This window comes from Phascolarctos cinereus, unplaced genomic scaffold (genome assembly GCF_003287225.1).
Source record: "Phascolarctos cinereus isolate Bilbo 61053 unplaced genomic scaffold, phaCin_HiC Scaffold_7;HRSCAF=346, whole genome shotgun sequence".
NCBI classification, from domain to species: domain Eukaryota; kingdom Metazoa; phylum Chordata; class Mammalia; order Diprotodontia; family Phascolarctidae; genus Phascolarctos; species Phascolarctos cinereus.
Genome location: NW_027556180.1, coordinates 47,507,596 through 47,651,774, shown reverse-complemented (window position 1 = coordinate 47,651,774; position 144,179 = coordinate 47,507,596). Strand labels below are relative to the sequence as shown.

Here is a 144,179-nt window from a genome sequence, read left to right as displayed (position 1 = left end):
CATGTCTTGTAAATTCACAAATCCTACCACATGAACATACATGTACACATATTACATGCACACATATGCTTGTATGCATATGTATATGTTTGTATGTATGCATAATGAAAAATGCTTTATTCTCCCATTTTCCAGGTGAGGAGAATACTGAATTATGTAATAGAATTAAAATAGATCTGAATTTTGCCAGACTTCACTGCTTCTGTCTTTATTACAGCCATAAACTTTTAAAAGCAAGGGGTTTGGTAGCAGCTGCAAAGTTATCAACAGTAGAAGGCACACAAAATTTTTCATACCTTTCCTTGAAAGGACATATATTAGACTTCATAGGCACAGCACTTGGAAAGGACTGTTGAAATCATTTAATCCAAATCTGTAAATCTGCTTTTTTTTTCAATTTATGATAACTATTTCAATACAATTATTTTCATTTGTAGTCCCAAATATTTTAATTTTATGCATTTAAAAACATTGTTCTGAGAAGGAGTCCACAGGCTTTATCAGACTGTCAAAGAGGCCCATAACACAAAAAAGGTGAAGAAGCCCAAAGTCACAGAGCCCAGATTTGAATTAAGGTCCTAAGACTCCAATGATGCAGCCTAGTCTAACACCCTGCCCATTTTACAAGTGGAAAAATCTGAGTCTCGGAAAACTTACATGATTTGATTAAAGTCACCTTCTATCTAGCATGTAGCTAATTAAGTAATCCAGAAATTAAGTTAGTAGTTAAGTCAGGCTTCAAACCCAGGCCCACTAACTCCAGAGCTAGACTGCAATGCCTGTCAGACACATAATAGGATTAATAACTGTTTATTGACCAACTGACTAACATTAATACGCTGATTCTCCTGAGGTGGCAATAGTACAGCTGAGGAATTATAGCCTCTCTTTTGGGACAATGCCATCTTGCCAAGTCAATCCTAGACTTCAATACGTGGGATGAGATTGAATTATCCTCACCATCATCACCCCCTCCTCCAACCAAGCCAAAAGACATGACAATAGTAGACATAACAAACCCTCCCCCCACCCCTTGAAGTTCTAGTTATAACATTTAGTCTCTCAGTACTTTCTGTAAGTCTCCAAAGGGGAATAGAAAAAGCCAAACGTTTTTGTTCTCATGCTGGGGGCATTTTGCCAAATTGAAGGATTGCCATGGCTGCTAAGCCAGGCAAAGCATGGATCCCAGGGGTAAAAAATGTAAATAGTGAAAGGATGAAAATTAAATTATAATTCCTTAAAGCTGACTCAATCCCAAACAGGCATCAAGGAGAAAGTCAGATACTTTATGGAAGTTTCCTAAGCCATGAAGTTGTTGTGGGGGGGGGAGGGTAATACAGGGCCAAAAACAGTCTGCTAAGAGTCTCCCTTTCCTCTATCCATAAGAAGCTCCTGCTTTAATTCTTTTGGTTGGTTTGAAGTTTGCCTCCAATGGTCCTTCGATGCCTCTAATTCATAACAAAGTGAGAAGCTCATCTCTGGTTCCTGAAGCATAATACAGAGGAGAGTTCAGGCTTTGACATCAGGAAGACTTGGGTTGTTCTTACTGCATTCTTTATCAGTTAATATAAGTTCTTCTAAGCTTTCTACAAATACTTCATAGTCCATTTTTCTTATGTTAGCCCATTTTATTCACGTACCACAATTTGTTAAGCCATTTCTCAGTCAATGGATTACCATAAAAAGCCTTGTTAGGAATATTTTGCTACATATGGGACCTTTATTTCTATCTTTGGGGATATATGTCTAGCGCTGGAATCAATGAGTCAAACAGTATGGCCATTTGAGTCACTTTTTTACCTTAATTCCAAACGGCTTTCCAGAATGGTCATACCAATTCATAGCTGTACCAACTATATTAAGTAGTGTTCCTGGCTTCCTACAGTCCCTGCCTTTATCTTTTGTCATCTTTGTCAATTTGCAGTATGAGGGGAAACCTCAAAGTTGTTTTACTTTGAATTTAATATAATTGGCGCTGAGCAAGGTTCATATAGCTATTAATACTCCACAATTTTTTGAAAACTATTCACTCATGGATGTCCCTTGGTTTTATATATTTGTGTTAATTCTATATTTATGGACATATTTTTCTTAATTCATAGTTTCTTTTTTATCCTAATTGTATTGATTTTGTTTGTTCAAGTTTTTTTTCAATTTCATGTAATCCAAATTATCTGTTTTATCTCTATTTTTCCCTTAGTTAAGAATTCTTCCCCTAGGCATAGTTGTGAAAAGTACCTGGTTCTTAATGTTCACTCAAAGTTTTTATAATATGACCTTTAGTATTAAGGATACTTTTTAACCAGTAACAATAACACTTCTTTATTAGTCCTTTTGAATATAACTTAAGGTCTGGAAACACTACTCCCCCCATTTTTTCTTACTTTTTTCCCATTGTTTACCTTGAAATTATAGTCCATTTATTCCTCCAAATGAATTTAATTATTTTACTTAGCTCTATAATATAATCCATTGGTGATTTCACTGAGATAGCACAAAATCTGCTAATTAATTTAGGTTACATCATCATGTTCTGCTGAACTAGGAGTAATGAATATTTTACTAATTCTTTAAATCATAATTTTTAAGTAAATGTTTTATAATTTAATTATGTCTTAAGTGTACTTTCTAGGATTGACTTTGACATATTTTAATTATTTTAATGGAATCTTCCTTCCTAATATTTTCTCCAGGATTTTGTTAGTACTATATAGAAATGGTGAGTGTCTTACTGATTTATTTTGTATTCTGCTATTTTACTGAAACTATCAGTTGTCTCTGTTTCTTTGCTGATTCTCTGTGGTTTTCTAAGTAAATCACAATGATGTTCCATAAATAGTGATGATTAAAGTATTCTTCAAAGAAAAGTTTTTAGTTGTAAGACACTATAAAGAAACTGTCCCAATATTCTTTTTGGTTTGTTTGATGTATAGAAATGTATGCATTGCAACAGATATTATTTAAAAACATAATTTATATCTTTCACGTGTATGTTCTGTGAATGTGTATATATACTATGCCCTGAAACCCTCAAAAACATCGTTAAAATCCGTATATTCTGCATGTTCTACTTCCTTTTGTCTGCCATTCTTGTTCATGGCATCTAAGTGACACAGTAGACAGAGCACAAGACTTAAAGTTAAGAAGAACTGAGTTCAAATCTTGCCTCATACACTTAACTAGTCATGTGACCCAATCTCTTTATGCTTCAATTTCATCATCTATAAAATTGAGCTATTCATAGCATTTACTTCCCAGGACTGTTGTGGGAATAAAATAAGATAATATTTGTAAAGCACTTTGCAAATCCTAAAAAATTCTATGATGCTATTAGTAGTAACTTTAAATCAGAATCTTGAAAAGGAAATCTACTGGTACATTTTATGTCACAGGCTAAGAATGAAGCCACAAATCTTTAGTCAGGTAAGGGGAAGAAAGTAAATGAAATTAAGAAAGAATGTTGGAAGAAAATGTTAGGCTTAAAAGTGTTAAGGACAGCAGTATCTGACTCAGGGTGGGTTAAGTGTCCAGTTTCAACTCAATTCCATTCTATTTATTTCAACTCAACAGACATTTATTATGCATTAAGCTCTGAGGTAGTAGTACAACTTTATGTAGCCAATTATGCCTATTACTTTCCATCTCCGTGACAGCTCTTGCAAAGTGAAAGATCAGAGATATAAATGTGTAGCCTTTCATCCACAGAAGACATTCCCCTGACATCAAAATAAATTTGCCCACTAAAAATCAGAAAACACCCTGGAATTCTCTGATCATCTCAATGCAAACTGTTGAATGTCAAATAGGCAAATTGTATTAGAACTGACTTTAAAATGGCCTCTTAGTGACATCAGAAATCAGCAAGTGATAAATGAGGCTCTCTCTGTTCCTTCGAGGCACTGTTAAAAAAAAAAAAACTCAATCATGTCATACCTACTTGGAGGAGGAGTCCCTGTATGGCTCTGGATAACTGTACCACTCATTTGTGTTCCTGTTAAAATTGAGGAAGACTATATGCAATATTTTAAAAATATATCCACATACTAAGATAATTTTAAAATATCAGTGATAGTGCTAAGTGTAAAAGACATCCATGGGTTAAAAAAAAACTGTTATGTGAGTTAGCATCCTTCTAAACTAAGAATAGGTATAATTTGTCCTCTACTTAGCATTTCTGTAATTGCCACCTGTCTGGGTTGTCAGAAAGGGGTGCTTATATGTGGCACAGTTCAACTGTCAATATAAATTCCTTTCCTAGTCCTCCCTTCTCACTTTCTGCTCTTTCCTCATAGCTCTCCTTTCCATTCCAGTCTCTCTGTTCTCTCTCTTTAATTCTTATTCCCTTTTTTCTCTCTATCTTTTCTTCCTCTCCACTCACCTCTTTTTCACCTCCCTTCCTTTTTTCCCTGTCACTCAGTCTTTATTTCCCCATTATTCCTTCTTGATTTAGAGAATTTTTTTATGGATAATGGCACAAAATTCTTCTATTTGTTCACATTTTAAATATAAACTTATCCACTTATTCAAAGACAAATATAAGACCAAGATAATGCTTGGTCTTATGTATTTTGTATTGCCCACAAAAATCTCTTCTCATTGTCTTCATTGCCTGTTCTTTCTCCTTTCCCTCCCCCTGCCCTGCCTCATGCCTGCCCAATTCATCTTTCCTTTTGCTGTTTATTCTTTTCTTTAATTAGCCTGGGTGTCCTTCCTTTCTTCACTCTCCCCTCCAGTAATAGCTACTGATCAAAGGCATAGACTCTTTCCACAACCCTGATCCACTGACCCCTTCTCTCCACTCAGAGTGAAGCCTCAGGCCATCTCTTTCCTTAGGATATAGGTTGTATCTGGGATTAACCCATTACAGTGGGTAGGAAGAGAAGGCTGTGGACCTAGGATTAAGTCCACATTTAAGAGGGGTACACAATGCTTAATTGACTTCATGACAAAGGAGTTTTATTCCCAGAAGATTCACAGATATGCAAAGATAAAAATGGTGGTAGCAACTGTTAACATATCATGTAGTGCTGAGAACTGGCAAATATTCTGGACTAGGTTTAGCTTAGTCCAGTCCAGTGATTCAGGATCAGAAATGTAACTCAATGAAACACTCATGGACAATAAAATGCAATCAAGACAACTTGAATTAGATGAGATCAAAAAAGATACAATTCCTAGAGTTTAAAGAAGATACTAATGGAAGTGAAATACTGCTACTCTGCCTCCAAATTGACCATGATAACAAATCATTCTAGGTGAGAAAAACATCCCCATTCTCCCAAGTATTGGTAATTCTACTAAACTGCAGACACCAAATATCCATAGGCAAAGTCACAACCTGCTTATGAAAGGTGCTAACTCCTGGGAGTCAAGATCCCTGTTTATCTTGATAAAGAAGCCATCTTCCATATCATAATCAGTGATTCTAGATGAATTGGCAATGAAGGTCGAATAACAGACAAGCAATTGTTCTTCAAAAATGCTCTAACAAGTGGTTGCTAAGGATACCTTATGACTCTGGAAGCTTAGGTGTCATTTAATCTGGCCATCCCTTAAACCTGACAAAGACTCCATTCCTCCAGGTCCTTATGGATAGACACCTCAAAGACCAAACTTCTACTTGGTCACTGCTTTTGTTCTAATGAGCATATATGGGATGGAAAGAACAATATGGAAGAACAGTACCTATTCTCCTCACCAGATCACGATGGCTACCAGGTCACTTTAGCTAGGGTGGGGACAGTGGCAAAAGACACTTGGATGTTCTTTGAGATATTTGTAAAAGTTCGTAATGCAAAAATAAGTGAGATTCCCTCTCCTATAGCTCAGTCTACCAGTGGGGAGACCGGAAGAGAATCTTTTCGGCACCAACATCAGGCATAGAAGATTCATCCTGTCTCTTTAGCTCTGTGTAATAAAAGCAATTCACTTCCTCCCCTCTGCCTCCCCCTTTACCACTAATGAATGACACAACCAAGAACAATTAGGATTGATCTTTTATATCAAATGAGCCTGCTTTGATACTAATTAAAACAGCAAGTAAACAGCCTCAAAGAACAGAATGTTCTGGATTTAAATATTCATCCTTTTGGATGGAAAGACAAAGGACAAGGACATGATTCCATCACCAAATGCATGAGTCCTCTGATGGGGGGGGTAGGAAGTGGAGAAATCAGTAATAATACCTCTCACTATGACATCAAGAGGAAAACCATGGTGGCAGTTGAGGAGTCCCAGTGTGCTTAACACTAGCTATATCTGCCTTCTAGCTTTTACTCTGTATCTCTAGCCTCCATCTCTCCTACTCACTTTCAGCAAAGAGCAAAACTCTGTCCAAACTCCCCGTGCTGTTTCCTTCCCCTTCTAGGCAAGGTGAAACTACACTGTGGATCTAGATTACAATTCCCAGAAGTGAAGTCTCCTCTCTATATGCTAAGTGATTGGTCTTTCCAAAACCTATTATACTAAGAATCTTTCAGATATTAAACCATTTACAAACATTAATATAGCTGTTCTTCTGAATGTAAGAATCTTATCTAATAACCAACAAATCAATACACTACTTAAAGAACTCCATCATATAAACATGGACATTTCCTACCACAAATGAAACCAAAAGAATTTTTTTAAAGGTACAGCTAAATAGAAAGAGAGCTCACCAAGCTCTTGCTTGGAGAGGCAGATAAAGTAATTGCTGGAGTTGGTTTCATTGTCCAAAGGTAACAAAAAATGCCATTTAATAATACAGTTGGTCATGTCTCCTTTTAGCATTCGGGATAAATATAAGCTTAAAGACCACAAAGAAAAAAATTACAACTTATCCACTACCTGTCACAGAGGATGAAGAAGTAGAGAAATCCTATAAAGAACATGATGAGACTGAAATTAATCAACGTGTATTTTCATACACAGTGACTTCAGTGTAAAGTTAGGCATGCATAAGTGGAAATTGTGTTCTAAAATACTACCTGGAATTAAGAAATCATGGCAATCCAAGATTTCTGGGCTGCCTCTTTAAGAGCCATGCCTTTATATCATGAATAGTTCATTTCAAGTGGATTTAGAAGGCACTGTTACCTCATTTTAAAAAGAAACACAATTAGTTATATCTTGAAAGGAAATGGCTGGTAACTGATATGGTAATCATTTCTGAATGGTCAGACCACTGGCTTAGAGCAAAATCAATAAGAAATTAGAAAAAAATAATAAAAATGAGAATGCATTGTGACATTCAAGAAAGCAATTCTGAACAATATTTCACATAGGGTCCATTTAAGTCAAATTGGCAATTGGTTTTGTTTAATTGTTTTCATTTCAAGGGAGAGTTCCATGGAAGAGGAAAGAGTATATTAGGAGAGGTTGTTCTTGTGCTGTTTCAGTCAAGTCCAACTCTCCATGACCCAATTTGGGGTTTTCTTGGCAAAGATACTGAAGCAGTTTGCCATTTCCTTCTCCAGCTCATTTTATAGATGAGGAACTGAAGAAAAACATGGTTAAGTGACCTGCCCAGGGTCACTCAGTGAGTTAATGTCTGAGGCCAAATATGAACTTCTGAGGATGGGTCTTCCTGACTCCAAGGCCAGTACTCTATCCACTATGCCACCTAGCTGCCCTAGTGGGAGGTGACCATGGTGTAAAAAACAAAAGGAGTCAGTAATTTTTAAAAGCTACACCTTGACCTACTTAAATAAACTATTGGTACTTGCAGTTATAAAAGAACAGACATTGACCTGGATTATCATTGCCTCACATGGTAGTTTAATGCATGTAAAGCAATCTTCACAATAAGAAAGTCAAAAGAGCTAAGAAGCTTCCTCATCCAGAGAAATTTGATCCCCTTACTAAATGGAGAGCTATGACAGCCAAAGACAGCATCAGAATGCTACAGTTTGTTCTTCAAGGTCCCTATCCATAAGAACTAGCCTGAGTGGAGTCTTTGAAAGGTATAAGGTATGGCCAGATATTTTAAATAACTCCAAAATCAGAATATATAAGGTCAATTGTAAAATTTTATTACAGAGTATGGGAAAATATGAATAACATTGTCTCAAATAAAAGTAACAAGAGATGGAGGGAAAATCAATTTAAAGAAAGTTTGGCATGTGACTCAGTGAAACCAGATAATCCCAAGAATACATAACAGTAAAACTGGAAAGACAGTAGACTAAAACATGGTAAGGATTTGTCGAGATTTATATAATCTTTTTTTCTATTAATGATAGTGGAGCCACAATATTTGGAATCAACACCACAGGCCCCAAACGTACTTCATGAGAAAATGAAAATAACACTAAATGAGACAAATATGGGAAGAACAATTATACTAGAATAAGTGTATACAAAGAAGATTTGTGATGAAGGCAACACACTTTTGAGGGCGTTGAGATATCAGGCCTCAAGATATTTAAAAGGCAGTTATTGGATGATTGGGGAAGAAAAGAGAAATCATAGGTAGTTTTACTACTAAAATAAATAAGAAGTCAGCAATAGCAATCATTTGTCCAAGGAGAAAATCCTTACATGAAGACCTACATACTTAACAAGGATATGATTATTATCAGATTAGAAAACATATATGTAAAGTGATGTGCAAACTTTGAGATACTATGCTAGTTTATCAATATCATCAGCATCATCATATGAGAAGGCAATAGGCAGATTGAAAACTGTATTCTACTGAAGACCATATCTTTATAGTCACACAATTGATAAATATAGAATATAAAGTCTCAATGTGCTTACTGTTTGTTGACTATAAAAAAGCACTCAGAGCAGTAAACCACAGACTTGAAGGCTATCCTCCAAAGAGGTATTTCTTATGAATAAGCTAAAATTATTTAATAGACACAAGTTTTTTTTTCCATAAATTGTTGCTTACCAAAACAGGCATAATAAAACAGAAGACTTAGACCTACCACTAGTGTTTACCACTGTCAGAGAGGATACACAGGAGGAATTCTCCACAGATGGTATGGTCCTTCAGATCTTCCCTTTGGTGAAGACATCATTCTGATTGCATCAAGCCCTAGGAAATTGTAGAATATTTGAAATGTGATTCACATCCATTAAAAAAGTGTTTGGCCTAATTATATATAAAAATATACACGTACACACAACACACAAACACAGCCATCTAAGTGGATGAAAATGCCAATTATCCAGTTTATTATATGTAGTAATGTGAGTAGTCTGTTGAGATGGTTCATCAGTAGACACATCTTGGATAGACCCTGTAGTTGTCCAATGAGCTGGATTTCAAACTGAATAGCTAGAACAGATCACACCAGATCACATTTGGGAGCTGCACAGTGCTTCCCATGATCCCAAGGTGTTTCCCACCCAAAAGCCCATCTTTTTTAGCAATAATTCTGCCAATGGTACTATGCATTCTGTGAATCATGAAGTACAGTAATCTTCAAAAAATAAAAATTGCTGGTAACCTAAAGGGCAGTTAAGAGGTGAATGGTTGAAGTAAATAGGCTTCAACATATTATCCATGATAAATTGCAGGTAAGAAGAAGCATAAAAGATAGCACAAAAACCATGTTTTCCCAGGAAAGTAGGTCAGCAACTTGTGTAGAAAGAACAAGTAATGAAATAGTCTACTTGAAAGGCATCTAGAGGAACGCCTCCAGCACAATGAAGCGCACCCTATGGAGGATCAGAATGATAGGCTCATAGTGTAGCGCAAAGCACCTTGGGGTCATCGGCAATATTCACATTTATGTCCACTCTTTAGCTTGACCCATGATTAATTCTCTTATTTAATTTTATCATCCTAAGCTCGAGAGCCGCCTAGTGGTGAATTTTGATGTATTATTTCATATCATTAAAATTATAACCTCTTTCTCAAAAATTAATTAATTTCAATCCTCAAGTCAATTAATTAAATTATTTAATTATTTGGAGAAGCCTCTTTTTCTAACAGTCAGTGAGTATTTATTAAGCATCTTCTATGTGTCAAATACTGTACTACAATAAAAGGCAAAGGATAGTCTCTGTTCTGAAGGAGTTCACAAACTAACAAGGAAGACAACATGAAAACAACTATGTGCAAACAAGATATATACAGGATATATTGAATGCAATCACAGATGGAAGGCACTAGTATTCAGGAAGATAAGAAAAGTCTCCAGTAGAAGACAAGATTTTAGAGGGAACTTAAAGGATGCCAGGAGATGAAGACAAGGAAGGCAAAGAATTCCAAGCAGAAGATGGTCACTGAAAACACAGAGAGGCCATAGATGAATTAGAGAAACAGCAACGAATCTATCCTGCCCTACAGGAAAATTGAAGGGGAAGAGGATAAGAGAAGGGGGAGGGAGATAGAAGAGAGGGCAGATTAGGGGAAGGGGTATTCAGAATGCATGCTATCTTGGGGTGAGGGAGGGATGAGATGGGGAGAAAATTTGGAACTCAAAATCTTGTGGAAGTGAATGTTAAAAACTAAAAAAAAATAAATAAAAAAAAAAAAAGAAAAACAGCAAGAAGGCCAGTGTCACTAGATCACAGAGTACATAGGGAGGAGTAAGGTGTAAGAAAACTGGACAGGTAAAGAGGTCACTGGATTATGAAGGTCTGTGAATGCCAAATAGAGGACTTTATACATGACTGTAGAGGTGATACAGAGTCACTGACAGTGATTGAAAGAGAGAGGTAGACTGACATGGTCAGACCTGTACTTTAGGAACATCAATTTGACAGCTAATGGGAAGAAAGACTGAAGTGGGGAGAGAGTTGATTCTAAAAGAACAAGGAAGAAACCATTGCAATGGTCCATGCATGAGGTGATGAAGCCCTACACCAGAGTGGAGGCAGCATCAGAGGAGAGAATAGGGTGAGTATGAAATATGTTACAAAGGTAAAACCAGAAGGACATGGTGACAGATTGGATGTGGATGGTAAGAATGAAGAATAAAGGATAACACTTAGGTTGTGAGCCTGGGTGAATGTAACAGGGAAATCTGGAGAAGGAGAGTCTTTGTGGGGGGATTGGGGGTGGCAAAATTATGAGTTGTGTTTGGACATGTTAAGTATAAGATGTCTACAGGACTTCCAGTATGAGATGTCCAATGAGATGTGAGACTGGAGGTCAGAAGGGAGGTTAATTACTCTTATTTTTCTAAAATTAAGTAAATATTAAATTGCTAAATATTTGCAATCTGCTCATAAATAAGCTCAATAATAGATAAATGCATAATGACTGACATCATTTTGACTAGAAAAAAATCTCAGCCAAAGTCACCTCAGCCCTCACTATATCTCCAGATGATTTGTCTTCACTCATGAAATCACAGTCCTATACTATTAAATTTCTCTCAGACATCAATTAAACACTCTTCTCAAAAATCTCCTTCGTAATATTGAGTTGAAAATATCTTCTTTGGAAAAGAAAGTCTCTCCAACTCCTTTTTCTCTCTTTGTTCAGCTTTACCTTGGCCATGAGAGGAAATTCTTTAGTTTCTCTCAGACTATCACTTTTAATAGTCTTCCTCCACAGCTTATCTCATATATACTCATAGAACAAAAGTTTAAAAATATATATATACACCCTATCCCTGACTGCACAGGAAGAACTTTATAGTAAGACAATATTCAATTACCACTTCAAAACTACCAGTACAAACTACTTTTCTCAACATTGTGTTTGACTTCTAAAGATACAATAACAGTTGGTATAATCTCTATGAGACAGTTGTTTGAAACATGGTTTACAATAGGATAATAGATCTAATGTGGGAAGGTACCTTGGAGGTTATCCACTCCAATCCCTCATTTGATGAGAAAAATTGAGGTCCAGAAATGTTAAACGACTTGCCCAATCACATGGATAATGTCAGGAAACGTGGGGGAGGGGCAGCAAACTAGAGTGTCATGGGATAAAAAGATATGCACAGGTCAAGGTCTGCACAGTTGAAAGGAATACTCCACAAGGTACTATGGAAGGTTTTATCAGTGAGACCATTGATTCGTTGAAGCATAAAATATTCAACAAACGTTCATTAATGTTTAATTTAATGGACAAAGAGCTAGGAATATAAAGTTTATTAAAATGATATATACTTTGGCCCCAAAGAGCATATATTCTATTAAATTCAATTGTTTTAAATAAAGCACATCTGTAGATAGTTGCCTGATTATTATTCTAAATCATACTGTAGGGAGAAAATAATGATTATTCATTTGGGGAAATAAACTCTACAACATTCAAGTAGAACCTCATTCATTCTCACCAGTTTTTAAATGACAAAGGATCAGATATTATAATCTTTCCCATTATTTATATATGCATATACATATGTATAATGTATATACATATATGAAATTAATTTCAAAGAGATACCTTAGTCAATAAAACAAAGCTGCCTTATATCAAAGTTGTTATTTTTTTTTAAATCTTGTGATTTAGCTATAAACTGGGGTCAGAGGGCATGGACCAGTGTGAAGAAAGTTTATTCTTTCAAGTTGTATCTGTGGATGCATCAGCTGAGACAGAGAAGCATTTGATACTCTTATCAGGTAAGTATTGATAGACTTTTAGAAGCTGTACCTATAAGACACGGGGAAGGTGACACACCGAAGGCTGTGGTGTTCAGAGCCATAGCTAGTGTGTCAACAGAGGCAAGCTTTGCAAGATGCCCTGGTGACAAGCAGCACAAAACATCTCTGCAAATTATTTTTAAGACAAATTCTCTTGATAGTAGAAGGACTCCCAAGGACACCACCCAGTGAGTGTGTGTGATGGATACCTCAGGATACTATTAAGCTGCTACCGTGGAAGTCATAGAATGTAATGGAGAAACTCACCTGGGATGGGACCACTATGGAGAGGAAATAGAGCATCCAGTAACTTCCTAAGTAATTATCCTTTCAACTAGGTTCTAAGTTCAGTTGTCTAACCTGTTGGAAGATTCTAGGTGCTATTAGGGCCCTCAAAATTTCAAAACTCTAATTACCTCATCTAAGTTATGGTGCCAATGGCATGCAGAAAGTCTACTTTGTTGAGCAATGTAACAACAATGTGTAACAGGAGGAATGGGAAAAGGAAGTCCAATTCATCTGGAAAATGTTGTTGTTTTTTTTTTTCAGGTGGCCAGCCAGCCCTTACTCCTTCTAGTTTTCTCCTTCTTTCTTGTCCCTTCTCTTCTTCTATCTCCCCCTTTCTTTCAATCTTCCTATTTCTCCTATTATTTCTATCCTTTATGACTCTTTTTTTTTCTCTTCTGCCTCTTCTCTCTCCCTCTTTTGGGAAGCACTAGAACCTATTTCTGTCTCTGATATTAGTACTACCTCTGGTAGCAAAGTTTTTCACAACAAATGGCTTTGCTGAAATGCAACTTGTTCGCTCATAGAGTATTAATGTACTGAGGTATTAATGTACTGAGTCAGACGTAGCATTGTAATGAGAAATGAGGTGGTCTCAATCCATTCCCAGCTCTAGACAGCCCTGCCTCCTCTCACAGTTATCAGGCAATTGACCTTCCCTGTATATGGCATTGAGCTTCATGAAACTTTATTCTTCCAATCCTAGCTGGGTCCTTGGACTCAGAGTTTTGCTATGATTTCACATATTTCCATTATTGTTTTATCCTCGTGTCAATGTGACATATTTTTCATCAGTCCCTTGCTGTTTTAATGGGCATTTCAAAAGAGAAAGAGATGTATAGGGGCTCAGTTTGGAGAAGAGGTAATTTAGAGCAGTGTTGCCAGGGGTCAGGTAGGCTTAAAATGTTCATTTGTCATCCCCATCAAGCCCTGAAATTATCCGACTGAAACCTTTCCCCGAACAGATTTTAGAATGTTTGAAAAAAAAATCTCTTACAAATGAACCTTGAACATTTGAACCCGGTGCTTCTTCTCCCACATACAAAAGGGGGCAAGGGATAAAATACATGGCAGCCTTTCATTCCTTCACTTTTTAAGACACTTCTGTGCTTGTTCTACTATATATCATCCTTATTTCTCTTCTGAGAATAGGAAAATGGAAGGCACTCTAAGGGATTTTTTCCAATTAAAATGAGTTGCAGAAAACTAAGAAATGTAACACTTCATTAGCAGGCATTTAAATTCTCCAGCTTTTTTTTATTATTTTTAAGGAAATTTAAAAAGCTGTATGCTCTCTGGTACCATTTATGCTTTTCATGCGTTAGAGCCTACAACAGGCAAGTTTTGATAAATATGAGGTATTGACAAAAGACTCCAACCAGAATTACTAAGTGTGATTTCTGTCATTTAATGCTGATGAGTTTGACTCACTGGTTTTGCTCAAGAAAGCAAAAAGAACAATTAAAAGGCACATCTTGGATCCCAAGTCTGTAACGGTTTTAGATATGTTAAGGGTTTATGATGATGGATGTAACAATAGCATTCTTCTCTTAACAAGATCAGCTGTAAACAAAGAAATCCTGCTTGCTTTTAAGGTCCTCCATTAGAGAAATGATTAACCACATCTGAAATGTTTGGGTTTGACTAGCTTGTCTAGTTGTTTCCAGAATTTGGTAAATTAAGCTCTTATTTCTCCACAATTGTTTGGATAATGTTTATCTACCTCATTTTTCCCCTCCCGCATTCTTACCACCAACACTACTCTAACCTTCTTGCCAAGCTCCCATTCTTTTGTTCCCCTCCCTGACCAACATAGATCCTGCGTCTCCATTCCTGTTGGAGGGAACCAAGAACCAAGAACCTATACTTAGGCCGACTTCTCCCTTCCCAGTGGTAGAGAATCGGTTCCTGCCAAACTCCTTGTCTTGTAGGTCAGACACCCTAATGCACCCTAAGGACTCCTGGGCTTTGTCATGTACCTTAAAGCTGAATCATACATTTGCTGCCTCTCTCAATTAAAGTCTGAGCTCCTTGGGAGCAGAGACTTCTTTTTCTTAGCTGAGTACATATTTAATACTTTTTTTTGCTTCATTTATTTAGTATTTGGGTTAGGCAAGAGATGTCATATGTCATGAACAAAATTTTCAAAGAATTGTTGTTGTTTAGTCATTTTCAGTCATATCCGACTCTTTGTGACTCATTTTGGGGTTTTCTTGGCAAAGGTACTGGAATTGTTTGTCATTTCTTCTCCAGCTCATTTTACAAATGAGGAAACTGAAGCAAACACGGTTAAGTGACTTGCCCAGGGTGACACAGTTAGTAAGTGTTTGAGGCCAGATTAGAACTCAGAAAGATGAGGCCTGGTACTCTATCCAGGGCACCACCTGGTTGCAGTTCAAAGAATTAAAAGATGGTAAAATTCACTTCCCACCAAAGCTGTACTGAACAGAGCTTAATCACCTTTGGATGGCCACTTCAAGCTTTCACAAGGCCTTGAGGTTGTCATTCATTCCAATTGCACAAAAAGGAATTTATATTGTCCCGTTACAGGACAGAAGCTGCTTTGAAAAATAAATCGTGTTCAGTTCATGGTGCACAAGACTCACTTTTTGTCTTTGCATTCCCGTGCCTGGTACAGTATGTGGCTCAGAAGGAGCACTTAATAATGCTTATTCATTAGCTGTTGATTGGACATAGATTTGTGCAAACAGAGACCACTTTACCCAAGTCAAAGAAACATAGGATGAGAGATTTAGAGGTGAAAGGGACCTCCAGCCTTCTAATCTAACCCCCTTATTTTAACAAATGGGAAGCTGAGATGCAACTTGCCCAAATTTATCTGGGAATTAAGTACCAGAACTGGGTTTTAAGCTCAGGTCCTTTCGCTTCAAAATTATTATTCTTCCCAGCATGCCCTAACCGCGCTGATTCCGACTTATTCATAGAACCAAAGAGTTTAAAGGAATGTTAAAGGTTATCCAATCTGACCCTTCTCTTTTATAAGTGGGGAAACTGAGGCTTGAAGAGATAAAAGATTTGCTTAAGATCACAGCTAGCACCAGACAGAGGCGAGACTGGAAGCCAGGCCTCCTGACCCCTAGGCCTACATTCTTTCCAGATTTGTAAGTAATCTTAGAGATGATTGACTTTATTTCTGAGAGGGACCTTTGAGATCAGCTTGCTTGAAAGGTGAGGAAACTGAAAAACAATAAATTATTTACCTAAACGTGCGCAGCAAGTTAGTCTTAGAGCCCAGGTCTCTAGATAAAAGGATAAAGATACTGGGACATGGATAGAAGTCTCATCCCTTAGCTCCTGGGATCTCAAAGCATTGGCTGCTAAGCAACATAAAATCATGAGCTGGTTTCTACCACATTTGGAGAAGGCAAGATCAGGTCCCTGTCATACTGACATTGCTCATGTATAATGTATGTCCAGAAGTAGTCTCATAAGGAAAAAAGATAATTATCAAAGGAGGAAGACAATAAGAATGGCTTCCATCTATGTAACAATTCACGAAGCATTTTGGGGGAGGAGAAGAAATTAGTCTGGGGTCCTGAGAGAAATTAAATGATAATTTTCAAGTTCACACAGGTTTTTGTGTCAGAGGCAAGATTCAAACCCAAGTCTTCCCAGCTCCAATGTCAGTTCATTGTCCACTATGCCACACTTCATCTCATTGACTACTCAACATTACTCAATTATCATAAGGAAATTGAGATAGAACACTAAATGAATCCTTCCCTGATTCCCTTCCCCTTCCCTCCATCTTTCTGAAAATGATTCTCTCTCTCTCTCTCTCTCTCTCTTCTCTCTCTCTCTCTCTCTCTCTCTCTCTCTCTCTCTCTCTCATTCTTTCCTTCTCTCCGTCCTTTCTATTTCATCTTTTTTTCCTTTATACCAAACGTTATGAATTGACCCAGGTGATGCAAGAAGCTTAGGGAAAATTTTTTCTTTAAGAAAAATCGATTGATCTGTTTTAATTCTTATGTGTAAATATGGCAAGTCATAATTTATTTTGTCATAGGGGGTATAGTAAGGCTTACTGAAAGCTCTGAGTTTTTAGAACTGAGCACTATTGGTAACCCTTGCTTTATACAGACTCAACCAAGAGCACCTGACATACAGGTTTCAGTCTTTCAGTGAAAACTAAAACCTTTAGCTATGTTTCCCATGTGGTGTTTTGCTCATGTAAGCACATATGAGCTTCAGAACGCAGACTGACATAAAGACTGAGCTCTGGAAACTGCACCTGCAGGGTCCCAAAGGCCGGCCAAGGCTGACTGCCATTTCTATGAGCCTGCTTTCAAAGGAAGCTTGACAAAAGTTTCGTTTTGGGGGAGGAAATAAAAGCCAGACTTCCACTGTAGGCTTCAAAGAAAAAGAAAACATGTATTTCTAAGAAAAGCCTTACCTTCATTCTGCTATTTTATAGTCAAGGACCACTGTTGAAGATTCTATGGGACAAACTCAGAAATCTCCCATAGATCTTTAACTCAATGTTTCTTTCACTTTTATTTCTTCTCAATACAATAGTTTATATTGCCTAAGCCTGACCAAATATGAGGAAGAGTTTGTGACAAAAGGTGACAATTTAGACACCAAGGATCTGCACTTTATAGGCTGTCTACAAAAAAAAAAAAAAGATGGAAATTCTGGCTGAGCATTTTGTCTGCCACTTAGAATTCTGAGAATAATGGCTGATAATGATAGAAATCATACTGACTAATAGCACTATTAACATTACCCATGTTAGCTTGTACTCCTCTATATGAGTTCTTGTAATTTTTTTTTAAACTTGTGCATTGTAGTTCTTTTTGCCTAAAGGAAATGTGACAATGAAATCTAGGAATCTGATTCATGATTCACAATACTTTCTTAGCTAGTGATTTAGCTGTGTCTTTCTTTTTCTTTTTTTTCCCTTTTATTTTATAAACTAAAAAACATTGTCTTCATCTTGGATTATTTTTTTTCCCTTGGTAAGAGTTAGAGTTTGTGTATGCATATTTAAACTTGCACCTGGTGTATGAGCCCTCCAGAGATAATCTGGGTGTGGTCAGATCATGCCAAGAAATAACCTCTGGAATGATTTAATGTAGGTGGGGATGCATGAGCTTCATCTTAAAGAAAAGGAGTCTATGAGGTGGAGGTGAGAAAGGCGTACATCGTAGGCATGAAAGTTCAATGCCAAGGAGGCAGGAGGTGGAGATGTTGTATGCGCAGAACAGAGACAGATGGTTTGCCTGGACCGTAGCATGTGGGAAAAGGAGTAAAGTATAATAAAACTAGATAGTTAGTTTTGGCATAAGTTGAGAAGGACTTAAAAGCCAAACAGAGAAATTCCATTTTTAGCCTAAAGACAATAGGGAGACAATGGATGAGGAAGAGACTGGTGTGGTGAGATCTGACTTAAGGGAAATCACTTTGGCAGCTGGGTGGAGAATGGATCATAGTGAGGGGAGACTTGAAACAGAGAGACTAATTAGGAAACTGTGAAAAGTAATGAAAGACTGAACTAAAACATGAGTCCAAAGAGCAATCCAGTGCTAGAGATGTTCTAGAGGGTGAAAAAGCAAGCTTTGACCACTGAATGAATGTGTGGGGAGAGGGAGAGTAAGGAGTCAAGAAGGCAGTTAAAAACCTAAAAAATGGAAGAATAAGGATGCATTCATCAGACATGAGGAATTTGAAATAGGCCTGGATTTTGGTGAAAAGATAAATTCCGTTTTGGAAATGTTGCATTTGAGATGTCCAGTTGGTAATTGAACTAGGCAGAGAGAGTAGAGGTTAATACTTAGATCTGTGGATCATCTGTGTAAAGATGATAATTAAATCCAAAGGAGCTGATGATGTCACTAAGAATGAAAGATGATAGAGAGGAAAGGGGAATGGAGGGGAAGAGAGAAGAGGAAAGGAAATAAGAGGAGAGGAAAGATCTATCTCATAATCCTATGAGATAGATAGTATTGACCCCATTTTTACAAATGTGGAAATTGAGGTTCAGAGAAGTTAATTCACTTGCCCATGGCCATGGAACTTATAAGTATCAGAGGTAAGATTTGAACCCAGGTCTTCCTAAGTGCAGGTACAATATTTTTTTATCACGTACTTCCTTCAAGTGATGGTTGTGGGAATCAAATAAGACCAGGTATATAAGGCAATTTGTGATTGAGAAGTGCTATGCAAACATAAGCCATTTGTAGTATTCCAGAGGGCACAATTTTCTTAGACTAGCTGTGTACTCATCATGGGACTATAATTCAATATTGACTTTAATAGACCTATGTTTTTATTAAGGACTTACAAACAAAGATCTCTACTGAAAAATAAAACTGAAAGCTTCTGGGGAAGATTTTTGAAGGTCAGAATTAACTTCTAGAATATCATCAATGGAAATAAATTGAATTCCCAGACATTTATATCAATCTTTTCCTTATGGAGACCTAAGGCCCAATTTTTTTTGACTAGTCTGTTTCTTATGATAATCTTAGAATCTTTTCAGGAAATACTACTTAGGTCTATTCAGTAAATATATTATTTTTTTGGTCCAGAGCTATAATTTCATGAGTACAGACAGGTAAATACCCCATCTAGAATGTAACGTATGGTATGAGAGTTTGCTGGGACCAGTCTGTGTATTCCAAGGTCAGAGTCTAAATCTAAGACTTCTATACTTTAAAACCACAGGTAGTGTTATATGGCAGAAAAAGTCCTGGCTCTAAAGTCAAGGGACAGGAGTTCAAATCCTGCCTTCTATGCTTGTATCTGCTTGACATTTGGCAGGTCAGTTAATCTTTCCAAATCTGTTTCTTCTTCTGCAAAATAGAGGCTGAACTAGGAGGCACCTGAGGTTCTTCTCATTCTTTTTCTGTGATCCTATGATCTACCACACCATATTTCCTCTCAAGACAATACTAACATGATTATAAATAAAAGAGTTTTGTTTTCTGAAAAGGAGAGTGTTAGGATGAGGCCATACCTTTGACAGAAAAGGAGCTGCTTCAGATAAAGCCATAGATGGAAGTTTATTGAATTTGAAGTCAAAAGACCTTGGTCCATATCCTCACACCACCTAACCTAGAGTGGTCTAGTGAAGTGTAAAATGAAACGGTCATATGACATGACTTTTCAGATACCTCTCCAGCTTTAAATCTATGATCCTTATTCACTACAGGCTTAATTAATTTTTGTCTCTACTACGGTGTAAAAGTAATCCTCAAATTATGAATAGATTGTGTTCCACAGTTTTAGATCATTTAAATTTGGGGACTTGAGATCATGTTCAATCTAGTGGCCAAGTTCTCAGAAACTAAAACTAAATTTCAATTTCAGAGATCATTTGTAAGTCAGGTTAGGTACGCCCTCATGCTTGGAAATACACAAAATTGGAGGCTTGATATTTTATTTAATCATTTTAATGGACATGTTACTTTTAGCATCAAAATAAATTGAGTGAATGCAAACCAGCATATGATAAAAACTCAGTGAACCAGTTCCCTCAATTAACTGAGATTTAATCTCAAGAAAATAAGACCTTATTTGGGGATTTATTCAAATGTCAACTTTCAGTTTAATGCCTGGGGTCTGTCAAGACTGGCCTTACTACTACTCTTGATGGTGAGGAAAAGGAAAGCATAAAGCATACTGAATCATCAGAGCCTAGGGCCAGATTTAATCTTAGACTGGTTGCCACTGTGGATCAGATCCCAGGCTTACTCACATGGGCCCCAATAAAAGATGCAAAGCAGATCACCATCCTGAGATTCTTGCCCTCCCAGAACACAGATAGGACCAACTTCAAATTTTAACCGACAATTAAGCAATTATTTAATTTTAAGCATCAATTAATCAATTAAACACCTACTGTGTACCATGCATGTTGACTGTACAGATACAAAGAATGAAATAATCTCTGCCAGCAAGAGACTTCCATCTACTGAGTAGATGGGTTTTCCACAAAAGAAAAACCCAAGGAGTTACAAAAAGATAGGCACTCATATCCATGACTTTCTGTGAAGGGAGGACTCCCCCTGGTTCAGCAACTATATCTCACTCTATAGCATAAAGATCCAACCTCATCTCTGTGGTGCTACCTGCTCGTACCAGTTGCTTTAAATGCAAGAAGGTGGGCCTTAAAGATCATCATCATCATCAGAGAATTGCAGGTTACCTAGTACTGAAATGGAGTCAAGAAGATTTGGGTTCAAATCCTGCCTCTGACATCTACTAATTGTGAGACCCCTTCACTTGACCTGTCTTGGTGTCTGTGAACCCTTTATACACTCTAAGCATCCATGTCCAACTCACTCAAATGGGTGACTCCGGGCCCCTAGAGTCAAGAAGACCTGAGTGCAAATCCAGCCTCAGACATTTGGTACTTACTAGCTGTGTCACCCTGAGCAAGTCACTTGATCTTGATTGCCTCACCAAAAAAAAAAAAAAAAAAAAAGACCCTAGATTCAAAGTGGAAAAGAACCTTCAAAGCCATCAGGTCTCAGCTGCCTTATTTTTATGGATGGGGAAACTGAGTTTCAGAGTGATTAAATGACTTGCTGAAGGTCACACAGGTAGTAAGTAAGCAGGAGATACAATATCCTTCCCCAAGCCTTCTGACTTCAAATCCACAGTGCTTAGGAAGATACCACATCATCTTTCCCAAAGATTCTTAAGTTTTTCTATCATTCTAGTCATTCTCTCTGACTGACTGCCTCTCTGCGAGTTTTTCTCAGAACTGTTATATCTCTCCTCTTTTAAAAACACAGAGGGACTAGACATGGTAGTCTACACATAACCTTAGTGCCAGCCTTTAAAATGCTTTAATAATTTGCTCTGCTTAAATGAGGTGCCTCTTAGAAGTGGTTGGGTCTTTTATTACCATAAAATCTTATGCTGAAACTTTTATGTGTTTTTCCACCAATACCCAAAGATCTTTTTGCTCTTAAATGTTTTGTAACATATGGCTACTGAAGACACATTCCTTTTGAATTTAGTTTCTAGGATCATTACCTTACATTTCTATATATTGAGTTCCATAGACCACTTATTTACATGTGCTCTTAGTCTAGTCAGCCAATTCACTTGAAATTTTATTGCATTCTCCATGCTTAACATCCTCCACCATTTTAAATCATCGCTGTGTTCCATTACATCAATCCATGTTCCATTTTGCAAACGATGGTTCTATTTATGCTTTTCTCTAATGTTGTTAATGCTTCTTAGCCTCTCCAAGTAAACTTTTGTAAAGCCCAAATATCAGATTTGGTTGGCTGTGCATCTTTCTAGGGTCCTCACTTTTATATTTTACATTCTGGTGAATTCTTCAGCATAGCATGTCTTTAAAGTCAGGAAAATAGACTCATGATTCATTGAAAGATTGTTCAACAAAAGTTGCAAACAAAGAAAGCAATTCTTAGCTTACCAACCTCTTTGGATCTCTGTCCACATGTTCACCTTGTAGTGAGAGAAGGTCCTTTTGCTACCTGGCCAGAGTCTAAGACAGATTCGCTTCATGGAGAATTCTGCGGGACTACAAACTAGGATTCTCCAGCACATTTGACTTGGCACTGGTCCAGTTATTTTTGGAATTCCAAGTGAATGAAGGATTGTCATTCTATTCACACTTTCATTCCTACCAGAAATTTTTAGAAGTCCTTCATTTGAAGGAATGTTCTTAATATCCACATTTTCTAGGCATTTTAAAGATATTTGAATTATCAGCTTTAATATTTTTCCTGCTACATAATCAAGCTTAATGATATTGATATCTGATGACCTAGCACATTCCAAATTAATCCAGTAACCACACACACATGTACACACACACACACACACACACACACACACACAACGTATCTTTCTCAATTCCTAAATTCCTCTCTCCTTTGATTCCTTAACATGTGTTGCACAGTGCCTGACACACGGTAGACACTTAATAATTGCTAAATTGTTAAATATTGGTTCAACTTCCTTTAGCCCCTTGAGCTGGATCTGCAGTGCACTGGGATTTGGTTTTACTTTCCATCACATCTCTTTCACACTCTGAATATAACATTCTCCTAATTTCTCCATGGCTTTAAAAAGTGTTATCCTCCAGCTGCCATCTTGGACTTCTCTTTCTTATTCTGATGTCTTTTCAAACATCTTTCAATCACAATTTCCTCTGACTTTATCCATACAATTTTGATAAGGCATAGGAATATTGAGATGTCATTGTCAAAGAAGGAATTTTCATATCGTTAGTGAAAGGCAGCAGAGGAGCCTCAGTGTCAGAAAGACCTGAGGTCAAGTCTTACTTCTGGGTGACCAAGGACATCAATAAACCTCAGTACCCCCAAGCAACTCCCTAAAACTATGTGTTGCAAAATATGTGTCAATCTTCATTGCTGAAGGGAGTGTCTCACCAGAGAGTCCCCTACATCAATGAAATCACAGGTCCAGACCCCACCACTCCAAAAAAAAAAAATAGTTGCTAATAATGATTCAGCAAGGGGGTCGATCATTTAGTAATTACCTACTGTGTGTCAGGCACTGAGCTAAGTGCTTTATAAATATTATCTCATTTGATCCTCACAATAACTCTAGGGGGTAGGTGCTATTATTAGCCTCATTTTACAGTTGAGGAAACTGAGGCAAAGTGGTTGAAGGAACAGAGGTGACTTGTCCACGGTCAAGCAGATAGTAAGCATTTGAGTCTGGATTTGAACTCAGGTCTTCCTGACCCCAGGCCCAGCATTTTATCAATTGTGGAACCTAGCTGTCCTTAACAATAGCACTTATTCACAAGGTAAGGTCAGATCAATTTTCTAAGTCTGTTATTTTCCTCTGTCTGAATCAGACAACTCTTTTTAAGAAACCGCAAAACCCTAATGATGTTAAAGAGAAGAACAATATGATTTTTAGTATTTAGTCATTTAGCATAAATCACAAAGTCTATGGCAATACTATCAGGGCTCTAATTTATGTTATTCTATTTCTTGGCCCAGATCAGTCCGACCAAATGAATTACCTAAAGTGGTTACATGCATTCAAATTCACACTATTTAGAGTTAAAATTCTGTAAAATATGGTAAATATTTTATAATGCTTACTACATGGAAAATATTGTTCCCAGCTCAATGGAAATTGGTGGTGTGAATTCAAATGATGAGACCACTTGAGGGAATTATTTATTTACACTAGTCCAGACTCAGTTGATAAACAGAAATCATTAAATGCATTGATGCTTCTAAAGAGAACAAATGTTTTAGCTCCTCTCAAATAAATTACTCTGTTGGCTACATCTGCTCAATTCATTTCAGTATTTACTACCACATGGGACATGGATTGGAATCCCATCTCTGCCACTTACTAAATGTGACCTTGACCAAATCATTTTAACCTCCCTTGGCCTCAGTTTCCTCAACTGTAAAATGGAGAATAATAATACCTGCAGTCCCTATGTGACCAGGTTGTTGTAAGGATCAAATGAAATTATGTAAAGAGTTTTACAAAACTCTGCATAAATTTGAGTTTTTATTATGATGCCTCCAGGCTTCAAGTTCTTCCTTTGTAAAATGGGAGGGGTGGGGGACAGGGTTAGATCAGATTAGAGCTCCAAGTTTCCTTCCAGCTCTGTGTTTTATAGAGTAGAATAATTGGGAGAGAGAAGAGAAACACCACAGTTTGGGTTTAACTTCTTTTAATATCAACTCTAAGCAAAATCCAGTAATGATGCCTTAATCTTACATCTACCATTTTATTCTGGAAAGTTTCTTGATAGTAGAAACTAGGTGTGTCATCAACTATTATCTCATCCAGAACACTGAGGACATAGAAGATGCTTAAAAATTACTTGCTGAATTGAATGAAATTGATTTTTTTGCAAATAGGTACTATAATTAGAATAAGCAAAGCATTGATTCTTAGAGTAGTAAAGGACATCTGAAGTAATCTAGTTAGTGCAATCCCCCTTACCATGGCATTATTGACTCTACAATATCCCCAATTCATGATAATCCAGCCTCTGTCTGGGCACCTTCAATTATGGGGAACTCACTATTATACAAGAAAAAAAAATGAAAGAATGGTGCATTGCACCTGATGTTGTAGATGCTTAATACATGTAAGAAGAGTGTCAGAGGAGCTAACATCTTGAAGGAACTAAAGGATTACATTTGGGGATTTTTCTAACAGGAAATTCTTCAATATAGTGGGGCCAGCATTTATCAGAGGTCTTCATTCTGCTCTTTAGAGCTACACAATAAATCTAATCTTTCACGTGACAGACCTTCAAATACTTCAAGATGGTTATCTTAAGTCTCCTCCCAGTTAAACATTGCCAGTTTTTTCACCCTTCATTTGATAGAATTCTAAATTTACTCACCCTATGATCACCCTCCTTTTCTACCAGTTAATTCATTTTCCTCCTGAATTGTTTGACTGAGAACTAAAAACAGTATTTCAGATGTAGCCTGATCAGAGGACAGCACAACTATTATTTCCTTATTGTCCCAGACACCAAACTTCTATTAATGGAGGCCATATTGTATGCTGTGGCCAGGTTTGATGGATTCAGTTAGCAACCATGTTGAGTAATTTTGTTTTGTCTATCACCTGTTAACATTCAACCAGCCATTCCAAAGAAGAGGGTTGTCCTTCCTTGATATTCTTGCCCAGAATGGCATTAAATTTCTTTTTCATTACCTCATGTATTTTACATGCATTGTCATTAGAGTCTTTGTAGTATAAAACCTTTATTACTATATTTATATTCTATACTTTATTGCTATATTTATGATTATTATTTATTATAAGAATGTTTAGTATTGTCCCTATTTTTAAAAATGGCAAAAATGAAACTTGGAGATATCAATTTGTCCATCAGTTTTCCCATCTGTAAAATTAGGATAATACCACCACCTACTTTGCAGGATTGTTGTAAGAATCAAATGAAATAAAATTTGCAAAGTGCTTTGCACAGTGCCTGATACATAGTAGGCACTTAATAAAGCCTTATTCCCTCTCTCCCTTTCTCCATCATCTCCAGGCAATAAATATCAGAGGAAAGACTTAAACCCAGGTTTAACCCAGGTTTCCCTGGCTCTACACCTAGCATTCAATTAAACACCAAGGAAGCCTCACCTTCTTTTTATCCCCATGAGGGGATACCCTTTTAATGACATCATACTAGAATTTTCATGGTGCACCACAATATTTGGGAGTTATAGTTCTTAATGAGTGTGACTTTCCTTTCTGTATCTGCCCTTACACACAGTAAGCCAAATATATCTGGTTACTAGGAATAAGCTGCCATTTTTACATAAAAAGATGAAAGCAAGAAAAGATAAACCTGAGGGTTAATACTTTTTTATTTACCATAGCATTATAGCTATAGAGTTGGAAGAAAACTTAGGGGTCATCTAACCTCACCCTTTCATTTGACTGATGAGGAAAATATAGCCTAGAGCAGAGATGAGGAACCTGCAGCCTCAAAGCCACATGTGGCCCTCTAGGTCCTCAAGTGTGGCCCTTTGACTAAATCCAAGATACTGGAGTGGTTTGACATTCCTCCTCCAGATGAGAAAACTGAGGCAAACTGAGCCCAAACTGGGCTAATTGACTTGCCCAGGGTGACGCAGCTAGTGCATATCTGAGACCAGATTTGAACTCATGAAGATGAGTCTTCCTGATTCCAAGCCCCATGCACCATCCGCTATACCACCCAGCTGCCCCAGTAAGTGATAGTACTTCAGGAAGTACCCTTGGTCCCATACCCCAGTGTCCTCTCCACTTCAACAGCATGATTTTAATGAAATTCTATGTCGTTTGTTCCGACCTTCTGAGGATAATAGTTTTCATAGTTTGTGCAAAGACACTCACAGAATGGGAATCACAGTGAATGGGATAGCAAAAGAGGACCTTCATTAGAAGTCATAAATTGCTGCTACTCCAGCTCTTCCCTACCCAGAACTATCACTACAAATTTCAATACTAGAGACAAATAGTGCCATGGATGCTCTCAACTCAATTGGGCAGAGGAAATTCCAGAATACCATGAGGCTGTTGTTCAGAAGGTTAACACCCAGAGAGAAGGATGGCAGGGCCAGACAGGGAGAAGTTCACTGGACATTAGGCCATGGTGGGAGGGATGGGGAGGATTTCCTTCAGCTGCTTCTAAGTTTACCTAATTATACTTGCTAACAAGTCTCTGTGCCATGGAAGAAGTGAGAAAAAAAAAACACTATCAAAATATGGATGGAACATGAAGGAAGCCAAGTTCTCCCCTTCTAACTTAAACCATTGGAAGGCTATTCTACAAAGACATTTCATCCCATTTTCTAGTCTCCAGGTAAGAGAATTGAGATATTTATTTCATGTTTTCAAACAGGAGATGCTATCAATAGAAGAAGATAGAAAAGACCATAGCATTATCAAAAATGAAACATTTCTCAAGAAATAATAGAGGGAGATGAGCTGGGGTTCTAAAATAAATCATATTTTAAATTGTGAGTGTTTTCAGGTGACTAAACACGAAATGTAACTGACAGCACTGAAAAGCCATCAGCCACTTAATCTATTTCATTTAAAGGATCACTAGCTGTATTGAATGACATCCCAAAATAAACCCTTCACATACTGAAATCCCAGAATGGCAAAGCAGGGAGTAGAGACATCAAGGTTATTCTGGTGTTATTGCATTCCCATAGAGGGCAAAGTGAGCTTCTCATTCATAATCGGAAACTGACCCCACACTGACAGGCAGTGAAAACCATTCCAAGCCTGTTGATGCCATGGAACCCAAGTTGACAACTGATATTTAGCCATAATAGCAGCAAATCATTGTTTGCTTCTATAGAAATTCAAGTTACAAGTGGTTCCTCCCTTTCCTAAAGGGAGCTGCTGTAGTAGTCATTACTTCACCTTCTGCAGAATGTGTGAAGTTTTATGTGGCACTCTCAGGACAGCCCAGGTACTTGATTTTGTACAGACTGTTCTCTAGTGATCATAGAATCTGGATAAGCTTTTTAAAAAGACCTGGGAGACACAAGAGACTCAGGCATTGATTACGTTAGTGCTCCCAATGCTTACTTGTAATTGTGCCTCTTCATTCAACAGTTATTCACACAAATGAATATATTATAAAAATACATAAGAACACTCCATTCTGGCATTGTTGATTTGATTTTATTTTCCTTTTTCCAAGCTTGTCTAGTAACTCATGCTTTGTTTGTTAATAGTACCATTAGCATTCCAATTCTTTCAGTAAAAGACGAATAAATTCAGAAAATATACATCTATTATAAGAAGAGAAATGCAAATAAAAACAATATAAATCTTTATCTCACCACCAGCAAAATGGAAAAGGTAAACTGGGGTTCCAAGATAAAAAATATTTTAAATTTTGAATGTTTTCAGTTGAAATGTAACTGACAGCATTGAATGACAATGTCCCATTGCCCAATACTGATAGCAACGCTGTAGGAGAAACTGAGGGGATTAAGACATGGTGCCCAGTAATTATCTTCAAAATGCTATCAAATGATGCAAATTGTCATACTAATAGACTCATGGTGAAACTGTGTGTTGATCTATTCTATTCTAGGAAACAATTCAGAATTATGTGTGAAAAGTCATTAAATTATTCATATCCTGTGACTCAGAGATCCCATTACTGGGCAGATATCTCAAGAAAGTCAAAGAAAGAAATGTCCCACCAATATGAATATATTCCAAGTGGCACTTTTGTGGTAACAAGAAACTGAAAATAAAGTGGCAACCATTGATTAGGGAATATGTGAATATAATGGAATGGTATAGTTCCATAAAAATATTATGAATATGAGGAATTCAGAAAAATATGGGAAGACTTCTTTGAACTGATTCAGAATGAAGTCAGCAGAATGAGGAAAATAATATACAAAATAATCACAGCAACGTAAACCAAATGGACACTGAAACAAAGCCAAAATGTTTTTTGTAAATGTAATAATCAATCTTAACCACCCAGGAGAGATAAGGCAATTGTTGTTGTTATTCAGTCCTGTCCAACTCATTCTGACCCTACCTGGGGTTTTCTCCAATGATACTGGAGTGTTTTGCCGTTTCCTTCTCCAGCTCATTTTACAGATAAGGAACTGAGGCAAATAGGGTTAAATGATTTGGCCAGGGGCACAGAGCTAGTAAATGTCTGAAGCCAGATTTGAACTCAGAAAGATGAGTCTTCCTAGCTCCAGGGCTTGGTATTCTGTTCACTGTACCACCTAGATGCCCCCCCCATAAGGCAATATTCCTCACTCCTTTCCTGAGAGGGTGAAGGGGAAAGGAAGGCTATGCATATAGAAAGTAGCATTCATTGATTTTGGGTTTAACTGGTCTCCTTTGTTACCAGGGAAGACTCTCTAGGTGTATGTATTTGGGGTTGGAGGGGAGTGTGGTGGACATAGTACATCTGGAAAAGACTACCTGGAAAAGATATCTATAAAAATTTTAAGAGAAAAAAAAAGAATTACAGGCATATATGGCTTTGCATTGAATGAGTAACATCACTAGACACAGGATCACAGCGTCATAAATTGAGACCTGGAAGGAATAATAGAGTTCATTTAGTTCAACCACATCATTTCACAGATGATGAAATTGATGACTCAGCATTTTCAAGGGTAACCTGTAAGTTCCTGTCATTACTGTCTGGAACATAGTAAGAGCTAAATAATTGCTTGTTAATTTATCAAACAGTACAAGTGTTAAGGTAGAGACAAGAGTGAAAAGCCTATGCTTTACTTTACAGGATGCAATCTCTCTGGAGACAGATTCGTTTTCATTCTAATGGGTTTGTAGCCTCAGCATATAACATGATGTTTTGCACAGAGCAGGAATTTAGTAAATGGTTAAGCTGAATTGAATTTATGAACTTACTTAAACTACTTTTCTCTTCCTGGAAATGTATATTTCTAAGCAAATGATCCTCTTAAAGATGTGGAATATGCTAGTGACCTAACTTTAATAGAGTTGATGCTGCAAGATGTGTTTGTTTTCTTCCACTAGAAGAAATTCTTTATTTGGTTACATCTATGAGAGAGAGAGAGAGAGAGGGAGAGAGAAATAACTGCATATGTTTGTATATAGACACACTATCATATATATATATATATATATATATATGTATGTATGTATATATATATATATACACTATCATGTAAATCATATATGTCATATATATATATATGCACTATTGTGTAAATAAATAAATATGTAGCTCCCAAGAAAAAAAAATTCATAAAGATCTTACCATTCTGTTTTTTGCATATAAAAAGAAATCCTGCTCTACCTATCTGCATGTAAGCTCTACTTCAAACCATTTTTGCATCTAAATAAAGAAAAAGAATCCAGTAGGCATTACTCTGGAATAAGCCTGTATGTAGCATCTACTACGTTCCAGATACTGACTAATCACTGCAAATACTATCTCATTTGATCCCCACAACAACCCTGTGAAGCTGGTACCCATTTTACAATTGAGGAAACTAAAGCAGTCAGAGGTTAAATGACTTGCCCATAGTCATAGAACTAGTTAAGTATCTGAGATTGGATTTGGTGAATGACATCTCTAATAAACAAACAGCAAATTTAAAGAGTTCCATCATATTTGATAGTGGATAAAAAGTATATGTTCAGGGTATGTCAGCTAATACTCTGCAAAGATGCTTTATAAAATTATTTCCCAGAATTCGCTGTAATCCATGATTTCCAGCTACTCTGGCTTCAACGTTGGTTCTGCAGAGAGGCTTCTGTCTCTGAATACTTAAATCCAGATTTGTATGCAGACAAATCTGTGACTTGCAGGAATGGGATTTCTTTTTTTTATTAATTTATTTTTAACATTCTTTTTTTTTAATTTTTGAGTTCTAAATTCTCTCCCTCCCCTCCATCCCCCATTCCATTGAGAAGGGAAGAAATGTGATATCAATTACACACATGAAATCATGCAAAACATATTTCCATATTAGCAAAAAAAGCAAGAAAGAAAATGAAAAAATTATGCTTCAATCTGCATTCGGACTCCATCAGTTCTTTCTCTGGGTATGGATAGCATTTTTCATCATAAATTCATCAGAAATGTCTTGGATCATTGTATTGATGAGAATAGCTAAATCATTCACAGTTGATAGTTGTATAATATTGCTGTTACTGTGTTCAGCGTTCTGGTTCCACTCACTTCACTTTGCATGAGTTCATATAAGTCTTCTCAGTTTTTTTTTCTTCTGAAACCATCCTGCTTGTCATTTCTTATAGCTCAATAGCATTTCATGACATTCATATACCACAACTTGTTCAGCCACTCTCCAATTGATGGGCATCCCCTCAATTTCCAATTCTTGGCCACCACAAAAAAAAAAAAGCTGCTATAAATATTTTTGTATATATAGGTGCTTTTCTTTTTCTTTGATCTCTTTAGGATGCAGACCCAGTAGTAGTGGCAATACGATTTCTAACTCAGAAGACTTTCTCTTCACTGAAATCTCAAAACCTCCGCACTGAGCTACACTCTTTTCAGTAGATTTACTTTGTTTTCTGTAGTATTTTTTTTCAAAGTGCAAATTTTGCATTTTATATACTTTTTAACCTAAGAGTTTTTATCATTATCTACATTGAAGTTATTCCAAAGTAAATGAACCTCCAAAATAGAAATGAAAACTGCCTCGAGGACCCATTAATGAAATGATCACTTGAGAGTCATCTTGATTATTACAACCTCAATTACTAGAAGGCCCATTATAGACACAATCTCCAACCACCTCACCACAGCTGCTCTTCCATATTCTACAGCTGAGTCCTTATTGGACCAACACTCCCCCAGAAATGAACATCTGTCAGGGGAGCCCAGGGGATTCCCAGGCAAATTGATAGATTGGTAAAGCTTTTATTAAGGCTTACTATATGTCAGGCACCATTCTAAGCATTTGAAAATACAAATACAAGCAAATAAGAGTCCCTATCTTCAAGGAGCTTGTAATCTAAGGGAGAAGGTAACACACAAAGGAGAGATAAAAAAGTGAGAAGAGGAGGGTATATGAACAAGGTATCTCTCAAAGAAAAAAACAGTCAAGTGAATGAGCTGAGATATAAATGAAGTGGGGAAGCATGGCTGGGATACTTCCTGAAACATTGGTGGCAAAGCAACCAGAAACCACCACTTCCATCCATTATCCCCACCATGCCAACTTAATGTAGAATCCCACTCTCTCTTTCATGCAGTTAGCATAAAGGTTCCCAAGGTTGAAAAATGGTATTTCCTGCTTGAGTAAGTTTTTGATGATTCAAGGTTAATCCAGTCCTTTAGGCAAGCAGCTTCCCTAGGAGCATCCCAAACCCAACTAGACCACTTCTTCTCTCCAAACAGCAAGACTAGGTCTTACCTCACTGAAACACAGAGCATAAATCAGGTTCCACCCTGCCACCATCTTTCCTGGCCCAGTACATGCCTCAATTTATAGAGGTGAAAGCACAGGGTTTCCTTTGCCCCACTCTTTCCCCTATTCCCTAGCATTATAGCTCTCAATACCTTATGCATCTAAAGAGAATTATTTTCTCTTGTTGAGATAATGGAAAATGCAATAGGGAAGGATATGGGTTATATTAACTGGATATACTAGTTGATAATTCATACAGATTCTTAGCATTTAATCCTTATCTTCTAAAAATTAGTAGATATTTGCCTATTCTCCTTGGTTCCCTCTGTGTGACCTTTGGGAAGTCACCTAACTTCCCTAGGAAGGAAAAAAAGAGGCAGATAAGAGATAATAACAAAGAAAGACTGAGTAAAGGAAAGCTTATGGCAATAGGACTTAATCCCATTTGTAAAAGTCCAAGAGAAACCAGTTACTTATATTTAAAGCCTTTATAACACTAGTATTGGAGAACAGATCTGATGCAGAGGTATCCTCTCACCAGGACATTATCATGTCTGATAATTCAAAGACATGATCTGTCCAGAAAAGGTTCCACCCACCAAAATAAATGTTTATTTCAGCACTTTTTAGAGAAGCTGAAATAGAATTAAAGGAAATGCTCACCAACTGAGATTGACTGAGTAAATTGTGATGTATATACAAGTAATGAAATGAAAGGAGGGAAGGGAGAAGGGAAAGAAAATAAATATTTGAACTAAATTTTAGAATAAGTGCATGAAAGTAACAGAAGATGATTGTGTCATAAGAAACAGAATGTGAAGAATTCAGAGATACTTGGGAATATTTGTATGTACAGAGTGGAGTAAATGTAATCAGAAGAAGGATTTCTAGGATGCAAACTGGTGCATAATAATGTAAAGCAAAACAGTGCTGAAAGACTTCATATCTCTCATCAGTGCAGTGGCCAAGTGTGATACCCAGAAACTGGTGAAGTAAGCAGACTCTTTATCCCCAGAGAGATAGTAGAAAGGAGGGAAGGAAGCAGATATTGTCAGATAGGGTCAATGTGTTGATTCACTTTGCTTAACTCCACTTTCCATGGAGTCAGGTGCATTCTTTGGCACCTTTTTATGGGACATGTGCTCCAACCCACCCATCTCTACACCTCTTTTTGAAATAATGGGGAGAGAATTATGGAGGAAGTGATAACAGTGTAAAAGGGAATTAACAAAACATTTTTTAAAAGACATAATGCGATGAACTGAATATGCACTTTTTTTAAATTAGAAAATGCACTCAACAAACTCAAGCATGAAAGAGGAAATCTTGAAAACTAGAGGAGAAAAAAAGAAATTGGAAATAAAAGATGTAATCTTCATCCAGAGAGAGGAGAGAGAGAGAGAGAAATCCACATCATAACATAGTGCTGCCTGGCAAAAGGTGGAAAATAAACCTGAGAAATAATACCTTCCTGAAATTATTTTTTTTAAGAGCTGAATGTACATCATGGATATTTTCCCCCATCTTAATTCCTTCTTAATGAATAAGGGGGAAGGAGCTATAAAGGGAGGAGAAAAGTAAAATCCAACCCCATTACATGAAGGAGAAAGCCAGGAATCCTTCCCAAGTCCTTTGGTACAATTTGAAGACAGGTGATTATTCAATTTATCTCATGTGGAATCTTTCTTTTTTTTTTTCTTCTCATAGATTGTGTTCCATTCTCCTGGCTAGTGTTACAGTGCTGTACATAAAATACATTTAAAAAAAATAAAACCTCATTTGAAAAGCCCATTACCTTATGCTCATGGCTGCCAGATTTATCCTATTGAATTTAGATTTGCCTGTGGCACTGCTTTGGATCTAATTTGCCACTTTTACAAGGTGAACCTTGCCTCATTTTCCTCTGATACTGCTTTCATTTATCTAAATGAAAACAGTTCCCCTTAATGCAGAGGTTTGCTTGTTAAGCCATTAATACTGCAGATGGGCACTCAAGTACTCATAAAACAAACACACTCAAAAAAAATCACAGTAAACATTTATTGTTGTTTCACCCGAAGACACACAAACTCCCGCCTAGATAAAGCAGGGGCCACTGAGAATTTTTCTTGAAATATGGTCTGGGTACTTTATTTCATTTCCTCAAATAATTGTTTTTCCTCTAAGGGTTTTAAGGTTGGAGGTTTGTGCATTTTAAGTGAGTGGAATGAATATTGAAGTATGTGAAAGTAAGATCAAAAACACAATGCAATTTGAGAAATATTCAAGGAAAGGTAAGGGAGGGGTCATGCTTCATCTGTATATGAATGACATCCCTCCATGGAACTTATCTAACTCCAAGAAACACAGTTTAGGAAAACTAACACAATTTGGAATTTCAAAGGGATGTTTCTCAAACAGAAGTCATTCCCAAGTTATTGAGGTGTTTTATTTTGATTTGAGATGTTTTTCATACTTCCTTACCTGTTAAGACACAGGTTGAAATCACACTATTTACAAACTGACAGACAGAACTTTTCCCCACAAGGGGAAGATAAAGGAAAGAAATTTTAAATAAATAAACTTGATTAAAATAACACTTTTATAGAGCTCAAAAACAATGAATCCCAAGATAACCAAGTCAATGAAAGTTTTACTGTTCTTAGAATTCAACAAAAAAAAGGTTGCTATTTATTTTTATCAATTTCATTGTTTATTACCTCACAGTCCAACTCAATAAAAATGTTTTTAATCAACTTAATTGCATTAGAAGTTTTATTGTTTTAGAACACAATAATGTTGGGCATTTAAAAATTAAATTTAGCATTTTTAAAGGCAAATCACAAGGAGGGGGAAGTAACAGCACACATCTACATGCAACTTATATTCTATTCAGAGATATGATAGGCTTCTGGGAGCCAAGATGGCAGGGTGAAAAGGTAGTCGCTCTCACTCTCCCCTATCAACCTCTGAAAACCCAGAAAATATCACCCCACAAAAAAACCCTGGAACAGCTGAACTAGAAGAAAGACAGGGAGCAGCAGCCCAGCAGCCCAGCAAACAGGTCTCCCAGTGCCTCAGCAAAAATAAGGGAGGCAGAAATACAAGGGGCCCCAGGCAGATAAGTACCCTGAGGCATTCATCTGAAAGGAGGTGAAGAAAACAACCTAAAGGCTTCTTAAAGCTGGTTCCAGCCCAACACCAGGTGAGCATTGGACCCCTGCAGCATCCAATTGTGAATAAATTCTGAAGCCCAGGTGGTAGAACAGGCAAACATCAACACCTGGACCTCTGAGTGCCTCAGTGAGGGTGGGGGAACTAGTGGAAACCAGCTCAGAAAACCACCAGGTGCCTCGGCACTCTACTGCAAAGGAATCTCCCAGTGCATTAGCAGAAACAAGGGAGACAACACTGCAGAGGGCCCCAGGCAAACACCTTGCAGCACCCATCTAAAAGGAGCTGAAGAAAGCTAAAGGAAAGGAAAAGCAGGTAACCTAGAATTGCCAGTAAGTTCCAGCCTTGCTGATTCCAGCCCAACACAAGGTAAGCTGCCAGAGAAACCTACAGCCTCCAATTGCCAACATAAGAGGCCCCAGCATGAAAAGCCAGTGACTAACACCTAGGCTCCCAACAAAAGAAGCTTGGGTCAGTGCCCTCTGTTCCCCAGCAGGAGAGCTCAATCTCTTTAAAGGCCATGGAATAAAGAAACACTGTGAGTAAAAAGAAATGTACCACAGATTCATATTATAAGAATGAAGATCAAGATAGAAATTCTGAAGAGGACAATATTGTCAACAAACCCACATCTGCAACAACAAAAGGGAATATGAACTGGTCTGAAGCCCAAAAAGCCTTCTTAGAGGAGCTCAAGAAGGATTTTAATAGTCAAATGAGAGAGGTAGAAGAGTCCTTCAAAACTACAATTGACCAATTGGAAAAAAAATACACTGAAGAAAACAAGTCCCTAAAAAAACACAATGGCCAATTGAAGAAGAAGGAAGGACAAAAACTAACAGAAGAAAACAATCTGTTAAAAACTAGAATTGGACAAATGGAACCTAATGTCTCTATGAGAGAGCAAGAATCAGTCAAACAGAAACCAAAAAAATGAAAAAATAGATGAAAACGTATAATACTTCATTGGTAAAACAACCGACCTGGAAAATTGATTCAGGACAGACAATTTAAAAATTATTGGACTACCTAAAAATCATGATGACCAAAAGAGCCTGGACAGTATCTTTTAGGAAATCATAAAGGAAAACCGCCTGAAAGTACTAGAACCAGAAGGTAAAATAACCATAGAAAGAATCCACCATTCACCACCTGAAAGAGATCCCAAATTGACAGTGCCAAGGAATATAAAAGCAAAATTCCAAAATTACCAGATGAAAGAGAAGGTGCTAAAATCAGCCAGAAAGAAACAATTTAAATATCATGGAACCACAGTTACGATTGCACAGGACCTTGCAGCTTCTACATTAAAAGACTACAGGGCATGGAACATGATATTCCATAAGGCAAAGGAGCTTGGAATGCAGCCAAGGATCAACTACCCAACAAAAATGAGCATCATTTTTCAAAGGAGGAGATGGATGTTCAACTAAATAGGGGACTTCCAAACTTTCCTGATAAAAAGACCAGAACTCAACAGAAAATTTGATCTTCAAGTATGGGACTCAAGAAGGACATAAAAAGGTAAATGAGACAGAAAGATACAACATGTTGTCAATGCAGGGGGGAGGGGAGGCTGTTTAAACCCTTACAAGGGAATATGACATTTGCAGCCCTTGAGAACTGTATTGTTATTACACCATGTTAAAAGAGTATACATAAAGAGGGTGGATATTAGATGACTTTGATATAATGCCAAAAAAAAAATCTAATGAAGTGGGCTAAATGGATCCAAATAGGTGGATCAATCTGATCTTAAAAACGTACTGAGAAAGGAGGAGGCAGACAAGGTTAAATTACATTACAGGAAAAGACACAAAATCCTATTACAGCAGAGGGAAAGAAGGGAGGGGGGTGAGCATTGTTTGAACCTTACTCTCATCACATTTGGCTTGATAAGGGCATTATCAGTTAGGTACAGAAATCTAACCTGCCCTATAGGCAGTAGGAGGGAAAAGGGGAAAGAAAAGGGAGGAGGGATAGAAGAGAGAGAAGGAGAAGTAAGGGCAAAGGGGAAGAAAAGGGAAAGGGATAGTAAAAGGGGAGGAGAGACTGAAGGAGGTGGTGGTCAAAAGCAAAACGCTAGTGAGGGGGAGAAAGGAAAAAGGAGAAAGAAAAGCATAAATGGGGGGGAAAGGATGGAGAAAAAGACACAGACAGTAATCAGAACTGTGAATGTGAATGGCACGAACTCTCCCATAAAACAGAAATGGATTGCAGAATGGATTAAAAAACATAATCCTACAATATGCTGTTTACAGGAAACACATTTGAAAAAGAGTGATACATACAGGGTAAAGGTAAAAGGCTGCAGCAGAATATATTATGCTTCCACTGAAGTAAAAAAAAAGCAGGAGTAGCAATCCTGATCTCAGACAAAGCAAAAGCAAAAATAGATCTAATCAAAAGAGATAAAGAAGGAAAATACATCCTGCTAAAAGGCACCATAGACAATGAAGTAATATCATTACTAAACATATATGCACCAAATGGTGTAGCATCCAAATTCTTAGAGGAGAGGTTCAGGGAGTTACAGGAAGAAACAGACAGCAAAACTATACTAGTGGGGGACCTGAACCTTTCCCTCTCTGCACTAGATAAATCTAACCACAAAATAAACAAGAAAAAAGTTAAGGAGGTGAATAGAACATTAGAAAAGTTAGGTATGATAGACCTCTGGAGAAAACCGAATGGGGATAGAAAGGAATAGACTTTTTTCTCGGCAGTACATGGCACATACACAAAAAATGACCATGTACTAGGGCATAAAAACTTCACAGTCCAACGCAGAAAGGCAGAAATATTAAATGCATCCTTTTCAGATCATGATGCAATAAAAATTATATGTAATAAAGGGCCATGGAAAGATAGACTAAAAAATAATTGGAAACTAAATAATCTAATCTTAAAAAATGATTGGGTCGAGCAACAAATCATAGAAACAATCAATAATTTCATTCAACAGAATTATAATAATGAGACAACATACCGAAATATATGGGATGCAGCGAAAGCAGTTCTTAGGGGAAGTTTTATATCTCTAAAATGCTTACATAAATAAAACAGAAGAAGAGGAGATCAATGAATTGGGCATACAACTAAAAAAACTAGGAAAAGAATAACTTAAAAATCTTCAACTAAACACTAAATTAGAAATATTGAAAACCAAAGGAAAAATTAATAAAATTGAAATTAAGAAAACTATTGAACTAATAAATAAAACTAAGGGCTGGTTTTATGAAAAAGAAAGAAGAAAACCAAATTACTAGTATCAAGAATGAAAAGGGCAGAGCTACAACCAAGGAAGAGGAAATTAAAACAATAATTAGGAATTATTTTGCCCAACTATATGCCAACAAATATGACAATCTTAGTGAAATGGATACATATTACAAAAATATAAATTGCCCAGATTAACTGAAGAGGAAGTAAAATACTTAAATAACCCCATCTCAGAAAAAGAAATTGAAGAAGCCATTGATGAACTCCCTAGGAAAAATTCTCCAGGGCCAGATGGATTTACAGGAGAATACTATCAAAAACATTTGAAGAACAATTAATTCCAATACTATATAGACTATTTCGGAAAATAGGTGAAGAAGGAGTCTTACCAAATTCTTTTTATGATACAAATATGGTGTTGATACCTAAACCAGGAAAAGTCAAAATAGAGAAAAAAAAATAGAGACCAATTTCTCTAATGAATATAGATGCAAAAATTTTAAACAAAATGCTAGCAAATACATTGCAGCAACTTATCACAAGAATAATACACTATGACCAGGTAGGATTTAAACCAGGAATTCAGGGTTGGTTCAGTATTAGGAAAACTATCAGCATAATTGAGCATATCAACACCAAAACCAACAGAAACCACATGATCATCTCAATAGATGCAGGAAAAGCTTTTGATAAAATACAGCACCCATTCCTATTAAAAACACTAGAAAGCATAGATATAAATGGAGTCTTCCTTAAAATAATAAATAGCATCTATCTAAAACCTTCAGCCAGCATTATATGTAATGGGGACAGGCTAGAAGCATTTCCAATAAGATTGGGGGTGAAACAAGGGTGTCCATTATCACCACTGTTATACAATGTTGTGCTAGAAACATTAGCTTCAGGGATAAGAGAAGAAAAGTAAATTGAAGGCATTAGAATAGGCAAAGAAGAAACAAAGTTATCACTCTTTGCAGATGACATGATGATATACTTAGAGAATCCTAGAGAATCAAGTAAAAAACTACTTGAAATAATAAACAACTTTAGCAAAGTTGCAGGCTATAAAATAAACCCACATAAATCATCAGCATTTCTATATATTACCAACAAAGCCCAACAGCAAGAGATAGAAAGAGAAATCCCATTTAAACTTACTGTAGACATTATAAGATATTTAGGAGTCTACCTCCCAAAACAAACAAAAGAACTCTATGAACACAATTACAAAATACTTTTCACACAAATAAAATCAGATCTAAATAATTGGAAAAACATCAGTTGCTCATGGGTAGGCCGAGCTAATATAATAAAAATGACAATCCTACCTAAGCTAATTTACTTATTCAGTGCCATACCCAAACAACCAAAAAATTATTTTATAGATTAGAAAAATAATAACAAGATTCATTTGGAAAAACAAAAGGTCCAGAATATCAAAGGAACTAATGAAAAGAAATGCAGGGCAAGGTGGCCTAGCAATTCCAGATCTTAAATTGTATTATAAAGCAGCAATCATCAAAACTGCTTGGTACTGGCTAAGAAATAGGGAGGTGGATCAGTGGAATAGGTTAAATATGCAAGACACAGTAGTCAATGACTATAGTAATCTATTATTTGATAAACCCAAAGACCCCAGCTTCTGGGATAAGAACCCACTCTTTGAAAAAAACTGCTGGGAAAACTGGAAAAGAGTATGGCAGAAACTAGGCATAGACCCAAATCTCACACCATATACCAAAATAAAGTCAAAATGGGTTCATGACTTAGATATAAAGGCTGATACCATAAGTAAACTGGGAGAACAAGGAATAGTTTACCTATCAGATCTATGGAGAACAGAAGAATTCATGACCAAGCAGGAGATAGAGAACATTATGAAAAGCAAAATGGATAATTTTGATTACATTAAGTTAAAAAGGTTTTGCACAAACAAACCAATGCAACTAAGATTAGAAGTAAGGTAGAAAATTGGGAAAGAATTTTTACAACCAGTGTCTCTGATAAAGGCCTCATTTCTAAAATATATAGAGAATTAAGACAAATTTATAAGAACACAAGCCATTCCCCAGTTGATAAATGGTCAAAGAATAGGAACAGACAGTTCTCAGATGAAGAAATTAAAGCCATCTATAGTCATATGAAAAAATGCTCTAAATCGTTATTGATTAGAGAAATGCAAATCAAAACAACTCTGAGGTACCACATCACACCTATCAAATTGGCCAACATGACAAAACAGGAAAATGATAAATGTTGGAGAAGATGTGGGAAAATTGGAACGCTAATACATTGTTGGTGGAGTTGTGAAATGATCCAACCATTTTGAAGAACAATTTGGAACTATGCCCAAAGGGCTACAAAAATGTGCATACCCTTTCATCCAGCAATAGCACTTCTAGGGCCATATCCCAAAGAGATCAAACAAATGGGAAAAGGATCCACATGTACAAAAATATTCATAGCAGCTCTTTTTGGGGGTGTCAAAGAATTGGAAATTGAGAGGATGCCCATCAATTGGGGAATGGCTGAGGAAGTTGTGGTATATGAACGTAATGTAATACTATTGTGCTATAAGAAATGATAAACAGGCTGACTTCAGAAAAACCTGGAAGGACTTATGTGGTCTGATGCTGAGTGAAGTGAGAAGAACCATGAGGACTTTGTACACAATAACAGCCACGTTATACAATGACTAAGAATGTTAAACTGAAGCCTTCTCAGCATTACAAGGATCTAAGACATCTCCAGATGCCTCGGGATGGAAAATGCTGTCCACAACCAAAGAAAGAACTATGGAAGTCGAATCGTTATCACTTATTTTTACCTTTTGTTGAGTTTTGTTTCATCTTTCTGATGGTTCCTCCTATTGGTTTTAATTTTTACTTACAACTTCACTAATGTGAAAATATGTTTAATAGGAATGTAAATGTAAAGCCTATATCAGATTGTGCACCGTCTTGGGGAGGGTGGTGGGGAGGAAGGGGGAGAAAAATTTTCAACTCAAAAGCATGTGGAAGTGATTGTTGATAAACTAAAATAAATTAATAAAATAAAAAAAAGAGAGAGATGATATAGACATAGATAAGTATATAGAACATCATTTGAGGAAGGAGAATGCACTCACACTTCAGAGCATGAGGAAGGCTCTCTGTAGGAAGTGACAACTAAGCTGAGTTGTTCAAAGATAGGATTCTAAGACAGTGCATTCTGCAACAAGATCAGAAATGAAATGCCAAGATCATGGCACAGCACACAGAGGACATGAGGGCAAGTAATGTGTAATAAGTTCAGAAGGTAATTTGCAGCCAGATTGTGGAGGACTTGAAATGTCAGGCTAAGAAGTTAGCACTTTATCACAGCAGTAATAGGGAGCCACAGAATATATCTGAGCAAAAGAGAGAGGCATTAGAAAGGTTATTTTGGCAACTACATTGAGGGTGGATTGGAAAAGGGAGAGAATGAAAGAAGAAAGACTGATCAGGAGGGGCTATTCCAATAGTCCAGGTGAGAAGTGATGAAAACCTGAACTAAGATAGCAACTGAATGAATGCTTAGAAGAGGATGGATGAGGGAAATGTGGAATCAAAAAAACTTGACACGTAACTGGATATGGAGGATGAGGAAGAGGGAAAAATCAGGGGTAAAGAAGCATGATGAAGTAGAAGGTACACTAGTTTCAAAGACAGAGACTTGGTTTTAAATATTGCCTCTACTACCCAGTGTCAGTGTGATCTGAGGTAAGTCATTTCTCTCTGTACATCATTCCTAAGATGAAGGTCTCAGAATATATTATTTCAAATGCTAACTTTCAGCTCTAAGTCTAGGATGCCATAACTCTGAGGTTGTAGAATTAAGGGATTATAAGACTGGTAGGTCTTTCAATTACAATAGGAAAATTTGGAGAAGTGGGTTGAGAGGGAAAGATAATCAATTCCATTTCAGATCAGTTAGTTCCATTGAGTTTAGAACGTCAATGGAACATGCAGGAGGAGATGTGGTGGTGGCTTGGAGTGAAGATGAATGTCATGGAATCTGCAGAAATTGATAAACTAAGAAGTTAGGGGATATCAGGGGGCATATATCAGTGGGTATTAACATGTATATTTACATCTTCAGGTATGAAATAAGTATGAAGGCAGAGGTAAAGGCAAAGAGTAAAACTGTGATCACACTATATACCTCACTACCATTATCCTTTAAGAGTGAGACCACTTTCCCTAGGGAGCTTGAAAAAACAATGTATATGTCTTGACATTTACATCAAATACCAAATTCAGCAAGAGCAAAGAAAAATGCCTGATAAAACTCTTTCTGGCATGCAGTCTCATTCTGATTTTCTGTCATAAAATGAGCAGCTTAGTGATGTTTTGTTAATAGCCTCTTCTCAATAGTCTTCTAAGTTGTCTATAAGAGATATATTTTTTTTAAATCTAAGTGAAAGTCATGAGAGGTCATGGATAGTTTTCTTATTATTAAAGTTTGATTGTAGAATCTTGGTTCCTATAGAGACTTTTTAAGAGGAAAATTATTTTTATTGCTGCTTTCTTAGCTAGTAATTGAGATACAAAACTGAAAGTACATTTGCAGACATCCTTTGGGGTGGGAGGACGGCAGCAGAGAAGGAGCTGAGGGAGAAGAAGGGGTTCTAGATGAGAGAAGGAGATTGTATCTCCTATGGAGGAGGAGAAAAGAGAAATCTTATGGAGAAACAGTGGCTTCATGAAAAATCGCAGAAAGGACATTTTGCAAAATGATAATAGAAAATAAAGAAATGTATTTTCAGAAAGAAACATGTGATTTTGTTTGCTGTAATTAAGGTAGAACTAGGAAGAGGGGAGAGGAGTCAATTTAAGAGATTGATAGCTTTGTAGAAAGTTTTGTAGAGATTGTAAATAAAAGCAAATTTAATTTGTTTAAGCCTAGATTTGAGAAATCCCTGGAGGATCATTTGAGCCAAATGACAATTACTGACTGAAGATTTCTCCAGAGATTTCCTTGGAAATGGCCTCTACTGGGAACCCTGTAAGATAGGACCGACACTAAGGAAATCTCACTCTTAAACTTCACAGGAAAGTTAGCAGGCAATGCCATGGGATTTTCTTGACTGGCTTCTACCCATTTGTATGTAAGAGTTGCTTCATTCCTTTGTACATTCTTCCTTTCCTACTCTCTTTTTTTACCCACTCTGAATTTCCATGAATCAGTACATATTTTGTTCTAATTTCTATTGTTCTCTAGTAATGTAATGGGATGCTTTGAATTAAGGCTTCCTAAATGAAAAATCTAAATGATTTACCATTCTGTTCCAGAGGTTAACAACAATATGAATCTCCTGAATTCACAGGTAGCCTCTATTGTTAGCACTCACTTTTTCCAACTTCCACTATTATTGAAATAAGCTGGTTTTGCAAGTTGCTCTCATGAGCTGCTTGTTTTTCCCTTTGGAGGTTGTATGCCTACAATTCTGGCTTTGGCCACGTCCTGGGTTTGAAGTGGTCATTTTAAAGGCCTATTCATTCCTTCCTCCACCTCCCAATTTAGTAGCAAATGCTCTTTAAATGGATGGTTGAGTGATAAGAATTATTACCACACCACTTAAAAAGGAAACTAGAGTTTTATGCATAACTTACATGTTACAAGTTTATTGAAGAATAGAGCATAGTTGTCCATATGCTGAAGTGATGGAGGATGCTGGGATATGACAGTCCTCCTAGAACTGTAATGAGTCTTCATCTCTCACCTCCAGCCACCTGCAGAAGGCATTCACAAGTGAATCTTCAGCAACAGCAGCAGCCCTTGGCAGTAGTGACCTTTACGAGTACTGTTTCTTTGGCATAGAGTATTTTGAGGCTAAGTGGATTTTGGTTGTGCAAAATCTGGACTATTCCACCAACCTATATTTGAAGACTGGGGTCCCCAGAGGCTGACCACTCCTACTTGGGATTTTAAAGGTAACGCTGAGTGTTTCTAGTATTTTTACTCACAAGTATCCACAGGATGCTTCTCATCCACATAAATCTGCCAAACTTAAACTAGGTTTTAGAAAGTTGGTTTACAACTCAGCATGAACAACTGGTACAAAAACATTCTCAAAAACCCTAGGGGTACACCCTTCACTTACACATGCAAGGTCTTTTGGGAGAGTGTTCTCCAACAAAGTACAATGATAACAAGACGCATGCTTAAAGAATGCATGTGGTGAAAGAGGACCTCTTACTCCAGTAAGCTCCTGTTTACTGAAAGTCCTCAGTACCTCTTTAGAATCCATAGCTAGTACTTGTTTTCTGGTGTACCGGGGTCATGCCTCTTGAAGCTGTCCCCTCCTATCTTCGTAAGTCTGTGTCTATCCTCCAAATGGCTTTCTCTGCTCTTGTCTCTCCAATAAGTAGAAAGAGGTGGAGACCCTTCCATGAGTGGAGAGGGATGGAGACCCTTCCATGAGTGGAGAGGGATGGAGACCCTTCCATGAGTGGAGAGGGATGGAGAACCTTCCATGAGTGGAGAGGGATGGAGACCCTTCCATGAGTGGAGAGGGATGGAGAACCTTCCATTAGTGGAAAAGGATGGAGACTGGGAAGAGGACTCACCTGGTCTGCTCCAGCCCTCTTGCTGCCCTCTCATAGAAGTGCAAGGGTCTCCCTCCTCTAGGTGCTCCCAAGTCTGGAGTCCTCTACTGTTTGAGTAGTAATCACAACTGGATTCCCTTCTGCTGAACTCCTCCAGCTATTTAAAGCACCTCTCTTCTTAAGAGACAGGTTAGCTATTCCCTTCTTGACTCAAATCAAACAGGTTCCTAACTTATAAAGAGATAACAGGATGTGAACCATCAGAGAACAGATCCCTGCTCCAACCCTGCCAGCTGGATGGATAGAGTGCTGGGTCTGGAATCAGGGAGACCTGAGTTCAAATCTGATCTCAAACACTTACTAGCCTGGTGACCCTGAGTGAGTCATCTAGTTGCTCTTTCCCTCGGTATTCTCAACTATAAAATGGGGATAATAATAGCATCTGGGGCAGCTAGGCAGTGCAGTGGATAGAATGCAGAGCCTGGAGTCAGGAAGACTTTATCTCCCTGAGTTAAAATCTGGCCACAGACACTTACTAGCTGTGTGACCCTGGACAAGTCACTTAACCCAGTTTGACTCAGTTTCCTCATATGTAAAAATGAGCTGGAGAAGGAAATAGAAAACCATTCTAGGATCTTTGCCAAGAAAACCTCAAATGGGGTCATGAAGAGTCAGACACAACCGCACAACAACAATAATAACAGAATCTACCTTATACAGTTGTTGATCAAAGAAGACATTTGTAAAGTGCTTAGCACAGTGACTGGCACATAGTAGCCATTTGTTTCCTTCTTCCTTCCTCTCTTCCTCTTTCCTTCCTTCATTTATTCCTTCCAGATAAATGCAGAAATGTTTCTTACTTCCCTATGAGGCAAGAGATGAAGCCAAAGAAAACACAGCAGGGGCCTTCTAGCTAAACAGAAATGCTGGGAAAGTCAGCAAAGGCTGTCCCCCTCATTAGATTTGCCACCAGCTTAATCAGAATGAATAGTCTGTCTGTGGGTATGATGGGTAGATTCTAAGCTTTCGGTACTACAAAAGCCATAAAAGCACTGAGGCCAACTAACTCATATCTCCTCTCTAACACTTACACAGTCCCATTCAGTGGAATGGGAGAACGGGTGGGGAGAGGATCTTTTAAGCATTTGAAAATCTGTATATGCTGGCATGCCACTGTGCTAACAGTGTGTGTACATGAGTATGAGAGCCCATATGGTGAGGCAGACATCTTTAAACCTGGGAAGCCCCATGTTCAAGAAGTCTCCAACATAAATTAGCTGTGGGGCCATAGGTAAGTCATGTCACTTCTCAGTAACCCCCATACCCCACCCGAGGTAATGTTCTAAGACTTTAAATTACAGATAAATTGCCAAACTACACCAGTAGGGACTTCCTCTAATACTTCTGAAATCACAGATCACTAAATATGGGTGTGTGAAGATATAATTATGATGAATGTCTTTCCTTCTAGCAGATCAATATTTCAAGGACTTCTGATATTTACAGTATGGGCATTCCCTTCATTGGGGCATTCTGTGAAGATGGCAGCGTAGGTCAGAAATTTCTAAATTTCCACATTTCCAGATCTCCTCCAGAAAATCACCATGAAATGAACATAGAGCAGCAAAAGTAAAAGGATAAAGCAGTTGTCCTTCTTGGCTTTGGCAGATAACCTTCTAATTCACTCTATACAGCCTTTTGGTGATGAGTTCCCAAGGTACACAAGCATTGTACCATGCAGTTTTTGTGTTCTTCTACCATTTTTCAATCCAGGACTGCATACCTCTTTGCTAACTAGTCAAGTCCTACCAATTTTTCAGTTCTGCCTCATCCACAAATCCTTCTGTGATCATTAGCTTCTAAAATCCCCTCACCCTTATTGTCTGTAGTGACCATTTGGCAATGCATCATATACTAACTTCAAATGCTATAAGAATCCATTATTTCATCCATGTAGATAATCCTCCTATCAATGAAGACTGTAACCCCTCCATACCTTACTGGATGGTTTCATGAGTTACTGGTTCCCTCTCACCCACCCAACCCAAAAAAGGCATTACCAGGTAAGAACCCTCTAATGATGTCCTTTTCTGGACTTAACTAGATTTGTCTTCAAATGACAGATGAACCATCCATTTTTAGGTTCATTCTCAAGCCCTTTCCAGTTTGGTATTCTCTGCCAATATGTACTCTGCTCTTTAGAATCATGGATTACTTCCAGATTATCATGGATTACTTCTGATACATCATAATCACATATCAGGATAGGTATTCTGTGAAGAAACTCACCTGAAACAAGAACTAGGAAATGGATAATATAGCAATATTTAAGGGAAACAAAATGTCTAGAGTCAGGTTGGTGTCACTGTCCTCCATATCAACCATTCAATTTTGGTCAAACTAAAGCTCTACTGTCCTCTCATTCTTATAAATCGTAATCTTATCCTCTTTTCTTACTGCTAGAGTAAGAAGCTGTAGAGTTAGGACTTTCCATACAATGGTTTGTTTATGAAGCTAAGCTGGGGGCAACTGCCATTTCCTAACACCTGCAAAAGAGGCTGTGGACAATGACTCCTCAGAAACAGACCTCTTGTCTCCGCAGACATCTGGGTGATGTGGTGCAATGGAATGGCTTAGAGTCATGCGATTGCAGTTTGAATCCTGGCTCTGCTACTTACTTGCCTCACAGGTCTTAGTTTCCTCCTCTCTGACTTAGGAGCCCACTTCCGGTACTAAGACTGTAAACCACTCTCTTTCATCATGCATTTCAATGGTTTTTTACACCTTGCTTCTAAGTTCAGGGTTTTTACTTTTTGCATAGTGTTTAAAAAAAGCTTTTCCATTCATTCGTTCTGCCTCTTTTTTATATCCTGTTGGATTTGTCCTATCTCTCAGTAATCAAATCGGCTTCAATTTGGTTTCAGTCTTTACCTGCCCCCTTAGATAGACTATTTCCAGCCCTGGCTCCAGCATCTCATTTACACTGCCTGATCTCTAGCTGATGTTGACGTCTTTGACATGTGCAAGCTTCCTAAAACCCGTCTGACCAAAACTACTGGCTATTAACTCCTTGTCTCTCCTCGTGTTTCTGCCAGGTTCTGACACAGACAAGAGGTCCCTCTCAACCACATCTTCCTCTTCTCTTGCACATTTCATAGAACTCAGCATAATCAGTCCCCTACTTACCAAACAGAATTTTCTGCAGCCCCTATTTTCCATTCTCATCCCAAGGTAACTAAATCTCCCTGAAGAGAATAGTTGGAAGATGTTTAATAAACCTCTGGTCCCAGAGAATCAGGAATTCTTGAAATGTCCAAATCCCACCAGTTCCATGGGCTTGGTAGCAAATAGCCTAGTTCTGCTAAAAGCTCTGTCCTTCCTATAGTGCAGCCCACAACCAATTCAGTCCCAGCTTGGCACTGAAAAGTCAAGTCCGTATGCAGTGCCATTAACATAAGCTGAGAAGTAGATAATGCTGAATATCATCTAACAATGGATAGACTGACATTGTGATTCAAAGAAATCCAAAAGGAAGGACATTCAGAGGTAGCCTTTGTCTCTGGACCTCTTTCAATTTATTTGTCTTATCAAGGAAAAGCTTTATTAATATGGCACAGAACTACTCAGTATCCTGGGAAATTATCCCATCGTTGCTTTAAATATTCACTTTTTCCAATTCTTTGTATTTGAACCTGGGGATCTTTATGTGTTGAATGCATTTTCTAAATAAATTAAGGAAATTACTGGCATAGTGGGTGGTTCAATTTAACTGATGATAACTTGTTTATGGTGACAGCCTACTTTCAAGATAAAACGGTTTTTCCAATTTACAGATGTATCATGCATGGGGAGAATACGATGGTATGAATTAGTATGAAGCAAATATATCAAAGAACAGAAATGATTTAAGTAATTTATGAAAAACAAGATTCAGATTCTTCACGCTTCACTGATGACCATATTGACAGTCCTGTTGCTTGGGGCTTTTGCAATTGTTTATTCATTGAATTGTAGTTGCTGACCAGTTCCTGAGTTTAAATAGAAGAAAAGCCAGATGACAGGATGACGGCTTGAATTCAAGCAAGATCAGTGTAAACAGTTAGGATTTTGTTGATACTTGTTTCTGTTTTAATGAGCTATTCCCCTCCTCCATACCATTATCAAAAGGAAGTATTATATTATACATTTGTATATACCCATGTACATGTATATATGTATATATGTATACATGTGTGCATGTATAATATGTACATAATATACATATAATAGATCAGACATATGTAAAAATGACTTTAGTCCTTTCCAACAAAGTAGGAATATAGCTATACAATTATTAAATCTCCTTAATTTGGGTTTAATTTTTTTCTGGTATCCATCTAAACCACATTTTTTGTATCGTGGACCCCCTTTGACAGTCTGATAAAAACTATACAGCCCTTTTTTAAACACTTAGCACCATTTCTGATACATAAAAAATATTTGTTTCCTCCCTTCTCAGAGCAATGTTTTAGAATAAAATACAAAGGATTGCAAAGAAAATCAATTATATTGAAATATAGTTGTCAAAATATTTTTTAAAAAAGTAAAAACAAGTTTGCAGACCCCAGGTTAAGAACCCCTGATCTAAGCAGTACTAATAAAATGACAGTTTTAATGTAACTTCATTATTTGGGGGGGGGGGGTTCAATGTGTTCTTTAATATCTGAAGTCTCTTAAAGACATTAAAATCACTTATTTAACTGTTTTTTCAACTCAAAATTATTAGGAGACTTTTTATAGATGTACATGTATTTTGTGGTTTTTACATACATATATATACATATGCAAATTTTAGAATTTACATTTCTTCTTGTTGTGTCTGACTCTTTGTGACCCCATTTGGGGTTTTCTTGGCAGAGATACTACAGTGATTTACCATTTCCTTCTCCAGCTCATTTTACAGACAAGAAAACTGAGGCAAACAAGGTTAAGTGACGCATCCAGGGTCACACAACTAGAGAGTGTCCAGGCTAGATTTGAACTTGGGAAGATGAGTCTTCCTGACTCCAGGTCCAGTACTCTATGCACAATGGCACCACCTAGCTTCACTAGGATTTATATGCAGTTTCATTTAATCCAGAGGCAACATAGCATACATAGTAAAAAGAAAACTGACCTCTGAGCCATGAAGATCTGGGTTCGAGTCCTTTACCTCTCAGTCCTTTAATCAGCTCTCTAAGGCTGGAAGTTGCAGAAAAGGAGCTGACCTGCTTTGGTAAAGGGAACTCATCTAGGAGTTCCCCATAGCACTGAAATTTCAAGTCTGGCTTCTCTTCATTATCAAGCCTTCACTCACAGGGGCAGCTAGGTGGCACAGTGGATAGAGCACTGGCCCTGAAGTCAGGAGGACCTGAGTTCAAATCTGACCTCAGACCAAACACTTGAGGCTAGCTGTGTGACCCTGGGCAAGTCACTTAACCCCAATTGCCTGAAAAACAAGCCTTCATTCAACCTGATTTAAAATATATTTGGGAGCAGATATATCACTTAAAACAAATCAGCTAGATGGAACCCTGAAATTTTTCACTACTTAATAATAATGGTCTCTAGCCTTTATAGAATGCTATGTCTATACAATTGTCTCTCAACAATTTTGAAAAAAAGAGAAATCACTTTGTGATTGAGGCCTCGAATTTGATTTTTTTTTTACAAAATGACAAAGTTACTTATATTAAAACTGCTTTAAAATATAATCTGACCAGTTTGTTAATATTCTTTAGGATGTTTGCCACAAAAACAATGACAACTTTTGAAACAAGAAAAATAAATAAATTGGGAAATTTCTGTTGTTATGTAGATACAGTCCTAATCCGAAGGAAAGAATTGAAGACACTTTGATAGCATCATAGACATAGAGCTAGAATCAGAGATCTTTGAGTCCAATGCTTCATTTTACAGATGAGAAAACTGATATATGAAGAGATGATGTGATTTGCCCAGGGTCATCTAGCTAAGAAGTGTTTGAGGTGGAATATGGACCCAGGTCAGCCAAACTACCGGATGTCCTGTCACACGACGTCAAAGAATGCTCCCCAGGGTCAGTCCCTGCACCTGAATCCTTTCAGTAAGGCAATCAGATTAAACAAATAATTAAAGGCTTCCGAAGTGTGATGACTACAGACAAATGAACATTTCAGTTATTTACTTCTCTTTGCCCTATTCTCAGCCTCCTTTGTGATTAGGCCTCTTTGGACAAGATTAAGTTAGGGGGCAGCCGAGCCACAGCCTTGTAATGATTTTTCTTCTGAATCTTCTTTCTCTGCCGTTCAAAATACTGTTGATATCACACTTCTTATTCCTTATTTCCTCCTTTCCGCTTCCAAAAACACAAACTGGTTTGTTAATCTTTACATGTCTAATTGCTCTCTCCAAGTACTGCTCTCAAGCCAAATCCACCCTTTTTTTTTTCCCCATCAGTAATTATGGGACAAGGTTCACAGCTGGGAATGAACTAAAGACTCATTAAAGCAAATGAGGTGAGAATGGGCAAGTGACTCTCCTCTAAGAAAGGAGAGTTTCACGAAAGACCAGCCTCTTCAAACTCCCTTCCCCTCTCCAACTACATATGAATTGTCCAAAAAAGTTCATTCTCCCTTGACTTCATCAGTCTTTAATGTGTTTGAGGATAAAATGTCCTTTATGTTAAAATACTCTAATGTACTTTCCTCAAATCTTCCAGTTGATTTATTATCACATAAAAATTGTATATCAATAATCCATGATTCTTCTTCCTATCCTAGTATAGCAATAGCATGTTTGAAACTGCAAGTTCATTGGTGTAGGGAAAATTAGGTGATAAAACTCCCTCCACTAATATAGAGTAGTGACTGCTCTACAATTCATGACCGTAGAAAGTTGCCTGCCCCTCCCCCTCCACGAGGCTAAATGATCTGCCCCTCTCCCAAAGTCAGGATGGATCAGAAATAGAACTGGAGTACAGATCTTCCTGACTAGAGGTTGGTTTGCTCTCCATTACACCACATTGCCTTTTCCTCCTCATTTTCATCATCATCTTCATCAAAAATGAATAAATACCTCACTTACTTTGTGGTTAATAAAGCATAAAATGTAAGGTACTTGAGGGAAAGGATATTTTTTTTGTCATTATATGCTCAGTGTGTAGCACAATAATTGCACACATTAGGGGCTTAATAAATGCTTCTAACCTGGGTTAGATAGCTTAGTAACAAATACTCAGGGAGTTCCCTGAGATTCATCCCATGGTCACACAGTTAGTATTTCTGGCACCAAGTTTAGCTTTCAAAGGAGAATCATGATCATGTTTCTGTAAAAGATGGTGGCGTGTTAAGTGTTTCTTTGAGGATCAATGAACATTATTAAAACACCTGTATGCCCCTGAGAGACAGGAGTGAACATAAGAGTCAAGAAGACCTATAAATAAGACTTGCCTATAGCACAAGCTGTCGTGTAACCTCTCTCTACCACTTGAAAATTCCCCTCTGGGCTTGGAGTCAGGAAGACTCAGGAAAACCAGAGTTCAATTTGGTTTGTGAAATTTCTGGGCTATATGACCATGGGCAAGTCACTTAAAGCATCTGATCCTTGGCTTCATTTGTAAAATTGGGAGAATCAGGCTATATGATCTCTGAAGTCCCTTCCAGCTTTAAATCTGATTCTATGATCCTAAATTTCTTGTGTGTATCAGTGGAAGGACTTTTCCACACTGGGAGTTGCCTGCACTAATGCAATTAAAGGTCCAAACCTAAATAAATAAATATGTGAAGAAAATAAATAAATATGTAAATAAGCGGATAAATCAATAAATAAACCAAGTGCAATCTCTTAGCATACTGAGACAATCACCATAATGTCATTATCTAGAGACGTCAAAGAATCACACTGCATATAGCGATTAATCCCCAGAACCTCAGAGTTGGAAGGAACCATTAAGTACATGATGAATAAAAATTCTCTCCCCAGCATAAGCAACAAGTAAGACTAAACTACAGAATCTTCAGCTTTTCATTTTCATAAAGCATCTCCAAAAGTCAAAAGTTAAAATTAAAGTAAAAGTAAACATAGCTCATTAAAAGCAAAAGAAAATCTCAAGATACAGCAGTGCCGCAAATGGATTTGCATTGCAGTATACTTTAAAACCCATTAAAGTTCCTTTCCTTTTCCCCTAGGTACAAATGTCTACTGTAATGTGTTATTAGCACAAATTGTATTTAAATTTGCTCTCTTAAAAAACCCCATGTTTTATGTTAGAAGGGGACAGTCTTTAAATGATTAACTATACATTAGTCCCATACCAATTTCAGACACTATTAAGCAATGCAAACATCTTGGTGTTTGAGAAATCACCCCAATCACAACTTACCCCACAGAATCCATTCTTTACAATCACTAGAATTGAAAATCACAATTGCTTGGTGCCATTTATAAAAAAACAAGAGGAAAACCAGTCAAGTTCTTGAGATAACAAGCATGCCTTTTAAATCAAATAAGAAACATAATAGGCTTCCTCCATGAAATTCATTTCTCCTTCAGTTTTCTTCAACTATAAAAAGGCATAAATGTGTGGTATGACCATGGGGATTGACTGATTCAAACATTTGGGGCAAAACGAATTTTTGTTAGTTACAATAAACATGTTCTTAGAGACAGATGGACATCCTACTTCCTTGAATAAGGTATAAAGCCTAGGGGAGATTACATGGCAGAGTGGACAAAATGCCAGCCATCTAGTCATGAAGACCTGAGTTCAAATCCTCCTTCTGATCCTTCCTGGCTGTGTGACTCTTAACTTAAACCTCTTAACCTCTAAGTGCCCAGGCAACACTGTAAGTTTTGAAACAGTTCCAGGTCTGCAATTCTTCACTGGGATCACAGATCAGAAGTCCAAACCCAGATTCAAGAGAGACTCCTCCAGCTACCTGAATTTCAGTAGTTGGTACTTATACTCTTGATAGTTGGGGCTCACTTCACTCCTAGCTCTATCCTCAAACTGAAAGGAATCATAGGAATCTTGTGTGTTTGACTTCCATATTCCAAGTGTCAAATGAAAACCGTAGACTGGAAGCAGCACAGATTTAAAGAGATAAAGTAACCTAAATCAGCAGCCTTTCTGGCTTGGCATATTACATGTTGACTCAAATGGAATGTAGAGTCCACTAGAATCTCCAAGTGGTTGTTTTTGGGGGTCTTTTATCTATTATTGTTTTCAGATAAAGTACCGACTAGCCATGACCTTCCCTCAAATCTTTTTAGTGACTTTATATTTATCCTTCTTCAATTTCTTCCTACTATGTTTAGCCCAACACTCTAGCCCAGTGGTGGGAAACCCGTGGCCTCGAGGCCATGCTTTTTTGGAGGGAGGGAAGCAATCAGGATTGAGTGACTTCCCAGAGTCATGCAGCTAGTAAGTGTCTGAAGCTGGAATTGAACTCAGGTCCTGCTGACTCAGGGGCTAGAGTTTTATCCACTGTATCACCTAGCTGTCCCATAGAGGATTTATTCTGTGAAGTTTAGATTCAGTCAAAGGGCCTCACTTGTGGACCTAGGCACCACACATGCTCTTGAAGCTGCAGGTTCCCTACCCCCGCTATCTGTTAAGATCTTTTTAGACCCTTTTTCTGGCATTCGTTGAGTTAGCTTTGTGACATCTGCAATTGACATTACACAGCATAAATGGAAATAGTAAAAGTTACCATTTATAGGGTAGTTCAACTATGTTCAAAAACTTAGGTTCTAATTCCATTTCTATAACCAACTGGTTAAGTTTGGACAAAACATTTCCTCTCTCTAGGTCTTCATTTCCACCATCTAGAAAGTAAAAGAGTTAAGCTAAATCACATCAAGACCCAGTTCTGGTATTTTATGGAACTCATGAGGATGGAGTAGTGGAAAGAGTGTTGGATTTGGAAGGAGAGGAGCTGGCCACAAAGACTGGCTCTACTACTTAAAACCTTTGTCTTCCTGGATAAGTCATTTAACATCTGTGCCTTAGTTTCCTCCTGTGTAACGAGGAAGCAGGATTACATGATCTCTAGGGTTCTTCCAGCTCCCGAGCCCATGATAATGACTAAAGAAAAAGCAGGTAGCTAATCACATTCTACGTTAGTCAAGTACTATTTTCCCCCAAGTCCTCCATTATTTTGTTTTATGCAGAGATCTCATTTGGTCAGTCATACCATCTGGCTTTGGTTAATTAGGGAACATTAATTAAGTGCAGTGATACCTGGATTAATTAAACCTCTGGGGATGGAGCGCCTTATATTCCAAAGTTGGCCACGTTAGGCTAACAAACAAACAAAACATCTTATAAATCATGGGAAAGAGCGTTGGCCTACTGCTATGAGATTAAGAGTAATGCTTCTGCTTTAACGGTACAGTGCCATGTGTGACAAAAATACCTTTGTTCACATCTTTCCTCTACCAAGGCACGTTGAAGATAAACAGTGGCTGATCCTAGACAGGACTGTGGAGTCAGAAAAGTTTGTCTTCAGCCCTGCCGGCTGTCCTTTTCTGCAGCCTTTCTCTCGCCTCTTCCTCAGATCTCTCCTCCGCCTTCAGCCTCTCATGACCCTCCTATTTGCTAATCTTCTCCCCCGTGTCAAGATACGAAAGCAAATGATGGAGAAGCAGCCCAGCACAAGAGTTAGGATGAATGTAGCTGTGCGACCTTGGGAAAAGTCCCTTCTCTGTCATTTTCACTTTCCTAAAAGGAGAGGATTGGGTTATTTGGTCCCTAACATTCCTCCTAGCTCTGACTTTGCAGTGAATTTGGAGAATGGAGAATTTGGATACATGGGGACATATGCAATGTGGAAAATGGAGGCATAAGATGTCAAAATCATTGATTCTCGTGTGGAATGGACATCACAGGTCTTCCAGTCTAACCCCCTCCATTTACAGATGAAGAACCCGAAGCTCAAAGGAATTAGGTGATTTGCCTGGGATCACGTGGTTAGTCTTGGAGACAGAATTTGAATCAAGGTCCTTTAACTCCAAAACTAGTTCTCTTTCCATTGTGCCTCTCTAGAAGCTGCCTTTCTGGAAGTGAGTTGAAATCCTGACTCAGATCCTGACTAGCTGGGGGCCCCTGGGCAAGTCACTGAATTTCTCTCTGACTCAGTTTCCTTGTCTATGAAATGAAGATAATAAATGTACCTATTTCACAAAGTAGTGATGAGCATCAAATACATACATATATATATATATATATGTATATATATAATATAGCAGTATATAAATATATATATATATGTATGTATGTATGTATATATATTTTATATATATTTATATGGATGTATATCCATATGCACATGCATATAATATATTCTTTCTGGCTGTACCCCATGCCTGGAATGCTCTATCTCCTCAACTCCACATATTGACTTCTCTGGCTAGCTTTGTTTCTCTTGTTTTTCAGTCACATCCTATTCTTCATGATCCCATAGACTTGTCCATGAGGTTTTCTTGGCAAAGATATTAGAGTGATTTGCCATTCCTTCTCCAATGTAGCCTCATTTTTTTGAACAGATGGGAAACTGAGGTAAATAAGGGTTAAGTGATTTGCCCAGGGCCACTCAGCTAGTAGGTATCTTGGGCCAGATTTGAGCTCAGATCTTCCTGACTCCAGTGCTCTATCTACTATGCCACCTAGCTGCCTTGGCTATCTTTAGGTCCTAGGACTAAAATCAATTAACAATATATTTGAGAAAATCCAAACAATGAGACTTGTTTAATGAGACTGTGTATATTGTTCCTAGAAAAAAAAAACAGGCAAAGGAGACTGTACTTTTCCATTGTGCTTCATAATGAAGCTATTTTAATAATTTCCCCACTTTTTTTTATTCATAGGAATACTAATGAGTGTGGGGGAAAAAGCTTGTCTAGTTGTTAATGCTTTACTTCTTACAAGCTACCTCTGATTTAGCATTTTTAGCCCACTTAAAGTAATTTTAAATGAAAAGTTAATTTCCCTTTTCTGGGAACCATTTATGAATATTATCTTCACCATAAAATGTTTACTTTTTATGAATAATATGTTTACAAGAGGTTCTATTTAAGTCAGAACCACTGAAGAAAATAGAAAAAGATGAATGGACTTCAAAGGAAATAATTATTATAATAATTGTTCCAATCTTCAAGATATGCCAAAGAGGAGATCCAGGAAATTATCAGCCAGTTAGCTTAATGTCAATACTGGAAAAACAGGAGAAGAAATAATGATGGAATTGATCTGGACAAGAACAATTTAATGAGCAATAAGCTGCAAGATTTCAAGAAGATAAACCTGGGGGTTTGGAAGTGTAAGTCCAAGCAGAATGAACAAATGGTTCTTAGCTTTTTTTAATCATAGTTTAAATTATAGTAATAATAGCCACATGAAAGGCAGAACATGGATAGGGCATTAGTCTTGGAATCAGGCATACTAGAGCTTATGTTCTACCTTTGACAGAGAGTATCTCTGAGAACATGGACAAGGCTCTTAATTGTTAATAGTCAGTGCACCTGGGCAACTCTAAGTTGCATTGGAGTTGCCAATCTGCTTTTCTGAAGGGAATTTCCATACTGGAAGTTCTCTGTATTGATAAAATCAGAGGTGTGTTAAATTGTATCTCGTTCTGGTCCTCTGACCACCTCCCCCTGCCCCAAACACACAAACACACACACACACACACACACACACACACACACACACACACTCTAATCAGGATAATAAGTAACTTTATAAGTAGCCAGTGTAAGGGGGCAATATCAGGAAATAAGATTGCAAAGGGGAACCTGGTAGTCATGTACAAACCATCCCAAAGATCAAAGCGGCATAACTTATAGATTGTATCATGTATTGTCCAAATTTCCATCCTGGTAATATGTAAGGAATCAGGTGAAGCCATCTGGGAACTGCTATCAAGGCTTCTTCTTCTGTGATATGTAAATTCCAGACAAATTCTAGACCTCCATAGTAAAGACCAGATACTGATAATTTTGAGATACAACTTCGAAGCTTTACCAATAGCTTTTGATGATTTGGATATGTTAATGAACTAATCCCAAAGTGGTACCAATAGGAGCTGGTCTGTTTTCCTAAAAAAACATCCTATAAAAAGGAGACCTCAAACTCTTTTCCTCATGATCACCACTGGAATACTCTTCCATTTCCATCGTGTTTACACTGCCTCGTGCTCCCAACTCTAACCCGTGCTTATATGAGTGATAACCCATACCTCCCCCCCATATTCTCTTCCTCATATTGTCTTCATTCACCATCCCATTCTCCCATACTCAATGTTATTTCACATACCTATGTATTTCTTTCACTGTTTATCTCTGCCTGTATGACCTTTTTGCCCCAAATACTTCTGTGGTTAATTACAGTGTAATTGTCTCCCCATTTCCCACTGCTAATTGTGGTCTTTCCTTGTGAGTACCCTAAGAACTAGGCATGCCTGCCCCATTTCATAATTTCATAAATGAATTTTCAATTCAAGAGATATTAACCAAAAAATAAATGCATGAGCATCTTGAATTATTATGGTCTTATTTAGGTAAGTATAAACTGGATGTTGAGAGACAGAATAGAAGGACATACTTAAAAGGAAAAACATGCTGATTAGATTTGGATGCCAAACAAACTTCATCCTATTAAAAACTATTAAAAACTGAGTTTGCATCATAAACCACCCTCCACCTTCTCCCGTCCCCCTCCCCCCCCAAAAAAAAAGAGTATGTATGGGCATATAAGTGAGTTTTTCATTGAACCATATTCCCCAACAAAATATTGTATGAAGCTATACTACAGAATATATTTATATATGTATATATATAGAATATATAGCTATACTATAGAATAGATATATATAGAATCCACTGCATTCTGTAACATGAAAATAAAAAATTTATTTAACCCAATTAATTAATATTAAGCTAGCCACAGGTGGCTTCACATATGCTGTCTTTGTCAATACTTCTCAATGATGAATAACTGTAGAGATTTATGACCTCATGACAGTTACTGTCAATACAGTAAAATGTATTCTAAAGCATTCTAGCTTAAGTAAACCATGGTGTGGCTGCTGGAAATGCTACAGTTTCTTGGAGCCACAGGTGAGAGTAAATGGCAGACATGCTAAATCAAGGTGAGGGTAAGACAGACCTTAAACCCATCAGTGAGTTAGGGGGACATCTACCCTAAGCGTGTAAAGACTTTGTTCCCACAGCCATGATGGCAGCTGAAACAGGTGCCACAGAGCACTTTGAGCTTAGTCAAACATTGAAGACACCAACGTCATCCACTGCACCCCAGGCCATCACCAGTCATTTTGACTTTGATGACTCTGGAAGAGAGAGTGAAGCTGATGACTTTGTTCAACCCTGCCTCACTTATATCCAATTCACAGGAGAGTCAAGACATCACCCCATGATGTCATTGGTCCTCTTCGAAAACAAGGGATAAACAGCAGCTTGAGCAAACATCTAAAGATCAGAGCCTTTGAAATATATGGGGGGCAGCTGGGCAACACAGTGGATAGAGCACTGACCCTGGAGTCAGGAGGACCTGAGTTCAAATCTGGCCTCAGATACATAACACTTACTAGCTATGTGACTCTGGACAAGTCACTTAACCCCAGTTGCCTCATGAAAAAAAAAAAGCAAAGAAAATACATGGAACAATTCTGGTTCCCTCTAGCTACATTCATAGGGCTCTAATTAGAAGAAATGAGTTTCAATTACTGGGAATTATCTCTACTTCTAGGATCATAGATCTTGGAGTTGGATGACACCTGCAGTCTTAAAGAATACCCTCCTATTCACAAGGATTCATCCATCCTTTTCTTGAAGATATTGAACAAAGGAGAAGCCACCACCTTCTAAAGCATACCCATTGCACTTTTGTTCTGCTCCGATTCTTGTTTTTCTCAATTTATTTTGATTTATCAACAATCACTTCCATGAGCTTTTGAGTTTTAAATTTTTCTCCCCCTCCTTTCCCACCTCCCTCCCCAAGACGGCACTCAATCTGATACAGGCTATATGTATACGTGCCTATTAAACATATTTTCACATTAGTGATGTTGTAAGGAAGAATTAGAACCAATAGAAGGAACCACAAGAAAGAAGAAACAAACAAACAAAAAAAAAAACAGAAGAAAAAAATAGCAAATAGTATGCTTCGATCTACATTCAACCTCCATAGTTCTTTCTTTGGATGTGGATAGCATTTTCCATCACGAGACCTTTGGAAATGTCTTAGATACTTGCATTGCTGAGAAGGGATAAGTTTATCAATGTTAGTCATTGCACAATGTGGCTGTTACTGGGTACAATGTTCTCCTGGTTCTGCTCACTTCACTCTCTGCTCTGATTCTTAAGATTGGCTATACAGGAAACCCACTTCTTCCCCCTTACACCTTACAATCAGTGTTCCTAGTTCTGGGGCCAAGACAAGCCAATCTAGTAATCCCTCTTGCACGTGACAGCCCCATGACTTTATTTTCACATTACAGAATACAGTGGATTCTATGGCATAGTTCACAAAATATTAACCCTCATGTTCAATGAAAGACACATAAAGATATGTAAGATAATTGTTACCCTCTAATAGCTCCCATTAATTAGGGACACCTCTAAACTGATTAGGGACCTCTTGCCTTTGTTGAATAATAGCAGGAGATAAGTAATAATTGGGGACAGTTAGAGAGGCCAGAAGTCTAGGCCAAGTAGATTCCTGATGTTACAGCCTTTTGAGTGGGCATACAGAGTACAAAATGTTTCTTTGAATGAACCATTTTGGTGGTAGAGAAGAGGTTGTCTACTCCCCCTTCCACCCAAGCACAACTCCATCCCCATATTTTTTCCTGATGCATAATTTTCATATCTGTCCTCAAAACTAATTCCTCCTGTTCTTCCACCTGTGCCTATTTAACCATTTCATGTGAAACTTTCCTTTTCAAAATCCAAAATTTAATAAATTGAGTTTGTCTTGTGCAGTAACAGTAAGTAGGTTTCAGAAAATGGTGTATTGTCATTATTATCACTGCTCATGTGGATATTCACTGCTTTATGAAAAGTTATAAGTTAAGATTTTATTATCTTTAAAAAAAATTTCAGTGCTTTCCCAAGATTAACCTAGATCTTCAGCTGGAATTAATCCATTATTATACAGGTAATTTTAAAGCTGCCTATTAGGGCTTTTATTTTCTCTAAAATTTTTCCTCCCTTTCCCAAGTCTTTCCTTTATCTTTATTTTAAATCTGATTCTTTAGCATTTGTCATATGAGGAAATTATTTCATTATCATATAGAGTTGTTATTCCAACTATTTCATTTGGTGTAGTGGAGAGGGTGCTAAATTCAGAAGCAGGAAGGCTTGAGTTCAAAGCTTGCCTCAGAAACTTCCTAGCTGTTAGACCCTGGGCTAGTAATGTAAACATCAGTTTCTTCACCTGTGGAATAAGGATAGTAATATAGTAATAACACCTACATCAAAAGATGTTGTGAAGATCAAATGAGATAATATGTGGATAAAGTAATTTGTAAACCTTAAAGCAAATACAAATGCTAGTCATTACTAAATTTAAGACTAATTCTACTATTAACTCTTCACCTCTTTCTTCAGGTATCCTATTAGAGATTTTCAGCATTTACTCATTAGGGATTACTTTCGTTAATATTCTTCAGTGCTTTCCCAAGAGTTCTTTCAAATCAGATCATCTTAGCTTTTCATAGAAAGGGAAATTAGTTCACTATTTTATTTATTGTGCCATCAGCTCCTCAATCTAATTTCCTCTTCAGACTCAAGATTAATCATATAACTATCCACTATACCTCTTTAGATATTTTTTTATTTTTTCCTAAAAGATCTCTCTTTCCTCAAATCCTGCCTAATGCAAATCTTGACTTATGCCTCTCCTTTTCACTTGCCTTATTCTAGTTGGTATTATGGTGATCTCCTTGGAAGACCAAGATCTTAAGGAATGGGAGCTGTCCAGTCATCCTGATAACTCACTGAATTTAATAAACACTAAATGCTTATTGAATTTAATTGATATTTAATAGATTGATAAATAATTGATTTAAATTAAATAAATTTATTTTGATTTGTGTTGTTTATTATATTCATATATTATTATATTAAATTTATTGTAAATAAATAAATTTACATTAAATTAAAGTAATAAATACATTATAAATTAATTTAAAATTAATAAATAAGTGGAATTTAATTGCTTCTAATTGCTTCTAAAATCTGATTTGTCTTTAATTCAATTGAATTACTTTTTCACCTCTGTAACTAATATTTAAATAATCCTCAACTTAATTTGTTCTTTAATGAGAAGTGACTGCATATCTCACTATTTTAGCTTTTTTGAAAACACTTTATGGTTCTTTTCACCTCCAGCACTTTTTAGAATATATTCAAGGATTCCAGTGCTCTGCTAATCTGCACAGTTGTGGATATGATCACCCCACACCTCTGGGAATTAAGATGATGGGAAGCAGTACAAACGGTCCAATTTATAGCAACACAATGATTGTAAGTCACACAAAAATGTTATCGTTGTCAAATGGGAAAATATGGGGGGAGCAGGAAGACAGCTGCTTATTCTACTGCATTGTCTTCTAATAATATTCTGTGAGTTCAAGAAATAATAATATGCTAGTTGAATGTTACTTTAAATGCCACTCTGATGCCACAGCCCATATAATTAATCATGCTCAGCTCCTCACTCTTACTCATCCCACATATCCAACCAGCTGTCAGTTCTTGCTATTTCTATCTCCACAGATCTCTCACATACATCTCCCCTTCACTTACACAGACGCCACTCTAGTTCATGCCCTTATTACTTTCTGGGTACCACAATAGCCTTGTAGCCTCCACATACTTACCTGTGTGATCTTCCTAAAGAGTGGATCTGACCATGCCATTCTCTGTTCAAATAATCTCTAATGGCTCTGTTATCTTTGTTGTTTTTTTCATACATGTCATTTCATTGGCGTGGAGGACTCTCTCTTCAGCCAATAGAGATCTATTGCCACTACCCTACATGGTTAAGTGATTTGCCAAGGGTCACACAGCTGCTGAGTGTTCAAGGTGGGATTTCAACTTTGGTCTTCCTGTCTCTAAGATTTGCTCTCCATTTATTATGCTATGCCACCTTTTATGTGACCTCTAGAATCCAATACAAACTCTTCTATTCCACAGTCAACTCTTTCAGAAACTGACCTCTCCATAATTCTCTGGTCTCCCTTGTGTGTTACTTCCCTCTAACTACCATGTTGTCTAGCCTTCCTGGTCTAGTTACTCGTCCTCATATGTGACATGACATTCCATCTCCTATCCCTGTGCCTTTAAACTGGCTGTATCCCAATCCTGGCATGTACTTCCTTCTCATCTTCACCTTTAGTTTCTGGCTTCTTTCAATTAAATTCAAACACTATTTTCTTCAAGAAGACTTTCCTCACCCACTTTTATCTTCCCACCTTTGTTTGTGTCTGCTTTGTATAAAACTTGTATGAACTTAGAAATGTTCATGTTGGCTCCCCTAGTAGAATTTAAGCTCCTTGAGGGCAAAGACTGGCCCATTTTGGCTTTGTATGTATCTTCAGTTCCTAGCACATACGCTTGTTTATCAATTGATGGGGCTATTTCTATGTCCTGATGAACAATTCATACCTTTTCTGTGCTTTTGTGGAGACAGTTCTGGAGAGAAAGAAATCTTTTATAATAGATGCATCCAAGTCCTTTTTCAACTAACTGTCAAATATTTTTTTTAAAGTTGTTGTCTAGTAAAATGTAAATTCCTAGAGGGTAAAAACTGACCTTTGTTTGGCTATCCCTAGCACCTTGGACAGTGCCTGGGTACACAGTAGGCACTTCATAAATAAATGCTTATTTATTTATTTATTTATTTGTTGTCCTTTTGAGAAGATATACTATAGCTGACAAAAAGAGCATTTGCTTAAAATAGTAAGTGCATTTGAATACTTGTACAATGCTAAATGAAACTTGACCTTCAGTTTTTTTAACTGGCAAACCACACCTACCATCTTTCCTAGCCAGTCCTGTCCAAGGTGGATCTTCCCAGAAGGACACGACTATACTTCATGGTGGACGGTAACAAAGCCCAACTAGCCTAGCAAGTCATGCATGTTAGCTAATTAGTTGCGTTGGTTTGTTTAGTTGAGGCTTTTTAGTTGCTAAAGACCTCGAGCTGGCTGAATTTGGCCCCAGGTCAGAAAGCTGGAATTTGGTCCAGGGTCAGACTATACACCATATGCCTAGGGCCTAGCCTGAGAGCTAAAGAGACATTGGATTGACATGCAATTCTGATGGTAGGGTTGCAAGCAAAGATAGGGACTGGGCTTAGACTAAATGAGGATCCAGAGGTGAAGAAATGGGTCAGTAACACAGAGATAAACAAAACAAGATGCTTCATTCCAAACAGACTGCAGCAGCCAGCATTTTGAGCTGCCAAACAGGGTGCCAGCCTCCCCCACACCATCTCCACCACTCAGCCTTATGAACAGCAGCTGCTCTTGCAGGCAGTAACAGAGAGTGGAACAAGGGATAGATGGGGAGGCAGCTGCCTGGAACATCCTATATTGCAGAACACCTCTGGGAATACTTTGTAATGTCATTTTTCATAAAATAGGCAATTAGGTGGCATAATGAATAGAGCATTGGGCCTGGAGTTGGGAAGGCCTAAGTTCAAATCCAGCCTCAGACACTAGCTGGATGACCCTGGACAAGTTACTTAACCTATGTTTGCCTTAATTTCCTCATCTGCAAAATGGGGATAATAATATGTCTATAAAACTAGGCTGTTTTGATTCTTAGCCATTAGATTGTAAGCTCCTTGAGAGCAGGGGTTGTTCTTTCCTTTTCTTTGTATTCCAGTGTTCAGCGCAGTGTCTGGCATGTAGTAGCTGCTTAAGAAATGTTTATTGACTAACTTAAATGGAGAGTAAATGAAGGGAAAAAAACATGAAATAAAACTAGAAATGTACGTGGAAGCGAGATAGCAGTGAATCTTAAAAATCAGGTGAAAGGTTTTACATTTCATCCTAGAAGTAATGGGCAGGAGGAAGGAGAGGTACTAAAAATTTTTGAGGGATAGGAGAACATTGTGGTCAGAACTATGTTGTAGGAAATCAGTCAAGAAGCATTTATTAAGGACCTTCTGTGGACAGATGGTAGAGTCATGAGACTGGAAGCAAAGAGACCAACTAGGAGGCCTAAACAAAAGTAGGGGTTGTGTGGATGGAGAGACAGATGAGTGATGTGGTGGCAATAGAATTGACAAGATTTAGCAACTAATAGAATATGGCGGAGATATTGAAAGTGATGGAAGAGTCCAGGAGATATTCAAATTCACAAGCCTGGGTGACTGGAAGAATGGTGGTGCACTTGACTGAGATAAGGAAGTTTGGAGGATGGATGGGTTGGAGAGGAAGTAGAATGAGGTCTGTTTTGTATATGTTTACTTTGAGGGTCTTATGTCCCTTAAACAGTTGGTAAAGCAGAACTGAGGTTCAGGAGAGAGGCTTGGCCTCAATGTATAGGTTTGGAAGTCATCTAGACAGAAAAGATAATTGAACCTATGGGAGCCAATGAGATCACCAAGGGAAAGATTATACAAAGAGAAAAGAGCTTATCTATGCCACTTCTTGAGATAAAGAGATTCATAAACCAATGCAAAACAAATGTCACAAACTAGAATGTGGTGATATCTGGGTGTGTTCACACTTTTCCTCTATATGACATACTACTACTGAAGTTGCCTTTTAAAACAGGAGAGCATTACTGTTGGAGTTGTGAATTGATCCAACCATTCTGGAGAGTCATTTGGAACTATAACCAAAGAATATTGCAAATGTGCATACCCTTTGATCTAGCAATACCACTACTAGGTCTGTATCCCAAAGAAATCATAAAAAAGGGAAAAGGACCTACATGTACAAACATATTTATAGCAGCTCTTTTGTGGTGGCAAAGGATCAGTAATTGAAGGGATGTCCATCAATTGGTGAATGGCTAAAACAAGTTGCGGTATATGAATATGATGGAGTACTATTGTGCTATAAGAAATGATGAGCAGGATGCTCTCAGAGAACCTGGAAAGATTTACATGAACTGATGCAAAGTTAAATAAGCAGAACTAGAAGTACATTGCACACAGTAACAGCAACATTATGTAATGAAGAATTGTGAATGACTTAGCTCTTCGAAGCAATACAACAAGCCAAGATAATTCCAAAGGGCTCATGACGGAAAATCCTATCCACATCCAGAGAAATAACTGATATAGCCTGAATGCAGAATGTAGCATACATTTTTGTGTATTTTTTTTCCCTTTTGGCCTGTTTCTTCTTTTGCAACATGACTAATATGGAAATATGTGTTACATGATTGCACATACATAGCCTGTATTTTAGGGAGGGGTGAGGAAAAAGAGGGAGAAAGAAAATTTGGAATTATTTTTTAAATGAATGTTAAAAATTGTCTTTACATGTAATTGGAAAAAATACAATTGTAAAATAAATAAAATTAGCCTGCCTAAAAAAAATAAGAGAGCATTAAATTTAAATATTTCATACAGAAAAATAGTTTACTATCATGCATGTTGTCCAGAATAACTGACTACTTTTATATTTATCACATTCTAACTCCCATTATAGTTATGTATTTATGGTTATGACTGAAATATTATAAATGTTGAAAGTAAGGACCATGTATTATTCCTCTTTATATCTCTTTGTACCAAAGTAGGCATTCAACATATGGGGATGGGAATGACTTGAAAAGAACTCATTTCCACATGCATGAATTTCAAACATAAATTTCTAAGGCACAGTTAGATGATCCTAAAGTTTAAAAAATATGAACCTTACTTGGAAAACCCACAGGGGTTGGTAGCCAGCCCTAAATAGTAAAAAGTCACTATATTTCATCTTACTAGCATGTCATAATGTGTTGATGGAGTAGAAAAACCAACTGTTTGAAAAGTCCTATTTATCTGGCTAATATTTCTATCAATTTCTTGGAATTTCCTTCTCATCTGCATATTTTCTGACAGCAGAATATTATTTACTGTGAGACCTCACCCTTTTGGGAGGGCTCACCCATCGTAACTCAGGATCCATCTAAAAAACAGCCTTCTTCAGTAATACTGTCATTGGAACCAAGATGGACTGGAGTTCAGGGTTGACTATAATGAAGAGCTGATTGCACCAGTGTCAGATTAGTGAAAAAGTTTGGCTGTTTACTTGGGTAGTCACATTACTGCTATGTGGCTTTATCCCACTGAGAGGATACCCTGAATTAAATTGTTTCCAGAAAGATACTGGATGACATGGGATCAAATCCTGTGACCCCATGAAGCAATCCTTAAGAAAAGTTTAACTGAAAAAACCTGAACAAATAAACAAATAAATAAAATGTCAGCATCCAGTGTTGCACTCTTGATGGAGAAAATCAAATTTTCAGCTAGGAAGTTATTTTACAGGGGGAAAAAGAGGGAAAAAAATCTCTTCAAATTACTCTCCCATCATGCTTCAGTGTTCTTGGTTGCTGGGAAGGTTGTAAAGTAGGAAGGCAAGACCTGGAAAAGAAGGTTATCTGTTCAAAATTTACAATAATACTTAGAAATGGGATACTTAGAGTTACTTAGCACCAGGAAAGCAGCATGATTTTCTAGAAAGAGCCTAAGGCTTTTCCTTATAGGAAAAAATAAGAGGATCTAGCATTATGTAATTTTAGATCTGGAATTTTGTAAATGATCTAATATAAATACCCTCTTTTTGTAGATTAGGAAAACAAGGTCCTGAGAAGGGAAAAGATTTGCTTAAGGTCACAAAGCTGGTGCTTTTATTTTATATTTATTTGTGCTGGTGTTGTCTTTTCTTATAAATCATATGTTGCTGGAGGGTAGAAACATTCGGGTTTTTGTTGGGTTTTTTTTTTTTTGGATGCCTGGCACACAGCAGTCACTTATTAAGTGCTTAGCATTTGAATAGTGAGTAGAACTCAGGTCTTCAGACTCTCATCCTCTGTTCCTTGCACTGTACCACATCACCACTTCTAGGATCTAATACTTGGAGAAGCAGAGAAGCCTCCCACCTGGGCCTATCAAATAAGAGTAATGTTTCCTTGCCCTGGAAGCCCAACACACCATATCTCTTCAGTCCTTCACAGCTATGGAAATACATCAAACAGAAGACAGTGGGAGTGGGAAATGTGGTGAAGTATCCTATAACCATTTTTAAAGTGTTCTGAATTCCCTGACTGAAAGTGCTTTTGAATGCTACATATAAATAATGCTAAAACTCCATTCAAAGCCTCTGGCATTTTCAATTTTTCTAAGAATATAGGAAAATATAAGTCTCTACAACAGTCTTTTACCTTAATCTCCTGTAGCTGCCAATTTTTTTTTAAAACTTCCAGCTCCTTTGATAGCTTACCCTTGTTTCTAAATGCTTCAGGTCTCTAGAGATGCCCAGCGTCTATTCTTGGGGAATTAGAAAATTAATTTGGCCCTACTTTTTAATAACTTGGGAGGAGGTAATCTCTTTTGATTCTATTTTTTTTTCTCCATGTCAATTAGCACTTTGCCTAGGTTTAGCTTTTATTAATTTCTATTATCAAGGAGAGTGAGTGGACCTGTGCGCCCATTGGTATACAAAACTCACTCTATCAGTTCAAGTTGGCATCTTCTTTGCAATTTATAGTCATATAATTGCTCTCCTAGAGCACTGAGAGATTGAGAGATGACCCCAGGATCACTCAGCCAGCATGTGATACATGCTAGATTTGAAAATGGGTGCTCCTGGGTTCTAATTATTAATAATTATTTCTATGTTCAAGTTGGTAATGTACGAATACGGTGCCCAAAGGAAATAAAGGTAAATGGCCATTCCAATTTCGAACTTAAAAAAGAAATATCAGTGCAGCCTGGCTTAAGGAGAGGAAGGCAACAGAAGCTCCCAGCTGTAGCCCGGAAAGTTTCAGCTAGACATCGGGAGGGAACAGAGACGCAGTGTACCATAGAGAGCCCCACCAGTCCCCTTTGATGACCCTCTCCAGGTTGGCGGATGTGATTAGATGAAGTGGCTGATTAACTAGGCGTCCCGGGGCTGCGATAGCCTTCTGGGACGGTCCTGGAGGGGCTCCCGGAGGAGGTGGGGATGGGGGAGGGGAGGAGGTAGTAATCCTAACGCAAGCCGGAGCCGCGCCCCTGGGAAGCCGGCAGCGCTCGGCAGATACGCCCCTCTATATAAAACGATGCAGCAGTGGCCGCCTTGACAGCCCCTGCCCAGAAGTACTTCTGGATCAGGCTAGGCAGGGCTGGGTTGGACTGGGCTGGACTGGGCAGCGCGGAGCGGAGGGGAGCGGAGCCACCCCTGCGCCGGGTCGGTCCCGGGCAATGATCGATGCAGGGGAGCAGCCTCCTCTGCCCGGTGCCCGTGTGAGGGGGCGAGCCCAGAGTCCCCGCTGCTCATTGCACAACCACCGCGGCCAGCTCAGCAGCCGGAGCCGCCGCTGCCACCGCAGCGCGGGACCCCTGGAACCTTGGAGGGTGTCCCTTCGGTACCCAAGAGTTACTTTGCAAGGCTCTATCTGCTCCAGCGCCGGTAACTGACAAGCCGCGGGCGCCCCAGGCAGTGAGTGCAGCCCAGCCCCCAGTAGGGGCTTTGCCAGCGCTCCTACTTGGTCCCCTGCCTCAGAGCCAGGTAAGGAAGGTGTGGGGTGGGATCGTTTGTCCTTGAGTTGTTTCTCATTACACCCATTTTCCCTCAAGGAGAAGGAAACCCAACTTACTCTGGGTTGCAGAAACAAAGTTGGTTTAAAAAAAGAAAATCATCCACTATGTAGTAAGACTCTGAAAGGAGAAGACCAAAACTGTGGCAGAAATTGGGCGTGAGGGTTGAAGCTGTTTTTCCCACCGCCCCCGCCCCTCAGCTAATTCCTGTTGTCTAACCTCACCCTCTGAGTCCTTCATTCTTTGCTTTGGAATAACAGTCCAGTCATCTTTTGCTACCTCAGAGAAGGCATTCTTAACCTAGTGAGATTTGCAGATTTCAGGGGAAACCATAAACTTAGACAAGGAGAAAAAAATAACATCTTTATTTTCACTAACCCTCAATTTGAAATTTAGCATTTCCTTTAATTATTTCAAAACCCTATTGTGAGAAGTCCATACATAGCCTTCACTAGATGACCAAGGGAGTCCACCATACAAAAATGGTTAAGAACCTCTGCTCTAGAGGGAAGCTGTAGATCAATGTCCCTCCTCATCTCCACAAGCTTCTAACTTTTAATACGCTAATATTTCACAGAGCTGGATATGAAAGATATGTATTCTACTTATCACTTGGAGCTGCGGCTACGTTCAATCAACATGTATTTTTAAACACCTATCCGTGCACCATTCACTGTCCTATAAAGTAATTTGTATAATTCTTACCTGGACTGCACTTTGCCATCCTCGGATTGGTCTTTTATTATCTCAATTTACAGCCAGGCCATTAGCATACCGAAGGCATATATTTATTTGTTTGTTTGTTTCTTAAGACTGGGTCTCCCCTATCTCTCTCAGGGTGTTATTGCAGGCCATTACTGCTGATAAGCCTAGGACCTTTGACATGCTCTTTTTCTGACCTGGACAATCCAGGTGGATCTCAGGGGCTCAGTGTATTGAAGCCATACTTAGGGTGACCACCTTAGTGACAATAGCCCATTGCAGCTCAAGACTCCCAAATTCAAGAGATGTTCTTGCCTCATCCCCCCAATATCAAAGATAACCTCTACCATGCCCAACCCAAAACTGACTATTAGCAAAAAGTGGGCAGCTGCCCGGGCTTGATATGGAAGCTTTTTTCTCTGCTGTGCCCAACTCTCCAACTCTCCAAGTTCTCCAATCTACACACCTTGGCCAGATTTTAACAACCACCAGAGCTGGGACTTTGGTAAGCTGTCCCTAGAGCTTAATTTCCTCCACCTATTTAGTGAAACAGTATGGTACAGCATAAAGAACAATGGATAAGGAGGCAGAAAATCCAACTCTGTGTGACCTTGGGTAAGTTTCTTCACCTCCTTCTTCTGCATTTTCAAAAAAAAAATAGAGTGGGATTAGAGAGTCTTTGAGGTTCCATTTGGCTTCAAATCTATGGTCCTTACAAGGAAAGGGGGCTGTAGTTTCCTTTCTTTCCCTCCACATTTCCAGGGCCTCATCCAACTTACTTAGGCTACATTCCTCACCTATCAGAGGTTCCTCATCAATGGAGTCACCCACACACTCTTCTACTGTTTTCCTTCAGAAATATTCTCTGCTTTCAGCCACTGGTGATAGAGTAGATACAGTTCTGGCCCTAGAGTTGGGACCGCTTGAGTTTAAATCCTGACACTTCCTAGCTATGTGACCCTGGGGAAGTCACTTAACCTCAATCTACCTCAGTTTCCTCATCTGTAAAGTGGAGATAGTAAATGCACCTACTTCTCAAGGCTGTTGTGAGTCTTAAATGAGATCGTTGTTTAAAAAAATATACTTAGCATAGTACCTGGCATATAGTAGGTGCTATATAAGTTTATTCCCTTCTTTTGTCCTTTTCCCAACTTCCTGGCAACAACAAGCTTTATCTTTCCCTGAGAAAGATCAACAGCCTCTGTGAGTTTGCCCTCAAAATTACTCTCAGCTACAATAGCTAATAAAGTTTCAAGGTCTGTGCAGTCAGTTGGCTCTTCCTGGGAATCTCTAAACTCACATTTCTCTGAACCCTATCAGGGAAAATCAGTTCTCTAGATGCTTTTGTTATACAGAGATCACATGTATTCCCCGTCTCCATCTAAATCTGCTCTTATCATGTCTGACACCGAGTAGTTTTTTTTCCGCTAACAGCTTGCAAATTTACCTTAAACATAATGATTAGAAATTGTCCCAACTCCAACTCTAGGTATTTATTTTTCACACATAGGAGTAGCTGTTTGTGGGGGGGCTTTTTGGTTTGTTTTGTGTGTATATTGAATTCTTCCAGTATTTTGTGTTCCTCTGGGACTGTAACTTGAGGCTTGGCTGTGTTTTCTTTTTAAAGTTGTTTTGGGGCAGGATACTGACAAAAGAAATAAGGCAAGAACTTTCAATCCAACATACTTACCAGTTTCTGCTGTCTGCCTCTATAAGCCTGTTGACACACATGGAACTCTGTAGGTGTTTCATCTTCTAGATGTCATCTTTGGTTGTTTCCACCTTGGTCTTTACATTCCCAGGTCCTAAGGCAGAGCCTCCCCCTAGGTCAAGCTCATTTATAAGATAGAAGGTGGATATGGCTTCCAATGATGCAGATTATAACCACTTTTCATAAGATCTCAGATGTTAGAGCTTCAAGGACCACTGGTCCAACCCCCTATTTTACAGATGAGAAAACTTAGAGACAGAGAGGAACATGGAGTGACTTGTCCAGTGTCCCATAGCTGGTAAGTATCTAAAGCAGAATTTGAACCCAGGTTTTCCTGACCCAGAATCCAATGCCCTATGCACTACACCAGGATCTCCCAACCTGAGATATACATGCTCTAAAGGAATGTGAGAAGCTTGTTAGGGGGGCTATAAGGAATTAATTAACCTATTTTATTTATTATGTGCATATATTGTAATACATTTCCTTTCATATTGAATATCCTAGAATTTATTTCATTTCATACCAGATGAGGGTTTACCGAAAACTATTCTATCTCTCAGCCCATCCATATAGGCCCATCTCATGTAACTGTAGTATATATCATCCCATAAATTCACTGGTAGGGGCCTTCCTTGAGTTCTCCTTGCCCACTAAGATGTTTCCTTGATTTGGCTAACTAGATAAAGTATTCTTAACTTGGAGTCCTATGGATGGATTCCAGAAGGTCAATTAACTTGGATGGGAATAAAATTACATACTTATTTTCAATAATCTCTAACTGAAATTTAGTGTTTCTTTCAGTTACTTAAAAAGCATTGTTCTGAGAAGGGGTCTGTAGGCTTCACTATAGTGCCCAAGGGGTCTATGATAACAAAAAATGAGGAAGATGTCTTAATCTAAATACTTGTCCATATCTGTCCCTTTAATCAATTTCAACCAACCCACCCCCCCACTTTTAACTCTTCACTTGCTTAAAAAGGGCTGATTGTTTCATACACTCATTTCCTCAAGTTATCCAATAAATTTGTTAAAGTTTCATCATTTTAAGCTCTGGTTCAGCCACCTCTTTAATTTTTTTCCCCTGGGACTCCATTCCACCTTCATTTTCTCTGTTCAAAACATCAGTGACCTGTATTTCTGGTTTGGCTCCTATCTGGTCTTACACCGACCAAACCATGCCATCTACCTTGACAAATGTTGTTAGTGTAAATCGAAAGTTTGCTTCTCTGGACAATTGAACACTTATTTCTGTCATTTCCTGTCCCCAGAGCTTCATACTACAGCTTTCTTGTCCCAGGTTTCTGTATCTCAGCTCCAAGATTTTGTGGTGAGAAAAGAGTCTTTTAAAAAGAGTTTTCACTTATCCAATTGTTCATTGATTTTCCAACTTTCTGGCCCCTCTTTCCTCAATGCTACATAATTTTTGGCATTTCACTTCCAAATAGGAAGAAAAATGTTTCCTAGTCCTTGAAGCCCAATACGTACTATCTCTTCCATCCTTCACAGCTGTAGGTATACATCAGACAGAAGAAGATTGAGGGTGGGGAGGGCAGAGAAGAGAGGAGAATGAGGGGACAAGAAAAAGAAATTTAAACCTATTCAATTGGTGACAGATAAAATACTTGGCAAAAGAAGACTCTGATGGTTAAGATTAATGTTGTCAATAAAATGTCCACACAATTTTCTTTTTAACCCTACCGAAGTGGAAAACTGAGAGATGACTATATTTTGCTTTCAAACTTGTTTCTCCCAGGGATATAAATAGTGAGGCATAAGGCATATCTCGTTAGATCTTAGTTTAATTGTGTATTAAAGTTCTTATTGTCTGGTTGCCAGAAAATAGCTCCTGCCCACAAGGCACATAGTGATATGAATACCTATCCCTTTTCCCTTTGCCCGCCCACTGTGTCCATTGTTGATGACCTCCAGGGACTCTCTCAAAGCAAGGATTCTTAACCTGGGGTCCTCAAAAAGGGTAAGTGTATAGATTTCAGGGGGACTATGAAGTAAAAAGTTGCATCTTTTTTTTCACTAGCCCTAATTGAAAGCTATTACAATTTAGCATTTCCTTCCATTATGAATGTAAGCTCCCAAAATCATATTAGCAGTGTCTATGAATTTTATTTTGTACATTTAATAACATTATTCTGAGAAGGTGTCCATAGATTTCACAAGATTGTCAAAGGGAACCATGACACAGAAAAAAAGTTAAGAACTCCTGTCTCAAATAGACTCTTGTTTCTCTCTCTCTTTTTTTTATCTTACGAAGTTTGAGTCTATTTAAATTGTTTAAGTTAGAGGCCCTTAACCTAGCAGCCATGGACACTTAGATTTCAGAGGATCTATGAACTTGGATACAGAAAAGTTACATCTTAATTGTCATTACCCCCTGACTGACTGACTAACATTTGCTTCAATTATTTAAATACTTTATTCTGAGAAGGGGTCCACAGACTTCACCAGACTGTCAAAGGGGTCCACGTCACAAGGGATTTTAAGAACTTCTGGTTAAAGTTAAAGTTGTCTTGAGGAAGAGACAAAGAGAGAAAGAGAGACAGAGACAGACAGAGAGATGGAGACAGAGAGAGAGAGAGAGAGAGAGAGAGAGAGAGTGTGTGTGTGTGTGTGTGTGTCTGTCTGTCTGTCTGTCCAAGAGTACCCATAGAGGTTCAGGGAAGGTTCCAAGGCCAGTTCACATCTATTTCCATCAGAGTTTGCCTGATAAATGTGCCTGTAAACTCATGGTTACACGAAAAAGCCACCTTGCCAGCACATTAGAACAAGACATATGAAATCTTATCTTCAAGGAAAGTTAGCAAAAGTCAGTGAGTTGCAAGGTTGTCAGTTAGCTTTTTTGAAAGACTCGCAAGATGACCCTTCAGGAAGCCTTTAACGTTGGCCAAATTCTTCTCTAAGTATAAGTACGCTTTTTAGGGTTCTGTTTTCCTTTTATCACTTTATCTCTGCTCCAGAATGGGGCCGCAAACATATTTTCTTACAATTTTGCTTTCAGCCTGGCATTTTGTTGTTTTCTGTTCTCTCTTTTCCTATATAATCTGAATTCCATTTTGCTTCTATAAATTAGCAACACCGAAAGTGCATGTCAGAATTTAAGATGGCATCACAAGGATCTGCTCAAGGACCACTGATCTTTAAAAATGCTTTTAAATCATCATGAAGTCACAAGGAATTTCACAAGCTACTTGCTCATTTAGTATCAAATGCAGTTTGACAATTGGGAATAGCCATAATTTTTTAAAGTACATATATTTTCTCTTTTACGAAGGAATGACTTGTAAACTTTAGTTGTTATGATTGCAATAACACCCAAAAGTACATTTTCTTTTTTGTACATTTCACTCAATGGTAGATGTTCATGCAAAATAATCCTCATTTGAAATCAAATGGAGTCACTGAAAAATCGGTGGTCTCAGAGAACAATGACATATCTTCTCCTTAATAACAGAAAGTCAGGAGACTAATAGAGAAGAATATTATTAATGTCATCAGCTATGGTTACTGTATCAGATGGTTTTGCTTATTGTTTTTTCTTTACCACAAGGAAGAGCTCTGTTTTGAAAGGAGATGAAGTAACTGATAGAAAGTCAAAAGACATCAATAAAACATATTTTAGGACATAATAAAATACTCTTTCATATAAAAGCTTTATGTTTTATGTTTGCCTAGTTATTATTAGAATGTAACCATGCCTCCTTGAGAATTGAATTTAATGTATTGGCTTAATTCTAACATGTTTTGCTCCATAAACAGAGAAAGAAGAAAAAAACCTATTTTTAAAAGGAATAAATATATGTAACTTACTGGTCCTTTGCTAGTAACATTTTCCTATAAATAAAACAGGTTTTTATAAGTTGCTTTGTTGGCTTCCTATAACTGGACACTATGGAAGATATGTTAGACACAGGCATTCTCTTCCTTTCCACATTAGCTATAGATCTCAACTTTTAGTTCAAAGCCTTGATCACCGCTGTAAAGTAACCTAATATTGAAGCTCAGGTCGTAGTGTTTTAGAGTTGGGTCTTTGAAAATTCACTTGAATCTACATTTCTCTGGCAAGCTAACTACTTGGGCTGTTCAAAGACTCCATGTTATCTGTGGAAATAAGACTTTGCATTTGTTTCCTGCACTACATTGAAAGTTTCTTGTAAGGTTTGTGTATGTGACTTCCCCCCACCAAAATGTCACAAATGAAGAAGATGTTTAGCTACACAAGTGATGAACGGGAAAGCAAGTTGTGAGCAACATCCAGGTGGCTTCTCTCAGATTGGACTTACCAAGATCAGACTTATGGTTAAAAGTGATCTTCAGAACTTTTCTTTGAATACTTAAATCATTTGCTTTAAATCTTTTTCTTAAATAACCTCGTTACACTTCTTCCTGTTCTGTCATAATATAAAATTCTACAAATTAAGTAAATATGCCCACCATGATCTATTCGTGGTCATTTAACTTCTACTGAAGGCTGGGTGTGGTGCTAAGCATTGTGGACACAAAAATCTAAAAGATATGGCTCTTTAATGGGTTTTAAATAGAGTTGGCAAAACAGAACATAAGCTTTCATATACATCTATTTAGTACATGTTACTATTTTCCATAACTTTTATTCAGTAGGAGTTTTTAACTCCCTGTACCTTCGTGTGTATATACATACATACATACATACATATATATATATATATATATATATATATATATATATATATATATATACACACACACACACACACGTATATACACATATATATGTGTGTGTATGTATGTATGTGTATATGTATGTATGTATATATGTGTGTTTGTGTGTATACACACACATATATATACATATATAAGTATACATATATATTGATATGTATGAATTTAATTTATATTTATATTTACATATACAGATACATATATATACACATACACATAGTTTCTTTACTGGGGCTCTTCTCTGTGCACAATCTATTTTTTAAAATTAGAAACAGTTTCTTTCTAGTCAGTTCTCTGAGTGAATGGTGCCCCCCATTTAAGGAATGCCCAGGCACTTAGCTATTTATATTTTCCCATAAAGACATGTCCCCATATACCCAATTTCCTGTGATTTTTTTATTGGGTACATTGATATAGGGTGGGAAACAGACTACATATCTGTTGTCCCCATATTAGCCTAGCAAAATTCAAAAAAGGCCCATCCCCAGGTTGGCCACAAGAAGAGAAGTTTTCCAGGTATGGAAACTTCTGAGGCTCCTATGTTATCATCCTGAAAGGCTTTCATCTAAATCAGGGGCCCTCACTCTGACACAATCAGATCCAAGGAGCCTTAGATCCACACCTTGGTGCAGAGCATCAGTTTTAAGAGTGGGGTTCAAGCCCTGTATGAGCTCAGGAGGCAAAAATATTCCTGAGCCTCCGAGGGTAACCAGGATAGACTCAGGAAAGAAAGGAGAAATCAGATGTGAGCTATCCTGCTGTCACTCATGTTTTCTGCTGCTTGGATCCAGATCCTTAGATAGAGAAGCTAGAGCTCTTTTGGAGGACCTGATTTTGTTCTGTAGGTTCAGAACAGAATGAAGCCTGGCCCCTGCAAGTCAGTCGTAGGTAATGGAGATTATGGATGAAGGAGGTGTGGGAGGGCTGAGTCCTTAGAGTTCATGATGAAGGAGAAATTTAAAGGGTAAGCATATAACAATCAATTGATAAACATTTATTAAGCACTTGCTAGGTTCCAGGTACTGTGCACTAGAGAAACACAAGCCTGTAACAATCAATCAATAAACATTTATTAAGCTGGGTACCAGGTACTATGCATTAGAGATACATGAAGCAATTCTTACCCTCAAGGAGCTTGCATTCTAATTATTGAAGATGGGGAGAGAACAAGTGCATAGTAAATATATACATCATAAATATAAAGTAAATAAATACAAATATGTTTCTATACACACACACAGTAGTTAAATCGTGAGGTAGTTGAGAAGGAAGGGTGCTAGTAGTTAGCAGGAATCAGGAACATTTTTATTCAGAAGATGATGCTTATCTTAGAAGAAAAAGAGGGATTTTGTGAGGCTGAGGTAAGGAAGGAGTGCATGCCAGGCATGTGGAACAGCAGGGCAAAGGCAGAGACAGAAGATGGCATGCCCTGTGTTTGAGGAAAAGAAAGAGGGCTGACCCTGTGTTCTGCCAATTACACAAGAACCTTGAGGGTGGGTACCATGGCTAGCAAGGACTAAAGCAGAGTGACCATCTCTGCCAGGACTCCAATTCTAGATCTCAAATCTGCTCTCTCTAGTTGGCTATGGTAAGAGAGGCAGAGTAGCATAATGATAGCTAGCTCTTACATAGCACTTACTATGTGCCAGGCACTATGCTAAGAGTTTTACAGTTGGAACTTCATTGGATCCTCTAACAGCCCTGGGAGGGAGGGAGGGAGGGAGGGAGGCAAGTCAGCTAATCTCTCTTAACCATGGAGCCAATTATAGCACCTACCTCACCAGGTTGTGCTGAGGCTCAAATAAGATAATGTATTTGCAAACCTTCATATACTCCAGCTGTTATCGAATTACCCATTTTATCATCACACTTTTTTTAAACTTTAATGTCTTGTCACTTGTTGCCGATGCATTACACATGCTTTCAGATTGATGAGGTACCAAACTTAACAAGTTCTGTTAAGTTACTTTTCACTAACGTCCAAACCCTTTCCATTTAAATTATGTCTTTATCCACAGAGGAGTTCATCTGGTGATGCCTCCTCAGCCCTTAAAGGAGCGGCAATAAGGATGGAAAAGCATGTTAAGTGACTCTTGTGTAATAACTTCTTGGTCACACAATGCCCTTTAGGCTGAACCTGTGATTTTCTTGGCATATGCACTTCCAATGCAGGAACTCTCTTAACTGATTCAGAGGCTACTTAAAGGCAATGAAATAGATAGGAAAGAAGAGTGTACATCTGTCCTATTCTGAGATCACAGGCCTCAGGTCCTGGCTGAATGCAATTTGTGACGTGCGACATGCCAGAGATCAGTCTTTTTCTTCCTAGAGTTTTAGAAAGGACGTTCCAAGAAGGGCTCATTGTAACTACCTGCAGGATTAAGTAGCAAAACTACCTTCTAAGTGAAGTTGATGTATGATAAAGTTCTTTGGGTCATGAATAAATAAATCACAGGAGACAGGTTAAAATCAAATACATTTTTTTTTGGTGAGGCCGTTGGGGTTAAGTGACTTGCCCAGAGTCACACAGCTAGTAAGTGTTACATGTCTGAGGCTGCATTTGAACTCAGGTCTTCCTGACTGCAGGGCCAGTGTTTTATCCACTGTGCCACCTAGCTGCCCCCTCAAATACATTCTTCAATGAATTGTGTCCCCTAACAAATGATGCTATAATGAAATTTCCATATATTACAAATATGGCTGACCTATAATCCTACACAATTTCCTCATTTATTTTTAAATAATAATGAGACTGTAGGCATTCCATGGAATTGTATAATTGGGTAGCAGCAGAGTTTCAGCATCTGGAGTCAGAGGACCTAGATCTGAATTACTGTTCTTCTACTTACTTTCTGTGAGACCTTCAGCAAATTATTTAATTATTTGTGGGTCTCATTAGCCTCATTCATAAGATGGAGAGGTTGGATTTGATGGCTTCTGAGATCTCTTCCAGCTTTCTATAAAACAATGTTTTGGTAGCAAAAATATAGCAGATGCTATGTGTGGCAATCTTATAGCCAATTGGCCTATAACATTCTACCTAGGATAACTGATATCCACCCCAGAGTTGGGAGACAGAATTGGTTGTAAGGGAAGGCAAAGCTATTTGAGGTCAGGCATTAGTAAAAATTTAAAGGTGCACAGTAGAAGTTGTGCCTCATTCAGAAATCAATGCTGTTCCCTAAGTGGAACAAAGGGCATAGGATCATCAAGTGGTAAATAGAAAGGAATCTCTTTATATGTTTTTCCTTTTCTAGCTGTGTTCCCTCAAGGTTACTGTCATCACCTTCTGGACTAAAAGAAATCATCGGATGATTACGGTGCAGGAGTGTTGATGTATCAGAAGCCAGCTTTTTTTTGCCTTCTGGGATCATATATCATAGAAGCAGTTTGCCATAATAGATCAAGGTATCTGAGAGTTGGGGTTCAAATCCTGCCTCCATCATAGCTGTCACAGCTTTCCACTAACCATGGGCAAGAAATCTACACTTTGATTCCTAACACCTTCCGCCAGGGGACTTTAAATTATAGGTGAGTGGTCAATCTGCATCAGTTAAAAGAGTTCCCATGTTGGAAGTCCATATGCTAATAAAATTACAGGTTCAGCTTAAAAAAATCATACTTTATAGATTTGAAAGCACATGAAATGTTCTCTGTGAAACTTTCTCAAAGAACTCTTGTTCAGAATAGCAGAGAACTCTATCCAGAATTCTTATCAAATAGTCTGAGGAACATTGTATTAGAAAATTAAATGTTGATCTGCTACTCTATTCTTCGATTTATAGATATTGTGGCTGAACAAGACTCATGTTTTTAAATTATATCTTATTTGTGCCAGATATAATACAGCTGTCATAGTATTTTTCCCATCTAAGTTGAAGACTTTATCCATAAGGTATAATGAAAGCCAGGTCTCTTTAGCCAATGATGAAATCTCATTCCTTCTAAAGAAGCGGTTCCCAACCTTTTAAATTTCACTTTATTTTTTGTTTGTTTTTGGACAACCTTATTTTCCAAGTGTATGCCTTCTCCCTTCCATATACAGCAAACCACAGTGAAAGGGAGAGGAATTGGACTGGACCAGTGATTTCATTGGGATATAGAATTCTCAAGGGAGAAGATTCCCTCCATCACTAGATCAGCATCTCTGTGCAACTCAAAAGAAAATAATGATGTTAATAATAATAATAATAATAATGAAAAGGAGGTGGATAGACCAATATACCAACCGAGCCTGATGGGATATGCAATTCTTCATGCCCATCCTCCTTTCCCTTTGCAAAGAAGAGAGGGAGACACATTTTTTCTCATCTTTTCATCAGTGATGAGTTTGATCATTTTAATTACGCAGCATTCATTTTGGGACTTCTGTTGTTTCCATTTACATCACTGTGGTCCTTGTATATATTATTTTCCTAGTGTGGACTCTTTCTTACCATAAGCAAATCATCCAACCCCAAGCTTGCAAGCAGGTGCACTATTAGTGTCTAATTGATTGAGAAAATATATAATGGCCAAAAAAGACTGTGAGTGCTATGATACTTTTCCAGGTTTTTTTTTTTAATTTTTACTCATCGCAGCAGCACACACATATAACAGTTGAAAAAATAGAAATGCTTGTATGTGACATTACTAAATCTACATCAGGATATGTTTACTTATTTATGTATTTTCAAACCCTTTACAAAATCTGCGGTCCCTCAGGGTTGCGAAGCATAAAGATGTATCGTATTGTTGACAAAAATAAGTTATACAAAGTCAGAAAATATTGTCTGTATTTATTCTTAACATTACTTTTATATATTCATAGCATGTCCCTCGATTGAATGTAAGCTTCTTGAGAGTAGCCTATATTAATTTTTGTCTTTTGTATTCCCAAGGTGTCACATAGTGACTGTAATAGTAGGGTCTTAATAAATGAAAATTGAATGACTCCAGGCAATGATCTGTTGATAGATAAAAGAACTCAGCGGGATAAAAAAAAAACTATCTGGACAGTAGGAAAAAAACTAGATGATTGACAAATGGTTTTCTCTTTGGAAATCAAATATTTTCACCATCAATCCTTCCACCATATTCGTTAGGCACTGCCAATCCAATTCCACAAGCATTAATCACTACAGACAAGAAACAGAAATAGGTTGAAACAACACGCATTTATTACTACAAATAACAAATAGAAGTAAGATGGGACAACAAACATTTGTTACTATTTGCCGAGCACTGGGTACATAAAGATAAAATGAAACCCAATTTTTGCCTTCAAGGAATTTGTACTAGGCAAATGGCAAGAACCTTGGAACTTTTGACCTTCAAACTCAACATACTGCCTACAGCAAACTTCCAAACATCCAAGAAAACATCAGAGTTAGGATGCTTTTGTCTCCGGGATGATAAAAGCATTTTTAGCCAGCTTGGAGAATTCAATTTATCCAGATTTTTCATAGATAAGGAAAGCTTTGAATCCTGGGCATTTTTAGAACTGACCTTACACATTAAACATCCTGGAAGTTGACTTGGAAAGCCATCCAAAGCTTATTGACCACTGTAGGACTCTGAGCCCTAGCAGATTGCCACAGTACTGTTGATTTAATCTAGGGTGATGCAATTCAAAGAATTTAGCTCGTAAAGCCAAAGGACTTCTGTTGAAATCCGCTTACAGCAAGTGAGGAAGATCCTGTTGGTATATTTAACAGAACAGATGAAATGTTCTCCCTAGTTTTATGTACCCCCTTGGTTTTTAGAGGGTGGGGAAGGGACGTGAGTGTTGCTTTTAGTTTAAGGTACATTTTTCTCAAAGAGGTGCCATGTTCGTGTATTTCTTAACAGAATTCCTAACGTATTTGACAAATCTTTTTTTTTTACAACTTGGTTTTTCCCCATATAGTTTATTCCCTTTGTGGGGAAGGGGGGGAGAGAGCAGGGAAGGGAGGAGACAGAAGGATTAAAATCTCTGATTGCATTGGTGTGAGGAACTTTCGACATACAAATTCCCTCTGTTGACGCAGCTTAAGTTATTGAGAGATTAAGCAACTTGATAGGTGTCAGAGGCAGAGTCTGAACCCAAGTTTTCCTGACTCTGAGGCTGTTTCTCTAGCTACTATACAATATTGCGTGTTACATACTCCCTAGGGATTGGGACAGCTCGGTGACGCCATAGTGCGTAGAGTGGTGAGCCTACCGTCAGAAAGACTCATCTTCATGCTTTCACATCTGCCCTCAGACCACTTACTAGCTGTGTGACCCCTGGCAAGTTACTTCACCCTATTTGCCTCAGTTTCCTCATCTGTAAAATGAGTTACAGAAGCAAACCACTCTCAGTATCTTTGCCAAGAAAACTCCAAATTGGATCATGGAACGTTGAACACAACTGAACAAGACAAATCTCTAGTTTGTGTCCTTTCCCCTACCATTGCATGTGTATTAATATGTAAACTAATATTTGGGTTTTTGGTAGATTTTTTGTTTTTGCTTTTTAAGTTAAAGTTTCTTGCTTTTTAAAAATGATCAAGAAAAGTACTGTATGTGACCTTGTTGAAGTAATTTTATCCATCTGGGCCTCAGTTTCCTTATCTATAAATCAAGAGGGTTGGAGCAAATGACCTTTGAGTTCCCTTCCAGCTCTTAAATCTGTGCCATTCTATTCAGACTTGTAGAAAACTGGATGGGAAAGGATACAGATTTATAGCTGTCTTTTGTGACACATTTTTCAATATTTTTAATAGGCAAAGCAAGGAAGAATTTAGCAGGATTTTAAGGAATTGCTCCATTTGTTTAACTACTCACTTTTTTCAAACTACAAACTTCGATAAAATGAATATGAAAATAATATGAAAATATTGTTATAGCTGTATAATTGTTTGAATTTATAGAATGCTTTAAAGTTTGCAAAATGCTTTCTGCTTTTATCATTTGATTAGATATTCAGATAGCTTCCTTCCAACTAGTATTGACTTGACTATTCTATTACTTAGTATCATGAAAGGAACAGTGGATTTAGAGTCAAGGGACCTGGATTTGAAGGCCATCCTTGCCACTTATTAGCTCTGAGACTTCAAGCAAGTCACTCCAGCTCTCCGGTCTTTAGTTTCCTTCTTTGTAAAATGAGTTTTGACTAGGTGATCTCTGGGGTCCCTTCTACTTCTGAATCCTATGATCTTAGATTTCGACTTTTAAAAGATTTTCAAAATTTAAAATCCATTTATATCATTTTGTTCATGACTCCGTTTTTCCTCTATGATGCAATGGAAAAACAGTCCTCATTATCGTCTCTACTACTGTCAATAATGGTAGTTTAATTTAATCAGCAGCTATTTTTACTAACAAAATTCCTTTTTTTTCCCCTCACATGCCATTGTGGTGTTTCTCGGTCTCCATATTTACACCAATATGATCCCATTAATAGAATGTCAACCTCAATTACTTTTCAGTCACTCATACCTAGTGATTCAATTACATTTGGCTCCTGGACTAATGGTTATGTGTTATTCAAGACAAGAAATTAAAAATAAATTTATCTCTGAGTCATTGAAGCATTAAGTGTTTGAAATATCTCAATAATTAGCTGAGAGGGGAGTGATGTGTATGGATTCTTTTTCTCCAGGCTCTGGAACCATTATCTAATGGTTCACTCTACAACTCTTTTCAGTGTCAAAGTATGACTAGGCATGGGAAAAAAGATTTTCAAATGATGGGTATTTTTTGTATATGACTTGTGACATCCTATAGATGGGAGTGCAGAGCAAATTCTAGCAAATTCACCTAATGAGAAGACATATTGTTCTATAAACATTCTAAATCCTACTATAATATTATGGAATAGTATAATGTTCCATTCTAAATAACCTATAAACATAATAAAAGTGCTTTAATCAAAAGCTTGATATATCTGTGCCCTAATGGGTAGATAGATTGCTAGATTTGGAGTCAATAACATCAATATTTGAATCCTACCTCAGACACTTACTAGCAGTGTGATCCTAAGAATAACTTTTCTCAACCCCAGTTTCCTCATAAATGGTACTGTTGTTAGTATTAAATGAGAAGCTAGGTAGTGCCATAGTGCATAGAGCGCTGGACCCAGAATCAAGGAGACTAGTTCAATTCTGGACTCAAGCACTTAGTTCTATCTGCCTCAGTTTCTTCATTTATAAAAAATAAATAGGGGGCAATGAGGTGGCGCTGTGGGTGGAGCACCAGCCCTGAAGTCAGGAGGACCTGAGTTCAAATCCGGCCTCAAACACTTGAAATTACTGGCTGTGTGACCAGCAAGTCATTTAACCTCAATTGCCTAAAAAAATTAAAAAAGAAATAGAAAAAAGAAATATTAAGAGCACTTACCTTACAGGGTTATCATAAGGATAAAATGAGATAGAATTTGTAAACCTAAGAGCATTTACCATATGCTAGGCATAGCATTTGCCTTTAAGGAACTAAATATTCTGCTGGGAGATGCAGAAGATACAAAGATGAGGAAGACACAAGTTAAGTGACTTGCCTAGGGTCACACAGCTAGTAAGGCTCTGAGGCTGGATTTGAACTCCAGTTTTCCTTAGTCCAGGTCCAGAGTTCTCTTTATTACTAAACCTAGCTATTATAATGATGGAAATGCGACAATCCATGTAAAAAGTTTTGTACCCATTAAAACACTGTATAAATATCAGCTAGCATTATTGCTGTTGCCATGACAAATCTAGTTGTGTGTGAGACTGATTATAAATGTTTGCTATGCATATTTAAACAATTAGAAATCTTCAAAGAGCTGCCAGCTTCCAAGTTAAGAAGTTCTCTGTTGGAAAGTTTTGAATTGTAGAATAATAAGTGGTTTGACTCCCCACCAGCCACGTGGTCCCTTTAAATTTGTTTTAAGGTTTGACTGCAAAAACATCCTGGCCCTCTGAACCCACTAATTGCTGGATGGTCTGGCCCATGTCACAACAGAAGATAATGTTTAATCTTCAGGGTATGTAAAAAATGAATCCGGGTTTCTGGTCCTTTGGCTCATGCCCAGAAATTGAAAAAATTCTAAAGTCTTCTCAGGGCTTTCCACCACAGTGATCCCAGGAATTCACACTCTAAACAGGACTTGTGTTGCTAAGCATTAGGAGAGGGTGGGTCACAAAGAACTTGGGTGTTGTTTAGTCGTGTCTGACTCTTCACGACCCCATTTGGGGTTTTCTTGGCAAAGATACTAGAGTGGTTTGCCATTTCCTTCTCCAGCTCATTTGACAGATGAGGAAACTGAGGCAAACAGGGTGAAGTGGCTTGCCCAGGGTCACACAGCTAGCAAGTATCTGAGATTAGATTTGAATCCATGAAGATGAGTCTTTCTGATGCCAGAATCCATACTCCATCCACTGTACCACCTAGCTGCCCCCAACAGAGCACTCAAATAGTTTAATTTGAGGGGTTTTTTATTTGACTGGGCCCATTTAAAGGTAAATAAGGCAGCCCTAGGCAAAATTTGGAAAGAAACTAAACTTTCTTTCTGAGGCCTCTAATTAAGTTTGACAAATATGTATTTAATGTCTACCATCTGCTAAGCACTGGATATTCAAAGACAAAAATGAGACGGTTACTCTCTGCCTTTAAGGAACTGAGCATTCTACTAGGGGTAGATTAGATGACTTGCTCGGGGTCACAGCACTAGTAAGGGTCCAAGGCTGGATTTGAACTCAAGTCTTCCTTACTCCAAGTCCAGAGCTCTATTCGATTCACCATTTAGCTAGAAAGTAATCTCAGAAAGAAAGGTACTACCAGCAGGGGAGGAGGGGAAATACTGAGAAAGACCTCCTGTAGAAGGTGTGATTTGAACCAAGTCATGAAGAAAGCCAGGGAAGCTGTGAGGTAAGGGTGAGGACTATTATAAGAATAGGAACCAGTTAGTGACAAAGCACTGCATCAGGAGGGGTGTGTGTGTGTGTGTGTGTGTAACAGCAAGTCCTGGGGGCCTCATAGCAGAGGTTCACAGAACCCTAGAATGTAACCAAAAGATTGTCTTCCCCAAACTTCTTATTTCTACAGCTAAGGAAGTAAAGTCCAGGTAGGTTAAGGGTCAAGCAGGAAGTGGCAAAGCCAGGATTCATTCATTCATTCATTCATTCATTCAGTAAACATTTGAGCAGCTGCAGTGGAACAGGTGCTGTATCTAGATGTGATGTACATAGTACTTTTGTCCCCTTTCTTCCCTTCCTGCAGCCTAAAGGTTCCCAGATTCTGGGAAGCCAGATGTCATTCTTATTATCATCACCTCCATCAGAGCCTGATATTATTCTATCCAAGTGACCAGGCAGGCCATCAGTCCACTTTCTGTGTCAGAATTCTTGCTGCTGCCACGCTTCCAATTTTCAGAGCTGGCCCTCACGTGGAGGATGGGGAACAGGGAGTTACTCCGGGTGTTACTTAAAGATCTTTCAGCTAGTAACACAGGACATCAAGGAATGGGGAAGAGAGAAGAGGAATGAAAGAGTGTCAAGCTTAAGGCGTGGAATGTAACAGGAGAAAACCAGAACCTTTTCTTCAAAGTGAGTAGAATGTGGCCAAGACATAAGTCACTTCAGGGTTTGGGGAATGGAGGAAAAGAGGTCAAAGTTGGTACCCAAGATCTCTGGGTTCTATTACATGGGAATAAGAAGAGTAACCCTTCATGTGTTGGGAATAAATGGTCTTCAAGTCCCCTTTTTACTCAGAGGTTCTGTAATTCTATGTATTCAATGATTACCACAACCTAGTGAGAGATTATCCCAGCTAGATAGCCCAGTTGATAGACCAATGGACTTGGAGTCAGGAAGACCTGAATTCAAATCCAGCCTCAGCTATCTACTAGCTATGCGCCCCTGTTCAAGTCACTTAACTTCTGTCTGCCTCAATTTCTTCAACTATTAAATAAGGATTATTAATAGCACTCACCTCATCTGGTTGTTTTAAGGAACAAATGGGATAATATTTGTAAAGTCTTAGCATGGTGCCTGGCATAGTAGGTACTATATAAATGCTTATCCCCTTCTCTGTTTTACTGGCCAGGAAAAAAAGGTTGAGAAGAGGAAAACAATTGGTCCAAAGTAATATCAATCAACAAGAATTTTTTTTTAATTTTTAATCTATTTTATTTTTATTTTATGGATAACACAGTATAATAAAAAAAGATGATTGTACATGAAACTGCAAATCTATTATGTACAATTTGCTATTCCTTTTAAATATATGATAAAGTTATCATATAAATTTCTTTTTTCTTCTTTTTATCTTCCTCCCCCCCCCACCCCACTCTAGAGATGGCTACCTGGCTACCATTAGACACAAATATGTATATAATACGTCTGCACATATGTGTGTGTACATAAAATCACTCTATACATACTTCTATTTATCAATTCTTCCTCTGGATGCATTTATTAAGTGGTTACTATATGCCAAGCTAGCACTGTGCTAATATTCTTTCTCCAGGCCCCTAAATGGCACAGTGGATAGAGCACTGTCCCTGAAGTCGGGAGGACCTTAGTTCAAATCCGGCCTCAGACCAAACATTTAACACTTACTAGCTGTGTGACTGTGGGCAAGTCACTTAACCCCAATTGCCAAAAAAAAAAAAGAATATTCTTTCTCCCATCCATCTTCCACTCATCTGAAAAAACAGTTTTCCTAAGACATAGGTCTGACTGCACCCAGCCCCTGCTTTGACACTGTCAGTGGCTTCTCACTGTCTTTAGGATGAAACACAAACTTCTTACCTTGGCATTTATGTTGCTCCAAAAGCTGGTGCTTCTCAGCCTCTGCAGCCTTGATTTCATCCAGCTTCCTTCTCAAGCTATACCTTGCACCAAACTGGATTACTAGCTCCATCCCAAACTTCACTTGTACATTTCAGAGACGCCCTCCTTCTTTGCCCTGCTCAGAATCCCTGTCTCCCTTCAAGTCTCAGCTCAGGTGATCCCTCTCATAAAAGTTGCTGTAGTCTGTTTATAATCTCTATCATCTCATCCATTGTAGGGGTAGAAGCAAAAGGAAACAACTTTCGTTTATTGTAAAAATTAGAAAATTACAATTTCATATCATTACCAAGCAACTTGTCATAGGATCTTTTTTTCTTTTAAATCTCAAATATTCTATTGTTGGAAATCTCTAGGGAAAGTAATTCCACAGCCTTCCTTGAGAGCCTATTCTAATATTAAAGAACCCTTAAGCTAAATAGAAAGATTCATCACAGAGGAAATTTTTTATTTGATGTATGTAATTAGTTTTAGTTAACTTTATTAATAAAATGTCGCAAATCAATTAGGTTTGCAATAATCAGAAGATGAGGACCCAAGAGGTGCTATAGCTCTCACAACAGGGAAAGAGAGAATTCAGTTTAGTTGGGAGGCAGATGTCATTAGATTTGATCTGAGGGATGCCACTAGTCTGAACTCATCACTCTCTGTCCTTGGGCACATTACCCAGTCTAAGTGGGTACTTACAAGGCTTGGACTCCACTAAATAGTGAGACGTGAGTTTTGGACTTTTTTCTTACAGTGTTTTGCAAAGGATGCTCTTCACACTGAAATAATTGTTTCATCCCATATCTCTCCGATGTGTAACAAATGCTCCCCTCAGTTGGAGCCTTTATTTCATAAAGGGGTTGGGGGAGTGGGAGATATACATAGTCTCTATTCTACTCTAGACTTAGACCGTGAGCACAAGCTAATGTAAACATCTCCCCACACATACACTTGATCCCATGGTCTGCATGCTGGATCTGGAGGCAGTATGCCTGGGGTGAGATCCCAACTCCATCACTAATATCTGTGGGACTTGGGCAAGTGAATTAACAACCTTTCTGAGTCATCAGTTTCCTCCTCTGTTAAGTGAAGGGGTTAGACCTTCTAAAATCCTTTCCAATTCTAAACATTTCATCCTGAAATTGCACAGAGGTACCCCATAAGCAGAAGTGTGTTAGTTAATGTTTAACAATCATCTCTCCAGGGGGAAAATGTATGCGTGGCACACCTTTAAATTTAATCTTCATTTGCTGCATCACTTTCTTAAGGCAACAAAACAATAAAGTAATCCCTAATTTTTAGCATTTCCCCATTTCTTTTCCAAAGTGTAAATGCTTACATTAGATATTTAACAGTTGGCTCTCACAAGACATCATGAGCTGGCTCCATCAAACCCTGCATAAGAATCCATTCAAGAAGTTTACCCATACCTACAAAAATCCAAAGAGCTTTTTCTTTTCTCAAGCCTAAGCACTGGTGAAATTTTGGCATATTTCTTACTGAACGTACAACTTTACCAGGCTTCACAGACACAGAAGTGTTTTGAGGGCTTTTGGAGTATTATTGTCTTTAATGTGATTTGTTGTTGTTCAGCCATTTGGGTTTTCCTGGCAAAGATACTGGAGTGGTTTGCCATTTCTTTCTCCAGCTCATTTTACAGATGAGAAAACTGAGGCAAACAGGGGTAAGTGACTTGCCCTGGGTTACACAGTTGGTAGGTATCTGAAGCGGATTTGAACTCAGGTTTTCCTGACTTTAGGCCCAGCACTCTATCCACTGTGCCACCTAACTGCCCTTAATGCACCATAGAGATCACCCTAAATTTTTCTCATGTCTAAAGTAAACCATAGGAGAGAGATTGTGAATGCTGAAACCACCTGAGTGTTCCTCTAAGTGTGGTACAACTCTTCCCAGGGTACATAGAAAGTATAGGCACTTCTACAGCACATTGAAATTTTAAAGTACTTTGCATAAATGGCTTCATGCTAGGATCACAACCTGGCAAAGTAGCTACTATTTGTACTATTATTCCCATTTTGCAGGTGGGTAAACTGAGCCTTAAGTGGCTTACTCAAGGTTGCATAGCTAATAAGTGGCAACAGAAGGATTTGAACCCAGGTCATCCTGCCTTGGAACCACTGGCTGATCCAGAATACTGTTCAATTCTGAAAATAGGTCACATTTATTGCTAGAGAACTATATGCTTATAAGATACTTTAATACATATTTTCTCATTTGATCCTCACAACAACCCTAGGAAACAGTTGTTTTATTCAAATGAATATTTGTCCTATTATTTATTGGAATAGGGAGCTGTTAGATGAGGGAGCTCCTTCTACAGAGGCAGGGAATCAGCTCTGCCACTTTCAGAGGTGTCCAGGGCACTGAGAAGTTCATGTTACTTGCCAAGGGTCACACAGACTCATGCATCAGAGGTAGGATATGAACTCAGGTCTCCAGGTTTGGCTCTTCATCTGTCATATCAGATCACGCTCAGGCACTATTATTATCCTCAGTGTACAGATGAAGAAAGAGACTCAAGTGTCTTGGCAAGGGTTGCATGGCTGGTTAGTAAGGGTCTGAGGCCAGACTTAAATTCCAGTCTATTAACTGCAAATCCAGTGCTATCCAGGCCACCACCTTGTTGCTCAGTCATGTCCATTTCTTCATAACCCCATTTAGGGTTTTCCTGGCAAAGATACTGAGAGTGGCTTGCCATTTCCTTCTCCAACTCATTTTTACAGATAAGGAAATTGAGGAAAACAGGGTTAAGTGATTTACCCAGGGTCATACAGCTATTAAGTGTCTAAAGCCAGATTTGAACTCAGGAAGATGAATCTTCCCAAATCCAGGCCTGGCACTCCATCCCCTGCACCACATAGCTGCCTTATGACACCACCTAGCTGGTCTCTAAAATGTAGAGGATTTGGGGGATGATCAAATGAGTAAAAAGCTCTGCTCCTATAAAGTGCTACATAAATGTAACCTTTTTCATTATTACAGTTATTATAATCAGGAGCATTGAAACAGTCCAATTTCAGGGAATAAAAGCAGAGAAAAGATATCCCCCAAAATGCTGAAGATGTTTGACACTTAGCTGTCTCTCAAACATGGTGGCCCTAGAGGAGGCATGGATCTCAGATTTGATAGCTATAGATCTGAACTGGACATATGAAAACAGGCAGTTGGTTTTTTATGACAGCAATGCAGCATGCCTCACTTTAGAACCCTCAGCCTTCCCTATAAATACTGTCTGCCTCACTGACCTTCTGTCTCCATGGGCCTGACAACAGAATTCCTCATCCATGAAAGATCCACCAATGAAATGGTAACTAGAGACTACTCAATTATTTTCCCCCAGGTTTTAGTGGGTTTTTTTCCTTAGACAAATATTTTGAATATTAGAGCTAGGAGGGAACTTAGCAGCCATCTTGTCCAGTGCTCCCATTATACAAGTAGGATTCTGAGTCCCAGAGAGATGAAATGATGGGGCCCTGTATTCTATAGTAGTCAAGAGCTGAAAACTTCTCCAGTAAAAATTACCAGGGGAGAAAGACCCCTTGAACTTCAGTAAAGACCCCTTTAATGAGGGTGAAATAGGTTCTTGCATATGACCATCAGCCAAATGACATCTGTTTAAGCCTAACCAGGGGAAAATGGTCAGTGTGATAATGGGGAAAGAGCGCTGAATGTGGACTCGGAAGACCCAGGTAGAAATTAAGGCTTTGTTATTTAATGATCTTTCTGATCTTGAGTAAGCTACTTCTCTTCCATAGTCTTAGTTTCTTCATCTTTAAAAACTATCTAATTTTGAGTCTAGTGGGGCCAGATGACTGCTAAGGTCCCTTCCACTTCTATTAGGCCCGTGATCCTAGATTGACTGAAATGTACAGGCTAGGTTGTTCATTGCACATAAGGACTTAGTGGGAATACCTCAAATGCAACTAACTTTCAAAAGATATATATTCTGAGGAAGAGTAGAGAAGCTTTTGTGGGGTTGGGCGTCTTACCCCGAAACCCCCAGGCTCTCTTCCTTTCCTACTAATCTTCAAGATTTTCTAATAAGGAAAAGGAAACCCAGGCGTATTTAGCAATCTGTGTTTGCAGGTTGGAAACCAGAAAATGAAGACTAATAGTCTCTCTCCTGCTAATTTGATTTCTGCCTCTTCTCTCGTGCCAGCGTAGGCAAGGGGCCCTTAGTTACTGTTTCCTGCAGATGGAGACAAGAAGAAGAGGAGATGCCAGGCTGGTAGGTCTCCCTCCCAAAAGGAGGCCAGCTGGCTCATGGGGCTCAATTAGAGATGGCCCTAACTGCAAGAAATAGAAAGTAATTGGGAGCACAATGAGAAGCCAGCTTTCCATACGCCAGCAAGGCAGCCACCCAACCCCTTGGAAGATGGTGGGGGTAGGCAGCTATTAGAAAACTGTTGATTCTTCGACATATTCCACCTGATTTGGGCCACTGAAAGTGTTTAGAACCATGTTCCAGATCAGTCTAAATTGAGGTCCATAAATTCCTAACGAAACCTAAATCCTATGTAATCTTCTGTGGTAAGCACAATTGCATTTACAAGTGCTGGGGGGTCTCAGACTTTCCTGGGAACCAGGCCTATCCTAGACAGAATGGATATGGGGGTAGACTATGCCTTCCATCCCACCCCTTTCATTATTCTTCTGGATCCCTCCACTCTCTTTCTTCTCTTCTTCCCCTACCCCTTTTCTCCTCTCCCCCTACCCCATAGTCTAACTTGCCTGGTTCTTAACTAGCAATTACATTGGAGAGCCCTATAATTAACCAATTCATAATTAACCAATTCAGACTAACTCCTTAATGACTACTGAGGCTTAATGAGCTGCCCCTCCCAGGATTATTTGCATTTTAAAACAAACATTGCTTCCTAAACCAAAGGAATGTATCTAATGGTGGAAACCCAGGCATTGAACCACAGTACCAAGGGAAAGAGGTTGGTTGCTTTTTAAGGACGGGGAGGGAAAGGGGATAGTGGCTTTCTGAGCATCCCAAAAATCACTGCCATGGGTAAGGTCATCTGGGAAACAAAAAGGAAGAGTTTGAGAGAAATGCACGGTAAAGAAACCACAAAATTTTTAGCTACATGGTATTTAAAAAAAAGATTTTCCTCTCCCATGCTAAGAAGCCCGAAACTGTCTTCTGATAAACTGGGACTTAACACCAGACAGGACCCTTTCTCTCTTTCTCCCATGTTTCCTTCCCAGTTGCACATGACAGAGGAATAAGGAAGGAATTAAATATCTTAAGGTCAATGGAAAAGGAAAACAACCAAATCATGTACTTTAATCATTATAAGGTCCTAATTAAAATATGTTTTCAACTGAAAGAAGCTATGATAAAATTCCTTAGGATCACACATAGGATTTAGAGCTAGAAGGAGTTTCAGAGCTCAGCCAGACCAAACTCCTTATTTTGCATTTGGCCTCCAAAGGTACTCCTAGTCCCCTGACTCCTAGCCCAATATGTTCTACTACTGCCATATAGATAGACAGATAGATAGATAGATAGATAGATAGATAGATAGATAGATAGATAGATAGATAGATAGATATAAAGAAACCTGAACAATAAGCAAATAAGTTCAGTGATATGGGCTTGGACACATTGAATGGTGTTGAGGAAGTAGGACTATTTATATCAGGGCTACCAAATTCTCAGCCCTTGAAGCCCAACAAAACTCCTGAGTTGGTCCAAACTAGATTAAAATAAAATTGAGAAATGTTTACTAAAATAAATAAAAATACAATACAACATACATGATGTTAATTTGTGGTTTTCTAAGTCAATATGCCATGGCAAGGACCCCTTTCTATTTGACTTTTGACACCACCTATAAATGAAAGGCACAGTTTAGGGAAACTACAAGCTGTCTGAGAGCATATGTGATATTTCACAAGTAGTCAACAAGCATTTATGAATCACCTACTGTGTGCCAGATATTGTGCTATGCACTCATAGTCTTGCACCTTGGAAAAGTCGGCAAGGAAGTAATTGCATTATTGAAATGCAACCAATCAGAAACAAAGAGGGGGAAAGCAGAAAGATGACCTTGTGTAAATCAGGACATCCTGGGTCTCCCTTCCTTGTAGATTTGATGGATTGTGCCAAGCAGAAAAGCAGTATAGAACATTTCTAAAATTGGACAAGATTCCTGTCTCTCAGTGCTATGTAAAAAGATTGAATTTCCTTTGGATTACATAGGGCGACACTGGCAAGGGAGCTGGGACAGGCTGGGTTTCTCTCCCAGTGAAATATTAGCCTTGGAAATGAACCCAGCTCATCTGCTAAATAGCACTTGTAAATTGTCCTGTTTTACTAAAAGCGACAGGCTTTGCAAGCTGCCCTAGATCTGCCTTACCAGCAGAAATATCTCACAATACCTTTTAACCAAAGAGAGAAACCTTTTAGTTTTACACTTTGCCTGGCAACAAATGAGGCTGAAGCCGCTTACAGGGAGTATGATTGTAATTGGGATCTATGAAATCATATGACAGGCTCTGGCACGAGACTCGAGCTCTGACAGCCTTAATGTCTGATATTTTTAGCATTACATTTACCTGTGAGAAAGAAGACATTTATGATAAAGTCTAACCTAGGAACATACTGTAGATTGAAAGCCAGAAGGGAACTTAGAGGTCATCTGGTCCAATCCCTTTGGAAACTGAGGCACAGACAGTTTAAGTGACTTGGCCTAAGTAAGTGTCGGAGGTCGGATTTGACTTATAGCCTTCCTAACTCCAATTCCATCTAGCTACCTCAAGTAAAAGAGCTGGGCTTTGAACAAAAACCCAGGTCTGACTACATCATTCCCTAGAAAAGCAGTGTGGGATAGTGGATAGGGCACTGGCCCTGAAGCCAGGCGGACCTGGATTCCAGTCTCACTTCAGACACTGATTAGTTACACAGCCCTGGGCTAGTCACATAAACATGCTGTGCCTCAGTTTCCTCATCTGTAAAATTAGTGATTTGGACTTGATGACATGTAAGGCTTTTTCTAGTTGTAAATCTATGATCTTGTTCCATAAAGTCCAGTATTTCCCTGTTCCCTCTAAGACCATATACAAACTCTTCTCTTTGATTTTTAAGTTCTCCAAAAGACTGGTTCCAATCTGCCTTTTCCCTCATTATATTTTCTTCTCCTTCACACTCTGCAATCCAGCCAAAATGGCCTGGATCTCCCATTTCCATGGAAGCCTGTCTCCCATACTGAGAATTCACTTTATCCTCATTTCTTTCTCTTCAGAGCCCTGCTTTCCTTGAAAGGTCAATTCAAGAAGCTTGTGCTACTGAAATCTTCCCTGATGTCCTCAGTAGTCAGCCCTTCTCCCTATTTAACTTGTATTTATTTAATATATATTTACTTATTTACTTATACATGTGACATTCCCCCAATATATTTCTAGCGACTATTCCAATTTTGTGACTGTGTCCCTGTACTACCCAGCCCAGTGCCTTATACATAATAAATACTTGTCAGTTGAACCAAGGTCTTCTGACTTCAAGTCCAGAGTTCTTTCTACTGCCTCAAGGGGTCATTTCCCTTCGCTAGCTTCCCTACAGCCTTTGACCATCTGCTGAATCCAGGAAAGTGGATTCTCATTTGAGCCAAACCATGTGACCTAGAACAGACTGGCCCTCTAAGGATAGACCAACTGGGGGTGAAATCACTTAAGCTGACAGGTTCCCTATTGTTCTAAGCAGAGGCTAACCATTGCAGAATACTCATTAATAGACCAACGTAATCAGGATAGAACCTCTTTTATGATTGCCACTGAGGTCTAAATAGATGATTCTAGTCATGAGGTAGCTGTTATGTAAAAGGTCAACTGCGCCCTCTAGTGGTCCCTATGTTAAGCTGCCTTGACAAAGTCCCTAAGGTCCCATTATTTTACATAACCGTGGGATCACAAAATCTCGAAGCTAGAAAGAACCTCAGAAGCTATCCCTGGCAAACGTATCTGCACATGAATCCCCTCTACAACATTCAAGGTGATTCATCAAGAATGTACTGAGGAACATTACATATTGACTCTCCCTCAAATACCTTAGCCAGTCAGTTCCTCAACCTGCTCAGTTCCCATGACCTACTCCTCCACCTTACTTCAGCCATATACAAAGATGGCCCTGCCTTTGAACTCGCCATCATCTTCAAATGGACTACCTCCATGTTCAAGAATTCTGAAATCCCCTTACCTGACCATAATATAGTGACTTCTCATCTCTCTCATCTTCCCTTATAAAACCCTACTTTGCATGACGATCTCCAGTCCCTTGACTCCTCAATTCTTTCACAGGCCTTCTCCTTTGCACTAACCACTCTCTATTTTTTCCCCATCTTGACCTCTTTGTGAACCAATTCCTGTCGACACTGGCTTCCTTTCTTGAATCTTAATTCCCCTTATGGTTTTTCCAATTACATCCTGTAAAACCTAAGCTTGCGTCACTCCTGCAATTCACCTTCTTCCCTCCATCACTCCTACCCATGTGCTGCTGAAGGAAGATGGAGAAAATTCAACAACCATTCTTACTGGATCCACCACAAATTTATGCTATGTTTCTTCAATTGAGCCCTTGCTGCTGCTAGCCAATCCTTGTTGTTCAATGGTTTTTCAGTCTTGTCTGACTCTTTGTGACCCCATTTGGGGTTTTCTTGGCAAGGATACTGGAGTGGTTTGCCATTTCCTTCTCCAGCTCATTTTACAGATGAGGCAAACAGGATTAAATAACTTGCCCGGCCAGTAAGTGTCTGAGGCCAGATTTGAACTCACAAAAATGAATCTTCATGACTCCATGCCTGGCTACCTTGACAATCCTTCTACACCTCCCTTACCAACTCACCGTCCCAATCTCTACCAAAACTCTCACCAACTCTACCAAAACCAAACACCTCATACCTCCCCTTCCCACATCCTCTCAAGCATCTTGTCTCATATTTTACAGAAAAAATTGAGGCCAAATACCATGAACTCCCTCTTCTCCCCTCTTCCTCATCTCATGTCCCTCATATGTTTTCTGCTACTCTCTCCTCCTTTACCCCTGAGGATAAAAAAAGTTTTTAAAAGTTAACCGGGGGGGGGGGGTGCAGTGGATAGAGTACCAGGAGAACTGAGTGCAAATCCAGCCCTCAGAAACTTACTAGCTAGCTGTATGACCCTAGCCAAGTCACTTAACCCCCATTGCCTCTAAAAAAATTTTTTTTAATTTTTTAAAAAGCTAACCTAGGAGGAAAAAAGCAACATCACAGTATTTGAGAGATGAATGGGCCCTCAGGGACTGTCTAGTCCAATCACTACATGAAAGGAATCCTCACTGCAATGTACCCATCAAGTGGTGATCCAGCCTCCTCCATATTCTAATTTCATGAAGTTTTCCTTTCACTTTTTATCTTTATTATAAATTTCACTTTTTCAATTAACAAATATTTATTTTGCTCTCTCACTACCGCTTTTCCCATATATCTTGTCAAAGGAGATAAACAGGAAATTTTCAAAGGAAGAAATCAAAGCCATAAATAGCCGTATTTTTAAAAATGCTCCAAATATCTAATAATTAGCGAAATGCAAAATAAAGCAATTGTAGAGTTCCTTTTACTTTTTTCAAGTATTGCCCATTGACCAGAAGACTTGGGAGAGTCTAGCTATTGAAAGTAGAAGGCACAGAATGGAGATCAAGGTGGTGCTTAGAATGAAAGTAGATGAGACAGGGAGGAAGGAATGGGAACTGGCTTTACTTGAACCCTTGAACCCTTGCCAATGAGACTCAGTGACAAGCAATTCAGAAGTCAACAAAGGCTTCAAGTCCTGGTCTCCATTGAACTAGATGAGGTATTCAAAATTAACCCCAAATGTACACGTATTTGACTGGGTTAAAAAATTTTTATTACAAATCTGACTATTTTAATCCCCTCCCTAAATTATACATAGTTAGGTATCTAAAAGAAGGTTCTGTTATATGAGTAGATAGATTAGGCACTGATTTGAAGACCACCACTCCTCCCTGTACCTAACTGTGTATCATGATTCACTCCTTTGGGCTAAGGGCTCCTTGAGCAAGTCTGTGTTAGTAAAATACATGTGCTTTCCCTGCCAGGAGAGTATCTCTGAGATGAGCATAACGTCTACCCAAGATTAAAGCAGACTAGTTTATGAGATTAGCCAGGCCTACTAGAGAATAGGATTTTGTTGGAAAATGGAAAGGACATGGATATTTTGGTGTGATGTAAGGAATCTGGAAAGATCTAATGTCTGAAGCCAGAGAGCTATTTAAACTGTATCCCTACTACAAAGGGGATCTCTTGGCGGGGAGCTGAAGGTCAGAAATGAGAGCATTAGGTACAAGAGTTAGGGGTAGAAGAGACATATTAAAATGAGGAACTGCAATGATAAACTTAGCCTCCTTCATGGTTTTGCCTAGAACCAGCTTTGACAAATGTGTTTAGTATCTAAAATTACATCAGGGTTTTAAAAAAGAAAGATTTTAAGGGGGATCGTTTTTAATCCAATCTAAAATAAATTGGAAGAGAAAAATTTATAGCACCTCCACAATAGCAAAACAAACACACAAAATCCTGCTAAATAGTAAAATGAATGTCTGTATTATGTAAACCTAGAATTAACTAAAATTAACTTTCAGATTTTTTTCTTTTGTTAGCATTAAGGGAAAAAATTCTGTATAATTAATAAATTGCACAGAAGCCTTAAATCCCACTAAAAAACTACAATATGTAGGCGTCAGTGTTTTTCACTTGCAATTTCAAAGAAAAGATTTATCAATGCACAAATACATTTTTCTTCGTTTGCCTGGGAAAGTTCAGGAAGAAAATAGTCTATTCTAGCAAAAATAAAGCAAAAGAAAAAAAAACCAACAAATTAATTTCTGCTATTTCATGACTGACCATTGATTTATAGCTTATAAAAGTCTGAATGGAGAAATGCCCATTAATAAAAGAAACTAAAAGTGAGAGGAGAGCCAACCAAATCTCCCTGCTAAAGGAAACTTCCATATTGTTCTCATCAAGTTCCTTAAGAGTACCATACTTTCATGCCTTAAAGAGATTTTTTTTTTAATTTTTAAAACATCGAATTATATATTCAGTTTGAGGGCCGACACAAACGAGAAGTTGGTTGACTGGGAATGTTTTAAAAATAGGGAATACAGACCTCTAGTGGTTGAAATATATAATTTGAAAGAAAACAAAACTATATATTTCCTGCTTCTGATTTTAAAAAGAAATAATTTTTACATTGAAAGAAGGATTTGTTTTCCAAAATAAATGTATTGGAAAGACTTTAATTACTTCTGACTCTTTTTCATCCTTTTAGAACAGTGGTTTGATTTACCCAGGAATGAAGGAAGATTTTTCCCAGTAGTCTCATCAATCTCATTATTCAATTTAGAGGGCAGGCAGGGAAGATAATAAGAATCTGTTTTGGTTAGAAGGGTTTTGGTGGGGTTCCATGTTATGTATATGTTGATAATCTCCTTATGGTCCAAGGTAATTAGACCACATCATAAAATTAGACAGTATATACATATATATATACATATATAGATAAATAGAATATGAGTTGAAAACATATTAATCAACAGATCAAGCTGGAAAATATTCAAATTTACTTCTCAAGAGAAACCTATTAGAATTCATTTAGCTGGAGAAATTCTTATTGTCTGTTTAAAATTTGAAAACCAGAGTCCAAACTCGTATCACAGAGTTGTCTTAAAGACATCTTCCAGACTTTGATGATTTGGTTTCATATTACTGAAAAAAAAAATCCAGTTTGGCAAGCTGTGTCCAGAGAGAAGAACACAAATTATCATTATGGCCCAGGATGGGCAGTATTTCACTGTCTCTGTTCAGGCATGACTTAAATGAAATAATTAATTATGTACAGTTCTTAATGATGTACAAGTAATTAGTCAAACTAGCTTATGCCTACATGGACTAAATAAACACATAATCTCAAAGAAATACTTACCTTTGTGATTTTGTAATTCTCCCCCTCACTCCCAAAATACTACCAAGTAAGTTGGAACTTTAATGAGTGTCGAGCTAGAGGTGTATTTTTACCTGTTTTTCTTTTTTCTTTTTAAATATTAATTTAATTATCTTGTTAAACAGCTTCCGTGCTACTATTTCTATGGACAAACTTCCTCTATTAGTGGTTGTGATGTATATTTGTCAATTTCCCAGTCCCATCCCTGATACAAAATGGCTGTGTCACCCTGGGGACAAATCACTTATCTGCTCCAAGATTTAGGCAATTTTCTAAAACCGTGAGTTGTAGAGAAGATGGAAACCTGTGCTGAAAAAAATGGAACTTCCTCACCTGGAAGTTCCTGTGCCAATGAAATCATAAGTCCAGTCTCTATCCTTATCTCTTCCAGAATGCTATGAAAATTGTCTGATACAGATGTGAAACACCTTTAACTCCTCCAAATACAAATGAGATTTGTGTGGGAAGGGAACACAATTTACACCGATAGTAATAACACTCTGCATTCAGCTTCCATGACAAGGAGCCCTGTGCTGTCTGTGGCTATAAGGAAGAATATGGGTATTATTTTTCCAAAGAGAAATCAGAGCATTTTGCCCTTTAGAAGCAAAATTTATCTTAGAGGTCAGGCCCAAAAGGAGCAATTATAGAAGCACATCATTTGCTAGATGCACGCGGTGAGTGGTGCAGAGAATAGAGTCCTGTGTCTGGCCTCAGGAAGACCTGAGTTCAAACCCTGCCTCAGATACTTACTATCTGCAAGACTCTGGACAAGACTCTGCCTCAGTTCCCCAATCCGTAAAGTGGACATAATAACAACACCGACCTTCCATAGTTGTTGGAAAGATAGAATGAGATAATATTTGTAAAGAGCTTTGCAAACCTTAAAAGGCTATATAAATGTGATCTGTTATTATTGTTTGGACTGGAAAAGACCTTTAGAGATGATCGATTCTCTTAGTCTTACAGAAGAGAAAAATGAAACCCAGAGAGGTTGGCCCAGTTCACACAGCTAGTGAGTGGTATACCCAAGACTCAAACCTAAGTCTCTTCCCTCTCAGGCCAATGCCCCTTCCATTAAATGAGGCAAGGACCCACAGGCTCTCAGGGAGAGAACAATGTGTTTCTAGGCAGAAGACCTGAGTGCAAATTTGGGCCCAGTCATAGGCTCATAGGCCTCAGAAGCCATCTAATCCTGCCCCCCTCATTTTACACAGGAAGAAATGAAGGCCCCAAAAGATTAAGTTAGTAAAGCCACACAGGTGGTAAAAGAAGAAACCAGATTTGAACTCATGTCCTCAGACTCCAAATCCAGTCTCTCCCTAGAACCCAGTTTACTTAATGTCTTGGCCTCAGTCATCTCATCTATCAAATAAGGGGATTGGAGTGGTCAGAGGTGTCAACACGCTGTATTGTTATGTTAGCTCAGTGCTGCTTACATTCTCTGGGTCATTTTAGCTCCTCGTCTTATTTAAAAAACATTTGATTCTTTAATGAACCTTATAAATGGAGAATGTTTTCTCAGAACAGATATTAGGGTGTCTCATGAGTTGCCATCATAAACAAATTTAGATGTGGTAGTACTGAGGAGAGGGCACTGAAGAGCTGTACAAAATAATTAGAGAAGAAACAACATGATACAGAGGAAAGGACCAGATACTGAGTGCCATATTTATCAAATCTAGACCCGAAAGGGGGCTTTGAGATCATCTGACCTAATCCCTCTTTCATTTTTTTTTAAGTCCAGACCTTTAAGGGCACTCCCACCTCGAAAACTCCCTCCAGTGAGGAAGATCACCTCTTCATCTACAATTTATATTCTTGGAGAAGAAGCATCTAACTGACGACGGGGTGCTGGGCTTGGAATCAGGAAGACCTGAATTCAAATCCTGCTTCAGACTTGTTTGTTGTGTGACTTTGGGCAAGTCATTTGATCTCAGTCTGCCTCAGTTTCCTCATCTGTAAAATGGGGAGAATAATAATAATTGCCTCAGTTGAGATGAGATATTTGTAAAGTGCTTTGCAAACCTTAAAGCATTCTATAAATGGTAGTTCTTATTATCATTTTCATTATTATTATCATCATCACTACTACTCCTACTACTTCTATTCCTCTTCCTCCTCCTCTTTCTACTACTACTACTGCTACTACTACTACTACTACTACTATGACCATTAAAGAGTTGCCATGGGACTAAAAGGTGGAACAATATGGCCAAGATTGCACAATTAGCAAGTCAGGAAAGCCTAAGTTCAAATTTGGCCTCAGACACAGCCCAGCTGTGTGACCCTAGGCAAGTTACTTAACTGAGGCTATTTTCCTCAGTCTCCTCATCTGTAAAATGAGCTGGAGAAGGAAATGGGAAACCATTGCAGGTCTCTGCCAAGAAAACCTTAAAAAATGGGGTTGTGAAGAGTTGGACATGACTGAAGTGACCACAGCAAAAAAGGGTCAGTGGCTAGATTTGAACCCAGGTCTGCCCAACTCCAAGGCCTGCATTCTATCTAACTACATGCTACAAGCTCTTGAAGGTCAACTGTTTTGTGTGTGTGTGTTAAATAAGCCTTTTTTGAACTGACCTGGGAACCTAGCCACTGTGTATAAACTGGTTTCTATTTTTGAAAATGCACTCCACATGTCAAAAAAAGAAAATGAAAACCTGAATCAGGAATAGACCTCCCTCGCTTCTGCCACCGTAAAAGAGAAAGACAGAGACAAAGACAGAGAGACAGAGACAGAGAGAACACTTACTGTCCAGAGTTCCAAGAATCTCTGCTCTTTTCCTTCATTGGTTCTTTTGAATGTGGAGGTAGAAGAAGGATCTGGTTGGATGTCTGGTATTGGGGAGTACATGCAAACAGTGTGATATAGTGGAATCCTAGACTAGGATTTAAGAAAAAAAGTTCCTCCTTTTCTACCACTCACCAGTTGTGTGACCTTGGACAAGTGCAGTATGTTCCAAATCATCTCTCCCATTGCAGCCCCAAGCTCTTGTCCCCTGACACTGCGGCCACTGTCAACTCAGGACATGATGAGAACGGAAGCCTCCCTCTAACAAATGCCTTAAGTTGAGGAGAGCTTGTATATGTATTAATTTGTGTAATATCTGCAAACTATTGATCTGCTTATAGAAATGGACGTAGGCCATCCGGTGGCTTGTTCTATTATAGTAACCACTAAAACATGACTTTTGTGAAAACAGATTTAGTCTGTGAATGGGAGCTTCCTTAGATAACCATATGTTGTTTGTTCAGTCATTTTAGTCATATCCGACTCTCCATGATTTGATTTAGGGTGTTCTTGGCAAAGATATTGGAGTGGTTTGCCATTTCCTTCAGTCATTTTACAGATGAGGAAACTGAGGCAAACAGGGTGAAGTGACTTGCCCAGGGGCACACAGCTAGTGAGTGTCTGAGGTCAGATGTGAACTCAGGTCTTCCTGACTTCAGCACTCTATCCACTGTGCCACTTAGCTACCCTGTGTGATATATATGCCCTATACGATAAAGTTCACCTGAATTTTAAAAGTCTGCATGTAATAGAATAGGCATAGAAGTGTGGGGTTCAGTTTTCCTCTTCTAAACTTTTATAGAGTCATAAAATACTACTCAGAATATTCTTGTCAGCAAGAGTGCAGGTTTGTCTCTTTATGGGAAAGTGAATTTCATAGGATCACAGATCTAGAAGTGACCTCAAAGACCATCGAATTCAATGCACTTTGTCAGATGAGCAAATGGAGGCCCTGAGATGTTAAATGACTTGCCTCAAGCCTTACAAATAGTTAATGTCAGAAGTGGGGTTCGAACCCAGGTCATCTGACTCAAGAGCATGGCAGCGTGTTATTCCCTCTATGCCATACTGCCTCGTGATCATATTTATTGTTGTTGAGTCATTTTCACTGACTCTTCAGGGTACCATTGGGGGTTTTCTTGGCACTGATACTGGAGTAGTTTGCCATTTTCTTCTCCAGCTCATTTTACAGATGAGGAAACTGAGGCAAACAGAGTTAAGTGACTTGCCAAGGGTCATACAGCTTGTAAGTGTCTGAGGCTGGATTTGAACTCAGGAAGATGAATCTTCCTGACTCGTCCTGATGCTCTATCCACTTGCAGTGCCACCTAGCTGTTGTTCTTTGCTAAATCAGTTTATTCAAAGGGAAAGTTTGTGGGCCATAAAGGGGTTACTGGAGTAAAGGGCTGTATTAGAAGAGAGTCAGACTGCATTTGTGTTCCTGTGAATACTTCTTGATGCTAGAAAATATTTCCCATTTAATCCAGTGAGGCTGACTGTATTACCAAGATCTTCCTAGAAAAGTCTGATACAAACTCATCACTGGACGAGCCACAGATGAATGAATTTAGCGGTCACAGTAACTTCAAGTCACCAGAGGAGTTATGATCTGCATTGATGGAATAAATGCACCACCACCATAGAGATCCTGGAAGTTTGGCTTTTGTCCTAGCACAGTGCCTGGCACTTAAAGGTGTTTTCTCAATGCTGAATAATTGATCAAAGAACCTAAGAAATCAGAGGAGATGATTCCCTGCCTGAAGAGCCCACTATAGTGGGCTTCTGCCCACCTACCCACCACTGGCATTATAATACTCAAAAACGCCCAACATTTGAGAAACGCTTTCTGCAGAGGAAAAGAGGTGTCAGGAAAAGCCAAAGAGAGTTAGAGTCCTTCCGACTTGGTCTCATTTAATCAGAATACATTCATTGGTTTCCCAACCTCCTAGTTGGCTTTTTAAAAAATTATAGTGCAATTCCTTGAGAGAGGTCCAGAATGACTTCATAAAACTCTCTGAACAAGTCATTGTTTTTTGGGGGGTTTTTTTGCTGTGAAATTCCAATCTATTACAATTCCTCTCTGAAGAATCATTAAGTGACTTACCCACTCCGAGCCTTGGTTTCCTTATTTGTCAAATGACAGTGCTGGGCTAGATGCGACCTAAGGTCTAGAGCCTCTGATTCTTTCAAGTATGTCTAATTGTATGATTCTACAGTAGCTCCAGAAACACCAAATATCCAGAACATTGGCTGGAGAAGCAGCTGGATAGAATACGCAAGCAGCTGAGGAAAAGAGCTGGGGGATTGGAAGTCTTGTTATCCGTTTTCAGGTCTCTTGGTTACTCCTGTTATACCCCAGCTGGTTTAATTTGGTCTCAGTTTTCCATTCTTAGGTTCTCCCTAGACAGTAGTCAAGCAGCATTTTTATTCAGTGCATTGTGGAGCACAAGAATAAAGATCTCATGTGAAAGCCAAAAAATAATCGAAAATTTTTCACAGACTCTTCTGTTCTTCAATAGTTCGAGGTGGACATCTACATCATCAGCAAAGCCTAACCTAAGTGGTTAAGACCATAGGCCAGAGACTTTAGAGGTTGTCTTGTCCAACCCCTCAACATTCTACCATCGAATAACTGAGACCAGACATATGTAATGTCACATACGTAGTAAGTGACCATGTCAGAAATGGAACCCATGACCTCTGACTCCAGATGCAATAGTTTTCCTCTATATCACGCTGATAATAAATACATTAGTTCAGAGAAGAGAGGGGATAGATGAGGGCTAGAATCAGTGGCATGCTGGTTAAAAGAATGAGCCCACAACATACTTTTTTAATCTTAAATTTAATATTTTAAAACTTTTAATCTTTAATTTTAATCTTAAATTTAACATTTTCTCTATCACTTCCTTAAGTCTAAACAGGCAACAAAATAATAACTCAAGATTTGATTTGAGCATTTACTAACTTCTAAGGTGTAAATGCTCACCCTGAAAATTTAACTATGACCAGTAGGAGCTGGCTCCATCACACCGCTGGAATAGTCAGGGAAGGCTGCCAAGGGGTTGAGCCTGAAAAAGACATATTCGATTTGGGATGAGGAGATGAGGAGTCTGAATCTTAGAGAGGAGGCAAACAACCGAGGAATAGAGTTACAGCCACCATTGGCTGACAACTTGGGATCTTGAAATTTAGAGATCATGAGTTCAACCCCTTTCCTTTACAGATAAGTAAACTGTGTCACAGAGAAAGGGGGTGACTTGCCTCAGGTCATTTAGATGTAAGGAGCAATGTCAGGGGCTCTGATACAAAGTCCTATTCATATTTATATTCATATTCATCCATATCAATGCCTATTTTCCACTAAGTTCTACCAGTCAGTTAACCTACCCAGGCCTCACCTTCCACATCTGTATAATAGAACAGGTGAGCTACATAATTTCTAAGCCTCCTTACAGCTCTAAACCCTACATACAGTGACACAAAATACCCAACTAGTGAAAGGTTCCGAGAGTTGGAATGTACCTCAGGGTTATCTGATCCCCGTTAAACAAATCCAATAGTCAGCGGTCCAGACTCTGTCTAAAGACCTCCACTGAAGAATTCAACACCTCCCAGACTCATTTCACAGCTAACTGGGACAGTTCAAATTGTTAGGAAGTTGATTCAGACTTTGCCTCTCTACAACTTCCCTCCACTCCTCCTTGCTCCTTATTGTACCTTCTTGGGCCAAGCAGAATAAGTCTTTAACATAAAAGTCCTTCAAATACTTTCTATTCAATTCAATAAACACTTATGAAACATTTAACTGTATGCCAGACGCAATGCTAAACACCAGGGAAATAAACCCTGCCTTCCAGGAGTTATCATTCCCACCCAGCCACCAACTTTCCAGGCTAAAAAAAACTTTTTTTTTTTAATAAGACATTTCATGTCCTGAATGGTTTGATAAGTTCCCACTTGTCTTATAGGATTTTCTCAAACCACAGTGCATAGTGTAGAGACAACAGGAGCAGGTACATAAATGAGGAAGAAAGAAGGGGAAAAAAAACTCAAAACAAACCCCATGGCTCCTAGCAGCTAGCTGAGTTTCCCCCTCTCCGGTTAGAACAGAGGAACAATGGAGATTTTGAAACTAGAAAGACTTGCAGAACACTTTGTGCCAAAATACTTGTTTATAAAACTGGAGCGTGTTAGGTAAACCAGTTCGGCAGACTTTATCATTTGACATTTCTGCTGGCTAGAGGAAAACCCCATCAAATATTCTAGTATGGTCCCCTTATTCCTTCTTTGTGTCTGCTTTAAGAAGGTGGGCTTGGTTACTTTGAGGACAAGAGTGGAGTCAGCTTAGTAGCTGGAAGAACAAGGCAATCAAACTAAAATCATATAGAAGAAGGGGAAGGAACTGATTACTGAAAAGTTCAGAAAGAATGGAGGTAAACAGAGACAGTTGTGGGTTTTAACAGCTCTGTTGCTAATAGTAAAAAAAAAGTGTGTGTGTGTGTGTGTGTGTGTGTGTGTGTGTGTGTGTGTGTGTGTGTGTGTGTGTAGCTCAGTGAATGTGAGAGCAATGGGAAAAAAGGAAATAGCTATGAAGTAGGGGGAAAAAAAAGGAGGAAGAGAACACAATGTTCAAAAACATTCCCTGCTTGTCCTCAAGGATTTGTTGCTGTATGAGAAATACTTTGCTTCACTGTACAAAACACATTCTTTGCCTCTTGGAGGAAGAGGGGAATTCCTCTCCTTTCATATTCAGGCAGAGAATAGTGTATCCTGCTACCAGAAAGGGAAGTGAATGGGGTGGTCTGGTAGGCAGCTGCCTTGAAATGGTCCTCCTTTGGTTTGATTTTACCCTACTCAGACAGAGGACCAATACAAGGAATATATTTTAATTTCAAATCTGATGTGTGACGTCTGGTAACTCATTTATCGCTAATGAAGTTTTCACAGGAAGCCTCAGTCCTCAGTATCTCATCTTAGTTTTCGATTGGCAAAGTGTTGTTTACCTTTTTTATGGGCCCAGCATCCTCTTATTGCAGGTAGTTTAATTAGAAAGCACACAGATCCAACTTAGGAAATGAATGGAGTGGCAAATCATAGTGTGAAGAAGGGGCTGAACCCTTCGTTATAATCAACAGTTTATTGTCGTCAATGTCACTTATAATTTATGTTTTAAGGATTTAAGGGGATCATGCCACCACTTTCTCCTGTTGTAACATCTTCTCCACTTCTCTGGGGTTGCCTTCTCCTTACACTTCTCAATCAATATCATGATTCCTTCTCCATCCCCTAAAAAGTCAAAACCCATTCTCAGAGATAATCTGACATGTGAATTTACACCTTTACTGTGAATTTAACTCAGTGTTAAATCAAAAGAGCAGCAGAGAATATATCATCAGAGAAATGTGTGACTAGAAGAATCAATGAACTCATCTCATCATAAGAATGAGGAATGTGTCAAGTGCTACACTGGTATCCATGCATTTCAAGAACATTGAGGAGGTTGGGTTGGAAGTTGGGCAGTGAATTAATGGGAACATATAGACCTAAGCCACATAGGAAGGGTGAGCACAGATGGATTTAGATCTGTGTTCTTGAAGGGAATATCCAATTACAAAGCTGTAACTAGAAATGCTCGGGATTAAAAGGACATAATTGCCCTGTATTAGTTACAGCCCTACGCAGATGGTTGAGTTTGCAGATGCATGAGAGTATTGGAGTGACCTTTCCCAGAGATCATTTGACTTGTGTGAAGGCTTTGCTTCATTCTTGGAAAGTCTTTGTCACCATTAATGGAATTTGAGCACCATTGAGAATTTAGAGTAGATATTTCTTTGAATGACTGGGGGGACTTTTTCCACCACTCTTGAAACCATACTGTACAAAATACTGTCTATACCACTGGTTCTGAATATGAATTAGGAAGGAGGAAAAACAGATCCTTTAAAATTGATTCTCAAAAACTATCTTTAATTGCCATATCATCTTGACATAAAAATTAGAGCATCAGTGTCTTGTTGGACATACTGCAACTTATCCAGGATGACTCTGATGGTTTGCCTTCCCCCCCCCCCCAACCAATCTTCAAAGTTTCACTCAGGTGCTAACTTTCTCAATGTAAGAGGTAAAAGTTGTAATAGATAAGGTTTTAGCATTACATCATTATATAATTCCTTAATTGAGTTTGTGTTATTTCTCAATGAGATTGAGTTTGTGTTATTTTCTTTCAATTTAGTAAACAACTGCTCTTTCATCATGGAAATATTCTCTCAAGCCTTCATAGAATTAGCCTTATTTCCATGTATAATTTTATTTTAATGCTTTACAATTTTCAGTGACCACATCTTTTGCCAACTTCATTTTAACCTCAGAACAACCCTGTGAGGGGGTAGTGGAGTGAAGGGGTTGGTACAGGTGGTAACCTTCCCATATTAGTTAATAATTTCCAGTTTGGAGAAGAATGTGGACACATAGGGTGGTTTATCCTTGTCTATTTCTTAAAGATAGTGAACTAAATCTCAGCCAACCATTTCTTCTGCCTCAATTTATACAGTGAATTTAGGGTAAAATACATAGGCATTTAGAAAAAATGAAAAAGCATTATCCTGGCTGAACATGATTGGCTCACTATTTGAGTTGCTTGGTTTTGTTTTTAGGGGGTGTTGTTGGAGACATGCAAGAGATAGTAAAATCCTATAATCAGTGTTATAAATATAGTCCTATAACCAAGGTCATTATAGAACACATTTCCTTGAAACAAAATTCCCTCTAGCCTTCAAAACCACTAATAAGGATAAGATAAGAAGTATCATGTTGTGGTTTTTTTGGAGGCTCCCCTGGCCTCTCATCTTAGGAGCAAAATATAATGGAAAGCATAGGCCTTGGATTTGGAATCTCAGAGGACCTGGGTTTGAATCAAGGCTCTACAGCTTACTACCTGTGAGAGCCCAAGAAAATCTCTTAAAATCTGAAGACCTCCGTTTTCTTCTCTGAAAAATGGGACCCATTCAGATCTAATTCCTGTTAACATTATACATTTTGAAAATTAAGCTATATCCTGAAACTTTACAAACTTTCTTTTCATTTTAGAAAGTCTAGTTTTCCATACTGTGTTAGACAGCATGCCATTGTGTTTTCCCTTCTGTATGGGAAGGGGTCTCAGGTAGGAAACCTGTCCAGTGTCACCCAGCTGATAGCAGAGGCCAGAACCCAGGTGTCTTCATTTCTTCCCCAGTGCCCATTTATAATAACACCACGCTAAAGAGTGTCCCCTTGGTGTTAGAATGCAAAAGTAATTGGAACCAACATATGGACTAAACATCTCCCCCTTTACAAATAAGAAAGCCTTCCTGATCTAGAGAGAAAATAAACATAAGCATAAATATAATCATATCAAAGGCCTCATATTAAACCATAATGATATTATCATAATTTTTAATGCTGTATATTAGGTTATTAACAAGTGCATACCTAATAAATAGCCCCTTTATACCCCTTACTGGAAAATCAGGAAATAGGTGAACAGATATTTGTTTCAAATGGAACCTCCAAGCAGGTGGTATTTCTTAATGATTTCCCCTAAATATTTTAGAATTTTGTGCTTTCCAAGCAAAAGAGAACAGCTACTGTCCCAAGACTACACCTCTTCCATACAGCCTTCAAGCCCAAGAATGCAGCCAAGTTGTAAAGGAGGCTCTGAGTGTCAGATTAATCATTGGAATGACACTTTTGGGCTAACAGAAATGCTGAATAGTCTGAATGCTACCATAACTCTAGTGTGGGGACTTTGAGAAGAGACAATGAAGTATTTGAAGATCTAACAGGTCAAGAATTTCATTTCTATCAATTTCTTTTAGCTCAACTGATATATTTCTTTAAGAGGCTGCCCTAGATTCCCATTCCCAACCTTGTTATTGTTGTTGCAAACACACACACACACACACACACACACACACACACACACACATACACCGAAATCCTTCCACAGCCTTCTCAATTTAGCATAATATGAACATTTCACACCCAAACCAATACTTTAAAGATACTGTTGAGGCATGTTAGACTCAACCTGCCTTTCTCGCCCCCTGATGCAGACATAGTTTGTTTTTCCTTTGGAGGAAAAGAAAAATGGTAACAAAAGTAACTGGGAGTTTGGAGAAGTAAGGAGAATGAGAGGAGGGAGGAAATCTCATGTGGGCGTAGGGGTTGGGGGAGGAGAGGAGGCATCCATAACAATTGAGGTGCTTAAACTATAATTTACAATAAGTAGGAGTTACTGGAATTGAGAGGAATTTAATTGTAGTCATTGACAAAAGTTTTGTATTCCATTTAATTAGATATTCCAGTCTTGATATAATTCCTAAGAAGCTGAAATTTGGTGTTGACTTTTCACTGAAATTCATCAGCATAACTCTAAAGTTGAGGAAAAAATAAGGCTTGAGTAAAATTGCTTGTGGAAAAGATTTTCTCGTGACTTCTTCTGTCTATCTGATCTCTCTTGGGCCGTTGCCAAAGTTGGCTCGGGGAGAGAATAGAGAGCCTAGAAAAACACTCCCTCTCTCTTCACCTCCCTCCCAACCAATTATACCAAGCATAAGCTGAGCTTGATGTCTTAACTTCAAGCCCAGAGGAGGACACGCTCACATACTGAGACCACAAGCCACAAGACATTGTTCTCACCCAGCCACAGCTACAGATATTGGGTTTTCTTTCATGGAACTAATAATAATAATAACTGACATCTGTGTGACGCTCTTAAAGTTTGCACAGTGCGATCAACACTTAGAAGGGACTTCTGAGGTTATTTATTCCAACTCCATTACTCTATAAATGAGTCCCAGAAGTGTCAAGTTGCCTGCCTAGGGTCACACAGGCAGGTAGTTAAGTACAGGATTCAAACCCAGGCATTGACTCCAGAAACAGAATGTATTCCTCTGAGCCATACTGTCTCTCTTCCTTATCATATTTGAACCTCGTGACAACTCCATTATGGAAGTGCTGCAGAGAGCAGTTTGCTATGTGACATTCACTTTCCCTCTGTAAGATGACAGGATTGCCCTTCAATATTGCTCAAGATCCCTCCCATATGATTCTTTTCTCTTCATTGTTAGAATGTATTAAGTCTTTATTATTTGCCAGGCCCCTGCGCTAAGTGAGAAAGGTATTTTCAGCAAAGCCCTGTCCTCAAGAAGCTTACATTCCAGTGGGGGAATCTAGCACATAAAGGACAGCTGGAAAGAGGAAAGAGCTTGGAGGGAGATGTCCAGGACACACAATGGACACCTGGAGCCTAGCAACATAAGGCCAAAGCTAGCCAAAGAAGAACTAGCCCCTGCCCTCAAGAAGCTTATATTCTAACTGAGGAATTTTGTTGGATTTTTTTTTCATCACATTTATTGCTGTATGTGGCTTTTTTTTTGGGGGGGTGGATTAGGCAATGGGGTTAAGTGACTTGCCCAGGGTCACACAGTTAGTAAGTGTTGTGTGTCTGAGGCTGGATTTGAACTCAGGTCCTCCTGAATCCAGGACTGGTGCTCTACCCACTGTGCCACCTAGCTGCCCCTCTAAGTGGCTTTTTCATGGACCATATGAAGAGTCCAACTTACAGGCAAATGACTTACCAGTGTGGTGTGTTTGTTCCAGGATTATAGAAAAAAAAATTGATAGCCAATTATTCCAAAATCGAATTACTTGGACTTTTTAAGTTTCCTATTTATTATTATAAGAGATGTGGGATAGTTTTTTTTTCCCCTTTAGAGTACAAACTCATTAAAAAGGAGCTTGTAATGAACAATTTAATTAGATTGGTTTTAGCTTGCCTATAAGCTAAAGAACATATTAATATTCTAATCAAAAGTCTTTGGGAAAAATCTTTTTTATTTTAATGAGAAAGTCTTCTGTGTATTTTGTTTACTTTTAGAAATTCTAAGAAACCTTTAAAGAATGCAAGATAACATCCTAAGGAAAAATTACATCACTACAAGTCACTCTACAGTGTTTGCAGCAGGCTGACAATTCTCACCTGATAGACTGTAAATTTATTCAGCTGCTTAGAATCACTTTTTCCCCTATATTTTGAAGGGACAAAAACTGATATTTTTAGTCTTTTAGTTGCAACAGAAGGAGCTAGGTGACAGGGCTACAATTTTAGAAACCTCATTTCATGTATCACTTATTTGTCACGAGTGGCCATTCTGACAGATCAATGATCTACTTAAAAATAATCATTGAAGAATATGAACAGGGAAATAAGGGGTGCAAAATAAAGAGCCATGTGTTCTTATCCCTTTGGAGACACACAAAAACATGCTGAGGAAGAGCCTGCCCACATGGTGATACTTGGTTGTCTACATGGATTCTTCACCTGGGGTCTGTGAACTTGTTTTTTAAAAAATATTTTGATAACTATATTTCAGTATTACTGGTTTCCTCTGTAATCCTTTGTATTTTATGCATTAAAAACCTCATGCATTCATAAATTTCAATGGGGTCCATAAAATAAAAAAAAAAAGGTCAGAACCCCTGGCTAGGGGTATAGTCCTGAAAGAAAGAAAAAGTAGGATGGCACTGGTGGTATCTATTCTCAGGGGGCTACAAATAGACCTTTTGGGGCTCCCCAATGGATCAGGACTTAGAGTTGAAAGAAAGTTTACAGATTATTTATAACCAAAGCCCAGAGAGTCAAGTGACTTGCCCAAGGTAGTGACAGAGCTGGGATTCAAATCCAGGTTTTCTTCTATCGACACTGCTATGCTGCCTTCAATTGATCAGAGGACTAGCAATTGATGGATAGGGTGAGAGAAGCTCTCTTTACTGCTCTCCTAACCTTTCTCTGTGCAGATTCCCACCCTCCCCCTTTGGAACTTTACTCCCCAATCTCAGATCATGTTTCCTCCTCTACCCCACCTGGACCCCCTTGATGTTTCAGAGAATTGGGGCTTTGCCCTTTGGACCATTACCCAGATAGTCCTTTGATCCCTATAAGCAGAGGCATGGCGCTTAGAGAATACCCATACATTCTTCTGCAGGATTTTTTAGTCTTTCACTCAGTTATTATTATATCCTCTTATCCTGTCCCCTTTCCCTTCTCTGTCACCAACCCACCCCACATCCTCACATGGGAATTTGAGTCAATGAGAAGTAAGCCTGTCTCTACCAGCTCTCTAGCTGCAATTACGGACCCAGACCTGTGATATCATTGGCGTAGAGAGTTTCCCACAAGGGAACTTTCTGTCGGTGCATGTCCACACCTACTTTGTAACATATATAGTCTTATAGAACTGTCTTGGACCCTGAAAGGCTGAATGAGTGACCCAGAGAGGCAAGATTTGAACCCAGGTTGTCTTGATTCCAAGTCTAATTCTTCACCCAACACTTGTTCAGCCATTTCAGCCCTGTCTGACTCTTTGTGACCCCATCTGGGGTTTTCTTGACAAAAAATACTGGAGTGGTTTGCCATGTCATTCTCCAGCTCATTTAACAGATGAGGAAAATGAGGCAAACGGGGTTCAGTGACTTGTCCAGGGTCACACAGCTAGTAAGTGTCTGAGGCCAGATTTGAATTCAGGAAGATTCATCTCCCTGACTCCAGTCTTGGCATTCCATCCACCACACCATGCTACGTTTCATAAGGGATTATTTTGAGCTTAGTGGTATCTCCCTAGCTCTAGCAGAGTGCTGAGCACACAGTAAACACTCACCACTGACGATTGTTTTTCAAAGTGGTGATCTGCTTAAACTACGAGTGAAAAGAGTGTAATGAAGGCATGGAATCAGTATGAACAGTGAGGTGTGACTAGAAATGATGAGGCTAATTCCACACACAAATTAGTCTTCTCAATTCATGGACTGGCTGTTGCGTTTATAGAAACCAATGCTCCACCACAGATGGGGAAATTCTTATCTCCCCCACATCTCTCTACCCTCTCCCTCCCTGCCTGAAAAACAAAAACTTACCAAACCTGAGCACAGTTTGATTTGTACAAGGCTTTGGACTGAGAGTAATGGGGAAGCAGAGCCAGAAAGTAAGGATAAAATGGGAAGTCCTACCCAGACAGTGCACACGAGAACATTGCTACTCTATCCATTAGACCAGGGGTGGGGAAGCTGAGGCCTCGAGGTCACATGTGGCCCTCTAGGACCTCAAGTGCGGCCCTTTGACTGAATCCAAACTTCACAGAACAAATCCTTTTCTTAAGAGGCTGCAGATTCCCCACCCCTGCTAGGCCAATGGTGCTCAAGCTGCTAACCTGTTTTTAAAATATTTTAATATTTAATGTATTAAGGTAAATTAATATATATTATTCTATATATTACATTATAATATATTACCATATTGGCATGATTCAATTTTTAATAAAATCTATTTTAATATTACTGGGGGGTTTTATACTCCTGTACATTTTATTTTATGTATTTAAAAACATTATTTATGTATTTAAAAACATTATTTATGTATTTAAAAACATTATTTACGTATTTAAAAACATTATCCATAGGCTTTAAAGAATGTCAAAGGACCAGAATGTCCATAACACAAAAAAGTTTAGAACCCCTGTTCTATAACCAAGAATCTGCCCCCAAGGAACCTTATCATAGCCAGCCAAAATAAGGAAGTCCTGTAAAAAACTTAGCAAGGACAAAATGGGAACTCTGGCCCTGCAGTGCCCATTTCTCATTATCTGGGATGCCTCCTGTCTCCAAAGAAGGACAGATTCTACAGGTGGACAACCTGGGCTTGTAAAGGATGCAGCTCTGCCTCAGCCTCCCAACTCTGAGCCAGTCCACGGCAGGTTTTGGGCCTTGTGCCTTTCTCTATTTTATAAAGCTTCCCTATCAATGAATCCCAGTCTGAGGCACCGAACTTGCTGAGTTTTCTTTAGAGTAGTAGTAGTAGCAGCAGCAGCAGTAGTGGTGGTAGTGGTAATGGTAGTAGTAGTAGTCATACTGAACATTTATACAGCATTTTAAGGTTTGCCAAGTGTTTTACATATAGTATCTCATTTCATCCTCACAGTAGATTAAAGTGTCAATATGAATATGTTGGAGCATATGAGATTTTATTCCTTAGCTTCCTTAGAGTATACAGCCAAAAGTAACTATAGGCATCTTAGTTGCTTTAAAACACACACACACACACACACACACACACACACACACACACACACATACACACGCACGCACACAATTCCAAATTTCTTTCTAGAATGGTTGGACCAATTCCTGTCTTTCTGCAGCTCCTCTAGCATCAACCAGCCCCATCTTCTGCTACATTTGCTGGATATCAGCTAAAACCTTGTTGTTTTGACGTATATTTCTTTTATTATTAGTTATTTGGAACCATCTTCTTATGTTTTTATCAATTGGTAACTATTCTTCTGAGAACTGTTTGTTCTGATCTTGTTGACCATCTGTGACACTTTTCAACAAACATGTTTGACACTGTCAGGAGAAGGGACTGTGTATCCAATTTGAACATCACCCAGGAAGCTAATAATGTACCAGTAAAGAAAGTACAAAGAAGCAGGATAGCTAGATTTGCTTTTGTGGCATCTCACTTCTACTAGATCTTTTTCCCTTCTGAAGCTGATTTGTTTTGTTTCAGAAAAAAATGTCATTTTACTTACAAAATCATTTATTTAAAAAGTTTTATAGCAATTCATAATTTTCATTTGTACAATGCAGTTTTGGTTCATGTATTTTCCTAGTAATGGGATTAAGAATGAGCTGCACATGTGAGTTAGTAGACAAGCCCTAAGCAATTGCCTCAGGTACAAAGAGGTCAAGTAATTTGCCCCTGAGTCACACAACTGGTGAGTGTCACAGAAGATCTGAACTCATGATCCTAAGGCCAGCGCTGTATTCATTAAATTATGTTGCCGCTTAGCCATCAGGAGGCACTGTGGTATATACAAAGGAAAGAAGGATGATTGTAGAGTCAGGGGAGATGTGAGTTCAAATTATTCTTCTGGTAACTATGGGTAGTTCACTTAATTCATCTTTGTCTTGGTTTCCTCATCTGAAAAGGGGGGAGCAATAATATTAAAACTTTAAGTAAAAATGAAATATTAGTCATTAATTTCTTTTCTCTTCTTTTCTTTTTCTCAAGATGAAGCTGGCATAGCACCTGAAACTGATCTACCACCTAGAAGGTCAAAATGAATCTAAATTCTTCCACCCAAGAGACTATTAAAAGAATCCAAGATGACTGCCCCAAATCAGGAAGACATAGCTATATATTCATTATGGTTCCCACTTTATACAGCATCATCTTTGTTGTGGGAATCTTTGGCAATAGCTTGGTGGTTATCGTCATTTACTTCTACATGAAACTGAAGACAGTAGCCAGCGTTTTCCTAATGAATTTGGCTCTGGCTGACTTGTGTTTCTTAATGACTTTGCCACTCTGGGCTGTCTACACTGCCATGGAATACCGCTGGCCTTTTGGGAACTGCTTGTGTAAGATTGCATCTGCCGGCATCAGTTTTAATCTCTATGCCAGCGTATTTCTTCTCACCTCCCTGAGCATCGACCGCTACCTGGCTATTGTACATCCGATGAAGTCCCGCCTTCGGCGCACCATGCTCATGGCCAAAGTGACATGTATCGTGATTTGGCTGCTCGCCGGGTTGGCCAGCCTGCCTGTTGTAATTCATCGCAACGTTTTTTTCATCGAGAATACAAATATCACGGTCTGTGCTTTTTACTACAAAACCCACAACTCCACCCTGCTGGTGGGGCTGGGCCTAAGCAAAAACATTTTGGGCTTCTTGATTCCTTTTCTGGTGATTCTGACAAGCTATACTCTGATTTGGAAGACCCTGAAAAAGGCTTATGAGATTCAGAAAAACAGGCCAAGAAATGATGACATTTTCAGGATCATTATGGCAATAGTCCTCTTCTTTTTCTTTTCCTGGATTCCGCACCAGATATTCACATTTCTGGATGTCCTGATTCAGCTGGGCATCATAAAGGACTGCAAAACCATAGATATTGTGGATACGGCAATGCCCATAACCATCTGCATAGCCTATTTTAACAACTGCCTGAATCCCCTCTTTTATGGCTTTTTGGGAAAGAAGTTTAAAAAATATTTTCTTCAGCTCCTGAAATACATACCACCCAGTTTCAGATCTCAAACGACAAAAATGAGCTCCCTTTCCTATCGGACATCAGATAACTTAAGCTTATCTGCCAAAAAGTCCATCGCGTGTTTTGAGGTTGAGTGATAGGCTTGAAACATGGTGCTGGAGTGATCATATGAGCAAAACTAAAAAAAAAAAGTCAAGGGTTTACGTCCTTGGGTAGTACTCTGCATCTTTATTGAACATTGGCAGTTTTCCCAACTCTGATGAAAACATGCAACATGTTGATTGACATGAACAGCCTTTCTAAACCTCTGAACAAAATTCTTCATTCCTTCTACAACAAACAAAAAAACTTGAGAGACAGCATGGCATTGATGATAGAATACTGGACTTTGTGTTAAAAAGACCTGAGTTCTAATCCTGCTTTAGTCACTTACTAGCTGCATGGCCCTGGGAAAATCATTTGATCTTTCTGACCCTCTGGTTCCTTGTCCAAAAATGAGGTAGTTGGCTGTCCAACTGCAAGGTCCCTTCCGTCTCTAAATCTTTGACCTAATGAAATTTAAAGCTTCTCAAGCCAAGCTGAACACCATTTTCCAGAGGGTAGAAGACTGGATATTGTAGAAAGATGTCAAAATATGAGTCAGCCCTGCATTAACTTTTTAAAATTCTGGCGGCAAAATGAGATTCTTCTCTGTCTCCTTTTTCTATATTCTTTTGGGGTCCCCTATACCTTGCTTTTATTATTATAGGGAACTTTTAGCATGAAAACTCCCTCTACCAGTGTAGATGAGTGACTTGTCTGTAACTCAAGAGTTTTTGAGAGTTCCTTGGGAGCAGTTAGAAGTGACTTGCTCCTGAGTCAGAGGCCCTGCCCTCTCTCAACTATAATATTCCCCAAAGAATGCAAATGAGACTTGGAATAGGCTGTGAGGCTTCAAAAGACCCAAGCAGGAGAGGAGAGCAGGGTTACATTGCCACACTCAATTTCCAAAGTGCGATATTTGGGTTCTTGTTCGGGTTAAGTAGCATCTAGAGTTGATTTGTAAGTGGAACGCCAAATTTTCTTTTCAAGGCTCAGAAATCTTTTGTGAAGATCAGCTGGTGTGTCTTGAAGATTTGTCACTGCCAATGAAATTTTAGCTAAACTACATCTTTGTGTAAAAATGTGGTACAGTGTTCATATGCAAAAGATAAACTACTCATGTGTATTAAAGTATTACTCTGGTCCTGAACAGAAAGTGACTGTGTTCCCTGTAATACTTGTTTTCTTTTGTATCTAAAAATAAAAATGAGAAATCTGTCCCTTCTGACACAAATACCATGTCCCTTTCAAAACCTAAGTGTTTCTGTCTGCATGCTTAACTGTTTGCTGTTGTTCAGTTAAAATATGACAAAGCTATGACTACCATAAAATGGAACAATTTTAGTTTCATGTATTTTATTTTTATTATTTTAATATATTCATTTTTGGAGTTAAACACAACTGTGAATAAGTATGTACATAATTTGCACTTAATTATATCCATATTAATGTAGCTTATTGGTAACTTGGCAACTGCCATATATATGTGCTTTCATGTGAATGTGTATAAACACATATGTACTTATACACGCAAGCATATACCATCATTAGAAAGCTTTAGACAGTAGCCGGTTATTTACACTGGAAAATAGGAGCACCAACGTATACCTTCTTGAATATTCTAAATAGTTTTCATGTAACACGTAAAACTATCTTCTAGTGTTAAAATGTTAAATTTCTCTGCTATTCAGATTGTTTCCTTATGTCTGTTCTAAAAAAAAGTAGCATTTGGTGACCAAATATTGGAATATAACATTTTCTTTCTTTAATAAAAAAACATTGTCAAAAACTAACTCAACTCTGTTGCCATATTTTCTTTCAACCAGGATCAGTCATCACTGATGGGGAAAAAAATCAACCTAATTCCATCTTAGAATGCAAATGTGTTAATATTAAATCATATGGGAGCAGTTTATGACATTTCCCATTTTTGTTCACACTGCTACTAAGAAATTTCTAATCTTTAGTACCTTCTGGCATGTCATTTACCACAGAGCCATACAGATCATGGTAGACCTTTTAAAATGTACTTCCTGTTGTTAGCACACCTCATTCGGAGTACTTCATCATTTTTCTGAAGGCCATTCAGACCAAAAATAGCCTTATTGATTTTGGACAACAGGGTGAGTATAAAGTATGCATATTTTATGCGGGAATAGATCTGACCTTCATTCTTTAATATCTTAGGCTTCTTAAAGACCATAAAATTACTTATTTAACATCTTTCTATTAAAAATTACCAAGGGACTTTTATATAAGGGTATATTTATATGTAAAGTCTCAGAATCTATACATTTATATGTAGTTCATAAGCATGAGGAACACAGCATTGTGGTAAGAAAACTGTCTTGGAATGGAAGAACAAGGGAAGAGAATAAACATTAAGCACCTACTATGTACAAAGCTTTGTGCTAAGCACTCACAAATACTGTCTCATTTAATCCTCACATCAACTCCTGTGAGGTAGATGTTATTATCCCCATTTTACAATTGAGAAACAGAGGCAGATAGTGACTAAATGACTTGCCAGAAAGACCTGGCTTCAACCCTTGCCTCTGACACATAGTAAATAAATAATTAAATAAATGAATGAATGAATGAATGAATAAGTAAATAAGTAAATAAATGAATGAATGAATGGATAAATGAATAAATGGATAAATAAATGAATGAATAAATGAATAAATAAATAAATGAATGAATAAACAGATAAATAAGTGAGTAAATAAATAAATAAATGAGTGAGTAAATAAATGGATGAATGAATGAACAAATAAATAAATAGATAGATAAATAAATGAATGAATGAATGCATGAATGAATTAAATAAATTAATTAATTAAATAAATAAATAAGCAAATGAATAAACAAAGAAATAGAAAAATAGATAAATTTCAATTAATTGACTTGTGTTTCTTCTTTAGTGGGTTTTGGTGGACAAGGGAGGAAGAATAAGAATCAGGATCTGCGATTTCATGTGTGTGGGCAACTCCCAGTATGGAGACTCTCTCCACCAATGCAGAAGGGAAGATTTCATCTGTATCTGAGTCACAGGGAAGTTGCCTGGGGAAACTGAAAGGCAAAGTGGCTTCTCTGTGGTCACATAACCAAGGTATGTTAGAGACAAGACTCAAACCTGTGTCTTCCTAACTGCAAAACCAGCCTTCTGTTTTGGTTTTTTGTTGTTATTGTTGTTTTTGGTTGTTTTCTTGGAGTACTTGAATGATCATGAATGGGAGCTGAAAAAGAATTGGGCATTATGGTCTCAAAAGAAAGTCAAGATACAGGTCTTGATAGTACATGGGTGCCAATGGAGCCTAATGGGCTATCCTGAGAAATACAGAACTAGCTGTCTTATAAGGCATTCTAGCTAGGGGGCAGAGCCCAAAGTCAGGAATAGTCATCTTCCTGAGTTCAAATATGGCCTCAGATACTTACCAGCTGTGTGACCCTGAACAAGTCACTTAACCCTGTTTGCCTCAGTTTCCTCATCTGTAAAATGAGCTGGAGGAGGAAAGAGCAAAGCACCCAGTATCTTTGCCAAGAAAACCCTGAAATGGGGTCATAAAAAGTCAGACACAACTGAAAAATGACTGAACAACAACAAGATATGGATAATTGCCATATGGGTGCTATAAGTAATCAGCATAACCCAAGGGAAGGTGAAGGAAAGACTTTCCAATGGATAAAGCTGGGCCTTGTAGAAGATGGTATAGAGAGGATTTCTGTTCAGGTATGTGTTAGAGTAGATGCCTGTCTCCCAGGTTCCTCTCAGCTGGTTGTCTTTGAATCAACACTTTCCATATGCCTATAACTTTTAAAATAGGACCATAGATTTTACAGCAAGCAAGATACACAGAATACTTGTGAAACCAGTAAAAATATCATAATGTTTTAACAGACAATATGTTCACCAACTATGTTTGAATATGTCCTCTCCGTTAATGATGGGAAAGTCCACAGATATACAAAGAATATGAAATTATGGTGTTTATCATTAAAATATGCCACTAACCAGTCATGGCATAGACATCCGATTAGTGAATATTGACAGAATAGATATTTGGCATTCAAAATCCTTCATAAACTGCCCCCTTCCTACTTTTCTCTTGTTCTTACCCCTTAATCACACTAATACATTCTGCAATCCAGTGACACTGGCCTCCTTAAAGGTCCACCCACTCCCTGCATCTCTCAACTCTGGAGTATTTTCACTGGCTGTCCCTGCTCTTTAAAATTCTCTCCCTCCTCATTTCAACCTCCTGGATTCTGTGGCTTCTTTCAAGTCCTAGTTAAAAGTCTCACCTTCTAGAGAAGGGCATCATCTCTCCTTACTTTTACATGAATTGCTTTAATCAGGGAGTTTGGGTGTTTTCTCAACTTGGAAGAAATAGATTTTCAAATTTTATTTCTTTATTATTTTTATTTTATTATTCATTTTATGTATTTATTGTTTATTGTCAATGCCTCCTTTATAGTAAAAGAGCTTCTAAAAGAAATGATTAGATTAGATGGTCACCAATTTATTCTAAATTTTTCTGAAATGTAGTTATTGTCTAAACCCCCACTTTTCAAGAAGTTATGTTCTCAACATATGCTCCAAGGACCTTTCAAGGGGATTTTCAGAGTAATACTAAGACATTTAAATGTTCTAATATGGTAAATATCGATCAATATAACCCACATCAACTAAACCTTTCTTGGGGAGCCCTGAATGATTTTTAAGAGTGTAAAATGCTCCTGAGACTAAAAAAGTTTGGGAACTATTTATTCCTAATGGTAAAAACTGGAAATTCCAGGTTTCACTAAATCTTCCTCAGTTGATGTTCTGTGAAACCTTGGAATTTGTCTTCATAGCCCATCACTTAAGACTCAACTATTAGAGCCTCCATCTCCACTTTCTTCCAGATCAGAGACTTATTTTAAATATTTATATAAAATGAAAGTATAAACAATCTAAATTTAGAGGGGATGAGATTTTCATCTATGTAACTCTGTTGGAATGCCATCTACTTAGAGGCTTACCAAGTACCAAAAGGAAGGGTTGTGTCCTCCATAGGCTGTCCAGAGACTTAAGTTTTCAAGAGGAACAGTTAGAAAAAAAAATAAGAATAAGAAAAAGACTCATGAACTCAACCAACAGAATGTTGACAGTGATAAACAAATAGCTGAAAAACAGATTTGTTTACAGAAAAGGAAGGCTTTATGGTGCTAAATGAGGACCAAGCTGTTGCCACCAAATATTTCAAAAGGGTTATCCTTGAGAAATCCAAATCAATGCATTGTCCAAAGTTAGTGATTGATATCAGTTATGCAAAGGAATGGTTGAATATGTACAATATCACTGCAAGCTACAAAAGTTTAGCAACCAGCTAATACCTGACATGACCTAGAATTAAATATGCTAAAAGTTTCTTATATTTCGTGGACTGAGAGGTAACAAGTCTTTGTACAACAAATAAAGACTCCAAAATGGCCTTGAAAACTCAACAATAAACTATTAGAACCAGAGGATTAACACAGAACTGCCCTGTTGTTGTTGTACAGTTATTCAGTCATTTCTGACTTTTTGTGACCCCGTCAACATAACATCAAACCATAAAAACGTAAGGACAACATTTTTAATTGATGTTGTTTTACCAAATTCTCATAATCTTCTTACTGCATGAAGTGGAAATTTTTCAGAATAGAGTCCTGGCTGAAGTTCCCAAAATCCTGTGGGAACAGGACCAGGAGCACATCACCCCTATTGGCCTGTCTGTTACCAGAGCTCCACTAAAGCTTTCATTGAGCTTAAAAGAGTTGAATTTACAACCTAACACTTTTATACAATAAATACAAAGGGTAAAATACATTTTACCCACCTGTGCAACAGCCCAAAGAACATATAAGAGAATAAAAACAAGATAGTTACTTGTTCCAGGACCCTTTCTATCTGAACTCCATTAAATGATGACAATTCTTCTATGAAATAATAATAATAATAATAATAATAATAATAATAATAATAATAGTGCTTTAAAGTTTACAGAGTGCTTAGCCATGGTTTCGCTGGAATGTCACAGAAACCCTGTGAGTTTGGTACTACAGAAATTATGACCGTTTTACAGATGAGAAAACTGAGACAGTTACACAGCTAATATATGTCAAGGTGGCATGAATAGTTTGCTTAGGCATAGGAAGCATGCATTGATTTTTTCCAAAACATTCTATCTAGAGGAGTCAATTTGCATAAATCCCTTTGTGCTTGGGGCACAAGGTGTTCAGGTAGGAGCAACAACTATGTAATCTTCAGAGTATATGACAGGTGAGTTCTTATTAACTCCCCAAAAAGACTTTGTAGTTAATTCAAAAGTATTTTTCCTGTTTTCAGCCAAAATAAAGAGAAAACTTTTTTTAATAATAAATGAAAAATAAAGTTGGATTCTTTAAAAATTCAGAATATAACTATTTTGAAAGTACATTAAGGGTAAAATAAAACCTATGTCTTCTTGACTTAACCTTCCATTGTTTTCAATAATGCATACAGTGGACTTGATATGAGGAAAATGGCCATTTCACCAAAGGGAGCTCCTGTCTCTCTACAGATGAGCCAGCATGCCAAGTGCTGGGAAAGATTTGGGGCCCTTCAAACTCCTCAGGATTCTTGGCTCTGCTTTGAGGGAGCGCTGCCCAAGGGGCAATTTGGTTCTACTTACTTTCCTTGCCTTTGGAACTTAGCAAATGAAAGTTCTTATGAAACCAGATGACTGGTCTTTGAATCTATAGAATTGTGAATTTAGAGCTAGAAGGCACAGAAGAGAGCTGGATTTTCCAATTCCTTAGGTTTACCAAGATTAGGGAGGGCATGGAGGGAGACAATCTCCCAGGAATTTCTAACAAATATCATTGTTTTGCATGGCATTTCAAAGCTAAAGGACCTTTTGCCAAGAGTATAGTCTATGAAGTAGCAGAAAAAGTCCTTTCCCTCACCCCCTTCTCAGGGTAAAAACACTTTGGTTAAAACCTTGGCTTTGAGATTTACCAGCTGAGCAGCCAGGAAAGTCATACATAGCCCCTCTGGGGCTCAGTTTTCTTATGTCTACAAAGGGGATAATATACTACCTACCTTATAGGATCATTGTGAAGGAAGTGCTTTGCATATATAAATATGAGTTACCATTATCCCATTTTAAATAACTCTATTTTTTCCTGAATTTGGACAAGAGTATTTATTTTATAACACATACATTATGTAACTCATATACAGATATCATAATAACTCACATTTCTAGCAAAGATAAAGGTTTTGTAGTTGTTTGTATCTGACTCTGTGACCCCATTTGGGGTTTTCTTGGCAAAGATATCTCAGTGGTTTGCCATTTTCTTCTCCAGCTCATTTTACATATGAGGAAACTGAGGCAAACAGTTAAGTGACTTGCACAGGGTCACATAGCTAGCAAGCATCTGAGGCCATATTTGAACTCAGGAAGATGAGTCTTCTTGAGTCTAAGCCCAGCGCTCTATTCACTGTAGCAAACCCCTTTTCCTTCACAAGAAGCCTATAAGGTAAGTAGTAAAAGTGTTATTAACCCCATTTTACAAATGACGAAACTGAAGTTCACTGAGTTGAATAAACTACTCAGTGTAGCTGGAAGATATACGCCAACTCTAGTTTGTCTCGCTCTGCCTGTAGCTCCCCAAAGTTCCCAGGAAGTGTCATCATGAGCTCCTTTTTTTTTTCTTCCCGAAGAAGACCCTCTCTTATGTTACAACATAGCCAGCCTTCCCTGTTAATACAATGTTACAGCTCAAACACTGTGTCTTGAGCTAGCATCACTCATGACAGCCTCTGGCCTCATAAAAGTTTGTTTCGAAGTCACGAATACTCAGTGTCACTAGGGCTGCATCGTGGTTGGTGTACAGTGAATACAGTCTGGTGTCTCCAAACTATAGGTCTCCTGCTCATGTCAGCACTTACCATGGGCAGAGAAACTTACCAGAACACTACAGTTTTCCCCACTTATTCCTCCAGTCCTGTAAGTTCCCCTCGTGCAACTGGATAGAGTTAATCAAATTATGCAGAGCTGCTTCCAACAATAATCAGGCCAGGGAGAGTCAAGCATTCTTTGAGGTTACAGTGTCTTAAAAGGAGGAAACTTAGCAAGTGAACAGGTCACAGCTGATTCTTAGGATTATAGATCTGGAGCCAAAAGGGACCTTAGAAGACATTTAGTCTGACCCCTTCATTTTATAGATGAGGAAGCCAAAGCCCATTGAAGTAAATAAAGTTCCTTAGCCAAGGTCACACAGATCAAATATGGCAGAGCTGAGATTTCAAACCAAAGCCACATACCCGATGAATTCTCTGTCGTGATTTTCCTTGATCCAATATTCAAGTCATTTACCTGTCCTACAAAATCCATTTCAAAGAAGCTTTGCTTTGTTTTTAAAATGCTCTTAAATTCTGTGATGATTTTCAAGACCATAGCTTGAGAATTGCTTCAAAGGGACCTCAGAAATCATCCAATTCAGCTCCTTCACTTTCATAGATAAGGAAACTGAGGCCCAGAAAAGTTATAGGATTTGCCTAAGACCCATAAGGTACTAAGTGGCAGAGCTAGAACTCAGTAGAAGGTCTTTCAGTTCCTAACCCAAACTTTAACATTATTCTATGATAGTACTCACATATATAAATATGTAGACACATACTTATCAAATATATATATATATGTTTATTTATTGCTCTTTTCCAGATGCACACATGGTAAAATGTGTTTATATGTGTGTATGTGTTATGCACATGTGTGTATGCATATGTATATGTGAATACTATTATGGCATAATGGAGAGGACTAGATTAGGAATTGAAGGACCTGAGTATGTATAGATATCTATCTATATACAGATATGTAGATAGACATACACACACACACACACACACACACACACACACACACACACACATATATATATATATATATATATATATATATATATATATATCTTTTTTCCAGATGTGCACATGCTAAAGTGTTGCCATCTTTTTTTCATTCATCACGTAAATTAGCAAGCATCAGTGACACACGAGGCTGTGTTTCAACAACAAAACCTCAAAGCATCAGCTACTCAAATTATTTCTTTTTTCTCTATAAATGAGTCTCAATTTATACATAACTGCTGTGTGTGTTGTTTTTAATAAATTATAAATGAACGCTATAGGATAGATTTGGTGGTTAGGTCATCCCAATTACTGAGACTAACGCTATGTCTTAATAAAATCAGCATATTATGAAGACATACAAAGAGTTGTCCATGGCCCTTTGTTCAAAACTCAGCACAAGTAATTTTCACATTATCCTAAGTGCATATGGGCTGCATTCCCAATAGAAATTTCAAATTGTTTCTGTCCTTGAAAGTTGGGGTTCTTAATGGAAACCCCTAATTGACCCTTCGCAGTATCACACTGAATTTACATTTATTGTAATTCGATTTTGGATGAGCTCATATTATGCCTAGCAAATAAACAAGACTACAACTGCTACAGTAATTAGTTAAATGCTCGAGTCCATCATGTAGCCAAGAATTTAGATGGTACTTACTAAATGCTAAAGGAAAAAAATGCCTAAATGAATTATATCACATTTTTACCTTCTTGAAGCCAAATGGAAAATTGAGAAAAAAGTTCAAAGAGGAGATGATGCTTTTTTTTGTGAGATCCCTGTCGATGCTATTACCTTAACAACCCGTCCAAACTAAAGACTAAATGTTTAAAATAAATGAACACAAAAATCTCAGAAGAAGCCTCTAAGAAGAAAGATGGTGATCAGAGCAAAGAGAAGAGTTTAATAAGTTGCTACATCAAGGCATAACCCACCAAAAGAAAGGAGACTTAGGTAGAGGATTTCCTTTGTGATATCTGGCATTTTGAAATGTTTTGAGACTTCATAAAGTTGTGATTTCACTGGTGTGAGCACTCCTCCCAAAAACAGAGTGGGAAGCAGTCTGCCATAGGAGAAAAACCACTGGCTCTGAAACCAGAAGATATGCTGAATCATCGTTTTCATCTGTGAAAGCATCTTATAAAAACATTAATATCTTTGGTGCTAGCTACTTAGTGTTAAATGTTTTTAAAATACCGACACTTAGTACATACGCATCCGAATAGTAGTTAGAAATAGATAGCGATTTGTATATGTTTAATGACTGTAATATCATGGCATGATGGTAAGGGCTAGATTAGCAGGTGGAGGATTTGATATTGAATTCCAATTTGGCTATTTACTACTACTATTTACTACTGCTGCTGCTGCTACTATTCTGCTATTTGCTTGACCTACTATATGATCTTGGGCAAGTCACTGAACCTCTGTTTGCCTCAGTTTCCTCAACTATAAAATGGGGAAAACAATAGCATCTACCTCCCAGAGCTGTTGTAAGGATCAAATGAGGTGATATTTGCAAAGTGCTCAGCACAATGTCTGACATGAAGTAGCTACTCAAGAAATGCTAGTTTCCTCATCTGTAAACTGAGAGCGGTAGCCCATTAGATTGTAAGCCCCTTCAGGGAAGGGACTGTCTTTTGCCTCTTTTTGTATCCCTAGCACTCAGCACAATGCCTGGCACATAATAGTTGCTTAATAAATGTTATTAATGTATTTGTTGACTATATGACCCCTAAGATCCCTTCCAGATCTGAATCTCTGAAGGAATCCTTCAGTGATTTAGTTGATGGACTTTAAGAGTTAATGTGGCTGCAAAACTCCATCACCCTACAGGCAGTTTTGTTGATGAACCTCTTCCAAACTCAACCAGGTTCCTAGAGGACAAATACATAGTCTCTAAGTGAACTATACCTGAAATGCTTCCATCATGGTGGGGCATGCCAGAGTATCCATGTCGCTCAAAGGATCTTAGAACCCAAAGCTATTAGAAGGAGACTGTAGCTGACATTTAAAAATAAATTACAAAAAGCCAATGAACAAAGGTGGCTGGGGTCACTGGGACACCATTTACATAGTCCTTGACTTAAAGCCCCTTTTGAAGAGGCAGATACATGGGGGTGTGCAGTGACACTATTACTACATTCTATTTCTGCCTGTGTATTTTGAGCTTTTGGCAGGTTTTTATTTTTCTTCTTAATTAGGTCCCTTCCCAGCTGCTGTTCTGATAAGAGTATGCATTGCAGGGCACCAAATTTGTGGGTGGTGTTCATAGCTGTTAATAATGATGATTAAGCATGGAAAAATTTTAGGGACCACCTATTAACACATCATTTCTAGTCAACTCAGTGTTAACCAATTCCTCATATCAGACGTTACACATAAATTTCTTTTGTTTTTCTACAGACCTTCTTAATCCTACCATCACACATTATTGCAAATTTTCCAAAGAATACGGAATTCAGAGGTGTATTCCCTCTTGACCTAATCTAGGTTCACAAGACATAACTTATTCTTAGGATTATAAATTTAGAGCTGAAAAGGAACCTTAGAGGGCATCTAGTCTGACCCCTTCATTTTACAGATGAAGAAACTGAAGCCCACAGAGGGAAAGTACCTCACCCCAAGATCACAGAGATGAGATTTTAAACCAGGTCCTTATTTTCAAAGCCAGCATACTCTCCATTATGCCACACTGCCTTCCTCTTCTCTGACCTCTGCCAATGCTTCCCCTCAGCTCAGTATTCAAGTCATTTTCATGTTCTGATCATTTCCCTGTCCTGAAAAAATCAATTTCAATGAATATTTGCTTTTGTTTTCTTGAATTCAGCAATGATTTCTGAAAAGCAAGGTACTATGAATCGTAGATTGAAACATATTTCAAAGGGAACCTAGAGATAATTTAGTCCATCAATCAATAGACATTTATTAAGCACCTACTATGTACCAGGCACTGTGGTAAGTTCTGAGGACACAAAAAGAAACCAAAGACAGTCCCTGCCCTCAAGGAACTTACAATCTAATGGAAGGGACAACATGCAAACAAATACATACAAAGCAAGCCATGTATAGGATAAATAGGAAATTATTCACAGAGAGAATATGCTAGAATTTAGAGAGATTAGGGGAGTCTTTGAGCAAAAGATGGGATTGTAGTTGGGACCTGAAAGAACCAGGAAGGTCAGTAGATAAATGGAAGAGGGAAAGGATTCCAGGCATGGAAGGCAACCCTAGAAAACCTCCCAGAGCCAAAAGAAAGAGCATCTTGCTTATGGAACAGCCAACTTCTGCATTATACAAATGAGGCAATAGAAGCCCAGAGAGTAACTTGCCCAAGGTCACAAAGTGACCAGTATGGCAGAGTCAGAATCCAGCATCAGGTTTTCCAATACCTAATCCCATGCTTTACATCATATAAAAATTGCCGTTAAAATATATGAATCACAGCTATTGCTAAATACTGTCCAGATGTGCACATGCTGAGAAGTGGTGGTGCCTTTTTAGAATTTACCATGTATACCAGCAAACACGGGTGATATTGCTGCTATTAATAGATCCTTGCACATGATTGAGAGGAAAGGTCAGCACCTTGAGGGCAGAGAGTGTCTTTTGCCTCTTTTTATATCTCCAGAGCTTGGCATAATACCTAGCACTTAGTAGGTGCTTAATAAATGTTTATTGATTGATTGATTCGGCTGTCTGGTGTGTTGACACATCCTTACATTTGAATGATTTGACCAGTTCAAGTGTTATGATGCTTCTGTATACTGCCCTGTTCTTGCTGAATTTTCAGATAGTACCAGATTTAGACTGTGTGTTGAATTGAAGGATCAAGGATGCAATCCATCATTTCTCCAGCTTGTGCAGGACCCAGTTTTCTTTTGTTGGGCTAACCAAACCCTTTGCTGCTCCCACAGAAACAGAAAGGGAGAACACAGAGGGTTAAGTCAACTCCTCCTTTTGTGTGACTCTCTTAGATCAAAGCAAGGAATGGAGCTTTTGCTTTCTTCTAAATAACATTCAGAGCTTTTGAAATTTGTTAAATATGTGAATTCAAATAAAAATTTTTAAAAATATTCTGAGGTAGATTAAGGGTCTTTGCTTTACTCCTCCAAAAAGACATCTTCAATTAGGTACTGGGATATACTTTTGTTAGGGTGATAGATTCAGAGCAGGAAGGAACCTTAAAAGGCCATCTAATCCAGGGGTTCTTAATCTAAGATCCATGAATTCTTTAAGATAGATAGATAGATAGATAGATAGATAGATAGATAGATAGATAGATAGATACATAGATAGATAGATAGATAGATAGATAGATAGATAGATAGATAGATAGATAGATAGATAGAATGATAAATGTATTTCAATAGAATTGGTTTCCTTGGTAATCTTACATATTTTGTTTTATATATTTAGAAGAATTATTCTGAAAAGGGGCTCATAGCCTTTTTCAGACTGCCAAAGAGGTGTGTGACCCCCAAAAAAGGTGATCTGATCTATTCCAATCCTTTTATTTTACAAATGAAAAAACTAAGCCCTAGGGAATTAAAATGGCTTGCCAATCCAATCCAATAAATATTTATTAAGCTCCTATGTGCCAGGTACTGTGCTAAGCTCTAGGGATACAATTAATAAAGGACACGTAGGTAGGAAGTGGCAGTGACAGAACTATTTTCCCCATTTGATAGATAGGAAGTAGAGGTTAAAGGACTTGCCCGGATTCCCACTTGTCAGAAGCAAGATTTGAATGCAGATCTTTCTGAGTTCAAGCCCAGCACTCACACTGGCCTACTTTGTCCTCCCATTGGCATAAAGCACTAGACACTGTCACAAACAGACCCAGAAAAGAAAGCATATCAGGCTATAATCACTCATCTGAGAAAGATCCTAATGTTGGGATCTCAATTTGTCCTAAAAAATTGAAGTTGCCTATATCACTTTGCTTTACAGATCTGTGATTTCACCCCTGGGAGGGCTGCATCCCCTGACCCAGACCATAACCCCTCCATAGTGTAGTGAATGATCTTTGAGAATTTCTGTGACAAAAAAAAAAATGTATCCTCCTCCAGCTGCCCTGGCAATGAGCCTCTCTGAACTTGGGCTGGCCTTTAGAAATGGAGATGTTTAGCTATGTGGCTCCAGAAGAGTTAGGGAAGGGGAAAGGGGATGTTTTCAAGTCACTCAGAAGCCATCGAATCTGGTCTGACCATTTTACAGAACCTAGGTTCATAGAATTACAGCTAAAAGGGACTCAGCTCATCTAGTCCAGGGTGGGAACCTGCAGCCTCAAGACAGACAAGGACTAGAGGGCCACATGTGGCCTCAAGGCCTCAGCTCCCCCCACTCCTGAATTCTAGTCCAGCACCTAGTACTTTGGGGAGAAAGAAAAATCATAGGAACTCCTTTCATATTGAGGACTTATTTAAAAGCACAACCCCAGAGGATGTCTGGAGGCCAGTGTGCATTAATGGTTTCACTGTCCCTGAGTCTTGCTATCTGCAATGCTATTGAATATTTAGGGCACTGGGTCTTTCCATCCGTCCTATAACTAAACCCTTCCATATGTGTTGTCTTCCACAATTACAGTATGAGCTCTATGAGAGAAGGCACTGACTCTTTTTTTTTCTATTTGCATCTATAATACCCAGCACAGCTTAGCGTACAGCAAGCATTTAATAAATGCTTTTTTAATTCATTCCTACATTTTCTGACTGTGTTCTATGCAAGGAATATTGAAATTTATCATAATGACCCTAACATACTGTAACAGCTTTAGTCATCTAAGATTTCAAAGGTGCTCAGCATTCTCTATTTAATAAGGCAGAAAATTGGGTTAACATATTTTAGGATGAAGTTGGACCCCTCAGCTATCCAGAAAATTCGATGAATCAGAACATTCTAATCTTCAAGCATTAAAATTCATTGAGTTTTTGGTATATTGTAGGGAGGCTTAGAAATCTCATATGTAAGATAAAGAAGTAGACTAGATGAGCATTAGGTTCATTTCCAGCTGTGAAATAAAAACATTTAAAGTTCTAAATCTATATGATCCCATGAATTTATTGTAATAAGTGTGTATATACACATATATACGTGTATACACATTTACACATATATGTATGTATATGTGTGTGCACATATATACTTGTGTATGTGTGTTTATGTAATAGCATATACTAACAATATATGTGTGTATATATAATAACATATAATAATAATATAAATAAATATATATAAATAACAGAACATAGAAGCACCTAGGTGGTACAGTGGATAGAATGCTAACCCTCGAGTCAGGAGGACCTGAGTTCAAATTTGGTCTTAGACATTTAGTAGCTGTGTAACCCTAGGCAAATCACTTAACCCTGTTTGCCTCAGTTTCTTTACCTATAAAATGAGCTGGAGAATGAAATGGCACACTACTCCAGTGTCTTTGCCAAGAAAACCCCAAATTGGGTCACAAAGAGTTGGATACGACTGAAACATGACTGAACAAAATTATAATACACACATATAGTAGCCTCAGTAAATACTTGTTAATTTGAATAAATAATTAAAATAATGTTGACTGTTGATGTCACTCTAGACAACCTAACATTTTCACAGTTCCAGATTTCCATTTTTTAATTCATGATTCTGAGTTTTTAGATAAATATCTTTGCTTATCTACTTAGTGAACTGAAAAGTTTCAGATTTTCCCAGTCCTTAAAATACACAAATTTTGCATAATGTTTCATACTTTTAAAAAACTATTTTCCTAAAAAACTTTTATCCCAAGTAAATTTTTTCTAGCATTGACTATTCAATTCTATACAATTTCTAGTTCTTGAAATTACATAATACATAATTCTTACGAACATTTTTGTTCTTTTTTTATTGTTGATTTACCAAATCCTAGGTGGACAGGCCTAGATATTCCTGAATTATCTCTACATATTTTTATCTAGAAGCAAATGTAATTGGGAGCACCTTTGCATTTTCTCAAGCAGTGACAGCAAGTAGTGGAATGAGTATTGGACCATGACCAAGAGTTTGGGGCTCTGTCCTCCATAGTTATCTTCTCTGGTCCTCGGTTTCCTAAATCATAAAATGGGGGAGTTGGACTAGATCAGAAATTCTTGACACTTTTTTTAAAAACATTTTTGTCATGGAGTCCTTCGGCATGCTAACCAAGCCTATGGCTCCCTTCTCAAAATAATGCAGGGTTTTTTTTAATACCTAAAACAAAATACATGGGAGTATCAATTATATTAAATTATATTAAAATACAGTTATTAAAAACATTTTAAGTTCACAGATACTAAGTAAAGAACCCGTGGATTAAATCATCTCTAAAGTCCTTTAAGCTCTAGAATTCCATACTCACAAGGGCCTTGCTCCTCAATTTGTCTGTAACATAATATTTCCCAAACCTTTTCAATCTATAACATACCTGTGACCTTGCTTGAACACAACAGAGAAGAAGGACCAGGAACTTTCCTTCTCTTGTTTGTCAAGTCATCCATTAGTCTAACCATCTGTCCATCTTTCCCTCTTATTAGCCATCTCTCTCTCTCTCTCTCTCTCTCTCTCTCTCTCTCTCTCTCTCTCTCTCTCTCTCTCTCTCTCTCTCCCTCTCTCTCACACACACAGCATCTTAAGCATCTTCAGCAAACATTAGCAAAGGGAAGAATGACAAGGTACCATAAGGATCTTTTTTTCCAATATATCAAGATGTCCCTAGACACTGGTTGGACCCTTGCATTAGCTTTTTCCCCTATCTCTTTCCCGCTGTATGAACAGAGCTTCTCTCCAAGGAATAGTAAGAATGTCTTCTTCTAGGTTCTGTGAAAAAAAAAAAGCTTTGGCAGGAGCTGGGTAAGGTAAGGTAGGTGCAAAGGAGAATACAAGCACCATTTTTAAGAGGTTTTGCTACATAGTTTCTGGTTTTCTTAATCTCTACCGGGCAGATGAGATCAGCACTAGGAGCCACTTGATTACTAATGATTCAGCTCACCTCAGGAGTAGCTGTAATATTCTACAATAACACCAATCAATCCATCAAATAGCATTTATTAAAAGGCTGCTATGTGTCATGGATTCTCCCTGGTGTAGAGACTCAAAGACAAAAGTGAAACCTTTCTTGGTCTCGTGGGACTTCCATTCTATGGGAGAGACCACATGTGTGTGCCTAAGTCTATACAGGACCAATACAAAATAAATACAATGGTGTAGGGAGAGAGGGTGCTAACAGTTGGGAGGCGTGTGGTGAGATTTCCTGTAGAAGATGGTGGAGTTTGAAACGAACCTTGAAAGAAGTGAGGGATTCTTTCAGGTGGAGACGAGGAGGGAGTACACTCCAGGCATGGATGGCATCCTTGGCACAAAGACAGAAGATGTCATGGCATGTTCAATGAACAGCAAGGAGGCCTGTTGGGCTAGACCACAGAATGCAAGAAGGGGAGTAAGGTATAAGGCTAGAAAGGGAGATAGGGGCCAGGTTCTAAAGTTCTTTAAAAGCCAAATAAAAGAGTTTATATTTGATCCAAGAGTCAATGGGGAACTACTGGGTTTTATGAAGTAATAGTTAGATTTATGCTTAAGGAAAATCACCTCACAGGTGAGTGAAGGTCAGAATAGCATGGGAAGAGGCTTGAGGCAGGAAGACCAATTAGGAGGCTGTTGCAATAGCCTGAGAGGTGATGAGAGGTTGAATTACGTTGGTGCCTGTGGGGGTGGAGAAAAGGGGACAGACAGATGAAAAAGTACTTATGGAAGTAAAAATGGCAAGATTTGGCAACTGATCTGAATATGTGAACTGAATGGTTGTGACCTCCAGCCAGAGAAACACCATCCCTGGATGGGAACAGACAGTCAGGGAGGAATCCCAACATGCTGTGAAGCCAGGATTCCCAACTTAAGCATAATGGACCCCTGGAGGGAACTAGAATTCATTACATGGGATGGCTTCTCAAATCCAGATAACACACCAAGCATTAACCTTTTTATCTTTATTTAGTTCCAACAAAACATACGATGTGCCTCAGCATAATGAAAGTGTAAACGCACCTTATGTACATCAAGTAACAGAAACACTACTATTTTTCAAATGTGTATAGATGATTCTGTCAAATGCAAAATGCAAACTCTGTTTTAAGTGGTAGTTATTTGTCCTCATGTATTTTCTGAAATAACGCATGCCAATAGTACAACTACCATCTTGTGGAGGTCTGTGGAAATTTTTTTTTCTCATTTAAAAAGGCATCCTTGTGGTCGGAAGATGGAGAACCAATTTCAGTCACAGTCTTAGGGCAGAGAAAATGCCAGTACCTAAACAAAGGCAGATGGAGCTATCATTGAGATTTCTTGTGTTCTTGGTATCTAGGCTATGTCTTCTCATCATTTGTCATTATCAGATGTAAGCTCCTGTTCTCATCTTACATTTTTATCAAGTGTAAGGGCATCAACTATCTTCGGATCAGTAACTAGTTTAGTGTTTGGTACATAGTAAGGGTTTTATAAATGTTTGTTCAATTTCTGTTAATGAACATTTTGGAACTATGCTCATGTAACTTACATAGAGTCATTTTCAAATGCACTGTCCCAGAGGGCAAAGACTGTTCCTACGTCTTAGTGCCAGGCACATAGTAGGGGGCTTAAGAAATGTTTGTTGAATTTAAGTAAATAATTCCATCAATGACCATTTAAAGATGCACTCATGTAACTTAGCTGCTAAAACTTGCCCAAACTTAACTGCTAAAATGAAACTCTTTTGAATAGGATTATACCCCACTCCCCAACCTTGGATGTGCTCAGTTGTTTATAACCCGTCCAACGGGCTGCGGGGAAAAAACGACAGAGATTTTATCTCTTATAACACTAAGCACTCAGAATTTTAAACCTGAAAAACAGTTCCAATACCAGAGGTCCCCGCTCGCGCAGCTGCTTCCCCGACATGGCTTCTAGGGTGTCTGTAATATCGTTCTGAGTCATCAAGCATCTCTGAAGTGCCTCAACCTCCATTCTTGCCATCTTAAATGGCATTGCTTTAAGGAACTACTTGTAATTTCTTGCCTGCTAAATGAGAACATTCTGACTATGTTCAGCCTGGAAGACTCAGTCTGTGCGGCAATGCACAGTCGCAAGAAGGCTGGGTCTTTAGAGATGGTGAGAAAGTGGCTTTATATCAGTTCCAGGGTTTTATCTCCCCTCAAATGCATATGGACTCACAGCACGCACCCGGCAATACCGCACTTATCCGGTCATTGAATATCCTGCAGAGTACTTCTTAATTAAAACCAGCATCACAAAATATGATTGCTTAAGTGCCAAAAACCTGGCCTGTTTAATGGCCAATCAGGGCACTACATGATCATTAAATCAATTTCCAAGCATTTTTTTTCCTAAGGTGAGTACAATTGGGTTTTAAATGCCCGTATTTCCCCCCCACCCCTTCCAGCTTTTACGGTACAATGCTGCTGCCTTTCTCGGCTTTGCAACCTCCATTTCACTTTCATCATCAGAAATTAACCCTATGAGGTAGGATTAGAGATTTTATTTATTTTTTTTTTCGTACTAGGCTACAAGCAGTACCCAGGAGTGAGGAATAATTTGAGTTAACGACACATGCTCTGTTGCTTAGTAACCCGAGCTGATGGATAAAGCCATAAATCGCAAAATTTCATAGAAACATAAAAACTTTTACTGGCACTTAAGCATATTTTTCCCTGATTGAGGCAGAATTCATGCAACAATTACACAAGCCCCGACAAAGGCTGATAATGATTAGCCTTCAAGAGCTGCTGCTACTCCCTGACAGTTCCCGAGCTGTTTTTGTTTGTTTCAGGAAGGCAAGCATCACATCCTTTATGGACTATCCACACTGCCGAGGCAGATTAGAGCCTGGTAATTAGCCAGTGTCAGCGTTTTAACTAAAGCGCCTGCTAAAGAATTGAGGACTTCTGTAATAATTTACAGTCCTAATTAATTCCTGTCAACCCAAAGCAGTTGTTTTAAAAGTAGCAATACATCCTTGAGAGCCCTGCCCCTCCTATTATGCCACACAAAGGTGGCAAACTGGGAATGGGGGGGGTTGCATCCTGGAGGACATGCTAGTTGAAGCTAGCACCCAAAAGATAAAAGTAAGAAGGCAGGAAGGTAATTTTCATTTGCTCTAACAAATGCTTTAATGAAGTCTTCTTAGCTTTCTCTGCCAACAATACAAAATTCTGTTCTCCCAGAGCCCAGTGGATGCTCTTTTCACTGTTAACTCAATGCTAGCAAGTAACCTATAAGCTGAACTTATCATATACTTTAAAAGAAAAGCAAGCTGTACATAATAGAAATCTGCTGTTTCATGTGCCATCCTCTTTTCTATTCCACTCTTTTTATGAAAATGTCTGTTTTATTTGGTGTCTTTTCAGTTTGGAATTTTAAAAAAATGAGAAAAAATGCTAGCAGCTAACATTTATGTACCTTAGTCTGCAGCGTGTTTTACATAGATTATCTAGATTGATCTACCAGACAACCCTTTTTGGTATTCTTACTCCCATTTTACAGATGGAAAAGGTGAGGATTAAAAGGTAAAGTCACTTACCAGGGTCTTGAGATAGGAGTCCACTCTAGATCTTACTGACTCCAGATCCAATACACTCCATCTGCCATGTGCCTCTCAAGAGCGCCCATAGGATAAAAGGCAGTGCAGTATGATGGATAGAGAGTTGGTGTTGGAGTTGAAAAGATCTGAGTTCATATCTCACCTCTGCTACATACCGGTTTTGTGATCCCAGTAAATCACTGCACACCTATTATCCTCAATTTTGACACCTGTAAAAAAAAATATCACACAGGGTTATTAGAAGACTCAAATAAGAAAATGGATATAAAGCACTTTGCAAACTTCATACCACTTCACAAATGTTAATTGCTAGTATTTTGCAACTGACTAGGCAATCCTGGGTAAATCACTTGACCTCTCAGGGTTCTAGCAATGATCTATAGAACAGTCCACCCATATGTATTGGTAGAGGGAGTTTCCTCACTGGAGAACTCCCTAAACCAATTAAATCACTGGTGCAAGCAAAGAGTCTAAAAAATAGAGCTTGTAGCTTCTCGGCTCAAATCTAACTTTTTTTTATGCTTAATACTTTTCAAACCTGGACAAGTCACATAACCCCCTTGGGCCTCAGTTTCCTCATTTGTAAAATGAGAAAGTCCTCCAAAGTCCCTTCCACATCTAGAACCACGATCTTATGGTCTTATGTCATGATTCATATGAATGGTTAGGTGGTACTATATCGGGATCACTGCAACTGAGGCACCATCCACCATGGTTTATTCACCATCTTAGATCAATGTCATAGGCTACCTGATGGAGATGTGGGCTTCCGGGAACAATGATTTGTCACATCCTGGTTCAAAACTATTTTGATGCACACACACACACACACACACACACACACACACACACACACACACACATGAACACTATCATTTTAATTCCTAGCTAGTGGACCATATATGCTGATGAATATGTGCTACGACTGAATTGTCCAGTATTGAAAGATTCCTACTGCAAAGGAAGTTGAAGAATACATTCATTCACCTTTTCCCAACTTTTCCTTCTTAAGCTCTACCTTGAATGAAAAAATTGTTTGTTAACACTTAACAAATGATGTAAACACCAGAATAAACTCTGAGTGCTTCCTTTAGATGGAAGGGACTCTGAAGGTCATCTAGCACACCTCTCTCATTTTACAAATGAGGAAACTGAAGGTAAGGAATGTTAAGCAATTTGTACAGATTTGCATAGGTATTAAGCATAAGGAATCATATTTGAGCCCAGGAATCACCAGCTTTGGTTTATTTTTAGATTGTTTTCTTGCAACAGGACTCTTGAGGAACCACTAAGAAATCTGCTCTACTACGGCTTGCCTTATGGATGTAATTATTTTGGTACTGAATTTCCTGTAGGTCCTAATTGATTCTCCCTTCTATAACATGCAATCTCTTGCTTAGTTTTCTTTCTCAGACTAAGAAGGCAGCCTAGAGTACCCTTGCAGAGCTCTGGTGGTTACAGGAGAGGGTGAAACTGGACAAAGCCCAAAGCAAAAAGATAAGTAGACTTGTTTCCAAATATAGTAAACCCAAGCAAGAAAAATCTATCTTCTAATAAAATCCTAGATCTAGGGGAAATTATTAGTTGTCTCATTGAAATATGGTTTCTGAGTATCATGGTTAGTGATCTCACATTTAACAAGCTGCATGATTCTGAACAAGTCACTTCCATTTCAAGTTCCCTTATTGTAAAATGAAGATGCTGAATGAGAAGTCCACCTCACTTTGATACCCTCAGACCGTAAGTCAAGCCCTTACATCCAGGAAAGCCCTGTGAAGGCAAGTTGCAGGACATTTCAGAACAATGGCATGTAGCTTCCTGTTTTCTTATATTCTCACTAGAATGATGCAAGAGATCAAATGAGCTACCACGTATAACGTGCTTTATAAACCCCACTCTGTCACATACAAATTCTGTGACCCTGGACAAGTCCCTTAACTTCTCCAATGTCCTAAGCAGTTCTCCAAGTTGCAGAGACTTGCATTGGTAGAAAGATCTTCCTCAACCAGGAGTTCTTTCTACCAGATAATTCACAGATCCTTTCACTACCCCTCCTGGTCCATGTGCTGTGTCCTCCCAGTAGAATAGAAGCTCCCTGAGGGAAGGGACTTTTTGGTTCCCCTTTTTGTGTCCCAAGCACCTGCTGGCACATGGTCCATATTTAATACAAATTTGTTGAATTGAACTGAATACTATCGTACACAACAATGAAAGTGTCTCATTTTTTTCAAGATTGCCAAAGATTTTGAGTATGACTCTGACTACCACATACATACATAAAAACAATAATTAATTTTGAAAGGATGCTGGAGGGTTAGAAGTAAAACCTCTTTTATTAAACCACTCTTTTGAAGAAAACAACAAAACTCAACGCAGGCAGTAATTCATAGGAGATTTTTCTAACAATAGCGTGATGATGGGAAAGACTAATTTTTTCCTAAATGCTATTTTATTATTGCTCAGTGAAATTTTAAAAAATAGCATGAGGACACTCAAAAATACATCATCTAACATGTTAAAGAAGGCAAGAGAATTCCCAAAAATTACATTAAATATGTGCATATTTTTTATGAATTTGAGTAATAGATGAGGTTTCACGAAACAGTGGAAGAAGCACTCATAGGACCTGGCCCCAAATCTCAGCTCTGCTCCTTAGTATGACCGTGGGCAAATCCCTTAACATCTCTGGGCCTCAGACTATTCATCTGTGAAAAAAGAGGTTGGTTTAGATAGCCTCTAAGGTCCCTCCCACCTCTAAATCGATACTCTATCTATCTACCTTTAACTATCTAATTGGGCAGGGGCATGTGCATATATACATCAGTATGAAAATGTTGCCTAGGAAATATATTGATTTTACAATGATGAGTAAGCTAATATTTGCTAATGAAATTACAGTAAAATGACTTTTAGCAATGATGGGAAAGCTAACATGTACTAATGAAATAATAGTGAAATGAGGTTTAACTCTTAGCAACACTAGAAAAGTAAATCACTAAGCTGAACCGACAAGGAATTAAGTGCTTTACAAAATTTAGAAGGAAAAATAACTTAGTAAAACTTAATTCTAAAACAAGGCTGCTTTTCCAATCCAATTCTGAAAAGCTTGGCTTGTCTCACCTGACACAGTCCAACAAATTCATCTGAGGAGCTGGGGAAGGGTCAACCATTCTGTACTTCCACTTTCAAGGGAGAAGATTCTTTATCTTTCTATAGCTTTTAAAAGTGTTTCCTCTCGATTATTGTTTTTTTTGGGGGGAGCCTAATTCTTTGCTTGCTTTCCATTCATATTAATACGTCAGGGCCATTTCTGCGCATTGTAGAAAACTGGGGCATTGGAAACAAGCCAACCTTCTTCAGTTCTTTATAAGAAGTGCATTAGAAGGTTCCTACCTTTTAAGCAAGATGCAGCAGACAGTGTCATTAAATCAGATTGTTCTAGGGCTTATAATGGAAGAACCATTAACAGGTAACTTCAGAGGATAGGGGGAGAGGAGGGAAGTGATCTTTTTTTTCCTCCCCCTTTCACTTCAAACAGTTGTTTCTTGAAACCTCATGGAAGGCTATAAAGTGATTTTCAACTTGAAGATACAGAGAGTAAAAGAGGCCAAAGTACTCTACATCTATTTTCAGTTATTGAGACGTGCCATACTGAGGCTGCTAGAGTCAGCCAGAATGATCTGAGACCTGGGGGATCATAATGGAAATAACTTATAGTAAAATGTATTCCCTATAGGTTTAAATGCAAAATGAGAACCTAACTTTTTATTGCTAGTTAAATGAAATGTGCAGTCTTTTTCCCCTTTTAAGGTCAAGTATGCAGTATTTTGGAAAACAAACCATAAAAACATGATTAGGGAGAGAAAAGGAAGTCATTATTTTCTTCAGTCATAAAGAATGCAGCATCATTCTATCAATCTAATGTATCTTTGTAACAGCCGTGGCAGCATGTGGCAATGCTTAAATTGCAAATACAGTATTTAAGAAAAAGCTTGGATTAAAAGAGCACCACGATGAGCTGGGGAATATTCAAATGGATTAGATTATCTGGGTGAATCCCATTGCCTTCTCTAATACCTACTTAACATTGCATATTGACATGCTGTCTGTGTATAGCTATGCTTATAGACATGGAATATATATGTGTGCGACTATAGATAAATAAGTTTACACATACATGTGTGTGTGTGTGTGTGTGTGTGTGTAGATAGAAAGATGTTGGAAGATAGATAGGTAAATATAGATAGATGATAAACTGATGGGAGAGAGAGAGAGAGAGAGAGAGAGAGAGAGAGAGAGAGAGAGAGAGAGAGAGAGAGATGGAAAGAGAAAAAGGGAGAGGGAGAGAGATAGACATAGATGGATAGACAGGTGGATGGATAGATAGATACATAGATACATAGACAGAGGGTGGATGGATAGATAGACAGGTGGATAAATAGACATAGATAGACAGACAGACAGACAGACAGACAGGTAAATAAAGATAGAACCAGACTGATGATTTCTTCAGTGCAAAGAATTCCTGGTATGGAAATTCCTTCTATTTCTACCAATCAGCAAATCATCTTAAACTTGGAGTCTTAGAGAATTTCCTGGGACACTGAGAGGTTAAGTAACTAGCCTGTGGACAAAAAGCTAGAATGTGATAGCCTGGTCTAATAGATAGATAATTGCATGTGGAAGCAGAAAGACCTGGGTTCAAATCCTGCTTCCAGCCCTTTCTAGCTGTGTAACCCTAGGCAGGTTTCTTAACCATTCTGAGGCAGTTTCCACTGCTATAAAATTGGCATATTAATAGCTCCTACATCACAGGGTTTTGTGAGGTGGACATGAAACAATGCCTATAAAACGTTCTG

The 144,179-nt window shown here is 38.2% G+C and overlaps 1 protein-coding gene across 3 annotated transcripts; it reads left to right on the top strand.

Moving 5' to 3' along the window:
• Positions 1-69,415: 69,415 nt before the first annotated feature.
• On the top strand, positions 69,416-120,593 carry AGTR1 (angiotensin II receptor type 1). 3 transcript variants are annotated; one of them, XM_020980932.2, is made up of 3 exons: positions 69,416-69,900; positions 80,316-80,589; positions 117,737-120,593. In XM_020980932.2, exon 3 carries the CDS (start codon positions 117,786-117,788, stop codon positions 118,854-118,856), a length of 1,071 nt encoding a protein of 356 aa, XP_020836591.1. In that variant the 5' UTR covers positions 69,416-69,900; positions 80,316-80,589; positions 117,737-117,785; the 3' UTR covers positions 118,857-120,593. The 3 variants fall into 3 exon arrangements, with proteins under 3 accessions (XP_020836591.1, XP_020836590.1, XP_078003769.1); XM_020980931.2 differs by lacking the exon at positions 80,316-80,589 and having other exon boundaries at positions 69,417-69,900; XM_078147643.1 differs by lacking the exons at positions 69,416-69,900; positions 80,316-80,589 and adding an exon at positions 87,258-87,581.
• Positions 120,594-144,179: the final 23,586 nt, after the last annotated feature.

Bases quoted from the DNA above. Each gene is read 5' to 3' on its own strand.
- AGTR1 (XM_020980932.2), top strand. From the start codon at position 117,786: ATGAATCTAAATTCTTCCACCCAAGAGACTATTAAAAGAATCCAAGAT.